The sequence below is a fragment of the Cavia porcellus genome, unplaced genomic scaffold (assembly GCF_034190915.1).
Source record: "Cavia porcellus strain 051 isolate PalLab524CR breed Dunkin Hartley unplaced genomic scaffold, mCavPor4.1 scaffold_5, whole genome shotgun sequence".
Taxonomy (NCBI): Eukaryota; Metazoa; Chordata; class Mammalia; order Rodentia; family Caviidae; genus Cavia; species Cavia porcellus.
Window position 1 is genome coordinate 91,825,626 of NW_026947488.1, and position 144,179 is coordinate 91,969,804.

The following is a 144,179-nucleotide window of genomic DNA, read 5'->3' on the forward strand; positions in this document are numbered from 1 at the left end:
TGGTATGAAATTCTTTTATGTTTTCCTTTTAAAAGAAAAACGAAACAAGAAAAGTGTGTAAATGATATAGAATTTTAAAAATTAGGAAATTAACAGTAGTTAATATATTGCATACTGTTATTTTAGAAGTAGTTGTTCAGATTACAAGATCTAAATTTTATAATTTTATTTGAAAATTTTTATATTGCAAAGAATAATTTTTCTTAAGAACTTGTCCCCTTTTTGCATTCACAGTGTCTACAGTTAAATATTCATATAGTCTTGCTTCCTCCTCTTTGGATTATTTTCATCTTATTTTAACAAAGTTTCCTCGTGTGATTTTGTTTACATTATAACCTAACAAACAGCACTAATGCTCCTCTGCCAAGTATTTAAATTAATTAGTAAAATATAGAAGGGCAGAAATCAAGACCATGTGGAGGAAATGTATTTAATTTTCCCATTATTATTCAAATTCTTTCATTATGGTTCATTTCAAAGGGTTTTAATATCTCCCTAGAACCCTTCCCACTGGACAGTAGAAATGTAAACCCTGGAGCACAGTGACTTTGAACCCTGTACCCAGATTGACCCTTCCACAGATGGGCACATGAATAAGACTTCCTGGATGCATTTTTGGGGGAATCATGGATTTTTTGAAGCCCATCTGCATTCTTCCCAGTAGTCTCTTGGCCCAAATTAAACATCCTTGCTCAAGTCAAGGTACAGAAGCCAAGAAGAATTTTTGAAACAGAGTGCAGGTAAAAGGCAGTACTGGAACACATGAGGCACACGAAATGCACCACAAGGAGTTCTGTTTGTAAAGGCTTAGTGACCTTCAGCAAAACCTAGACGCTCTCCCAATTACTCTTGGCAATTGCTTTGCTTTGTAGTTATGATGAACTAAATTAATATCAGCATGAGGACTAGGGCTGTTTCTGCTTTGTTTTCTGTTGTATCTCTAGTGATTAGTGCAAAATCAAATGAATTATTCACAGTCATTTTTCAATGAATATTGACATGTGTGTTAAGTGGGATCTGGATTATTTATATTTCTAAAAATGATTTCTCTTATTCAAATACTCGTCCATGAACCCCTGCTAATCAGTTTAGATTGGAGCTATGGAAGGAGCTAGTGGAAAAGACACGGTCAGCATGCAGACATCTAGATATCCAGCAATGCAGCCTTTGCACAAGTGCACGTGGCTCACGGTTGAACTGTGGGGTAAACAGACAGGACGCACATATTCTCGTGAACCATGAAACAGTTTTGTCCATGCAGCTTTTTTTAGTCATAATTATTGATTTTCCTATTAGACTGCTTTTCCTTGAAGACAGAGGCCATGCCTTAGCTCTCATTTATTTCCCAGGAACTGGCAGTACTGTACAGTATATGCTTGATGAATTGAAACTCAAAGTGGTAGTTGAGAAAATGTTTTTGAGTTGGGAAATCCTAGGTTTGAGCCTTACGTATCTCTACAGATCACTAGCAGCATGATTTAGCACAATTTATGCATAACCATTTCCAGTTCTCCATTATCACAGCACTAAAATATTCCTGTGTCACACTGTAGTAGTGCTCTGCCTTATCCCTGATAATTTTATGGCTACACCTGGCTAAAATTCTGCAGGAGATGTTGGTAACTACCACTGTATTGTGGACAGTCACAGTGAGATTTGTAATAGTCTCACAAATGTGTGATCTTCTACTTGGGCCCCCTGAAGGTGCTGTGCATGGCAGTGGTGTAGGGGACAACTACGGAAATATGTGATTTCCAAGACATCTTAGAAGGATGCTTATGATCAAAATTGCTTTACTGAAATGAGCTTTATATTTTGTGAATACTATTTATTGAGAGTTGGTTTATAATGGAGTAATATTTCAAACATCTGTAAAGAATATTTACATGTTTTCTCCTTTTATAACTGTTCATTTTCAGAATGAACTTTATTTACTTGAACCAAAACAACCTCAGTAAACTGAATGTACAAGAACATGTGAGAATTTCACTTATTTTGGATCTTTGAATTTTAGGGATCTGATTTTTTTTTAATTCTTTATATTTTAGACAGAAGTTCTTTGCCTGAGGGACAGTTCACTAAGATTTTTTCCCAGTTTGTGGGTTTTCTTTTTACTAGGCTGGAGAGTTCTTTTGACATGCAAAAACTTTTTAATAAGAGATGATCCCAGTTTTTGATTCTGGGAAGTATTTCCCGTGTGGTTTGAGTTCTGTTCATGAGTTCTCTACCTATCCCCATGTCTTCAACGTTTTTACCCAATTTGTCTTCCAATAGATTTAGTATTTCTGTTTTAATATTCAGATCTTTGATCCATTTTGATTTTAATTTAGTACATGGCAATAGGCATGAGTATAGTTTTAGTTTGGGCACATGGAGATCCAGTATTTCCAACACCATTTATTAAAGAGACTGTCATTTTTCCAGTGAACATGTTTGGCCCCTTTATCAAAAATAAGGTGGTTCAGTGTGTTTGTAGTTGTGGTTGTATATTCTAATCATTGATCTTCAGCTCTGTTTTGATTCCAGTACCATGTTGATTTTACTACTGTTGCTTTGTAGTATAACTTCAAGTCATGGATGGTGATGCCTCCTGCCTTGACTTTGCTGCTTAGAACTGTCTTTGCTATTCCAGGTCTCTTCTCACTCCAAATGAATTTTCAGATTGATTTCTGAAGATCTATGAGGTATGTTGATGGTATTTTTATTGGGATTGCATTGAATCTGTACAGCAGTTTGGGGGAGAATGGCCATTTTCACAATATTTATTTTTCCTATCCAAAAATGGGGATCTGAGATGAATACACACTTCTCAGATGAAGAAATACAAATGGCCAATAAATACATGAAGAAATGTTCATCATCACTACTCATTAGAGAAATGCAAATTAAAACCACACTGAGATTCCATCTCACTCCTGAAAGAATGACCAGGATCAAGAAAACCACCAACAACAAATGCTGGAGAGGCTATGGGAGTGTAGAGTGGTACAATCGTTGTGGAGGTCAGTCTGGAGATTTCTCAAAAAGCTGGGATTGGAAGTCCCATTTGTTCCAGCTATTCCACTTCTAGGCATATTTCCAGAAGAACTGAAAACATCATACCACAGTGATATATGTACACCCATGTTTATAGCAGCACAGTTTGTAATAGCCAGATTTTGGAAAAAACCTAAGTGTCTATCAACTGAGGAATGGGTAAAAAAGTGTGGTATTTTTATACAATGGAGTACTACTCAGCTATAAAGAATGATCACATTGAGATATTTATAAATCAATGGATGAAGCTTGAGACCATACTCATAAGTGAAATAAATCAAACTCGCATATATGAATACCAAATAGTTTCTCTAGTGTAAGAAATGATACAAATACATAAAAGTATGATGTAATCATGACTCACCATTATATGGCTTTGAAGCTTTATAAAGTTCTTACTCACTAATTGGAATGGTTTTATTCTGGGCTGTTTGATATTGTCTGTGATGATATGAACAGCTGTTTTGAAGAAAACAAGACATCATAATAGTTAGTGGTGATTTAATATCATCTTGTTTTGAAGTCCAATCAAACTGTTGTTCTTCTGTCTCCATTGCTTTTATTATGTTGTATCTTACTGAATTTTATTATATGTGATAGTATAAACAAAATTTTTTATAGGCAAAGAGATAATAGAGAAACCATTGTTCATTTTCCATTAGCTGGTTCTAAATACCCTGTAATACTTTCATCCTCCTGAATGGTTTCACACTGTCTTGTTATGTTTGATGCCATAGTGTAGAAATTATACTCAAATATTTCAAGGAAAGAGACAACTGTAACTATTATTAAGTCGGGTTATCTTGTGGTGAAACAATATGTTGCTTATATTGTTCTGTTCTGAGCTGTATTATTATGTTATTATGTCCTCTTTTATCTCAATCTCCCCCCTTTTTAAACTTTATTTATTTATTATTATCGTTACTTTAATTAAGGGAAAAATAAAAAAATTAGCAGGATATATTATAGTAACTTTTTGATTTCCTATAAACTCGATTTAAAGCCGTGTATGGCACTCACCATCTTGTTTTGACTGATTTTGCTCTATTCTGTTCTGTTTGATAGTATCAAGTTTGAGGGTATAGGCAACTACTTCGAAGGCAATAAGATTCATTATGATGCCCATTCTGGTTTGACTATTATCTTCTTTTGAAGTTCAGTAATGTCTCCAATGTTTAGGTTTTATTGGTTTTGTTTTGTACTGTTTTGTTCAATTTTATTATACCTGATGATATAGTTAATTCTTTTTAAGGTAACAATAGGCATTGTTGTAACCATTGTTAATTACCTTGTATTCTGTTTTTACATCATCTACTATGTCCATCCTTTGGTTTGACTGGCTGCTTTGTTTTGTCACATTTGGTTTTTTTTCTTCCAAAAAAAAGTAATAAGAACTGCAGAAGTAATAAAACCCAAAATGTATAAATGTTATTGTAAAAAAGAGAGGAAAAGAAAGTGCTCTAAAAGATATAACTGCATGTATATTTAAGTGTATAAGATAGATAACTATATTACTGAGTTTTTGTTGGATCTTTGAACACAACTATTTGTAGTCTCACCATTTGAATGTCCACTTTGTATGCTTAATTTTGTAACTTGATCAACTATTTCTTAAGATGACAATATGTAACGTTTTAATAGTGATCTCTTACTGTTTTTTTTTGAAATTCTGTATTACTTGCACCCTTTTACTGTTTTGTTTTTTCTTTAAATAAAAAAAGAGAATTTTACTTGTTGTAGATTAAGCTAGATATTTTAAAAATTGAAAACATATAAAACTGTATTACTATGGTCATTATATATTTTGGTTTAGACATAGTGTTATATAATTTATTAATCTTTTAGTTATGCTAACATGTAATAGGTTTATTATTATTTGTTTTAAAAAATTTTTGGTACCAGGGATTGAACCTTATGCTTGCCAGGCAGGCACTTACTCTACTGAGCTAAATCCCCAGCACTTTATTATTATCTTTAAAGAGTAGAAAACATTAAAATGTTTAGATTTATTTCTGATATGAAAAATATTGACAACTATAGCTCACATTAGACAAAATTTTGTAGAGATTTTCACTAATGCAGAGTCCACCAAAAATGAATACATACTTCAGGAAAAGAAAAACAATATTATATTTTCTCCACAGATACTGTTACTCTTATGGGGGACCCTAGAGGATGTCATACAGCACAGGAAACCCACTGCACTGCTGGTCTTTAGAGAATAAGCTGAATATGTGTGAGTAGTAGTCTGAAGGACCAAGGTTACCTCAGGAGCAATTTGCCTAATAAATATCTAGAAGCTAGTAATCTCCACTTTGAGCACCTCTAGTAATTGTGCTACCAGTGTTAACTCGTTTTAATCTCACGATGTCTGATTAAATTTAGTGGTAAAATGTTTATACAAATTTTTTTCTGATGTGTGTAAATATATATACTTGGTAGACTCTGAATATTATAAGGTGTACTAAGGTCAAAATTTTTGAAACTCATGGGTTTATTTGATAATTAAGTAGATTGCACATAATTGATCCACCCAACATTATCTCTTTATGCTTTTGTATTCCCTCTTTTAGCATATATAAGAGATGGTCTTGTATTTCAACTGTATGTGTTATGTTTTTCTATTGGATTATTCATCACTCATTAACCTTTGTTTAATTCTCTCAGCATTCACACTTGGTATTCTCCCCAGTATCTGGAATGACAGATAGTAAAGTCCTGCCCTTCTTGACAGCTCTGTATTTTTAGAGAAGTTTGTGGATTCCACCTGGGTCACACTGGGACTTGTCTCTCACCTGGTTGCAAAGAAGGATCAGGAGGTTAGAGACATAGGAAGCATTGGCATCCTTCACAAGCCTACCCCAGACAGGCACTAGGAGGCTTGTTTTTCCCTCAAGAGAGGAAAAGAGGTTTTCATGAAAGTAAAAATCACAAACATTCAGTGTTATTAAAAATATAACTTCTAGATATGATCTTACTTTCCAAGTAGCTTTCTGATTCGTCTATTTCCTTGTAAAGTATTCCTTTGTTGCCTTAGAAGAGAAAACCACCAAAAAAGTTACATTCTTGTCAAATTTTGCCATCAACTGCTTTAATTTCAGAAGTCCTCTGTATTTAAATTATGTTAGGCTCAGACTTCATAGTGCTTTGGTGGGCCTTATTTCCAGAATACTTTTCAGTTAGGCCAAGAGATCACTATCTCTAAACCAAATAACAGGAAAAGCTAAAGTGATCTCTCCCAGAAGTTGTTTCTGAATTGTGCCTATAAATGTCTTCAAATGTTAAAGAATAAAAAATTTAAAAAACATACAAAGTCTGCATATCATAAAAATGGAGGAGAAATTGGACTGATAGGTGACACTTACCATGTTACATGTTTAACAGTGAACCTCTGAGTTAGCTCAGGACTGGGCTTCCTGTCTGTCACAAAGGAATCATTCTCAATTCAGCATAGACACATCTCATAGTAAACAGCATCGATGAATCACGTGGGTGTTTTCAGTTGTGCAGAAAGACAAACTGTGGGGACAACCCTAATGTGATGTTTTAAATTAGGCTGTGTGTTCTAATTTCTTCAGAGAAAAGATCTCTGACACCCACAATCATGGGTGAGGGAAATTGCACTGAGGTTCAGAAGTTCATCTTCTTAGGGTTCATAGCAGATGTGGGGCTCCAGCTGGTGCTTTTTCACCTTCCTCATAATTTATCTTCTCAGCCTCTTGGGAAATCTCACCCTGATGTCCCTGATCTGTACTGACCCTCAAAGCCACACACCCATGTACTTCTTTATTAGGAATCTATCCTTCCTGGACCTCTGGTATGTTTCTATCTACTCCCCTAAAATCCTGATGACCTGTGTCTCTGATGACGAACGTATCTCCTTTGCAGACTGTGTGGTCCAGTTCTTCTTCTCCGCAGGGCTGGCCTACACTGAGTGCTACCTGCTGGCCACCATGACCTATGACTAGAATAGAGCCAACCCCCTGCTCTATCCCCAGGACATGTCCCCAGAGTTGTGTGTCAGTCTTGTCACAGCTTCCTACCTGGGTGGCTTTGTAAACTCCATTATCATCATTAGTGAGACTTTCACCCTGGGCTTCTGTGGTGACAGTGATATCAATGATTTCTTCTGCAATCTCCCCCCACTTGTCAGGTTGGTGTGTGACATGGAGGCGAGCTATCAGGCTGTGCTGTACTTCATCCTGACCTCCAACATCGTCACCCTTCCCAGGTTCATCCTCACCTCCCTCCTCTCCATTGTCGTGGCCATCCTGAAGATCCGCTCCACCACAGGCCGCCTCAAGGCCTTCTCCACATGCGGCTCCCACCTGGCAGCTGTCATCCTGTACTACTGCTCCATCCTCTTCAGCTACTCCTGGCCTAGCACCAGCTATGCCCTGGAGCAGGACAAAGTAGTGTCGGTGTTCTACACTGTGGTCATCCCCATGTTGAATCCCTTGATCTACAGCTAGAGAAATAAAGATGTCAAAGAGACCCTGTCGAAAATTCCAGTTTGAGCTAAGTTTTCTTAAGTATATTACAGCAGGTTATCACTATATCCTTGTCAGTAGCCTAGACTTTCTGAAAGAAAGGAAAACAATCCTTTTTGTGGAGATAGTAGTCTGCATGTATGTTTGGTTCATAATAGTTACATTTTGGAGAACTGAGTTCTTGATTTTTTTCAATCACGTTATGCCTTGTTTGTCTCAAATTTTCTTCCATTCCTGCAAAAGGTCTGCCTCCCTGTTCCCTGCAGTCTTTCTTTTATTTTGCTCTTTAATTAATTTATATCTTGGTTTCTCATAAGAGAAAAATCACATTGTTCTGATTTCTGCTTCTTTTATAATGCAAGATAACAGGTTTCCTCTCCAATAGATGAAATAGGGAGCAAATATTACTTAGAGTCACTGTAGACTTCTAATGAAAGAGTATTCTCCCTTCTCTCCCCACACAAAAATATTAGAAGATCCTAGAAACAGTAAGTCAGTGATGTGAGGAGGGAAGGAAGATATAAGTGACCTCAAACACAGGAAGAGATGCACAAGTAGAGACAGAATGAATGAGGCTGCACAAAAACTTTACATGCAGAGGAAAATTCAGAAGGGAAATCCTTACTTGGTGAAGCAGGGATTGGTAACAACTAAGGTCCTGTAAATGTTTGTTTCTTTTTTTCAGTTTTATGCAGAAGTTTAAAATAAAGAGACTATGTCATTGTGATTTATCACATTTCTTAATCTCAATAGACTTTTGTGTGTAAAACACGAGTCTGTGTCAACTTAAAGTGGCTCCACTCTTAATAACCTGGTGTCCCGGTTTGCAGGACTTTCCTAGTGCAATGCTGCATGGCAGGTGGTGTAAAAGAGAAAAGTATTTTTTCCACACCTACACAGGCCAGATGTCCAAGTTCAAAGCCCTCATGAGACTGTTTCTCTCATGGCCTTTCTCTTTGATTCACAGATGGCTGCCAGGCTACAGAGGTCCAGCATGCCCTTTCCTCTATGGCCTTACACCCGAGTGCACTTGTATCTTAGAATATTCTTGGCAAACAGGCAAGCAGGGTGGGGGATAGGCCCCCACTAAATGCTGTGTTTAGTTTAATCATATTGCCCTAAGCCCGATCTCCATCTGCAGTCACGTCGCAGGTCTTGGACATGAGCATGCGTTTCAGTGAGACCAGATTCAGTTTTAACACCAGGGAAGCGCAGGGTCTGTCCAGTGAGAGAGTCAGGGAAGGCCATTTTAGGCAGAGAGAAGAGCATTCATCACTGAAAAAATTATAGAAAACTCTCAATAGTACAGATCAGAGAAATTCTGTTACCAAACACATTTAATGATTGTATTGTGACATAGAGCCATTAAAATGTCAACTTTTAATAAGATCCTGCTCATTTGATCATATCCTAGTTAGTATATTATGCATTCCCATACTCCATGCAAACTCTTAATTGTGTCCTTGGAGTCAGAGTTACATATTTCTGGGTGCTGTGTGGAAGAGGTCTCAAAGGGCTACTGAGGAAACATGTATATTGAGTCCCCCAAGTTCGGTACAGCAACTACCACAAAGGATGGACAGTGCCACGTCCTGAAACTGGTGCTGCTGACCAGACATAAGCGTTGAAGACCAAGGGCAGTTGAGTGGTTTGGCCTTGCTATGCCTGCAGCTGGACTTAGAAGGGGAACGCAGTGTGGCGTGGTTGTCAGGTGATCATAGTCATGCCAACACTGGAGATGTGACTGCACACATACACAGACACGCACACAGACACACACACAGACACACACACACACATGCACACACGCATGCGGGCACAGGCTCCATTCTAACTCAGATTCCCTCCAGTGGTATATTTTTTAGATGCCAGAGAAACACATCCTTTGCAGAGATGCTCCCAGGCACAGTGCTCTCCATGTGCAATGGTTTAGCATGCGTGGTTGGGACATTGTCTGTGCCTTTTATCTCATATTCACATATAATCAACAGTTTACTGTAAACTCCAGGTGGATTCAGGTCTCAGGAGTGAGTCTTACCTTTTATGTATTCATCCTTCCTATTGCAGCACCATGTACTGTGCCAGGAAAGTGCAGTTTGTTTTTCTGAGAATTTTAAGTGATATGAGAAGTAGACACTCCATCAGGAAAAACAGGTTCAATATGCAGAGGTAATTAATTAGACATTCTCTCAATATATACTAGACACTATTACCTTGCTAGGGATTGTTTGTGATGCTAGAATACAGCAGTAAATAGACTTTTTTCCCTTATGGATGATGTGTATTGATAGGGAGACAGAGGTGTTAAATATGAAAAATAAGAGTTAGTGTATGATGTAAATTAGAATGCAAGAGCTAGAAATACAGCATAATAGAACAGGATCTGTGTAGAGTCAGAAGGGTGCAGATTATTGGTTAGAAATGGGCATGGAATCTTTTAAAAAATAAGTGATTAATATGATCCCTAGCAAATACATATGAAAAGGACCCATAAGAGGTGAAATATGCAGGTTTCTGTAGAATAGTGTTCCAGGGAGAAGGAATAGACTGGTTATAGACAGATGCATATTTGGGGAGGTAGGAAAATCACCAATATAGGAGCACAATGAAGGACCAGGAGAATAGGCTGAGTTTTAGGAGATAATGTGTTTTAGAGAGGGGTGAGCTGTATATAATTGCAAGGGGTGTGTGTGTGTGTGTGTGTGTGTGTGTGTGTGTGTGTGTGCTCTGTGATAAATTAAGTGTCTCTACAAGGTTGTAAGTACAGGAGTTATGGTGCCTCATTGACTTACTGGACTATACTGGCTACTCTGTCCACAATGTGCTGGAAGGCATGAGGATGCAGACCAGTTACATGGTGAATTCAGTCCGCTTGGTGAAAACGGTGGTGTCTTGAGCCACAGTAGTAATGGTAGAGGTAATGGGAGTGGCAAGGCTAAAGGAAAGGGTATTATGTTTTGATTCTGAGAGAATGAAAAGTATAGAGTAGAGGATAGGAACAAACTGATTCTAAATTTTTGAATTCAGGAAAAAAAGGCAAGGATTTCATGAACTGATATGGAGAAGGAATATATAGATCAAATTTGAAAGTGAAAATTAACCATTTAGCTCCAAGCATATTAAGTTTAAATATTTATATCTGTCCTTAATCTCTTATTAGCATTGTTACCACTGGAAATAAAAAAATTCTATGAGAGAAGATTTTCAGTCTAAGAAGCCTAAACAGAAAATCCACTGATAAAGCCCTCTAAAATTCTGTTTACTTATGTGCACTATGTGGGTACTGGAGAGACTTGTGTTTTACTAGTTCCCAGAGAGCTACTTAATTTCTTACCTTTCAGTCATTAGTTATTTTCTTATGGAGACATAAAGGAATAAAGGGGTTAGAAAATGGATTTTTTTTTTAGGGAAGCAAGAATGGGAATGCAAATCTTGAGGAGAAAATACAAATGTAATTGTCTTTTCTGCTTCCCATGTATTCAAAGATACATGGAATAAAGAGATTTTTAATATGCTGTAGAACATTTTATTATGGCAAGCAAGGTCCTCTATAGTGTCCTGCTGATTTCAGAAATGTTAACTAACTGGAATCATAACTGATTGCTACTGGGAAATGGACTAACCATTTTGGAGGAAATACACTCCTGAGAATGGAGATGAATTTCCTAATTCACACATGTGTTTGGTGTCAGGTTGATGTAACTGTTACACGATGCTTTGACCCCAGGCCAATGAGCTTTGCACTTCTAAACCAGTCTTATTTTTGTATTATGGTACTGGGTGACATAGATATTAAGGTTCTCGATTTTAATAATATTCTTAGTGATACCACTGTCCTGACTTCAATTGCTTATTTGCAGAAACTTGACTTTATTATTTTTATGTAAACTCAGTATTTATAAATGTATTTTCCTCAGATTTAAATTAGCTACCATTTCACAGCTACCCTACTTGTTCACTATATTATTTGTGCACCTATGTAATACTGGGATTTTCTTACCATTTTGCATGTGAAGACTTGTATGTTTGCAGGTTAAAACATTTTTCTAAAATGACAGAATTATCAAGTAATGGGATCCGCTTACTATTTTGTTTTACTATGACCATCTTGTTTTATTTTTGTCTCCTTATATTTATTTTAAAAATTAAATTATATATATACATATATATGCTTAAATTGCACACAGTTATGGGTTACCATGTGATGTTTCTATGCATGCAGGTATTGTATGTTGTTTAAACTATATCGATCTCCTCAAATATTTGTAATTTCTTTACAGGAACACATTGAAGATCCCTTCTTCTAGCATTTTGAACTACGCAGTAGATTATCATGACCTACAGTCACCTCTTTGTGTAACGGCACAGTTGAAGTTGCTCTTTCCTGCCTGTATCCCCATTTGTAAACACACACTCATAGTAATTCAGAGACTCAGTTTCAGTACCAGGTCTGTAGTTGAACAGCTCTGTGACTTTGCTTACTTGAACTCTGTCCTTCACTCTCTTTCTCTGTTATGAAATGTGTAACCCTCAGTCCTACGGTACAGAGTTGTAACAAGAACCAAGTGGGTTAATTAAATATGAGGGTAGCATGGAGACTGATAGATGATCAGTCAGATTTGTCTCTCTCTACTTGTTTCAATAGGAAGTTTAAGACACTACATTGTTATAACAGCTTCAGACAAGAAATGCTCAGCTTATGTAAGGACACTGAAATTTTCTGGGTGTGCGTCACAAATCAGAGGTAACCTTAAAGTTTTCCAATATTTGCTGTTTAGTCAATCACATGATCTGTCAAGAAATTATTAGTCATTTCATCTGTCTCATCGGTCTTACGAGAGAATAAGAGACTTTCTACATTAAAGCTGATAAATTGATTCCATAATTTTAGAATCATTTTCACCCTAAATCCTGTCGTCTTCCCAAGTTCCAATGTGAAGTTCTATAATGCCAAATTATAAGTAATAGTATTTCCCAAACTTCCTAGTAATCACTAATTAAGTAATAGACCTACTTTCTTATTTCAATAGAAAAACTAGTGTTAGCTTTTTTTGCAGTGGTGATAATCAGGTTTTTCTCAGTGAACATGGACTGGGAAATCACACTTGCCTGATCGAATTCATATTGGTGGGGATCTCAGCAGACCCCTGCTGGCAGCTGGTCATCTTTGGGATAATTCTAGCTGTCTACTTGGAAAACTTGCCAGGAAACCTGACCCTGGTTATCTCAATCTGTATTGACTCCCGGCTACACACACTTACGTACTTTTTCATCGGCAGTTTGTCGTTTTTGTACTTCTGGTACACTCCCGTGTACACTCCCCAAATCCTATCCAGTCGTGTTTCTAAAGATAAATGCCTTTCCTTGGCTGGATGCGGGGCTCAGTTGGTCTTCTCCTGCATTGTGGCCTACACTGAGTGCTACCTGCTGACCGCCATGGCCTACGACAGCTGCTTGACGATCTGCAGCCCACTGCTATATCAAGCACCATGTCCTCCTCTCTCTGCACTGGACTTGTCGCTGGCTCCTACATAGGAGGGTTTCTGAATGCCATAGCCCACACTGTCAACACTTTCTGACTGTGTTTCTGTGATAAAAACATCTTTGACCACTTTTTCTGCAGTGCTCCACCATTGGTAAAAATGTCCTGCACAGACACAAAGGTCTATGAAAAAGTCCTACTAGATGTGGTGGGGTTCACAGTCCTCTCCTGCCTGCTTGCCATCTGCACCTCCTATCTCAACATCCTCCTGGCTATCCTGAAGATCCCAGCAGGATCACGGAGGCACAAGGCTTTCTCCAATTGCGCCTCCCACCTGGTCTCTGTCATGCTCTTCTACCAATCCCTACTCTTCATGTATTCAAGTCCCAGCTCCAGCTACTCCCTGGAGAAGGACCAAGTGACTGCCCTGTTCTACAGCATGGTCAACCTGCTGCTCAATCCCCTCATCTACGGCCTGAGAAACAAAGATGTCAAAGAAGCCTTCAGGAAAGCAATACAGACCATCCGACCACAGGAATGAGGGTTATTGTTTCTTGCTGAATACTGTTACTCTATTTTCCAACTAATATATTTCCTTCTATTGTAATAAGTTGTATTTTAAAAATGAAATGTTGAACAAACTGCTTTTTGTGGTCATTATTTGCTGTGACATGAGCTCTTTTAATCTTACAGTGCTGGGGGTCATTTGATGTGCTGTAATATGTTATTTTGCTTCTTTGTAGTACAAGATTTCATGAAACTCATTCTGGAAGCTATCACTGGGAGAACTCAGAAGAAAGTACATAGTTTTACAGCTTGATACTGATGTTTGGTGAAAGGTCTTTATTGTGTGAAATTAGGAATAACAAAGTGCTTTGAAATTTTCTCAAAATATTAAATATTTATTTTCAGTAAGATTTTCCCTCAAACATCCTCCATCATGTTCCAATTGTTGTATGTGTCTAGGAGCTTTTTTTGATGTTCAACATCATTTTTATTAATGAATTATAGATTTCAAAAGTAGATTATTTCTGATGAGTAGACAATTTCTGATGAGAATATGGATTAAGAGAAACTTTCATTTCTTATGGGAGTGCAGATTCATGCATCAACTTTGAGAGAGTTTTCATTTCTTAAAAAGCTATGCTTGGTTTTACCAAACAGTTCAAAAATCATTCTTTTACATATTCATCCAATTAAGTGGGAAAGTTAGTTCTACAATAAGACCTGAGAACAAGCTATCTTTGCAGAGCTGTGTTTCCTGCATCACTGTGATATTAGGGAAAGTGCTCAAGAGTGGTGGGATTGCAAAATGACAACTGGTAATAAGAACAAGTATGGTTAAAATCCATGGAACATGTATGCCTCAGGATTATGCATCACTACTCTCAAAGGCAAACATGTCCTCAGGGTCCGTTCCCTGGGGCTGCACATCATTGTGACCCCTAGGCGGGGAAACAGCACCACCGAATTGAATGAAACAGATTATGAACAGCAAGAAAAAAATCCTCATTATAGGAGCCCATACTTCCTTTGTATGTCCCTCTGAACTGGCCAAATGACAGAAAGCATCACGTTTTTCCCTGTGGGCTTGGACCAATCAAAGCCTTAGATATCACTAAGGCACTGATACCCTAACACTTAAACTCTGTATGCTGGGTCCCCTATCCCCACAGTGCAGGACAAAACAAGATTGAACATCGCTTGCCTTGTTATCCTTTGCAGTAACATATTGCTAATCTAATAAATCCTGTGGGCTGTTCACCCTGGCATTTAGCAAATCTTGGAGTTCCATTAGGGCATGTGTAGGATGATTTATGGTACTGCCTTGGAGACTTCTCTTCCATGGCTCTTGGGAATCCTCTACCACATTTTGCAGGGGACGGAACACATTCTAGAGCCATGCTGGTGTTTTTAAAATCATTTTGGACTATGAAACTATTTTGAAACTAGTTGAACTATTTTTAAACATTTGAACTATGAAAAAAGGCCTTATAGCTCAATTTTCAAAGTACAATTGATATCTTTAATGTTTTGTAAGAGTGCAGGTGAAAGATTAAGTTTCACAAGTGAAGAGTTTTTAGTTCAAAGTTTAGAATCTTGTTATTGAAAGAGCATTACAATTAATGACCAGAGAATGTTAACAAAATTTTGTTAAAATAACCCACATAGGAAGAGTAGTAGACAGTGAACCACTTGTTTTACCTGAAGATTTCTCTTTAATTTTACATCTTATCATACATAAGTGCTCTGTTTATTTCTATCAAAAATATCTTGATGGGCCTTATTAATCTGTCACATAGGAAACCTAGAAGTAATTGATTAATATATGATTCAGTTTCCAAATGTCAGTGATCTGTGGTATGGCTTCATCACATCCTTATATTAATCATTATGTAGAAAGAAATAAATGGATCAATATTTAGTGGGAAAGTCATTTAAAGCTTTGAGATACTGAAAGTATATATTTTTTATTTTGCATTAAATCCAGAAATTCTTTTGAAAACTATATCAATATTAAAGCAAGACTATAATATATACCACAGATGATACTTTAATCAACCTAAAACAGAACAGAGAAACTATTACAAAATAATTATATTTGTTGAATTTAATTTAATAGAAATTGATTTTTTTGATAATAAACTTCCCAACCATTCTCTTGAAGTAGTGTGCTATCACTTAGCAACGATGGGAGGAATGGATATGAATCAGACACCAGCCTGCGATAAAGAGTTTTTTCAGAGCTTCTTTCACCTCTTTATTCCTCAGACTGTAGAATCACGGGGTTCAACATGAGGAACAGCATAGTATAAAAGGTGGAAACCACCTTGTCCCTCACAAGGGAGCAGCTGGAATTAGGGCAAAAGTAGATGTAGAGGATGGAGCTATAATACAGGGTGACAGAGACGAGGTGGGTGGAGAATATGGAGAAAGCCTTAAGGCAGCCCTGGGTGGAGTGGATCCTCAAGATGGCAGCAATGATGAAGAGGAAGGAGGCCAGGATGAGCAGGGTGGGGGCAGTGACGTTGCAGGGCAATAGGAAATACAACACAGGCTGGTAGCTGTCTCTCACATCATACACCAACTTCACCAGGGTGGGACATCACAAAAAAAATCATCAATGATGTAGTCATCACAGAAATCCAGAGTGAATGTGTAACTAGTTAAGATTATTACACTGAGGAAGCCCCCAGTATAGGAGAACACAACCAGATAGATGTCAGTGTCCTGGGCATTGCCTGAGCACAGAGCAGGGTGTTCGTGATGGCCACATAGAGGTCATAGGCCATGGTGGCCAGCAGGTAGCACTAACTGTAGCAAAACCCAGCAGAGAAGAAGAATTGGGTCACACAATCTGCAAAAGGAAATACTTTTGTCCTCAGAGAAGCAGGTCACTAGTATGTTTGGGTTATAGACAGAAGAATACAAAAGATCAAGAAAAGACAGATTTCCAGTGAAAAAGTACAAGAATGTGTGGAGCTGGGCATCACTACAGATCAGCATGATGGGTATGTTGTTTCTCAGCAATGTCACAGAGTACACGCCTAGGAACACCACAAACAGGACTAGCTGTATCACGGGGTCTGTGGTGAAGCCCAACAGGATGAAGTCAGTCACCATGTGATTGCTCCTCTCTATGGCTCCCAGAGTTCACCTAGGGATGGAGTAGACAGGAATTTGATTGTTCCTCCAGGGTTGGAGGGGTGTGCTCTCTGTTAGGCTCTGAGATGTAGTTAAGGATAAAGTGGAATTGTGCCTCCTATGGGTGTTGTGTGGAACTTGCCTAAGCATTTATGTACTCATTACCATGGTACACATTTAATATCAGGCAAGTTAAAAGGGCTTTAGAGGTCCTCTTTTTTCTCAAGGCATGCATCTACCTCCAGTGTCATTTTAGACTCTTGAGATAGAGCTTCAAGGATGATAGGATGAAGCCTTATTCTACAGAGTCTGTATTCTAGAAGGAAGAAATTTATTAATAAATAAATAAAACCGTAACACCAGATAATGTTAAACTTAATGTTCTGTGCAACTGGGTAGTAAAAGTAGATGAAGAACTCATGCTTAATTAGGCTGATTGAATGTAGATTCAGAGAAAAAAATCCCTTTTTCCATTTCTAGCTAGTAATGGGCAAGTTGTTCTGGACCCATGAAAACTGGGAAGTTGCCTGCAGTTTGAAAGGTGATAACAAAGTCTTTTTCTACAATTATGGAAGACACTGTCCCCTCCATTAGGAGCCTTGGACATCTTTGTCATAAATCTCAGGGAACAAACCTGATGGAGGATGAAGGGGGAGTGCTTGCTGGAGACTGAGGAGTTAATCTTTCTTTTTATGCCAGGTTAAAAACATTATGTCACAGTAGATATTTGAGGTCTAAACTCTGAGAGCGAATTGTATTTCCCAATCTCTGTAATTAGTCATGAATGTTATTCTTAAAGCCATTTATCCTAAGTTGACTTTGTGTTTAGCAGTAGCTCTGAATCATCACACTGAGAAATCTTCTTTTCTTTCTTTATGATCATGAAATGAAAGTTAATGTCACTGTATCCAGCTGTGCAAATGTATGCCTACACTCACCTGAATTCTGTCATGTTTAAAAGTGACTTACAGAAACACATTTCAAAACACTTACACAGTTTACAAAGCATTTAAAATTACATACCATATATTAATAATATGATATAGTTATGATTCATTACAAATATTTGAAATTATAATACCAAAAAGATTTACTTAGTGGAATATATACATATAGTGAAGCAGATAATACATGAGGCATCACCATTGTTTTGTTGGAGACTGAATCACAAGAGGAATTTCTACTATTAATGTGATTTTATTGACAAGGTGGAAAATTCTCAATAAATTTTCAAACAGAAAAATTGCAATCCTTCTTCAATTTAATATCCTTAGGTAACCCGGCATATAAGAAACTTTGTGAAATGTTTTTATTTTCTGTGTTTTTAGAATTATGCTGATTTTATGCTCATACAGAATAAGGCCTCAGGTCATGGATGCTTTAATTTGTGAACAATTTGGTTTGCAAACAGAAGCACTCAGCATAGTTTTGCTTCCCTTAAGGAACTCCACATCAGGTGATGAACACAATTGTGGCCATCTTTCCAGGAGGAATGCAAATGGTCCCAAGAATTATGGAGCAAAGGAAGTTCATGAACTGAGGTAGCACTATCATTTAGATCTTTCCAGGGCACAGTGTCTACCAGGACTCAATGTAGGTGGAGGGACAATTTCTTCATGCACATTTGACTGTCCTGTGTATTCAGGATACTTTCACACTACTTGTCGATTACATATCATGTAGCCAGTGGGGCTCCAAATTTGTGACAATTAAATATCTCAATATGCACTCAAAAGGTGATCTACAAGGCTGTTACCATGTGATAAGAGGTTCTAATCCAAAGCTTTATATAGATTTGTGAATATTTACAGATTTTTAAAGGAATTATGTGAAAAGATAGGAAATAATATTAGAGTATCACTAAGTTGTCAAATTACATGGAGTAATATATTTTTCATTTATTTTTTCTACTGGTTTTGGGGTTAAAGAAAGGAAAGAGCTTATTACTTTTACTTTCTCAATTGCATTACTTCAAGTGTAATGAATTTTGTTTGTTTCATGCATCTTATATTCCCAGTGTGTACAACAGAGCATGACACACGGTGGAGGCAGAGTTCTTATTTACTGATCAGTGAATGCATGAGAATCTCACTCAGGTGAGAAGTGACTTGACCAGCCTGATGTTTTGAATGGCTTCACATGGTGTCATTTTACTCCAAAATTACCAAAGAATTTTATTTGAAAAATCTACATGCTTTTCCTGGCACTACTAAGCATAAGGTGTTTTATTTTTTCTGTTGTAGATTCCTATAGAAAGAAAAAAGGGAAGAAACTGGTCCAAAAAATAATCAGCTCTACCAAATTTTGTTAATCCAAATGAAATAGGTCTGCAAAAAAAGTGTTTTCCCTGTCTTCAACAGCCTGTTACAGAGACTAAGAGCATGACAAATCCAAGGTGACTGCACAGTGCCAAGAAAGCTGAAAAAGCAGTTGATTTTTAGGCAGCGAACCAAGATTTAAGTTTACCACTAGTCAACAGTGTAAAGCCTTCATTTCCTTCTGTGTAAAATAAGAATGATTTGTGTCTCCCTTGCATTGCTGTAAGGAAGTCTGCTGTGATAAAGGCTAAGCAGAGTGCCAGGCAAATCCTTAACACTTGAGTAACAAGTGAGTCTCGAATTTTCTTGTTGCACAATATTTGTGACCAGTTTTTCTAATTTAACAGGTTGTATATAATCCCTAAGAAACTTGTTTCAGTGGAAGCAGCACATGTTTGTGATTCATGCTTATTCCTAGACCACAATGAGAAATGCTGACATACAGACCTTATTATTTCATTGTTATCATTTTCTAATACAGGAGCCTTGTCATTGTGGTAAAGACACAAGAGTGACCACAGGTAAAAGTGCTTCATAAGATTTTAAATTTCAAAAGATGAGCTAGAAACAGACATGCACTTCAGTCTTTTGTGGGTAATTTTTACAGCTGGGATCTTAGAGCACATCATATATTAAGTGCATAGTACAGCATCAAAAGAAAGTAACTGTCCTGTGTAAATGCTGATGTTACACAGACGTAAAGCAATGGTAATGCCTTTTAATGTGAAACATTTGAAGGGGATGTGAGTTGTGTTTAATACCACCCCATCTCAGGCTCTTGGTGCAGTTACCCTCAGTGCCTGCCACCAAACCCAGAGTGACTCTGGGTTTGACCTTGACTTACTCCGTGCTAGGTTTTCCCTCTTAGGTCTATTTCATCTAGATAATTAAACTTTACTGTGATCTAGTCCCTTTGAGATCCTTACAAAAAAACCACATCAATTTCTCCCTTCAATAAATGCTTTGTAATTTGCCTTGGGCCACACACACACACACACACACACACACACACACACACAGACTGGGAGGTGTGCGTTTCCTTGGGGTTTTCTCTGACACTTACTATGTGCACTGGGAAAAACACTGAGTCCCTATTTGTTAATCAGAACACTCAAATCAAGATACATGGACCTATATGTTAACCAGTCAGCGTGCTCAGCTTCCTAACATTAATAGGATAAAACATGAAATTTTCTTTTTTTATATAATTTTTTTTTTGTCTTTTTCCTTTTTATCAGTACTGGGGATCGAACTCACGACTGCCTGCTTCCAAGGCAGGCGCTTATGCCGCTGAGCTAAACCTCCAGCCCCAGAAATTTTCATATAACAATTTAAGACCTCATTATCTCTTTAGAAATAAGCTTTGTCAGAGGTCTTCTAAAAAAATAAAACCAAAAACGTATGCATCCTCACTTTCTGAAAGAATAGCAAACTGAAAGAAATTTACATTTTTCCTGACATCTTTGTCCCTTATACTAATATGTGCTTCTTCGTGCTTATGCATCAATTACACTTGAGATACACTTGATTGTGTTAGTGGAGCCTGATGGCCGCTTGCTTATTAGAAAATTTAGACTGTTTTCTCCTTGTGATTTTATCCGTGTACATTTCCTTCTTTTTGTAATAAACAGTGTGAAGTTTTCCTGTATATGAACTTATACTGTTTTCAAAAGTAAAAATAAGGTAATAAAGATATTTCAAAAAATATCCTTTGTTTAGCACTTATCAGTTATTAGTATATAAAAGGATACAGGATTGCTAGCAAGGAGCAAACAAATTTTCTATCTTTACCATCTGAATTAAGCAAGTTACCTAATATTTCCAATAAGAATATCTCCACGGAATTCAAACCTGTCAGCGCAGAACCTTTTATGCCATTTTCCAGATTCCCAGGGTTATAGATCACTGATGCCCTTTGGGAATCTCATGGTTTGTGGAGGAGCTAACAAGACAATTAAACAAAGCTGTGTGTTGACAAATCAGGTGTTATTCAGGAAGATGTGGAATAAAATTTGGAGACTCTATTGGGCTCATGAAAAAGTAAGTAACCATAAATTGTGTTCTCATTCACTCTAGTGTAGAAGCTTAACTAAAGGATGCATATAGAAAGACTACACATGCTCATTGTTCCCAGGGACATATCAGCATATTGGAGCATGAGTGCTGTCTATACCAGCATTTTTTCAAATTTTATTTAAAGAAAAAAAAAACTGTATAAGGGTGCAAGTAATATATAATTTCAAAAAAAACAGTAAGAAATCTCTAGTTAATAGATTTCATATTGTCATCTTAGAAATGGTTGTTCAAGTTACAGGATTAAAAAATACAAAGTGGACATTCAAACAGTGAGACTGCAAACAGTTGTGTTCAATTATTCAACAGAACTTAGTAATATGGTCATCTATCTTACACACCTAAACACACTTGCAGTTGTATCCTTTGAGCACTTTCTTTTCCTCTCCTTTTAAAATAACATTTACACATGTTTGGTATTATTACTCCCATAGTTCTTATTACTCTTTTTTGGAAGGGAATAAAACCAAATATGACAAAACAAAGCAGTCAGTAAAAACAAAGGATGGACATGGTACATGATGTAGAAACAGAATACAAGGTAATCAACAATGGTTACCATAATGCCTCTTGCTACCTTAAAAAGAATTGTCTATATCATTAGGTATAAGAAATTTGAACAAAACAGTACAGAACAAGACCAATAAAACGTAAACATTGGAGACATTACAGGACTTCAAAAGAAGATAATAGTCAAACCAGAATGAGCATCATAGTGAATCTTATTGCATGCTAAGTAGTTGCCTATTCCCTCAAACATGATACTATCAAATAGAACAGAACAGAGTAAAATCAGTCAAAACAAGATGGTGTGAGAAATACAGGGCTTCAATCAAATTAATAGGAAATCAAAAAAGTTACTATAATATATTCTGCTAATTTTTTTATTTTTCCCTTAATTAAAAAAATAATAATAATACAATAAATAATTTTTTTAAAAAGGGGGAAGATTGAGATAAAAGAGGACATAACAATATAACAATACAGGTCAAATCAGAACAATTTCAGCAACTTAGTGTTTCACCATGAGATAATCTGATTAATCGTAGTTACCATAGTGTCTCTTTCCTTGAAATATTTGAGTATAACTTCGTGTACTACAGCATCAAACACATCAAGGCAGTGTGAACCCATTAAAGAGGATGAAAGTGTTATAGGGTATTTTGGACCAGCTAAGAGAAAATGAACAATGGTTTCTATATTATCTCCTTGCCTATAAAAATTTTTGTTTGTACTATCACATATAAAAAAATCCAGTAAGATACAACATGATAAAAGCAATGGAGACAGAAGAACAACAATTTGGTTGGACTTCAAAACAAGATGATAATAAGTAAGCACTAGCTAAAAAGATGTCTTGTTTTCTTCAAAATAAGTGTTCATATCACCACAGAAAATAATATCAAATATCCCAGAATAAATCCATTCCAATTAATGAGTGAAAACTTTATAAGGCTTCAAAGCCACATAATGGGGAATCATGATTAGCACGTACTTTTATATACTTGAATCATTTCTTACACAAGGGAAACTATTCGGTATTCATACATGTGAATTTGCTTTATTTCACTTATGAGTAAGGTCTCAAGCTGTGTCCACTGATTTATAAATATCTCAATGTGATCATTATTTATAGCTGAGTAGTACTCCATTGTATAAAAATACCACAACTTTTTTATCCATTCCTCAGTTGATGGACACTTAGGTTGTTTCCAAGATCTGGCTATTACAAATTGTGCTGTTATAAACATGGGTGCACATATATCACCGTGGTATGATGCTTTTGGTTCTTCTGGGAATATGCCTAAAAGTGGAATAGCTGGAGCAAATGGGACTTCCAATCCCAGCTTTTTGAGAAATCTCCAGACTGACCTCCACTATGATTGCACCAGTCTACACTCCCACCAACAGTGCAGGAGAGTTCCTTTTTACCCCCAGCACTTCCAGCATTTGTTGTTGAAGGTTTTCTTGATCTTGGCCATTCTTTCAGGACTGAGATTGAATCTCAGTGTGGTTTTAATTTGCATTTCTCTAATGAGTAATGATGATGAACATTTTTTCATGTATTTATTGGCCATTTGTATTCCTTCATCTGAGAAGTGTGTGTTCATCTCAGATGCCCATTTTTGGATTGGATCTTTGAATTTTGGGTGTCTGATCTTTTTCAATTCTTTATATGTTTTAGACAGAACTCCTTTGTCTGAGGGACAGTTCAAAAGATTTTTTTCCCAGTTTGTGGGTTTTCTTTTCACTATGCTGGATATCTCTTTTGACATGCAGAAACATTTTAATAAAAGTTGATCCCAGTTATTGATTCTGGGAAGTATTTCCCATGCGGTTTGAGTCCTGTTCATGGATTCTCTACGTCTTCAAGGTTTTTACCCAATTTGTCTTCCAACAGATTTAGTGTTTCTGTTTTAATATTCAGATCTTTAGGGGCTGGAGGTTTAGCTCAGCGGCATAAGCGCCTGCCTTGCAAGCAGGCAGTCGTGAGTTCGATCCCCGGTACCGATAAAAAGGAAAAAGGCAAAAAAAAAAAAAAAAAATTCAGATCTTTGATCCATTTAGATTTTAATTTAGTACATGGTGATAGGCATTGGTCTAGTTTTAGTTTTCGGCATATGGAGAGCCAGTTTTTCCGACATCATTTATTAAAGAGGTTGTCATTCATCTAGTGAACATATTTGGCTCCTTTATCAAAGATAAGTTTGTTGAGTGTGTTTGTAGTTGTGGTTGTATCTTCAAATCTATTCCATTGATCTTCAGCTCTGTTTTGGTTCCAGTACCATGTTGATTTTACTACGGTGGCTTTTAGCATAATTTCAAGTCAGGGATTGTGATACTTCCTGCCTTGCCTTTGCTGCTTAGAACTGTCTTTGCTATTCTAGGTCTCTTCTCACTCCAGATGAATTTTAGGAATAATTTCTCAAGATTATGAGGTATATTGATGGTATTTTTATTGGGATTGCATTGAATCTGTATAAGAGTTTTGGGAGAATGGCCATTTTCACAATATTTATTCTTCATATCCATGTGCAAGGGATGTCTTTCCATTTTCTGAGATCATCTTCACTTTCTTTTTTCAGTGTACTATAATTTTCCCTGAATAGGTCTTTCACTTCTTTCAGGAGAGTAATTCCTAAATATTTCATTTTTTGGTTGCTAGTGTGAAGGGTGTGGCTTCTCTTATTTCTCTCTGTGACTTTGTTGTTAGTGCATAGGAAAGCTATTGATTTTTGGTATTGATTTTGTATCCAGCTACATTACTGCATTTATTTATTATATCTAAGAGTCTTTCAATGGAGTTTTGGGGGTCTTCTATGTAGAGTTTCATGTCATCTGCAAACAATGATAATTTAACTTCTTCTTTTCCTATCTTTACCCCTTTTATTTTTCTCCCTTGTCTAATTGCTCTGACTAGTATTTACAGTACTATATTAAAATAGGACTAGTGATAAAGGACATCCTTGTCTTGTGCCTGATTTTAAAGTAAAGGCTTTCATTGTTTGACCATTTAGTATGATACTGGCTGTTGGTTTGTCATAGATGGCCTTTGTTATATTGAGGTAAAGACCGTCTATTCCAATTTTCTGTAAAGTTCTTATCATGAATAAATGTTAGACCTTATCAAAAGCTTTCTCTGCATCTATAGAAATGATCATGTGATTCTTACTTTTCGCTTTATTGATATGCTGGATTACATTTATTGACTTACGTATGTTGAACCATCCCTGCATGCCTGGGATGAATCCCACTTGGTCATGGTATTTAATCTTTTTGATGATTTGCTGCATCCTATTTGCCAATATTTTATTGAGGATTTTGCATCTGTGTTCATTAGGGAGATTGGTCTGTAGTTCTCTTTTTTAGTTGGATCTTTCTCAGGTTTTGGTACTAGAGTAATATTTGCTTCCAGGAATGACTTAGGAAGGATTGCTTCCCTGTCAATTTCATTGAATAGTTTGAGGAATGTCGGCATTAGGTCTTCTTTGTATTTCTTGTAGAATTCTGCAGTGAATCCATCTGGGCCTGGGCTCTTCTTTGTTGATAAGGAATTAATTACATTTTTTATTCCATTAATAGAAATTGGGTTATTTAGCAGTATTACATCTTCTTGACCTAGCTTTGGTACTTCGTACGCTTCTAGTAATCTGTCTATTTCCTCTGTGTTATCAAACCTTTGAGAGTAGAGGTTTTCGGAATAGGTGTTGATGATTTTCTGTCTTTCTGTAGAGTCTGTAGTGATTTCTCCTCTTTCATTCCTTATTGCATGAATTTGAGCTCTTTCTTCCCTTTTTAAAATAAAGTTGACTAGGGGATTATCAATTTCATTTATTCTTTCAAATAACCAACTTTATGATTCATTGATTTTTTTGGATTGGTTTTTAATTCTCGATTGCATTGATTTCTGCTCTGATTTTTATAATTCCTTCTCTTCTTTTGGCTTGGGGCTTGACTTGCTCTTCTTTTTCTAGATGTTTGAGGTACAACATCAGGTTATTTATTTGTATTCGTTCTGTTTTCCTGATTATGAACTCAGTGCAGTAAATTTTCCTCTAAGCACAGATTCCGGTAAGTTGTATTTGTGTTTTCATTTTCTTGTAGGTAGTGTTTAACTTCTTCTTTGATTTCCTCTGTGCCCCACTGATTACTCAAGAGTGTGTTATTCAGTTTCCATGTGTTTGTGGGAATTTTTCAGTGTCTTTTATCATTAATTTCTAATTTCATAGCGTTATGGTCCAATAGCATGCAAAGGGCAATTTCAACCCTTTTGCATTTGTTTAGATATGTTTTGTGAATTAATATATGGTCTATTTTACAAAATGACCCATGTACTGCTGAGAAGAATGTGTATTCTGTTGTTGGGTGGGATACTCTGTATATGTCTATTAAGTCCATTTGTTCATAGGTGCAATTCAGTTTTTTTATTTCTTTGCTGATTTTCTGTCTGGTTGATCTGTCCATTGGTGTCAATGATGTGTTAAGATCTACTGTTAGAATTATGTTACATGCTGATTTGGTTTTTAATTTCTGTTAGTACTTGATTTATATAACTGGATGCTCTGGAATTTTGGTGCATATATATTTAAGATAGTTATCTCTTCCTTTTGGAGTTTTCCCCTAACCAGTATGTAGTGACCTTCTTTATCCCTTCTGATCATTATTGGCTTGAAGTTCACATTGCCTGCAAACAAATTAGCTACCCCCGCTTTTTTGGGGGGTTTCTGTTGCATGAAGTATTGTTTTCCATCCTTTGACTTTCAGTCTGTGGGTATCCTTTTGGGTTAGATGGGTTTCTTGTAGACAACATATGGTTGGATTTTGTTTCTTGATCCATTCTGCCAGTCTGTTTCTTTTAATTGGTGCATTGAGACCATTTACATTAATGGTTATAACTGTTATATATTGGTTTATTTTTGACATGTTATCTTTCTGTTGTTGCATCTTTGTCTTTCAGTTCTGTTTAATTGTCAGCTTTGTTTAGTGGTTTTTTCCTAGATGCATCTAGGTTGTCTTTCAGTATTCTTTGCAGGGTTGGCTTGGTGATCATGTAGTTTTTCAGCTGTTCTTTGTCATGGAAGTATCTTATTTCTCCATCCATTTTGAAGGACAGTTTTGCGGGATACATCAGCCTAGGTTGGAAATCATTTCCTTTAGGATCTGAAGTACTTTGCTCCATGCTCTTCTTGACTTTATTGTTTGTGGTGAGAAGTCTACTGTGATTCTGGTAGGTTTTCCTTTATGGAAAACCTTTCCTTTCTGGTAGGTTTTCCTGTCTTTTCTCTCTTACAGCTTTTAATATTCTATTCTTTTATTTGATTTCTGGGATGGCCATTACTATGTGTCCGGGTGTAGTTTTATTTTGGTTATGGCTATTTGGAGTTATATATGCTTCACTGATCTTGATATCAGTTTCCAGTCTCATGTTTGGGAAATTTTCAGCTATTACTTCTCTAAATATCCTCTTGACATCCTTTATGTTGTTCCCTTTTTTTCATTTATCCCTATCAACTTTATGTTGTTCCTTTTTATGTCATCTTGCAGGTGTTGAATTGTTATTTCCTCATTTCTTGTTATTTTTAAAATATCTTTCCTTTGCTGTTCACTGGCTGCAATCTTGTCTTCAAGGTCTGAAATTCTATCTTCACAATTCATTGAGGCGGTTTTTACAATTTTCGATGGAGTTTTTGATTTCCTGTATATCTCTTTGCATCTGCTTTATATATTGTTTGTTTCTTATATTGTTCATCCAATGGATTCTTTTTGTTTATCTCCTCAAGTTTTTTAACTGTGTCTTCTTTAGATATGTTCAGCATCTCCTTCATTTCTTTTATCATTTCTTCTTTTACCTGAGAGATTATTTCTAGTTTGATTTCCTTTAAGGCTTCCCAGAGTTGCTTCTTTATTTCAGTTACTATTATTTCAGGTATTTCAAGTATGTGGCATATATTTTCTTCTATGCACATGGCTCCTAGGCTTTCTTGGGATGGGCTGGATGTTTGAGACTGCATTTTGGTCTTTCATTTTGTCATTTTCCTATATTTTTGCACTTCACATTTTGTTCCAAGTGAGGTAGAGACATCCGCCTGGCTGGGACAGAATTCCCTGCTCCCTCCTTACTCACTGATTTCGACAGGAAGCCGGATCAGGGCTGGGGCGGCGTTCCCTGCCTCTGCTGGACTTACTCCACCAACAGGAACCCAAAGCCTGGTCTCCAGGCAAAGAAGAGAGTTCCACACCTCCACTGGACTTACTCAACCCACAGGAAGCTGGATCCTGGGCCCCAGGCAAGGAAAACAGTTTGCAGGCCTAGGGCGGGGTTCCTTGCCTCAGCTGGTCTTACTGGACCACCAGGGAGCAGGAGCCTGATCCCCAGGCAAAGAGGAGAGTTCCACACCTCTGCTGGACTTAACTGTTGGTGTTATCTTTGAGATTGTTTCCTTTCACTTACATTTATTCGATCATGCATCAATGTCCTCACTTTTTTCAATAAAAATTCTGAATATCCCTTATGCATGTTACTAATCATACTTTGCTGATACTAACTAGAAGGGTTTAGATGTATTCCTTATATTATTTTCCTCTTATCTGCAAAAATCTAATTTAGTTTGAGGGGCAGCTGTAAAGGCAAGTATTAGGTCAGAAAGTAGTATTTAATTTTTGACTCAAATATTTTATATACTCTATTCTGCATTAAGCCTAGACACTTTTCTTAAAAAGGCATTACTTCCAATGCATCAAGTCTGTTGTCTGAATGATGTCTGTAATCCAATGACTGAAGGCAAAGAAAGAAACAAGATTTTTCTATTGATTTAATTCAACTGAAAAATTTTTTAATCCATTTCCCTAACCATTCCTTAAGGCCTATTTTTATTAGCCACCACTGGTTTGAGGAACGTATATCAAATAGGCACCAGATTGTGCTAACTCAAAGAGTTTTTTTAGACCTTCTTTCACATATTTATTCCTCAGACTGTAGATCTTGGAGTTCAACATGGGGAACAGCATAATATAAAAGGTGGAAACCATCTTGTCCCTCACAAAGGAGTAGCTGGAACTGGTGCGAGAGTAGATGTAGAGGATGGAGCCATAGTACAGGGTGACAGAAATGAGGTGGGAGGAGCACATGGAGAAGACCTTGAGGTGGCTCTGGGTGGAGTGGATCCTCAAGATAGCTGAGATGATGAAGAGACAGGAGGCCAGGATGAGCAGGGTGGGGCAATGACATCGAGGCCAACATTCAGTACCACATAGACTGGTAGCTGTCTCTCACATCATACGCCCACTTCACCAGGGGTAGGACATCACAAAAAAAAGTCATCTGTGACATTGTCACCACAGAAATACAGAGTGAAAGTGTTACCGGTTAAGATTATTGCCCTGAGGAAGCCTCCAGTATAGGAGAACACAACCAGACAGATGCCAGTCTCCTGGGCATGGCCTGAGCACAGAACAGGGGGTTTGCAATGGTCATGGCAGCCAGCAGGCCTATCTGTCTTTGTTCTCATGGGCTGAATTACAATCATCCCAGATTGATTCTGGGGATGTCACTTCTAGCTCCTCAGAGTGCGACTGTCTTTAGAGACAGAACCCTTAAAAGGGTGCTACATTAATTGAGTCATTGAAGGTGGATTCAAGTAAAACATGTTAGTTTCCTTACAAAAGAGGAGAGCATTCAGGCAGAGAAAGCATCACCAAATAAGTAGGAATGTAATTCAAAAAATGATGCAATAAAGTGACAAGACCATGGGCATCTATGAGCCCAGCAGAAGCCAGATGTGTAACCAGCCCTATGCACATTAAACCTCCATATCAAACCTCCAGAGCTGAAAGGAAATAAATGCCTGTTCTTTAACCTATTCAAGGTGCGGTATTCTGATGGCAGCTTTAGCAAAGAAAAACAGAAGGATGAGAGCCCAATATGTTCTCTACATGAGAACGTGCTTAAAGTAAGAAAATAAGACACATCACAATATGATATCATATACATTTTAATTCATTTATGTACAAAACTGAAGAAGGAAGTACAGTCACTGATATTAGTTTTATAAATAATTCTTCCAGCCAATAAAGATGATTACTACTAATTTCAGTGGGTGGAGAGATTTTTGAAATCTTTTCCCTACTTTTCTGTTTCTCTTTTCTCCATCTCCATCTCTGTTTCTGTCTAGTCTATATAATTGTTATATTTTCCCTTGATTCCTGTTTAATTAATTATATGGATACTTTTGAGGTATATAATGATCATGCTCATCCTAGGTAATTTTTGCCTGTACATAAAATATCATGGCTCTTTTTTCCCCAGCCCCTTCCCCTTCTTTCAATCCTTCATTCCATTCTTCTTTACAAAAGCTTTGTTTGGATTTTTTTTTCCTTCTATTCTCTTTTTTTCCTTTTCCCTCGATTGTTGAACTATAGAACAGAAATACTCCTTTCCTGGAACTTCATTGACTCTGAGCATCAAGTTTCTTGTCTCGTGCATCTGTTGTCAAGAAAATATATTTGAGCTCATAGCAAAAATGGAATGAGAATCAGTTTTATAAAAAGGGACATTTCTTTCCAGGACCAGTTTTTTGAAAAAAAGTTTATTAGAGCTTTTCTGATTTCAGTGAGTTACAGTGTAGAGGCATACACACACACACACACACACACACACACACACACACAAATGTGTACATATAAAGTTACATGAACTGGACTTATCATTTATAGATAGTCAAGAAGGGGCAACAGGTCTCAGGATTTCATGCAAGTGGGACCTGTGGGCTCTGGAAAGCAGCACAGAGTTGGAGGAGGGCAATGCTTGTACTGTATGAGTGCCTGCCACAGCGCCTGAGAGACTGAAATGCAGCCTGGCCCATGTTTCACTCCTCACTGCTACACCACTGCCCGTGGGCATCCCAAACTGCATGTCTTCGGAGAGCCCAGAGCCATGTGGAACAGTCCCTTCTGTCTCAGGGTGTGTGTGTGCCCAGCATGCTCTGCAGGGTGCTCTTGAGAATCCAAAAGCAAGATGGAGGGAGGGATGGCATCAGTGCAAAGCCACCCTGATCCCTAACTCCCACCTGACTCCTTTTCCTCTCCTGCCAAGCAGGGAAGTATCAAAACTGAAGGCTTTAAATTTATATTCATGCTTTTCTCACCTAAACACTAAATAAAGAAAAGCAAGTCATAGAACCCATCGAATTTTATCAGTGATTTCATTATCAGGTACATAATTCCTATTTATAGGGTAAAATATAAATACAAGCAACTTGACAATTATCAAGTGCATATTAAAAATATGTGTTATCATTTAACTTTCTCAGAATGCCAGTAACATTATAGACTGTTCTCAGCTGGTGCACAACTCATGCAGATAACCTAAGGAATGGGAAGAGTATTGGGGAAATTTATATCTGATAAGATGTTACTATCCAAATCCTCATGTAATCATTGTGCACTCAAAACATATACTAACAAAAAATAAAAATAAGAAGTTACAATAATGAGAAAGTTCTGGAAATCTAAAAGGAAACCCAAGATGTGCAAACCAATCAATTTATAGGATAAAAACCCACTTGTAATGTATAATTTGAATGAAAAACGAGTAATGTCCCTAAATAGATATTCTTCAAAATAAGATGTATAAGTGGTTAATGGGTGTATGAGAAATGCTCAACCTTATTAATAAATAGAGAAAAGCAAATAAAAAACCAAAATGAGACTTTACAACATACACGATAAAATGTCTATTATAAAAATTGGCACTGAGTGTTGACCAGAGTATGAAGCAAAGACAGGTACTATACCTGTTGCTGGAAATGTAAACTAGTAGAGTTATTGCATAAAACAGTAAGAAATATCTATGTTAATTTTTTCAAGTTAACATCAAGACTACTATGTGCTGTGTTCCAGCAATCTGATTCCAGCTATACATCCAATTTCAATGAAATCAACATCTCACACATATGCCTGTAATTTCACGTTCATTGCAGGATTAATCATAGAAGCTAACATATGGAATATCCTAGTTTTATGTTCACAGGTAGAAGAATAAAGACCATTTTTTTGTTGCCTGTAATCAAACTCATGACTTATACTTGCCATGCAAGTGCTGTGCTGCTGAGCTATATCCCCAGCCCAAGACAATTTTAGATGCACAATTCAGTCTTAAGCAAAGTAAATCCTGCCATTTTGCTCAACATGAATGGCCTGGAAGCCATTATTCTCTGCCATATAATGCAGGCAGAGCAAGACAGTACTTCATGATCTCAATCATAAGTAGAATCAAAATAATAAAACCATGTACACAGTGACTCTACATAGTGGTTTGGGAAATAGGATGACTGGGGGGAAATGAAGAGACTTTAGTAAAAGAGTACAGAGTTTAAATTATACTAGAGGAATATGTTCTCAAGATCTATGTAAATCATGTTAACCAATAAATGGTGTTGAGAAAGTTGGATAGATGTGTAACAGAATGTGACTGCATCTTCCTCTCACACCATGTGAAAAATTGACTCCAAATAGATTATTGATACAAAGGTAAGACCTGAAACTATAAAACTGCTTTTAAAAATGATGGCATAGAGTTACTTAACCTCAAATAGAGGGCAGAGAGAGAGAGAGAGAGAGAGAAAGAGGGATAGAGAGAATATATATGATCTGAAAAATTATAAAAGTGGAAGGTAGAGTTTTTTAACATTGATTGGTCTTGGTACTTCTTTTTGGCTATGATACCAAAAGCACAGAAAAGAAATTAATGTTATTATTGTGGGACTGCATCATAAACTCAGTTCCTGTTTTTAGTGCTATAATCTAGTTTGCATCAGAAAATTTTAAAGGTGATTGTCCTTGTATTCAAAAACGTAAGCAAGTTTTCATCCATGTACAAATAAAGTGTTTCTTTACAATGAAAACAACTCATGAGTTACCTTCTCATTCACTTATTTAATCAGGAGCTTCTGATCCTTTAAATGTTGCCACCTATTTCTGCACAAGAAATAAATAAATAAGAAACCATGATCACCACCTGTACCTCCTGGGGTATGTGAGTAACAGCTTCCTTCCAGTCTGAACGTTACCTCCTGCTGTTGGATTTGCATTTCTCTGGGACTCTCCTTGACTGTACCTTTCTCACTTCACTCCCTGGCCAACTGCTGGAGCCTCTGCAGATCTCTCCAAAGACACTGAGGATACCCTACATTTCCTATGTCTTTGGAAAATGTTGTCCCTGCAGTGCCAGGATGAGGGAGATAAGAGGCTTGGAGAGGTGTTGTTTCCATAGGGGGAGTTTAAATTGGATGGCACCTAAGGCCATGATCCCATTTCTTTCTACTATAGATTTCCTCATGTCATCTTTATATATGTAGAAAACTGTGTCTCATTTGTGTGTTTCTCTCCTGGGGCCTGTTTCATGGTCAACACTGGTTATTAATTTAGTAACTATCATATGGCAACATATTGGTTAGTTTAACTTGAAGAGATGTAATGAAGAGATAGCTACAGAGCAATGTATGTAATATAGAAGGAAGCCTGAAGGGGCTATGTTATCCCACTGGTGCCATGGAAAGCTGAAACACCAGAGTGACACCAGGATTTGGGGCAGATTTATTTTACATCAATGGGCACTGCTGTGAATCATTCCCAAAATATCAGGCTCTGACCCTTGGTAGTTTGGAGCTTCTATGGGATAAGTGAGCAGGAAGTACAGAAGCATAGTATCTGATGGTTATTAATTGGTTTTAATAATGTGTGCCATGATGCCCAGCTATGCATCAGCCCTTTCTAGGTGACAGAGGTAACAGGAATATGTAGCAGGAACTGTCACCTGGGTAACTAACAGACTGGCAAGGTGGGGCATTTTCTGTTACACAGTGACTTCCAGAAGCTGCCACATCTATTTCAAATAGATAATAAAGGAGAAGCAGTAAGGTCCTCCGAGACTGGAGGGAGAGCTTCAAAGTGGGTCCCTTGCCAGGTACTGGTGCAGCTGTCTCTGCAGGGAAGAAGTCTCTTTCCTCATACTCCCCCTTACCCTTGATAACCATGACATAAATGCTCTGAACAGACAGCAAAGGGCACACTGACGCAGTTAACAAGCATCCAGGAGAAATGAGGTTGTTAGAAAGCCATAGAACAGATTCAGACAAATGAAAAAAATACAGCGCACAATAGAAGTGTCACTACTGATTAAATATTCTTTCATATGCAAATAGACTCTCCAGAATATATACACACAGTATATTTAAAATATTTGTATGCACTAGTTTATGTTAACTCCTATATAAATAGAGCATGAGAAGGAAAATCGTGACTGCATATGTGTTCACCAGGGAATCTCAGTTTTTAAAAAAGTCTTCTACCTTATAAAACAATTATCAATTTGTGAACACAATGCTGTATTTCATTGCTTGTTAGTTATTTCCCAAGTTATGAAGTCCTGAGAGATTTCAGGACTCTAAACTCTGTGGGTTTCGAGACTGACATAAGAGGCTATGGAAAGATAGGTCTCAACGCTAAATGATGATTCTGCTGAAAATTTAGGTAAATTGTTAAATTCATGTATCATAAATTGATGGAAATGCTAATTAGTCCACACAATCAGTCCAGTAGCTACTGACAAGCTAAGGGATGCTGAGTGCTGAAGAAAGAAATGCAGAGAGGATCTAGAAATCCTCTCCCTATCTTCCTAGAAACTGCTGAGAGGTCACAAAGAGAAGTAAAATCCCTTGCTCCTCATCAAAAACAGAGAAAAGTATAGAAAAATATATGGAAGGAATGAAAGTTAATATACAAGCAAATGGGGCAGCAACCATTAAAATCACTATTGGAAAACAGCCCTTAGTAACATTATAAGACCAGGAAAAGCAACAGGTCAAAGTAGCAGGGATTACTAGATTCAGGACTAGAAAAGATGAATAAAGTTTATTTTTCTTTCAGGTAAGCATTCTTTAAGAAGATGGAAAAGCTTGTGGTATTTCTGAGAAATGCTTTAGAAAATACAGGCTTATTTTTAAGCACTACAGTTATTATTTATTTTGAATGAAAAACATGGAGTTTTTCCTTGTAATTCTAAAACATAACCTTAGAAAGCCAAGCCTGTCAACCAACAGCACACACAGCCAGGCTGCAAAATCTTCTTACTCTGACGAACAAACTTGCCAGGCAGCCCCCTACGGCATTCTTCCTCCCAGTGTGATATATGGGCTTCAGGGAAAGACCAATGAAAAGTGTGTTCTGTCTGTCTGTGTCTCAGGGTGGATTATGAGCACTTTTTCTAGCAAAGCATATTATATCATTTTAAAAATCTGAAAGAGATTGGACACTACTAAACTTATTTAGCTAATCTAATAGCAACAACAATAACAAAAATCATAAGAGCAGAAAAATTAAATGTAGTAACAACCTCACGTATTAATATAGTATTTCAATACATGCATAGGGCATGCATTGATCAAATCAATACAATCACCATTTCCCTCTCTATTTCATTGCTTCTTGATGAAAACTTTGAATTTCTTTCTTCTAGAGCTGTAAAAAGACATTTACAGTGAGACATTATTCAGCCACAAGAAAAAATGAAGTTCTGGATCATATGTGTTGTAATCCAGACATATTAAGGAAATATCACTTGTACTGTCTTACAGAAGAAAGTACAAAAGTCTGTCATGATGACATATATTGATTTCTAGAGGCTGGGAAGAACAGGTTCAGGGGAGGCTACATAAATTCAAAAACAGACAGCAAAATGCAAGTAGAACAAGTTCTAGTGGTCTGCAGAGCAGGGTGACACTCATGTAGATACGCATTTGGTTAGTGCACTGGCCTTTAGCATTAATTATCACCTTTTATTATGATCTCATCAGGATTAAACTTCAACAAATTAAGGGTGAGGGGACAATTTAGTAATTTGCTTCATGGGAAGTGTCTGTGTCCCAATATGTTAGTGAGCAAAAATAACGTGTCACAACTATTCTGAACAGTGCCTGGTTCAGGATGCATACGTTCTTCTTCCTCTTTCTCCACTCCAATTCAACACTAGTTCTTTTATTATTAAGAAATGAGTGTCACCTAGGCCAGTCATTGCATTTCTGAGCTGGCTGGGTTTCCCGAAAATGATGGAGACTCTGAAATGCTCACGTAGAAGTATAATGCAGGGGAAGAGCTTGACGGTTGTGCTCTGCTGTCTAGAAGTCAATCATAAACTAAACATTGGAGGCAAGATTGCTGGTCCTGGGGAAAAGCTTTCATTAGCTGCACTAATGTGGGCAGCACACATCCTCCCAACCCACAGAGCCTTTTGCCAGAGATCTAAAATCTCAAACATTTGAACATTGGTCAGGATTATCTCTGAATATTGGTCAGGATTTGATGTGCATCTGGGCCACATCTTAATTCAGTGACAGGGAAACAATGATCCCCTAAATATGATTATTACTCACAGCTCCCCAAGAAGGAACAGCAGGGACACAAATTCCTGGAATCTTTTTTGTTGTTGTGCATGGAGGAATGGGCTTGGCAGACAGGTAAGCAGGAGAAAATGTTGTGTCAGGTGGTCCAGTTACTTTCCAAGGCAGTAGGCCATGCAGGCAGACTCTTGTCAGGTCACTAGCCCTGAGTGATACAGGGAAGGGAAACACTGGTGTGACAGTGAGGGTAGATGAAGTAAAAGACTGGATATATGGGCTTTGGTCTTGTTAGATTGCATATGAGAAACATTCTCCTGCTGCATGCAAGCTGATTTCTTATATATGCAGAAATCATCTAGCCTGGAGAAGGGTGGAGTCCAGGATCCTAATGCCTTCACAGGTTAGTTATCACAATATACGGAAAATTTAAACAATCTATTTAGCACACACTCTAATAATGCTCTCACTCTGACACAAAGCCTCCTTAGTGATCTCACCCATGCTGCTCCCCAAGATCTGCAAACCTTCTGTTTACCAAGAAGATCTGCTCTGTTTACCAAGCAGATCTCAAGCTTCCCAGGTTTCCTCCCAGTCCCATCTCGATTTTTTAAATCTGTGCCAATAGGGTGATTTTCCTTGGACTGAAATGCTGTGCTTCCCATAGTACTGGTCTAAACCATTCTCAGGGACAGATTCTCGTTTTGTGTTCCTCTGTGGAACTCTTACTGCACACACACACACACACACACACACACACACACACACACACACACACCTCCATGCTCCTAGTAGGGCCTCACATTACCAACTAGGATAATTTTATCAGATTGTATCACAATTACAGTTAAGACTGGAATCATGCTGTCATTCTAGTGCATCTCCTCTGTGGTTTTCAGAGTTCCAGGAGTCAGTCACTCGTGACCAATGTGCAGATTTGATAAGCTTTGCGGGACCTGGATTTGAACTGGGGATCTTCAAGCTTCCAACTGCAAGACCTCAACAAGCACACATGATTGTTTCTAGGCATCAGATAACTAATGGGTAACATGGCCATCATGATAATATTACAAGATTCTTGTGAACATTCCCTGAAATGACACTTTTCAAAACTTTAGTGGAGTGTCTGTCATGCACAAATCATTCAGTAAGCATTATTAGTATAAATAAAGGAAAAACTGTCAAATTCATTTTAGGCAGCACATCACCTTGGTTAAAATTTTCCCATTATCTGTGTCTACTAGCTAGTATGATACTTTTCTTGTAAGTTCAAACTGAGTCATGGGGTGAGATGTGAGAGCACATATGTTTGCTGCAAAATCTCTTCAAAGGCATTATGAGAAGCACCATTCATCTAATATGATTTATTTGCTGATAAACAGATACTCAAGGATATTCCCCATCAAAAGTTTCCTTCATGTAGGGAAACAACTGTGAATTTTGTCATGAGATTGGCTTGGACACAATCTGGACATGTTTTTCTCATGTTCTGTATATATTTTGTCTGACTACAGTGTGATTTGAAACACTTCAAATATTCATTCTGCAGTATTCATATATTTGCTATCTAGAAACATAAAACTTCACAAATAGGAATTTAAAGAGAAAGTACCCAGTTCACAGTCATTATCATCCTCATTTTTTTTTTTTGGTACCCTGGATAGAACTCACAAACTTGCACTTGCCAGGCAGGTGCTTATACCACTAAGCAAAATACCTGGTCCCATTTTTTTCTTTCACATTGTGAAAACAAAAGAAAAGCAATATTCTTTTTGCATTAATTGCCTTTTCAGAGACTGTGGAACTATACATCTGGAGGTGCTTGGAGAATTGAATACACTGGGGGGGGGGAACCAGAGAAAGGTTAGGTTACCTGGATTTGTGATGAAATCCTCTGCTGTTTGAGACTGTGCCACTTGCAGGTAAGAGTTCTGAACCCAGATGGGATCATCAGATGTTTCTGGATTCATAATCAAGACCAAGTGACACAAGGATGTACCAGAACAGGATGTTAACAATGGTGATGCCTTTTATAGGCCCAATATATGTAAGACAACGTATGAATCTCTTACCATTATCCCAACAGTGACAGGATCAGGACCTAAATGACAGATTGCATGGATCCCATTAGCACCTGCTAACCTGATATGAAAAAGGAAAGGAGGAACTGAGTTTTCGTGAATGACCAGATCTTCGGAGAAAACAACTGTAAACACTATGTGTGCCCCTGAGACCTGCTACAGCACAGTTTAGTCATGTGTGAAGTTAGTGCTGGCAGAATTTGAACATACGTACAATGAGTGCTGTGAAACATAAACAAAATGCTACATGTGAAGTGCTAAACTGATTGATTCAGAGTGAACAGATAAAAAATTTTAGCTGTTATTTCTTTAAGTGACAAAATTCTGAGATGATAATGAGAAGTAGAGCATAATAGAATCAGATGACACGAAAGCTTAGGTTCAATACAGAACTTCTGAGTTTCCCACAGCAAATTCTCTCAGTATTCATGAGTTCATCTTTTCAGAGATGTTGTGTTGCCATAACATTTTTCATGTTTAGTATTAAGAGATTCAAAGTAAAAAAACCAACATGGCATTATGATAGGACATCAGAACATCTGAGATAAACACTCAACTGACCTACCTGGTTCCTCCAAAACAGATGATGGAGATGATTTCCTAGCAGAAAAGAAGAAAGTTTCCTTACAGGGACATATGTAATGTGAGGTAAGGAGCCGTGCAGGGGGTAACAGGGAGGGAAGGGGAAAGAGAAGTGTCAGGGAAGGGGATTACAATGAAGTGTTTCCGAAACACCTTAAAAAGTAGTATTGCAGGGAGTTTAGACTGGGAGTATAAAACTTCTAGTTATGAAGACACATGCAGGGGGCTTTCCACACATGAGGGTGAGAGCCCTCTAGGGAGGAGCTGAACATGTCAATATCATTGTAGGAACACAAAGGAGGGTGGAAGGCTGGGCTGGGAAGGACAGGGAAAGGAGATGGTGCAAGCTGGAACAGGGGATGCTGAGCCTGGCTCACTGTGAGCTTGGACATCTTTGTGAGGATGCTGACTTCCACTCTGAATGAGCTGCAAAGTCCCTGGAGTGCATGGAACAGCAGAAAAGCATTCTCAGTGTGCCTTCTGAGAGGAACAGTCTGAAGCCCAAGTTAAGAGACTCAAATGAGGGGGAGCATGAATGCAAGGAGACACCTAGGAGGCTTTAAGCAATGGTGCAAAGAGAGTTCTGGTGGCTTTGCCTAAGGAGAAAATGTGGCAGCTGGGAAAGAAATGGCAAAGCACTGGAAAGATTTTGAATATAGTACCTACAAGATGTTGCTAACTAATCAGAAACCATGTGAGAGCTAGAGAAGAGTTAAGCATAATGGTAAATCACTTCTGGGTTTGAAAAATGTCATTTACTGCAGTAGGGCAGCCTGAAGGTAAGGGAGGAATAAGAGGGTAGTCAGGAACACATTTTCTTTTGATCCACCCAGTGGGTACTGTGTAGGAGTTACACAGTAAATGGTGCCGCTCGTGTATTTGGAGTCCAGGGAGTAGACAGAGAGAGGAATGAGATTTAGAGTCACTCACCTACTGAAAATGTTTTAAGTCATCAGCGCATCAGTCTGGCTAATATCACCAGAAATGCTTATAGATGGAACTGGCAACAGGTCCAGGAGTAGATTCAGTCAGCACCGTAAAATTCAAAAACTAGCATGACAGAGAGTAGGTAAGAAGAGCAATAAAAGAAATGGCAGGTGAGTGTGACGGACTGAAAACCAAGTACACAAAGCATTTCCAGGATGGAGTCACAAACAATGACAGATGTTACAAATAGATTAAAATAGGGAATGAGTTTAGACTTATTTTTAATTTATTCATGTGAAATCATACTTACAGTGGAAGAGGAATAAAAAGGTATAAGTGAGACAATCTTCTATTGTTTTTATTATAAGCTATTCTAGTTACTAAACCCAGCTGTTGACTATCATTACATTGAGTTCAATATGAAGAGCTTTCCTACACCCCGAGGGAGACTACAGTAAATCAAGTCTACTATTCCTTGGAATTTTTCTTTATTTGGCTGAAAAAATAAAAATTCTTTCTAAGTGAGCACAAATACTGTTGCATATAAGATGTCTCATGATTGCCAAGAATGTTTTATAACATGTAAGTGTATTTACTATTTTATCACCTCAGTGATTGATAGATGTCTCATTTTCTTTCTGTACAGTGTGATACCCCGAGCCATGGAGAGGGGCAATCACACAGTGACCAAGTTAATCTTGCTGGGCTTCATGATGCAGCTGGTCCTGATTGTGGTGTTCCTGAATTTGTACTCTGTGACACTGCTGGGAACAACATACTCATCACGCTGATCTCCAGTGATGCCCGGCTCCACACACCCATGTACTTTTTCATTGGAAATCTGACCTTTCTGGATCTGTGGCTGCCCATAGTATACACCCCAAAGACCCTAGTGACCTTCATCTCTGAGGAAAAAAGCATCTCCTTTTCAGGCAGTGTGGCTCAGTTCTTCTCCACAGGGCTGGGATACACTGCGTGCTACCTGCTGGCTGCCATGGCCTATCACCACTATGTGGCCATCACAAAATCCACTGCTTTATACCCAGACTATCTCCATAAAGCTGTGCCCAGTTTTGCTAGAAGCCTGTTATCTTGGAGGCTTTACCAACTCTTCTGTCATCACAAAGACCTTTTCCTTTGACTTTTGCAAACACAGTGTCATTGATGACTTCCTTTGTGAACTGCTTCCCCTAGTGAAGTTGGCCTGTGGCAGGCTCGAGGGCTCCCAGACTGATGTACTTCCTGTTGGCCTCCAATGTCACTGCCCCCTCGCCCTCATCCTGGTCTCCTACCTCTTCTCCATTGCCACCATCTTGAGGATCCAGTTCACCCAAAGCCGCCTCAAGGCCTTCTCCACATTCTTCTCCCACCTCGTCTCTGTCACCCTGTACTATGACTCCATCCTCTTCATCTACTTTTGCCCCAATTCCATCTACTCCCTTGAGAGGGACAAGATGGCTTCCATCTTTTATACTGTGCTGTTCCTCATGTTGAATCCCTTGATCTATAATCTGAGAAATAAGGATATGAAAGAAGCTCTGCATAAAATCTTCAGATAGATCATGATGATCTTCTGAGAAGCAGCAAGAGAATTTCAGGTCACGTTAATTGTATTTCAAGGTGAGCTTCCACTGTGCTACAACTTGATATAAATCAGCATAATAAATTTCTAACCTTGATGCATCACAGTTCAAGAGACCTAAGATCAGAAAATCAGAGTAATTTAGGAGATAAAAATTGAATTATAAAATATAAGAATTTGGATTGAATTTCATGTTACCATATGCTAGAAACAAAGAGATTAAGCCCCTCAAATTCTATAACTTCAAATTTGACAGAGGAGCCCAATTGTTTACAGGAATATTTACTTTACTGATACTTATAATAGTAAGTGCATGCAATTATTGCCTAGGAATATAACAAATTAATTTTAATATTTTCCTGTAACTGGGAACTAATGGTTTTCCCCACTTTACTTTCTGCTTAATAGAGTGTCTTAAACATTGTAAATGTATGTTTTACTCATAGATATTAACACAAAAAGCCAGAGATACCATGAAGAGTCACAGCTGAACAGAAAGGTTCTTTGTCTGATTAAATTTCCACCTAGAGTAGGAATAACAGCCCAGCTCTTGCACCCGCAGTTTTACTGGCTCTCCTGCCTCCTGAGAGGATCGTTCCTATGTTGAAGGCTGGAGTCACAGGATCCTGCCCTTAGTCTCTGTTTGTGTCTGTCCTGGAAAGGACTTCCGGCCCTGGGCCTTGGAGCTCTTCTTGCCCGGCAGCTCTGAGTTTTCTCACTGAGCGTGTGGTCCCGGGTACCCACCCCACCGTGCTGGGTGAGACTCTGGGTCTCCTGCTTTGCTCTGCTCATCCTTTACTGAGAGCTTGTGGGGGGATGAGTACCAGTTAATGGGATGGAGGGGGTGCTCTCTGCCTATGCCCTAGCTGTGCTGCACTCTTGTAAATCACAGTGTAGGGGACAAAGTGGGTTTTTTCAGGGACTCCGAGAATCAGCCTTTTGCCTAACACTATATTTCATTCGTTTCTTTGTAGAACTCAGGATCAAAGCCTTGGCAAGTCCATCCAAAGAGAGCTTTGTGACTTAAACATCCTGCACCTTTGCCCTTGTATTAGGTTTGCTCAGTTAGAGTTCCTTTTCCCCTAGGCTGATTGGTCCCAAGGACACTTTGCGACTCTGGGCTCTGGGTGTAAATGCGCAATTATCGGCCCCCACTTGTGGCTCTCTTCATATTCCCTGGAACGATAAAAATTAGAAAAGATGCAGCTTCCAATCAGCTGTAGATTTCTTCTTTCACTCATACAGAAAACAGGAAATCAATATTACTTTGCGAAATCACCAAGATCACGATATCAGATAAAAAATCTGGTGGATTATCACAACAACCATGTGTTAGATGGATTATAAGCAAGATAAATAGTAATGAAGGGAAGTTTTTATAGTGTTTGATTTGTTTCCAATTTAATTTTCCTTTTATTTTTATTGGCAAATGCTTATGTATAATGATGGAGTTTAGTGTAGTTTTATATGTGCCAGATGGATTAAATTAGGTGAATTCATATATCTGGCACTCAGGTGTCATCATTTCTTTGTAGTAAGAATGAAATCTTCAAATTGATACTTTCAGCAATTTTGAAATATATACAATTATTTACTGCAGACAATGTGCTATGCAGTACAGCTCCAGAATTCTCTGTCCACACAAGCTGCCCCCTTTCAGTAATATTCTTCCTTTACCACTGACCCCTACCTTGGGCTCTAGTATGCTGATTCTGTTAATTCTAGATTGCACATATCAGGGAGATCACACAGGATGTGTCCTTCTGCATGGCTTGTTTCTATAGAATCATGTCCTCTAGAGACATTTGTTTTTCATAAATGATAGAGTTCTCTTTTTCAAATAGACTTGGTAGTATCCCATGGTTTATACACATGTCGCTCCTCCAGTCACCCTCTCCTGAGTTTCTCTCCATCATAGATATTATGTGTAATGCTGCAGTGATCACAGAGAGCCAATAATTTGCTGGATACTGATTTTATTCCTTTGCAATCCATACCCAGAAGTACAATTGTGGATCCATAATTGTTAAATTTTTAACTAACCTCTGTACTGTTTTCCAACATGACTGCACTGGCTTATAATCGTTCCAATGGTGTACAAATGTTCCCTTTTCTCCACACCTTTTCCAGTATTATTTTTCATCTCATTAGTCAAAGTTATTTTTATGTGCATAATGTGATGTTTCATTATGGTTTAATTTATATTTCACTAATAATTTGTCTTGCTCAACATTTTGCAAATTCCTGTTGGTCGTTAATATATTTTCTTCTGAAAAATGACTATGAAAGTGCTTTGTTCATCTTAGGATTATTTATTTTCCAGTCACAGCAGGTAATTCATTGAACTCATTTCCTAGTTTATCTTTGTCTCATCATCGTTTTATTTTACAACTAACTTTGAGCATTAACTGAAAAGAACTGACCATGTTTTTTTATTTTCTATATTTTGCTTCCAGAGTAAAGGCTTCTTTAAATAAGGGTGAGCTCTTTCATGCTTACTGCTATTTCTCAGAGTCCAGGAGAGCATACAGGTATTAAAAAAGTATTTTCTGAGAAAAAAAAAAACACCAAAAAAACCCACATGAGTCAATGACCCAAAAAACATTGGAACATTCTTGTATAAGGAATACACTGAGACAGAGAAAACACTTAGTGCATGCCCAAAGTCAGCAAGATCCTTGCTTAGTGATGACCTTACCTCAGGCAGAGTCCCAACAGGGCTCTCACCTGGCAGAGACTGAGGCATCATATTCTCTACTCCATCCAAATTCCACACAGGTGTGTGTTTCTCTAGGCATTCTAGACTGATTGGTGAGTTTAGGACACTGGGAGGGTAGACTGACTGGGGGGTTTAGGACACTGGATTTTAAAAATGCTTTTAAGTGAAAGGAAATTAAATAAGAAAGTCTTTGTTTCATTGTTAGCTCATTTATTTTGTTCTATTTCACAGACTGTAAAGTTCTGAATAGTTTCCATTTTATAATAACATTATTTTAAAGAAACAGAATCCAGATCTATTTTTGCATGAGGGAAAAATATGAAATACTTCTTAGAATCTTAAAAGATTAAATTTTATTTCACTTCACCCCTAGCATTGATCTCAAATTCATTTTCCTGCTATGCATATTATGAGTAAGTGATTATGCTTTGTGATTAGCTCATAATGCTTTGTGAGCTATAATGAGTAGTAGGTTCCACCTAAATCCTTCTTGTCAAATACTAACTGCTGAAATAAGGAACAGTGTGAAGAACCTTTTGAAAGGAAAGAGAGGGAATTAGGAAATAAAAGTGGGGGGGACACGAGGAATTTCAAAATCAACAAAGAGGATGAATAGCTCCCATTATTCCTGCTCTATTTTTGGCAATTACAAAGTTCTAATTTCTGAGCTGTAAGCTCCTCCAATGTATATTCATGTATTTAAATTGTAATTTTGTGAAGAATATCAAATACAATATCAACACCTGCCATGCAATAAATATTGACCCATTTGTTTCTACATAAAGTTATCTCTGGAAGAAAACAATCATTATCTGTAAAATATAAGTGGATATTTATTGGTTTATTTCAGTATTTTCACAACTCATTCTAACACTTTTCTCTTGTGTGTGATCTCAAGGTAAACTGTACTAGATTCGTTAATCTTTATGGGAGATGATGTCTTCTGGCTAGTGTTTAAAAATACATCTTTCGTGGTAAATTTAGAATGGTTCTATATTTTTAAATCTCAACAATTCCTAATCACTGTGCCAATCATTATATTTATGTACAAAGTATAAGGTTTACATAAATACATTCTATGCACACAATTAAAACTTTAGGAACAATTTTAAGGGATACATCTTGATAGCCTTACCTGGGCCGTGTGGCAGTTTAGAAACTTTATATTCATAATCCTAAAGGAAAACTTTGGAATTCTAGTGAGTTAATTCCATTCTATCACTTCCAGTGCAATGCATGGTGAGAATTAGCACAGTAAGGAATACTGACTTGTGGGAAACCAAGGTGTCCTAGGGCCAGCTGTAGTGATGGTTACCGGAACAAAGGCCTTGGTCCAGGACCAAACTTGGATTTTTTTCATTCATGAAGAAGGCGGTGGCTAGAGGATGAGTGATTGTGACAGTGGTGGAAGCTATGTGAGGGCTACGAGCTGAGCTAGGGCGAAGACCTGAAATCACCTCTGCCATATGCATAGAGAAGGGTATGCATAGCACAGTTGAGATAATATCTAATGTTTGGGGGCAGGTGGTTCAGCTCTAATGTGTAATCTTTTGTGCTGGGAAGTCACAGCCTCTTTTCTTGAGGCTAGTTCCCAGCGAACAAGATGGAGAGCAGCTCTTCTGGGCTGGCTCATTGGTGTTTTTTGGGAGGTATGGGGATGGGGAAACACTGACCTGTCCCTTTGTTTCAAAGACTACACATCTGCATCTCAGTTTGACTAATCTGCATTGATTAAAGTCAATTAAAGTAATAAGGAAAAGTCTTAGCCAGCCACATGAATAAATGAAAACAGAGCCAGGTTTACACAAAATGGAGATAATCACTCTTTTTTCAAAGAGAGTCCTCCAGGTGGTCCTCCACATACATCATGAAAATTATTATTTGCAAAACTTTAAGCAAATTTTCACCAATCTATCCATTTTGTATATTTTGCTTGCCCAACCAAAACTGATCACAAACATCAAAGTCAAGGGTATGCAGGAAAACAGCGCAACTCACATTGCCTCTTTCCAAGACCTCAATGAAAGCTAAAACAATAAATTTTTCTAAAGTTTACTACTGCAAAGAGGCAAATATCACATTACAGAATATAAAATAACTCCATGTTATAGACTATAAATAGTATACATCACAAGAAAATAAAAATGATAGTGATGATGACACTGATGATGGTGACGATGATGACAATGTGACAATGATGGTGAAAGACTGATTTGCTGGAGATTTTGCTGTTATGAATATACCTTGTCAAAACTCTTTAGAATACAAAAATGCATACAAATATCTACATATCAGAAACTGATACACCACAATGAAGTGTACCAGAGGACCTTCATGCCTGCGGTCGGCTGGCCTGCATAACCTTCCAGAAGGCTTCCTTGACGTCTTTGTTTCTCAAACTGTAGATAAGGGGATTGAGCAGGGGGTTGATGATGGTGTAGAACAGGGCAGCCACTTTGTCCCTCTCCAGGGAGTAGCTAGAGCTCGGCCTCGAGTACACAAAGAGCAGGGATCCATAGAAAAGGGTGGTGGAGACCAGGTGGGAGGTGCAGGTAGAGAAAGCCTTGCGCCTCCCTGAGGCGGAACGGATCCTGAGGATAGCCAGGAGGATGTGGAGATAGGAGGTGAGGATGACGAGCAGGCAGGAGAGGACTGTGAATCCCACCAGACTGGACAAGATTCTCACATAGACCTGGGTGTCCGTGCAGGACATTTTTACCAGTGGCAGCACATCACATAAAAAGTGGTCAATGATGTTTTCACCACAGAAACGCAGCCTGAAAGTGTTGGCGGTGTGAGCGATGGCATTCAGAACCCCACCTATGTAGGAGCCAGCAACAAGCCTGGCGCAGAGAGAGGAAGACATGGTGCCTGAGTACAGCAGTGGGCTGCAGATCGCCTTGCAGCGGTCGTAGGCCATGGTGGCCAGCAGATAGCATTCAGTGTAGGCAGCAAGGCAGGAGAAGAAGAACTGCGCCCCGCATCCAGCCAAGGACATGTGCTTATCTTCAGACACACAAATGGCCAGGATTTTGGGGGTGTACACTGAGGTGTACCAGAAGTCCAAGAATGACAAGCTGCCGATGAAAAAGTACATAGGTGTGTGTAGCCGGTAGTCAATCCGAATTAAGATAACCAGGGTCAGGTTCCCAGACAAGGTCACCAAATAGAGCATGAGGAATACTCCAAAGATGATCAGCTGCCAGTGGGGGTCTGCTGAGATGCCCAGCAAAGTGAACTCGGTCAAGACGGTGCGATTTCCCACTTCCATGTCCCCAAGGGCAATTGTCAGGTGCAGGAGAAGAAAAGAATGTAGTGATACTTTCTATGAAGACAAATCAACAGCGTATTATCATCTAACAATTATGACAGGTGTAGGGACTTATTCCTTACTGGCCAGAATTTCAGGACTTCAGTCTGTAACTGTAATACCATTGGAGTTTGAGTCAGAATTTGCTTTTAAATTAGAGCCTTCATGTAATGACTTTAATTAATGGTTAGCCCTTTATCAATAGGTGACAAAAGGAAAACTCATGAAGATCCCTACTTGATTCTTAAAGGTGCATGACTGAGTAAAAGGGACACATATGAAAAAGCTTAATTTCTGGTGAATTGTCTCCTGTTGGAAGTTAATGAGAATTTGTGTGTCAAGCATTGTGGTTTCTTTTCTTAGGAATCACAAATGTCACACCCATAATCCTACTATAAGTGCACATACCATAAAAACACCTGTCACTAAGTCTGTGCCATTTCCTAATTGAGTACTGTGAATGCTTACAAGGATGAAAGAAACAACTGTCCTCTATTGATTTTATTCTCTTACTCTGTTCCAGTAGCCAGGGAGGAGGTCAGTTGGTTACTTGGTCAATGATCCAAAATGGAAATGTAAAAATATTTTTTAGAATATAATATGCTTTTAAAAATGAGAAGTATAATTGTGCAAGATCACAGATCCAGGAACAAAGCAGCTCACAACTGAACCAGGAGTTTTCTTAGCAGATTCTAAGTACAGCAGTGTGATGGTGCAATATGAATGTTTAAATTTTAAAAAATAATAAACAACTATGGTAAAAGACACATTTCCAAGAATGATGGGCTAAGTTTGTAAAATAATGGGGAGAGTTTTGAGTATTTGTGCGGGAATTGTGTGTGTGTGTGTCTTTTTCTATAGCAGCCTTTTTATTTAAATATTCACCATATGCCCTTTACCACTCTTCACAGAGAGTAACTGTTTTCTCCTTTTTCTTCTAAGGCTTTGGTTTTCTAAAGACATGAATGTATTTCCCTATTAAACATTTAGAGATATTTTCTTAATAGTGCTTTGTTTCTGACTTTCTGCTGGGTGGTATGACATTATACTCATGGCTAAGAAATTTCTCAAAGCTGAGCATTAGAGGGATCCAATTTTTAAATGCTGAATAATTGGGACATCAGGAAATCTTCAAGTTTATAGCCTGCAGCTTCACATGTTCCAGCAGAATCTGAAGAAAGTAAAAAGGCATTTATCATCTGCGCTACTCATTTTTAAAATCATGTAGTATTCTAAAAAGTATTGTTTAAGTTTGCATTTAGACCATTGACCCAGGAGCTAACTGCATCTTGACTGGCTCCTGAAGCTGAGGAAAAAATAAAACCAATCGAGTATTTTTATTTGTTTTCTCCTAATCAGCATTTATAGTCAAGTTAGGCTAAAGGAAGTCTGGAATTCAAATGCAACACCTCTGACCTGGGTCACTAATTTTGGTTGTTGGGGATGAAGTGTTCTCATCTTTCCACTGAACTTCTGGATCTTCAGTAGAATTATCTTGGCAGGTCTAAGAATTATATAGCAATATATAAAATACTGGATCATAGTCACTATCTGAAGGGTGACTCTGAAATGATTTTTCTATGTCATCACCTGTCTATAATAAAACCTATCAGTTCTTCTCTGTTGTGTGTGTATTTTATTTTGATTTATGTTGTGTTTTGTTTTGCTATGTTTGTATTGATACAGAGTCTCACTATATTGCTCGGGCTGGTTGGAAACTTGTGAGTTCAAGTGATCCTCCTAATTCAGCTTCCGGAATAGCTGGGCTTTCTGACATGCACCACCACGGTGCCTGGTATATTAGCCATATTTTTAAACAGAAAAGAGGAAAATGGAAATACATGGATGCAGTAAATTTCAAAATTTTGGTAGAATGGGGAAATGGCAAATAAGCGAGAGTACACTGTCTTGGCTATTATTCAAAGTTTTCTAAGAAGAACAACTATTGAAATGAATCCTTACAGTAGAGAAATACTTCACAGATGATCTCTCTATGTGAGTTCAGAAGAAAAGGGGCAGAAATCAGATCACAGTCACCTCAGGACTCTTACTCAGAGTGATCTTGGAGATCAGACAGAAAGAGGTGAATTAAGGCTGGCGAAGAGAGACACGCTAGGTGGAATTAAGCCAGAAGAATCAGAAGACCACAAACATTTGAGGACATATATTGTTCTGAGCCTTTAGTCCTCTGACATTATAATTTAAAACATTGCGAGAAACTAATGTGGCCAAGATATGATTACAGGAGCTCTTGTACATTTTCCATCTGTTGGGACCAGTGGTCCAATAAAAAAGAAAAAAAGCACTAAAAATTCAATGTCAATTTCGTATACATTGTACAAAAGGCCCCTAGTGCCATTGCTCACGCTATTCTCCAAATATGAAATTTTGATTTGCATTACAACTTACTTTTCAAGTATTTGTGAAGTCCAAAGACAAGATAGTTTCAAAATGTATATTTGGTAATAAAAGCCTCCTGTTTGTATTTATGCATGAGAAATTGTTAGGTTTTGGAAAGGGTGGGTGAGTAAATTGGATGAAAGATTAAGAATACTGCATTAGAAGACCTAGTATTTTAGTTATAGTTCTGACATCTCTATTAATGAAAGTTATATCACATCACAGTTTATTTCAAAGGTTTTTACACTACAAAATCCTCAATGAACTCATTTGAAATGGATCAAAGACATAAATATAAAAACAAAAACAAATCACCCCCAGGGGAAAAATGTGGAAGAAAAGTAGCTTGATATTTAGCTTGGCAATAATCTCTTTGGATACAAACCAAAAATCACAAAAAGAATGAAATTAATCTACAGTTCAGTCATATGTGTGTTACAGCACAAAAAATACAAATAACCATAATTCCTTGCTAATGTTCAGAGCACAATCTTTTTTCACCTCCTGAGTCCTGTGTCGTCTAGGGGTTTATTTTCAGGAAGAGTGAATGACAAGCCTGGGTCTCAGAGGCATGAATGTGGTCCACAGACAGGTGAGTGAGTTCACTGCATGTAGTTCAGCCCCCATCTGACTAAAAGTTGAGCACAAATTATGAGCAAGCCCAGCTCAGAGCACACTGGCCAGGAAGAGACAGATTCAAGGGCTTGCAGTTCTGCTGGCTTCCAGATCTGCTCCATTATATGGATATGGTAGCTTTGCAGTCTTGGAGGAGTCTCTGAAAATTCAACCAACCCACAGTCTTCACCTCTGAACAAGTAAGAGATTTTCAATGCGTGTCCCAGACAGTAGGAGGAAAGCATATCACAGAGTGCTATTTGTTTTTTCTAAGATACAGGAACTATAACTCATTAATGTATAAAAGTTGAATTTCTGAGGAAATAGAATTCATCCAGGTTTTGTATAACAGATAATCGTAAATCAGACGGGGTTGTGATTTTTAAATTAAAATTTTGCTGATATTAGCTTAAAATTTTTGGCATATAGTCTTATAAAATATTTTGAGGTTCACATAATTTTATTGCCTTTTTGTAAGGAGACCATTTAAAATACATTGTAGAATATTTCAAGTACACAATGCAGATATTTTTAACTGTGGTTCAGACTAAAACCAATCCCTTGTGGTTACTCATTTGGAACCAACAGTCTGTACCCTTTGCCCATCTCTGTTTCCCTACTCCCCAGCATTCAGCAATCAGCCATTCTGCTCTCACTCTAAGTCCACAGTTATGTGAGGTCATGCTATTGGTCTGACGCATTTCACTTGGGTAATGTTTGCCATGTTCACCGATGTTGCAATGGCATTTTTAATAGAACAACAACAAAAACAATGACAACAACAACTGTAATTCATCTGGAACCAGAGATGATCATGTATAGTCAGAGCAAACTTAATAAAGAAGAATTTAGCCAGAGTCCTCACACTTCCTGACTTCAGACTACCTTGCGAAGCTATACAGTGCAGTGCAATGTTGGCCTAAATGGTGATGTACAGAAATAAGAAACAAAATTGGGTACCCAGGAATCACTCTGTACAACTAATAATACTTGGTGAGCATATAAACTTTTACCAAGAATATACATGGAGAAAGTCTTTTCTATATATGGTTTTTAAAAAGCTATATATTCTTATGCAAAAGAATGAAATTTGACCCCTACCTCAGATTACTCAGAAAAATAAATGACTAAAGATATATATGTGTAGCTCTATCTCTATCTCTGTCTCTATCTCTATCATCAGTATCTATCTATACCTATATCTATATCTATATATCTATATCCATAAAATTAAGCTGTAAATCTTTAGAGGGAACACATAAAATTTCCTATACATATCTTGGAAGAGAATTTTTTATGACACTAAAATCACAAAAAATGGGTGAGTAATAAACATCTGCTTGTAGCCTGACAAAGGAGAGACAGGCCAGAAAATGCAGTTCATTGCTCGTGGATTAGGGAGCTGAAATGAGGATGAGCTCTGGTGTTTCTTATCTGTGTGATTCTGGTAGCGTTGCCTCCTTCCAGGAACACAAATCACACAGACAGAAAACGTTAGGTCCTTTTGCAAACACTAAACTTTATGATTTTAAATTGTCACCATCTCCTATAGAATCCACAAGAGCACAACATGGTATGGTGCTGCAGATTAAAATCCATACATACACATATATCTCTACAGGCATGGGAATTTATTGTAATTTGATTGAATTAGCAATGAAAAGTGCCAAAAGTATTCACCAACTCCCAAAATTCTAGCCATGGATTTCCTGGATATGATTCTTAAGTTAAAACTTTTAAAGCTGAAAGATACCTAAATTGACAGTGAGTGTTTTTTAACTTGGAAGGCTTAAAGCTAAATTTTCAGTTTTCATTACAAAAAAAAAATCTGTCTGTTCATCGGCTACATCAATTGTTGAAATCACACAGTTTCATTTTTCTGAAGCCAAACATTGGGGGGACTTGACCTAAGCTCTTTCTCTCCTCTCTGCTCTGCAGTAACCCAGAAAATCCAAACACCCATGGTCTATCACAAGTCTCAGAGTGAATTTTAAATTGTAGATGAGGACCTGAGGTAACATAGCATGAAATCTGAAATTGGGTTTGGAGGATGTGTGTGTGTGTATGTGTGTGTGTGTGTGTGTGCATGTGTATTGTATGTTTATGTGTGTGTCTGCCTATAAGTGTGTTTAGAGCCATGCCAGACCTTCTCTGCCCTCAAACTACAATTAAGACCACAGAGGGCCAAACTGCCTTGCTGAGCCTGGTGCCAAGAGCTTACCTTTGGCCAGAAAGTCTGGTTCTTGGAAGCGACACCCTGTCACCTGCTCTAATGCAGGGGCATGCCACAGTCTGGCCCAGTATGTGTAGTTCAGCCACAGGACATTCAGTCTCCTCCCCTACAGCAGCAGACAAATGTGTACCTTGGGTCTCTGAGGACCCCATCAGAACCTATGGGAATTAGAAGATTACCTGTAACTTAGAATATGACGCAATGAGGTATGGGGGGTTAAAAGTTGATCCAATGGATCTAGCTCATAATATAATAATTAAATGAGTCTGATAATAGAAATTATCCAAATGATACTAATTTGAACTTTCAAAACTGAACCTGTTGGTCCATATTTTTTTTTGTTTTTCTTGATGACCTTGCTTTTATTTGCATAACTTTCCCCCCACTTTATTGTACATGTTTGCAGTACATAATGACTCCATTCACTATAGGGTATGTACGTAACACATTTCAATTCCCAAATTCCTTCTTTCCCCCACCCCGCCTCCCTTTTATTTTTCCAGCATCAGATTCATTTTGTTTATAAGAACTTATAGAGTTAATTATCAAATACACAGTTTGAAAACAAGATTAATAGACCAGAGAACATATAAAACATGTAAGGCAATCGTAGTAAGTCAAGGTACACTTTTAGATGCATTATCCACACTGGATTACAGTACCTTTTTTCTCTTTTTCAATTATCTGTCTTTTATTTCATACTTATATAAATATATATTTAGAGAGTTTTTAGATAGGAGAAACCATATGGTATTTAAGCTTGTTTATCTGACTTTACTTAATATTATAGTATCAATGTGCATCCATTTTCCCACAAATGACGCGAGTATCCTTTCTATGGCAGAGTAGTACTCCATGGTGTTTACATGCCACATTTTTTTTTATTTAAAGAAAAGGAAACGAAAAAAAAAATACATGGAGATTTAAAAAAAAAGGGTAGAAATAATACTAAATTACAGACAAACAAAAGGTAAGAAATTGCCAGTTGATAAGTTACAAATTGTCATCTTCGAAATGGCTGCTCAGGTTATAGAATTAAAGTATATAGAATGACATTCAAAAAAATGACCCTACAAACCATTCTGCTCTATGGCCGAACAAAAGCTCCGTAATATGATTATCAGTCCCACCTATTTGTTTTACATCTCTAAGAGGATAAGGTTAACCATATCAAAACAGGACAGAACATTTAAAAAAAAATAAAAAACAATTTAAAGAAATACAGATTTCAAAGCAAGTCCACTGGAGATCTACCTTATCTAACTGTCTCTAGCTTCTTACAAATAGTTGTCCCTAACTTCACCCACTTTATATACTTATTGCATATTATAGAACTAATCAAATCATTACAGGATGATGGAGTCTTTTTAGGTCCTCAAGTTCCAAATTAGGGAAGACAATACCAACTACCATCGCATCTCTCATTCTCTTTGTGATAGCCGTCCCCATCTCTGCATATGCTGAAGTTGAGCTGAAGAAACCAGTCCAGAGTCATTTTAATCAGCAAGCAATAGATTGCTAGAATTTATATTATAATGCTACAAAATAAGCCTCGGGTTTTTCAGGTCTCTTCCTCAGAGTATTTGTTCCTATCCTCTCTGTATTATAGGGAAAACCAAGTCATAACAAGACAACGAAACAATTTCCTAGATAAACATGCAATGGATAGGACTTATAAAACTATAATATAAATGATCTTCCGTAGCTACTATGTTTTCTCTTGTTATTCTCAATAGATTTGTCGACAACACTGGCTTATTATAGTTAAACATACTATCACCTATTTTTATAAAAACTTATCTTTGACTGCATTGTAGTATTTGAGAGCTGTTACTGATTCATACCAGTATGGATATCCTTTACATCTTGTCATGCTCAGAGTAGTTTCCTCTACTTTTAGGGTTGATTCTAACACGCATACCGATTTCAAATAGGATCAGTCAAGGCCAACCAATAGTCTTATGATTCAGATACAATTAAGATCAGTCATAGTAAGACAATGTAAGTAATACAGAATTTCAGCCTAAGTCAATAGGAAAGTAAGGATAGTTACCGTGGTATAGCCTGCTATTTTTGGTTCTAGAGGTCTGTGTCCTCAAAGCTGATATGAGTGGACAGACCAGAACAAATTTAATTCAATCTAAATATGGCACTAGGACTACTGTGTCTTTTAAATCGTTATACACCATTAGCAATGACCTCTGCTTTTTTTTTTAAAATACAGTTTCAGAGCTGTCTCTACTAAAGACTAGCTTACCGTCTCTGCCTCATGTCTGCTACTCCACTTTTCTGCTATAATTTGTCCACCTTATTCCCTCATTCCATGGTCTGCCCCGTTCACTGAGGCTTCTCTGCCACTGTAGCTGTAATCCTGATATCTCTTCCTCTCTTTCTCTGTAATGTCCTTCAGCGCTCTCTGTAGGGTTGGATTGGTGGCCACGAACTCCCACAGTTCCTCCTTGTCTTGAAAGTATCTTATTTCTTCATTAATTTTTAGAGAGAGTTTTGACGGATATATGAACTTAGGTTGCATATTTTTTTCCTTCAGGACTTGGAATATTTCTCCCCACTCCCTTCTTGATTTAAGAGTTTGTGTTGATAAGTCTGCTGTTATTTTGATAGATTTCCCGTTATAGGTAACCTGCATCCTTTCTCTGGCTGCTTTTAATATTCTGTTTTTTTGGTGGATTTCTGGGATCTCGATTATTATATGCCTAGGCGTAGATCTGTTTTGGTTGTAGGTAGCTGGCGTTCTGTATGCTTCTTTTATCTGGATATCATTTCTTTTTGCTATACGTGGGAAATTTTGCTTTAATATCTCTGTGAATATTTTTTGTATTTCATTTTTGGATGTTCCTGCTTCCTCACTCACATTCTTTATCCTTAGGTTATGTATCTTTTTATCATCTTCCAGTTTTAGAATTGCTTCTTTCTGGTTCCTTGTTATTTTTAAGAGGCTTTTTCTTTCACGTTCATATGTCCTAAATATCTCTTCAAGTTTCAGAAGGTTGTCTTTAGTTTCTGTCAAGGCATTTTGCCAATATTCAATGGAGTTCTGAGTTTCCTGATATTCTCTTTGGATCTGTTTCATGTATTCTAAGTTATGCTTAAATTCTTCTTCAGATGCTTCTCTTTCTTTTCTGATTTCCTCAGTTCTTCCATCTGTGTTCTATTGGGCGGGGCTTGTCATTTCTTTAATTAATCTCTTTATATCTTGCCTCACTTGGATCAGGAGTACATCTTTAAATTCCTCTATGAGATCATGTAAGTACTTTTTAATTTCGGCTGATGCTGTGTCGAGTAGAGGATGGTTACTGTGCTTGTTCTCTTCAGTGTTTAGTTCTCTTGGGTTTAATTTCTCCTGTTGAACAGCTGGAGATTTTTTTTTTATTTTTATCTCTTGTCATGTTTCTGGTTTCTTTCAGACTGTCCTGGAGTTCTCTGGCCCTCTCTGAATTGCTTAGGGCCTTTCAGAAGCGTGCTGGCTTGAGTTTTTGCTGTCCTCCCCAATTTGCTGTTATCTGGGGTAGGCTGGGATGCAGGGGCGGTACAGTCTAGTCTCTAGCCTCTGTGTCAGTTAATTCCTAAATTAGGCTGTACTTTCTGGTTGTCACTGAGTTGTGACTATTTTGTATCTGCTTATTGGGCCCCAAGCAGGGGCTTGTTTTAGCCCCAGTAGCTCCTGCCAGTTCTCTTTGAATCAGAAGCAGCTGAGTAATGGCACAGGATTCTGCCCAGGTCCCAGCCGTTCTCTTCCAAACCTCTCTGTGATAGGAGCACCAGAAAAGCAGATCTGCCCAAAACCAAGATGGCTCCCACTAAGTTCTCTGTGTGGAGCTGAAGCCAGCAAGTAATCAGGCTCTGCCAGGACTCAAGATGTCTTCCACCAGCCCTCCCTACAGGGGGACCTTGTGATGTCACCAAGCTGCGGTTTCTGCCGCCAGGCTAATATGTCTGCACCAGACTCTGTGTTATTGATTTCCCCGTGGTGGCGGGCCAGCTGTTCTCTGGCCAAACCCAGCAGCCGTGGGGATTTCTGTACTCACCAGAGTCCGGTGCAAGTCCTCGTTCCAGGACCGCCGCACACCAAGCTGTCCACTTTTCCCCCACTCGCGGCTCAGCGCTGACCGGTCAGATTTCTGTGCACCATTTAGATTTGAAACGCCAGAGCTTTGTACATCCGCTCTGGTGCAGTGGTGCAGAACTGCTGGTCCATATTTTTTGTCATATTTCTCTTTGGGTGTGTTTCGCTCTCTCTCCCTGTCCCTGTCCCTCTTCTTCTCCCTCTCCCTTTCTCTCTCTCTTTCTCTCTCCCTCCCTGCCCTTCTCCCTCTCACTCTACCTCTCTTTCCCTCCTTTCCCTCCAGTCAACAGTTCTCCCTTTCATGTATTAGAAAGTGCCTATCTGTCTTTGTTTTCATGGGCTACTTAAGATCATCCCAGACTGAAGATGTCACTTCTAGCTCCTCAGAATGCAACTCTTTAGAGACAGAACTTTTAAATGTGTCAGTACATTAGAATGAGTTGGTGAAGTTGGACCCAAGTAAAATATGTTGCTCTCTTCACAAATAAGGAGAACACTCAAGCAAAGAAAGCATCACCAAATAAGTTACAACATAATGCAAAAGATGATGTGAGGAAGTGATAAGATCATGGGCATCTGTGAGCCCAAGAGAGAGGCCAGATATGTAACCAGCCCTGTGCACATTAAACTTTGCAGTTAAACCTCCAGAGCTGCTAGGAAATAAATTTCTATTCACCAGTCCATTCAAGGTGCAGTATTTCTACAGCATGTTTAGCAAAGTAAAACAGGTGGTTTTCCATATACAAAACTGAAAGGACAGGTAGCCACTGAATGTTAGTTTTATAAATAATTCTTTTGGACAATAAAGATGATTACTGCAAATCTCAGTGGATGAAGAGAGTTTTGAAATCTTTCTTCCTATCCTTTCTATTTCTCTTTCTCCATCTTTATCTCCATCTCTATTGCTGTCTATACAACTGTTATGTTGCCCTTGATTCTGTTTTAGTTAATTGTATTGATAATTATGATGTACATAATGATCACATTCATCCTAGGTAACTTGACCTGTATGTAACATAACTTGGTGGTTCTTTTTCTCCCATTCCCTGCCTCTTCCTCCAATCCATCATTCCCTTCTTATTTATAAATGCTTACTTCCCATTTTTTTCTTCTATTCCCTTTTTTCCTTCTCTCTTAATTCTTGAATTATAAAAGGAAACTCTTGTTTTCTGGGACTTCAGTGACACTTAGCAACATATGTATTCACTCCTGCATCTATTGTCAAGGAAATATGATCTTTGAACTCAAAGAAAAATAGAAATGAGAACCAGAAAAGAAAAAGGACCATTCTCTCTAGAACCACTTTTTTGAAACATGGTTATGAGAGCTCTCCTAGTTTCAGTGAAATACAATGCACACACACACACACACACACACACACACACACACACACACACCTGTGTGCCGAAAGTCATATGAACTACATTTACTACTTATAGATAGTAAAGAAGGGGAAACAGAACCCAGGACTTCATGTAGGTGTGTAGGTGGGACCTACAGGCTCTGGAAAGCAGTATGGGATGAGTAGTGCATTGCGTGAGCTCCTTGCACTGCAGATGAGAGACTGAATCCAGTCAGGAGTTTTACCCCTGATGATGTTATGGCAGAAATGTGCAAGACACAGAGGCCAAGAATGGATACAAGCAAGCTTTATTTGCCTGCGGATGGTGGTCAGCCATCAGCTAAGGCACTGTCCCTGAGGCTTTATGCTTGGGGTTTTTTTATGTATTTATCACGTTCCTCAGTAACGATAGCAATGATATTACTTCACTTGGAATTTTCCAAGAATGTTACAAGGTCTTCCTGCACATCTGGGTCATTAGTTGAACAGTACATGGGCAATAGTCAGCATGTCTGCTGTTTACAGTAACTGTTTGTTCCTGCCTTGTTGTTGAGGGTTAACTGAGAGAGGGTGTTGAGGAGTGAGTTCATCCAAATATTAGCTTCAACTAAAATGGAGTCCTAAAGCAAGAATGGAGTCACTTTTGCCATATTGTTGAGATTATATTACAAGAAGATAATTAAGTTTAAAGTGAATGCAGTAAGAAAATGGGCATCTACACGAGAGTCACGCTGTTCTGAAGACCCCTAGCAATTGTTCTATCTGCATTTTGCTGCCCATGTTTCAACTTATGCAACCTCCCTCTGTCCCGCTCTTTCCTCTAGAAATCAATATATTCCATCACAGCGGGCTTTTGTACTTTCCATCTATGAAAAAGTACATGTGGTATTTGCCTTTATACATCTGGTTTACATCACATATCATCCTCTAGTGCCAACCCTTTTGCTAAAAATGACAGAACTTCATTTTTTCCTGTGGCTGAGTAATGACTCATTTTGAATTTTTTTTACACCTCGAGAAGAAAAAGAATTCGAAATTTCCATCAGGAAGAAATGAAAAAGTTAAGGAAATGTTAATTATATTGACTTGATCAGTCATAATAGATGCATGTATTGAAAATACTGTATTAATATGTGAGATTGTTTCTCCATTTAATCTTTTTTCTCCTAGGTACTTTATGTTATACTAGATGAATAAATTCAGTGGGTCCCAGTCCCTTTCAGATATTTCAAAAGATATAATTCTTGCATGTATTGAAATACTAGTCTGAAGATAACAATACACAGTATATTTACCATTGTTAATCTGTTACTATCTTCTTTTGAAGTTCTCTCTCATTTTTAATTTCTTATTATGCTGTTTTGAATCTCTGTATCATTGTTTTTATTTTTTAAATTTTCTCTCTTCAAAATAAAAAAGGCATACTTTATTAATGTGTGAAGTTATTATGTGTTAATGAAAATAAAAGTTAATCACCAAAAATCCAGGAAGAATCTTCACTAAAATATGATCCGAAGGGCACTCTGAATCTCAGATTTCTGTTCTCGGGAGCTGTTACATTAAGAGAACACAGTTATGTGGTGCAAGACACCAGCCTGCGTCATCTGGGATCTTGAGCACATTCAGTCAATACCACAGCTATGACCTCCACTTTGACAGATGTGGAGAAAGAGGCACATCAAGGTGAGATGAATGGTTAGACGTAAAGTTTTGATTTATAATCCACTTTGTGTGAAGCTAAAATTCAAGCTTTCCTTGCTATACCGTGTCACTAGGGCCTCATCTTCTCTGAGTATTCAGGTCACTAAACTCCATGACAGAAATCAAGCAAAATGAAGGGCAAAAGGCCCTGCTTTGATCTCTGTGAATCATGAGCACAGGTCAGTACTTTCTGTCTCGGCAACTCTTTAGTCTTTCCTCTCATGAATTAGGCCAGTGTCCTGAAATACTAGCTGATCTCTACAAACCCTTTCTAAGTCTGAGTTCTTCCTATCAGAGAGAATTTGTTAGCTGTCACTAGATAGCAGGGGCTGGGCTTAGTACTTGATATAAGTTATGGATTGCATATAAATTTCACATTTCTGGGGTATCTATGATACTGGGATAAGGAACTTTTGTTGAAATTAAAAATATACAGAGCTGCAGAATGGTACTTAATGTTATAGTTAACATAAATAGAATATTAATGATGGGAGACGATGGTGGATGAAATGACTCTTTCTGTATTATTTCAATCATGACTTTTAGAAAAAATATTAAAATTTAAGTACTGAGGAGGTTGGTTTTATTTTGTTTATTTCCACACTACCATGAAGTCACCCTTAATGAGGAAATGAGAGACTCTGGGAGGAGCAAGACGCCAAGGTGACAGTGTGTTCCCCGCAGAGTAGAATAGGCCTGAGTGTCCTGACTCTTCCTGCTGAGTGTCTCTATTACACCTAGCTCCTCCAGGTCCCCCGCTAACATGCTTAGAACCCTTTTACAAGTTTCAGTTGTTTCTCCCTTTTGAAAAACAAAGCAAATAATCATGAACTCTGACTCCCAGCTCTGGCCCACTGACCTCTAGGGAAGATGACTGATAATTTAGTGAGGCCAGGGAGGTCTGGGTAGTAGTGATGGCTTGGTTCTTACAGGATACTACTCATTTGTGTTCATTATTTGAAGCTCAGAACATTCATTTTGGAACTTTGTCTACACCACGGGCTCTCCTGAGGTCCAGGCTACCCATCAAAGCTGCAGCTTCAGTTTTGGCAGGTCTGGACCATGTTGGACCATGATTTGATTTTGGACTATCAGTTGACACCACACACACACACACACACACACACACACACACACACACACATATTTTATAGACGCTGTTTCTCAGGAGAAGTCAGGTTAATGTAACCACTGAGTCTCATAGTACAAAAATTATTTAACTGTTTTCAAATGGAGTAAATGCAAGACAGGAATCTTTCTGCATGGAAGAGGATACCTATAAATATTTGCATTTGTTTACTAAAGCTTGTGTAAAAGGATCGAATTGGAAAAGATTTTATTTTAGGAAAGTGAACTGTATTTATGTCATCAGGAAGAAAAGTCCCTGGGGAATTTATAGCATATTTTCAAATTAATGTGGAAGATTCAGTATTACAAAGGCATGAATTACAGCAAAACATTCTCTACAGTGAACAAAGGCTTAGTGCTAAGACTACAGCCAAGCAGACTCTAAAACACCAGAGCAACAGGTGAGTGACATTTTAATTATTTTCTTATTATTTTTTTGTTTTATTAGGTTTATTATGAGCCACATGTTATATATTTACTTTGTTTTGATGGTACTATTCATACAAATTGCTGCCATTTCCATGCAAAAATAAAATGATTGTACTTTTAAGTTATCAGAGGCCACTGCTGTGTATATGCTGATCTTTATTTAGAGTAAGGAAACTGATTCTGGACAGTAGCTGGAGCATCCTTTAGGCATAAGTCTGTGTTTTTATACTGAATTGTTTTATGAATACACTTGTCATGTATATTAACTGATATTCTGCCATGGTAACGCACCTTTTGGACTCGCCCGTGCATATTACTGAAAGGACTGTATTTTATCACAGTTTTGTCACTTGTAATGGGAAGCAGATATAATTTTGACATCTTGGCACTGAGTTGGCCCAGCTCTCCAGGTTAAACACTTCTGATTTATTCTGTTAACCTTGCTTTTACCAAGCTACTACACTATAGTATTATAGAGAGGAGCTATGTGGTGATTCTTCACACTTCTGACCTGAAGATTCATATATGTTTTTAAATTAATGACTACACCAATGCAAACATTAATGTATTTCTGCTTTGTAAATATATGTTGTATTAATATTGTCTTTTTGAAAATTGAATACAAATTAAATGCCTCATATAGCATTTACATTTTTCTTTCTGTAAAGAAAAAAACTATAAAGTTTTCTCCTTTAATTAGTGTACATTTCATACATTTTCATTTCTTAAGCTGGTTCATGCCAACATCGTTACTATCTTATCCATAAAAGTTGAGTTCCAGTGCTCAGAATATCACATTTTGGATGTAGAATTCTTTCCACGCTTATTATTGAAAGAAAAAGAAGGAACCAGGAAATCAGAAAATGAGTCTCAGAAATTGTATCTATGAGAGGATAGTTGACTTTCTTAGATGAAGGAACTTGTGAAGAAATTTACAGATTAAAAAAGATCATGCCTGCTGGGAATAATTTGCCCCAATAATTTGTTTCTTGGATGCCACTGGATCTTTCTAATAATGATTGTGGTTAATGAGAGAGAGAGATGAAGAAGCTTGAAAAATTCTCAAGGGGACACTGATGAATTTCATTTTTTTGTGATCCATATCTCATTGTGCAGCCCAGTTTTGCTTTCAATTTGCAATCCTCCTGCCTCAGCTCCCTAAATAGTTCCATTAAAGTGTGCACTACATGCCTGACATTGTTTCTCAGGAAAACCTATACAGAAACTATTCTTTACACAGAAGCCAACTAATCTATTGTTTTTCTGTCATTGTTTGAAGTTAGAAGGTATTTTTCAGCGTGAGTCCCATCCAAATCTTTATATTCTGTGTTAAAGTTTTAATTCCTCATTGGCCCTAAGTTTCTTACACTAGAAATGCTAAAGTGCCATGTGGTAAGTGGAAAACCCATTTCAATATAACAGTGAGTAATGAGGGTGGAACACAGTGAGATCTTGACTTGGTATAAAATAAGCAAATAAGCAAATTTTGTAGAAATTGGCTTGATTAACTGATGAGTTTATGCAGAGCCTCTTTCATATCCTTATTTCTCAGGCTGTAGATCATGGGATTCAGCATGGGAAATAACACTGTATAAAAGATAGAAGCAATTTTGTCCCTCGAATAGCTGGATTCAGAGCCAGAGTAGATGTAGAGGACTGAGCCATAGCACAAGGTGACAGAGATGAGGTGGGAGGAGCACATGGAGAAGACTTTGAGGTGGCTCTGAGTGGACCAGATGATGATGAAGTGATGATGAGGTGTTAGGAGGCCAGGATGAGGGGTGAGGGGGCAACGACATTGGAGGTCAACAGGAAGTACATCAGAGCCTGGGAGCCCTCCAGCCTGCCACAGGTCAACTTCACTAGGGGAAGCAGGTCACAAAAGAAGTCATCAATGACACTTGTGTTTGCAGAAGTCAAAGGAAAAGGTCTTTGTGATGGCAGAAGAGTTGGTAAAGCCTCAAAGATAACAAGCTTCTAGCAAAACTGTGCACAGCTTTATGGAGATGGCCTGGGTATAAAGCAATGGTTTTGTGATGGCCATGTAGCGGTCATAGGCCATGGCAGCCAGCAGGTAGCACTCAGTGTATCCCAGCCTCACAGAGGAGAAGAACTGGGTTACACAGCCTGAAAAGGAGATGCTTTTGTCCTCAGAGATGCAGATCACTAGGATCTTTGGGGTGTAGACCATGGACAGCCACAGATCCAGAAAGGACAGATTCCAATGAAGAAGTACAAGGATGTGTGGAGCTGGGCATCATTACAGATCAGCACGATGAGAGTGGTATTTCCCACCTCAGTGACAAAATACACTGCAAGAAATAGCACAAAGAGGATGAGTTGCATGGCAAGGTCCAATATGAATCCCAGCAGGATGAACTCGGTCACCGTGTGATTGCCCCTCTCCATGACTCCAGGGAATCTTACTTTGTAGACGGGAAGACGATCGACTTACACCACTGTGCTGAAAATTAATAGATATGTTAGAAATGTTACATTGTACTGTGTATTCTAATACCAGTTTAGTAGGAAACACTCTAAGGGCTTATTTTACAGAATTTCAAATTGGCCAAGGTCATTCACATTCTTCTCTCCTTTGCTCTGTGAATCTGTCAACCTGGAATGAAGAGTGGTCCTTAAGATGCCAGTTGGCCACACCATTCTTCCATTTTTACCACTCCACCAACTTCTCAGCTGACTCAGAGAAGCAGAAGTCCTTACAGAGATGTCCAGACTCTTGGGATCTGGCCTCATTTCTTTTGCCTCCAACTCTGAACCTTTTCCCCGCCTCGCTCTCTGCATTTCCACCTTGCTTCTGCCTCTCTACTCCTAGAATAAAGAAGGCATGCTTGTGTCTCTCCTGCTTTATTATTCTGCCCAGCAAGGGTTATTATCTGATATTATATTTTTTAAACTTTTTTCTTTTCCCTTCACTGGAAAATGACTGTTTCCATTTGCATTTCATGGTAAGCATACATCAGTTTAATAGTTCTCTCTTGTTGATTTGCAGACTTACTACAGTACAGAAAGATTACATTTTAAATCAAATATTTGATAAAACAATAATTTTATGATAACATTAAATATTTGGAAACATTCATCCATGGACACTCAAAGGGTTTGTTTTGATAACACTTTAAACTCCTGGATTCAATTCTGACTGTTGTCTGATTCTAATATGCTCTGATTCTTTATGCTTCCAGAATTTGCCTTTTATACAAATAATGGTGAATATTTTGGAACCACTTACTCGAATCAACTGCCGCCCTTCATTTTCACATGTGGTACTTCATTTATTCTGCACTGCAACAACTTCCTGTATGTTTAAATATTAATGGCAGTGATTTTACAGATGTCCCAGTAGAAGTTTAATAAGAAGGAAATGATCACACAGTTAATAAATGGCATTGTGGTTTCTTTACCAGAATCCACCTCCTTTCATTTCTGATATCAGGTTGGGTCTTGCTGGTTGGGGGTACTATCCCTGTCTTTGTGATTACAACGTCTCAACCCAAAGAAAACAGGATGACACCAAGGCTTTCAGATATTGTCACAGGCAAGTCACACCTGTGAGGTCCCAAATCATTTGCTGGCACAGACCTGTGTCTTTCTGTCCATGAACCAAGCCTGGTTATGAGTCCAGAAACATCTGCTGTCACAGAGGCAGTAACAGTCTCTGTCTTTACCAACAGAGGCTCCCAAGGTGGATGTAAGTGATTTATTCCTGCTCTGGCTCCCTAGTGTATTCGAGTTCTCCACTGGGGCAGAGGCTCAGAGTTGTGAGCCTCTGAAAAGCCAATTAGTATCCTTCATGGAAAAGAAGAACAGAATTTTAAAGATACTGACAACAATAACTATGCATTGGGGACTTACTCTTTACAAAGCTCTACCTGACATGTTTACATAATGTGAGTTTCAGGAAATGAAGAAGCATTAGTAAATTTTCCTTGTGTTGCAACTTTCTTTGTGTTGAAATTCATATCATAGCCAATAAACTTTATACAAAATAAGTGACTAATCTGTTCAAAATGTATTCAGAAGTAGGTTCAATTAGGATTTGAATCTAAGTAATTTGACTAGAAAATCCATGGTTTTCCCTACCCTAAAGACAGTTTAAATAAAGACAATTTTTGAAAATGTGTTCATCTCTATATGTATTCATGTCTACATACATACATACATGTCTACCTACATAGATTTTGCAACAAACACTTGTTTTCACTTCTCATGTCAGTAAACAAGTCTGAACTTAAGAGAAAGCATCTAATGTACCAATTGACCAACTTGATAATTTTAATCAAGGTGATACAGTGACTCAAAACAACTTGCCACTTTTCTTTAGTATTTATCATAATGGAAGTTTTGAATGGATAGTCTGTGCCTGGTACTGTGGTGAGTACAACTATCCTCTCATCTTAACCATCACAATAAACTGGTGAACCAGTGGTGACTATCAAGCTCATTTTTCAGGTGTGGTTCCTGAGATGTAGAAATGCTTGAGTATATGTTGTCCAAGGTCACACAGGTGGACACCAGCAGAGCCATATTTCAAAAGCTGTTCCCTCATCGTGTAGCATTGTTTTCTCTAGCCTAGATCCTTTGCCAATCTAACCAAAGGCAAGAGACATAACTAAGGGGGTGGCTGTGGCACACAGAAAGACTACAGTTTCTTGGGAGAAATCAAAGTTTGAAAACAAGTACAGTGGTCATGATCACATTACTAGTCTCAATTGTGGGGAGCTAGCCAGTGTGGAAATTCTGCTCCCAGAGTTCCTCAGGGTCTTTGCTGTGGAGTAAGGGTTTTGTGTCTGATGAGAGGTTTGTGCATTGGGGGAGGAAACTGGCCTCAGGATAAGTGGCTGGATGCAGCGAAGTGAAAACTCATTTATTTCTGAGGAAATGAAATGCAACACTTGAGTCGCAGAAGCAGAAGACAGAATAGGAATTGTCCTAGATCTGGAGGCTCTGTATTGAGAATGCAATGTACATACTAGGCCAGAAAGAGGAACAGGAGAGGAGATGACAGAAGGCTTTTTAATGTCATACTTGGAATGGTTTTGGAGATTGTGGCTTAACCTGTTCCCACATTAAGGCATTTGAAATTTTAGGGAATGTGCTGAAAAAAATAGATGATGTTAGGGAGATGAATGTCATTGACCAAATGAATCTACATCCAGGAAGCCTGGTTAAGGGTGCATTATCCTCTGCTCCATTCCTACTATGGAATCAACAGTCATTCTTTCTCTTTCCACCCTATCATCTGGGAGACCAAACACTACAAACTGTAACAACATGGAGGCCAAGTTGGGGAGGAAGTGAAAGGGACAAACGTCAGCAGATTTCTGCCCAGGATGCTTTCCTCAGGGCTGTGATGGGCCACATTCCTCTGAGGGTCCCGTGCTCCCACCCAGCTTTGAGCAGTTGTCATAGAAATGCACATCCTTCTCTGCGTGTCCTAGGATTTCTCTTTGCCCTGCCTGCTTCTGACCTAGTTATGCTAAAACTAAGAGGAACTTTGTGGTTTTTCCATACTCCTTCTACATTTTTGTAAATAGTTCCTTTGTGAAAAACTTTCCCCAGTTGACTCACTGATGTAGGCCATCTATTTCAGGACCTGACTGAGGGACATCAAGGCTAGTTAGTAGAATCCCAGCCCTGGAATCGTATCCTCATGCTGGGTCTCTGGAACCAGTTTGCTCACAAGTTAAACTATGGAGATCCATGCCCATGTGTGGGCATGGAAATGGGACATTGGTTAGACGTGGCCTGTGGTGATGCCATGAATGTTCACATAGGTGGAAGGGTGGGCAGAGGGCAAGGCACAGAAAGACTGATTGGCTATGGTATTACCATAAAGAAAATAGTGATCATGGGGGATTATAAAAATACTTGGGTCTTTTAATTTTAAAATCAGCAGTGTTCTACAAGAGGTATCACTTGGAAAAACTGAAATACAACTTTAAAAGATTTTTCTTTCTATCTATTTATCTTTCTTTCTTTTTCTTTTTCTTTCTTTTTTTCTTTCTTCACTTCCTTCCTTCTTTCTTTCTTGATAGTGGTATTAAGCCCAAGGCTTCGCCTTGAGCTGCATTTCTAACCCTCTTTTTATTTTTTTATTTTTTATTATTTTTATTTTTTGAAATAAAAGTGGCCTTTATTTTAAGAATGTGGAGAGAGACACCATGACCTCCGGGGTCTGGCATTCTCTCCACCCAACGCATGTAGGGGGCCTACATGTAGCTTAGGTTTGAGGTGGAGCCTAAGGGGCATTGCTGATGCACAGGTAGCCCATTGGAATTCATTTCATGCTGCAATTAAATTGCTTAGGGGCTTAGGGGCGGGAAAGGTGACCTCAAGATAGAGCCCCCTTGGTTGCACCTCCCAGGTTCCCACTGGCTACGGTGTCCCATGTGTGGCAAAATCCTTTCATTTCCATCTTTTGGTTATTAGGAAAAAGGGAGAAGTTTTTCTTTCTTTTACTACTTACTGCTGAAAGGGACCGCTGCACTGGGGTTTAGGAGGGTTGACGGGATGATGGTTATGCCCATGTAAAAGTTGGTGCCAGATATTTTAACCAGGACAACTTTATCACTAGTGAATGCCCACACATTGGACTGGAAAAACAAAGAGACAAGGTGTTATGAGGAGGCATGGCACTGAGGTAGAAGGAAAGATACCTTTGATTTAAATATGTCATTTTATCAGGACTATGTTGAGGTAGAATCATTGCCATGGTGAGGTAGAATACTGAAAAATAAGTGTGGGATTATGAGAGGTGATTATTATTCCCCCATCTGAAAGGGTAAAAGTTAAGAGGGTAGGTAGGTAAGACTTGTGTCTGGTATGCATGATGTGGGAGTCTTTAAGAAAGACTGTTGAAAGTCCTGCTGTAAAAAGGATAAGAAATTAGGAACCAAATTGGATAACAAAATATGACAGCCTGAGAGTTGTGGCTGTGAGGTCTTGGTGAGGTGGAGATGAGTGGGCAAAAGGATGGTTAGATTTAGGGCTGGAAGGGCACCACTTAGCCTGAGTGATGTGAAACCAGGATGGCAGTCTAGCAACGTTGAACACTTTTGAGGTTGCCAAGATGGTATGGTATGGGCCATTACAACTTGGTTGTAGTCCTTGGGATGATTTGCTGTAACAGGATTTCAGTAAGAATATCAGCAGTCTCCCTGGTTGTGGGAAAGCCTTTTATGTATTTGGAAAAAGTATAAACAAAGGTGACAAGATAAATTTATCTGTCAGTCTTGACCAGGTGAATAAGAAAGGAAGGGGGTGCTATATATCTCTGAGGAGAGATTTACTACTGATAACAGGTATTAGCTATTGAGACCTCAGAGTGTCTGGGTCAGTCTGCATAAACACAAAGGAATAAAAAGGCATTTTTAAGATTTAGGACTGTAAAGTGAGTGGTGGAGGGAAGGATATGAGAGCATGGTACAAGGATTTGGCACCACTGGCTGGACTAGGGTAACAGCTCTATTGAGTATCTTAAGATCTTATAGTAGAGGGTAAGACCCATCAGGGTTGAGTACCAGGAGAGTAGAAGTATTATAAGCTGAATGGGTAGGTTTAAGAAAACCATTGTCTAAAAGGCACTTAACTATAGGTTTAAGTCCCTGTAAATGTTTGGAAGCCATGGGATATTGGGGAACACAAGGAAACATTGAAGGATCTACCAGAGAAGAAGCAGTCTAGGATCTGCATGAAATAGGCCCTGTCTGTAAAGGCTGCATAGGTTGGCTGTCAACACCCCCATAGAGGCTGAGGACTTAATATAGCAGCCTGAAAACTCAGGAAGAACCCTATACATGGCCTCTATGTCCACAAGTATAGAGAATGTCTTACCTGAGACTTCTAGTGGGACTTGGGACTCTGAGAAGGACACCTTAATGGGGGCTGTGGACCCCAAGCCCTGTCAGTCTTCAGCAGCAAGTTTAAGCAGATCTGTCAGTGATGAATCTGGCAGCGTTGTCATTTCCTGGGAGGGCTAGAAGTTAGGATGGCTTACCCACTCTCTGGTGGATAGGACAGTCCAGTAGCCCTGAGGTAAGGACCCAAAGGAACACCCAGATGGGGCACTCTCTTGAGGCCAATGTCCTTCTGCTGTGTTTGAAGCATGGTCTATGGGGGCTCAGGCAGCTCCACCTTGTGTTGGTTTACCTGTCTCAGAGCTTTAAGTGTCACTGCTAAAAGATCAGATTGTTATTTTTTATCTCTGTTGTTGAAAACACAAAAAGCCATATTAAAAAGGTCTCTGTGGGGTTTGAGGGCCAAGTTTAGCCTTTTGTCTTGGGATCTGGCCACAGTGGAAGGTATTAAGTATGCAGGAGTCAAATACAATCAACAGGGTATTTACAACTTTAGTAATGGCTTCCCATAAGGAGAATAAGGTCCAGGGCATTTTAGGAACTAACATGTCATTTACTTGTCATATATAAGTATCTCTTTATGCTATTAAAATGTCTAATGCCATCTGATTTTTGGAGGATGGCCTGTTTCATTAATTTTATCCCTTTATTTAGGAGAGAGATCAGCTATGGTGTTATTTAGCGACAGTTGAGTATAATTAACTATGGCTTGGTGGAGGGTGGAGCCAAGGCAGGTGGACAGGCTGGGAAAGGCTCAAGCCTGGCCTCTGCCTCAGTGCTGGTCTTGTTGTTTTGCATGCATCATATAATCTTTTTTTTGGAAAACATTTAGTAGTTTCCAGCAACAGGAATCCAAAAGGAATTTATAATTACCTCTTAATTTTAGTTGTTAAACATCTAGGATATTGATAACAGTACAGTACAATATAGGCAGTAAGCTTAACATAGAACATTAAATGGCTATCAACCATGAGCATTTTAACATTTGAACACTGAAGAAATTTGTGAAACATCTCTAAGCATATATCTGGATCTGAAAGAAAACATTTGTCATCATACATTACATAAAGTTTTGTTTAAAATTATTACTTGACTGGTTTACTCATGTTGGTTTGATTTGTATCTCTTGGTTGGAATACAAGAAAAAGACAGCAGAAACAATCCCAATTTTATATTTGAAAGCATAAATATACCATCAGATCAGCAACAATGAATTAGAGATCTCTTAAAATAAGAATTGGCCCCTTTTTCTCACACAGCATCCTGTTGTCTCCGCGATGCTGGTGCTCAGAGCTGCACTTGCGCTCAGAGGTAGGGGCTGGGACTTCTCAGGAGACTCACAGAGCATGCAGGGTGGGGGCAGAGTGCACAGGGCAGGCAGAGTGCCCAGGGTGGGGGAGAAGTGCACACAGAGTGGGCAGGGTGCACAGGGCAGGTGGGGCGTGGAGCTGAGGCATGGTGTGAGGACCCAGAGCAGCCTGCACAGGCCAGGCCGATTGGTGCGCACTGTATGTGCCCCACCTGCACCACCAGTATCATCTGCGCCATCATCAGGCAGCCCAACACTGTCTGCCCATACCTCCCCCAACACTGTCTGGGCCCACTTCCTCCATCCCAGCAGGAAAGGTGGGTTGGCACGCAGCCCGTGGAGGGACTGAGAAATGGGTGAAGCGGGGAGGAAAGGAGGATGCTGAGAAAGCTTTGAAAGGCTGTAAAGAAAGAAGTTATCTCCTAAGTGTGGGGAGGGAGAGGGATCCTGGAGGAGCAGAGGGAGAGGACACATTCTTAAAACAAAGGCCCAAAGATGGAGTTTTTGCAAACTTGTCATCAGTGTGATAAGCTGTAAATAGGTATGGTTTTTTGGGGGGACAGGAAGTGGTACCCAAGATAAGAAAATCCAGTGTGGGGCCCAGCCCATGACATCACAGTCAGGCGAGATAACAGACGTGATCTAACCAGGTCAGGTCATCACCTTAACCTCTTAGATGGAATAGTAATCGTAATCGGTTCCAAAGCTCGTGGTTTTTTGTGGTCACCAAAGGCACAAGTGAATTTCCCATGGATTACAGTGGCTCTGCCTGTGAGAGCTTTGGGGCTCTAAGGGACGTGAGAGCTTACAGTAAAGGCTCTGCCTGATCTGATGGTATATTTATGCTTTCAAATATAAAAGGCTCTGCCTGGGGCTCTCTATGAGAGCTTACAGTAAAAGCTAGCCTCTGCCTCAGGGCTATCTGAGGATGTGAGAGCACCCCTCGAGTCCAGGGAACAGGAAGAAAACCTGCGTGGGGCCAGTGCTGAATAATCTCCAAAGTTTGCTCACCTGTGGTAAATGAATTAAACCAGTGTTGTTTGCAAACTAGTGGCAACAAGTTTAGCAGCTCCTGGGTGTTGAGAAGTGAAGAATTAATCCAGTATGCAGTCTGGTCCATGAACAGCAGGGGACTCACCAGCAGTCTCTCGTCTGCCATTTTCAGTCAGGGAACCATCTGATATAATTTTCAACATGGAAGGGAACCATCTGATAGACTTTTTGGTGTGGCTAAAAAGATAAGAAGTATGAAATAAAAGTGAACTTTATTTTAAGAATGTGGAGAGAGACTCTATGACCTCTGGGGTCTGGCATTCTCTCCAACTCTCTTTTTATTTATTCATTTTTTAAAGTAGTTTTTCACTTCAGAACAATGTCTTTCCTTGTTGTCATGCTATCAGGCTGTGCTTGATCCATATCTGGCTCAGAGTAGAGACAAATAATATTTTTTGAGTAAGCTTCTGCTCCTAACTCTCAAGAAGCATGCTAACCAACCTTGTGATTATTCTACTTGAATGGTCACATTGAATCCTGAAGGAATTGCTCTTTATTTCTCATTACTGAAGTAACTATCCACTATTAAGAACAACAACAAAAATAAACATAAATTCAGGTAAAAAGGTGGAAGAGGGAACATTTGTGCACCATTGGAAGTATAAATTAGTATAATTATTTACAAAAATTGTATAAATTTTTCTACTAAATCTCAACATGGAGAAAGATTATAATCTAGCAATCTTATGCCTTTCTGTGACATTAATATGCTGATATGATTTGCACTCACATGTTCATTTTGGCATTGTGTAGAATAACATATATGGAAGCAATCTAACTACTCTTTAATGAATGACTGGGTAAGGAAATATGGTGTATATGTATACAACAAAACACTGTACAGCCTGGAAAACAAAAGTAATTTTAGCATTTGAAATAATGTGGGTGGAACTAGAAAATCCGTTAAGTGAAATAATCCAGCCTCAAAGAGCAAATTCCAAATAACCTCACTTATTCAGGAAATCTTAAACATTTTATGTCATAAAAACAGAGCATAAACTGGGTATGGTAGTGCCAGCCTGTAATCCCAGGACTTGGGAGGTTGAGGCAAGGAGGATGGTTGTGAGCTTGAGATCAACCTGAGCCACAAAATGAGCTCAAGGCCAGCCTGAACAGTATAGACAGACTGTGTCTCAAAAAAACAACCAACAAAACACACCACCAACAAGAACAAAACAGAGCATAGAAAGCTAGTTACCAGAGGCTGAGGTGGAAAGAGAGGGGTTATGTTGATCAAGTGTACAAAGTTCCAGTTAGATTAGAAACATATTTGAGGGTTGGAGATATACAGCTCAGTGGTACATCACCTGTCTGGCCAGTACAAGGTCCTCAGTTTCATTTCCTGTATCAAACAAATAGAAAAATTTGAGTGACCTCTATGATATATATGTTAATTGGTATTATCAAATATTTATGCAGTGCATACATAGATTATGACATCTTATTGTAGCCCATAAATATGCACAGTTATATAGCTCTAGAAGTGCTAAGCAATGAAGAAGTGAAGGAACACTGTATTCATTAAGAATTATGCTGTGTTTAAAATGTGAAAAAATGTTCATATTCAGAGAAAGAAGAGTGTGGGGGGGCAAAAAAATTCATCAACCAAGAATTTCTCAAATATAATTAAATTTTAATTGTTAGTCTGGGACATTGTCCCTCGAGAGTTTAAAATTCAGTCCAAAGCCCTAAAATGAAAAAAAAAAAATCAGGTGACAGAAATTTCACTGCATATGTTTCATTTTACTTTTAAAATCCATTAAAGGGATGAATTGGATTGTAGCATGTATTATTTGTAGTTATGAAAGATTTATTTTATATCCACAGAGTTGTATTATTTTCACATCAGTATCACCTGTTTTGTCTTTGTAGGCTTTTATTAACATGTTCATCCTTTGTTTTGACCGACTCTGCTTTATTTTGTCACATTTGGTTTTATTCTCTTCCCAAAAAATGTAATAAGAACTGTGGGAATAATAAAACACAAAATGTTTAAATGTTATTGAAAAAAAGAGAGGAAGAGAAAGTGCTCTAAAGGACACAACTGCAAGTGTGTTTAGGTGTGTAAGATAGATGACCATATTACTAAGTTTTTGTTGGATCATTGAACACAACTGTTTGCAGTTTCACTGTTTGAATGTCCTCTTTGTATGCTTAATTTTGTAACTTGATCAACTATTTCTAAGATGACAATATGAAATTTATTAACTAAAGAAATCATTAACTAATGATTTCTTACAGTTTATTTTTTTGGAATTCTATATTACTTGTACCCTTTTACTGTTTGTTTGTTTGTTTGTTTGTTTTCTCTTTAAATAAGAAAATAAGAAAAAAACTCTGAATTAGTTGAAGAGCACATTTGAATTCCTCAGACTGGAGTAAAATTCATGACCTACTTAGTATTTTGATAAAGTTCTGTAGAGATTCTGATCTTCATATCTTTGTTTTTAAATGAGTATAAATACATTTCAGTTCCTGGGAAGCTACAGTCAACCATCTATCTGCAAAGTACATGCTTACTATGTAATAGAAAATTTTACTAGAGAGCTATTAATGTCAGTTTTATTCTTTGTGATTGTATTCTTATCCAGAGAGGTTTTGGTTGGGGGAAAGGTAATTTGTTAGCCTTCAGTGAGACTCAAAAGGTGTTATCTCTTTTTCCTGGCATGGAGCTCTTGCTGAGTTCTCTTTTAGTTTTCTTCCAGGAGTCCTGTCTTCACATTCTCTTTTTGCTCCTCCAAGTTTTATAAAACACTGATCTCAATTATTTATTCAATAGGATTTGTGACACACTAAGTGAAAAGTTATGATATACAGTGTAATTCTTAAGCACTTTGAATGATGTTTTTATTTTATCAAGTTATAACAATTTTCATACTTTAGTGATGGATTCATTAAGTCATATTTTGTCTACTTGGTAAACTTTATTAATGTTCTTAGTTAATTATAATAATGTGATATATAACCTTTATTATTATTAGTCTTTGAACATCTCAGCTCTTACACTAGTTTTAACAATGATAACAATGAATTTTATTTATTAATCAACTGATTCTCAATGAAAACATTATAAATTATAGTAAGGTGGCTGGTACAAATTTTAAAAGATTTTCAATGATTATACTCTAAGAAGACTTTCACTGATTACCATATAATCATATTGCATATGATGATATTCATTAGAATTTCCAAACTTAGATATCAATTTAATTTATAACAAATTGAATTAACTTGGATTCTGTAAAATATACTGGTCATAATTTATTAAGTACTGATAATGTGACAGACCCTTTTCTGTAACTTCTAGGTACAATTTCTAATATCATCACCAAGGTAATCTCATGGATTAAGCAACCATTCTTGCTTCATACAGAACCAATATGAATTTAGAAATTTCCCTGAAGTAATCACATGCAAAATGAAGGAATCAGAATTCATATTATAGTTTTTGTTGTATAGAGTCAGTGTAGGCTTTTAACCCATACACCAAATTTCTTTGTCAAATTGTCCTTTGAAATTAAAGCATTACTAAAAATCAACAGCATTAAGGCTATCTATTGCATTTATCTGAAAAGAGGCAATGATTTGCTAACACATTGGAGATAACAATCACTTCAATAACATCACTTTAATAACCAATGTGTATTAGAAAGGTTAGACTTAGCTTTTGCAACTCCTGACATTATGAAGGTGTATTGAACCTGGCTAATTTGACTGGAATATTTTACATTTCATGCTGCAATTTGCACAATGGAAATATTAATCAGCCATTCATATAATACAGACAATGCTTAAGTTTTGTATCCATCTGATGCCAAATAACCTGACCTAAAGTGGATGATGGCCTTGCATTCTGCTTTCTGGCTTTAATTTTTTCTCTAACTAGATTTGTTCTTCATGTAAGCTCGTGTGCAGAATAAAACGCTGTGTGTTCAGATAGGAATGAGATGGGTCTAACACTGAGAACTGTGCAGCGCAATGAGCTCTTGCTGGCTCTCAGCAGTCACCACCACGAGAGTAACCAAAGAGGATCCTTGAGGTATCTGCAGCCCCTGGAATTGAGGCACTGTCTGGTGTTGTTTGAATTTTCAAAGCATGAGCTGTGTTTGGTAGCTGGACCAAAACATTTGTGTCCCTTGTCATTTGCCCTACTTTGTTTAAATACATACGGACACAGAGAAGAAGCTGTTATTTACATGGTCTTGTTCCCAAACAGTGATGGGGATGATGTAGACATACGGGGTACATGGGTATCTCAGATGCTCACGCGTGTGCTTAATAATTACTCAAATAATCTTGACAATTTTTTTCATGTATTAATGACATAGCTTTCCCTGTTATTCATTTTTTGAGGGTTACTGGCAATCTCTGTTCTGTGCACTTAACACAAATCCTCTAAAGAAGACCACCTGGTGTTCTGACAATAGTTATCAGGCACTGAGCCTTTATTGCCTATCCCTGACCCTGCTGTCTCATATGTTACCTCACTGAACCCTGTCGTCAGCTCTCCGAGCTTGATACCACTTTGGTCCCACTGTACAAATGAGGAGAATTAGCTACAGATCAAAAACAAAACAAAATAAAACAAAACATAAAAACAACAAAAACCTAAAAGGTGATAAAAAAGAAAGAAGGAACAAGTGGATGGAGGTGAAGCCTGTCAGTTGCCCCCTGGCTCTAGGACTGTGCTTCATGAGCCCATAGCATTCTAGGTGGCTTTTCTTAAACATTCTGAAGTAGAAAATAGTGCAACTTACTGACACAGTGCTTCAGCTGAGGACACAGACGCACAGGGTAGACTCTAATGAGCTCTCAGAAAATGGATCTCATCACTTTAGTGTGTCTGAACTTTTTAACTATTGTTCTTTCTCCAAAGTAGCTGTTATTAGGGAACTGAATTTTCAAGAAAAGTAGACTTCCTGTTATAAGTAGCCATGGTTTCAGATTCTTTGAACACATTATTTTATTTATTCCTTAAAATCCTTAGAAATGGCTTCTACTGTTGTTTGCATTTTAAGCACTCAGAAAGCATCCATGATCACATAGTGTGAAAGTTGAGAAACTTAGACTTGACCTGAATATTATGAGGAATCTCAGACCAAGACTTCTCTTTTCTTTCTTACTATCTTTAGCTTTCCAGTTGACATATTGGGAACTTGATTTTTGTCTATAAGTAAGTGGTTATTCTGGGAGAGAGTGCTGGTGTGGATAATAGATAAAAGGAAAATGAACTCTATTGTGACTGAGTTTTTATTCCTAGGACTTTTGCCTGAACCTGAGACCCAGCTCATTCTTTTTGTTATATTTCTATTCTTCTATTTATTAATGGTGACTGGGAACATTATCATCATCGCTGTTATTAGCATAGAGCCTCATCTTTTCAAACCCCCATGTACTTCTCCCTCACAAACTTATCCTTTCTGGACATTTACCACACTTCCACTGTCCCACAAATGCTGCCTAGCATGGCAGGGGAGAAGAAGACTATTTCCTTCTCTAGCTTTGCTGCTCAGACATTATTCTTTCTGCCCTTTGGGGTGACTGAATGTGTGCAGGGGTTACAGGTCATGGTTTCTGACCACTATGTAGCTATCTGCCATCCTCTTTACTACACTGTCATTGTGAACCAAAGCACCTGTGTCCAATTGGTAGCTGTGTCCTGGTGCAGTATATACCTGAGCGCCATGGTCATCCATGTCTGCACCTTAACCTTGCCCCACTGTGGGCCCAATGTCCTGAATCACTTCTTTTGTGAGGTGCCCGTGGTCCTGAGACTGGCTTGCACTGACAGGTCACTCACAGAGCTGGTTGTTTTTATCTGCAGTATCGTCAATGTCTTTGTCTCTTTGTCCCTTTCCTCTTCATTGTTGTCTCCTATGCCCACATTCTGCTGTCAGTACTAAGGATGCACTTGACCCTGGGAGGCACAAGACACTGTCCACATGGGTCTCCCACCTGACAGTGGTGGCCCTGTTCTATGGCACAGCCATCTTCATGTACATGAGACCACAGTCCAACTCCTCCCAGGCTGAGTGCAAGATCATCGCAGTGTTCTACATTGTGGTCACACCCATGCTCAACCCCTTGATCTATAGCCTGAGGAATCAGGATGTGAAAAGAGCTCTGAAGAGAGCTCTTACAAAGCAGAGGGTGTGAGAGGTGCTCAGAGGACACCATGCCCCCCTCATAATCTGACAAAGCTACCTTCTGAGAGAGACGAGGGAGAGGCAACTAGCTCAGCCCTTTGTGAAAGACATACAACACTCACCTACAAACTCAGCAGGAAGAAGTGTTTCTGCAGAGACTTACAATGTCCAGCAACTGCCCTCATGGAGGGAAGGCCACTCTGTGCCTGTGTGACATCCTACACTCTGTTTCAGGTCTCCCTCCCAGAGAACCTGTGTCACTTTGACATGGAGATCTATTTCCAACACAAGTGTAGAACTTCAGAGTAAGTGTTTTTAGATGCAGCATCTCATGCTTATGTAGTTGATAAAGAATCAGGACTGCACACAGCTAATTTTAGTGTTAGATTTGGTGGTGATCTGCCTACATACAATACTCCCTCAGAATGGCTCCAGGAAACACTAAAGTACTTCAGTTTCACCTAAACTCTATCTTAACCCCCAGTTTTCTGACAGCTTCATTTCCCCATATGTCTGATTAGTTTCATTACAGAAGACCTTTTGTTATTTTTTATATTTTCCTTGTTGCACCAATAATTAACCATTTTATATATTTGCTAAATAGCTGCAGTTTTGTTTGGAATATGCACTCACAATTTTTTTCTGAATAGCTTATTTAAAGCAAAATATAACATTTGATATTCTCCCTAACATTGTCAAATAAGCTAGCTATGTATACTTTATACTTTAGAAACTTAGCACCATATTTGAAAGGAGAAGTAAAAAGTCTATGTAGGTATAAATTTGAAAGTTATAATTTACAAAAATTCCCTCTCAACTCTGAAAATTGATAAATTGATAGCTTATACAACATGCAAAATCATTCTCATGAGGTTATCCTTATGCAAAACTTGTAAAAAAAAGTGAAAATTAATATTTTCTTTTTAGCAGTTCATTATTTGTACCAAGTACCTTACAATTACATGCATTTTTAATTAGTTGGTAGTTATTAGTACTCAAGACTTGAGAGGACTAAAATAAATAATATGATCCAGACACTTCTGACTCTAAACTAAATATAATCTAAGAATCTTAAAGCAAAATTTTGATCTTATGTTTATTTCCTTTGACATGACATGGAAATACAATAGTTTGATAATGTTAAGTGGACAATTGTACGCTACAATCATTGTTAGATACAAACTAGGGTGAAATGTTATTCCTGCACATTATTTGATATCCAATTACATAACTTCCCTAAACACTTATTTGGGTTTATGGTACTATAAGAACATTATGGAGAGAAAATATACTATCACAGCATACCAAAGTATAGAGTAAATAAATTATAAGGTATTCTATTGTTATAAACTATGTATTCTCATTACCTTAATTGTCAGTATTATTGCCTGTTGTAAGTATATGTAAAAGAGAAAATATGTAATATTGATATTCTAAATTAGCTATGCATATGCATACATGGAAGATTATTTTTATGAACCTCAGTTCTTTCATTTATAAATAGAATATTTGTTGGGCAACATATTTGTTTATGACTTATGTCTCAGCATTTCTTTTAGCTCTCAAAATAAGCTTATTGTATATCAAAATGCATCATCAAATGACTTTCTTTTTTACTATTTTTATTTGACTGATTAATAAGGACAATAATGCAATGTTGAAAAGTTTTAATGTCATCCATTTGGTGTGAAAGATACAATAAATACTGCTTTCTTATATCCTGTTACCATTATTCTCAGTCAGGGCATTTCTGTTAATATAAAAGTTGTTTAGTCTCCCAGTTAGAGATGAGGAGGATTCTAGAATACTGCAGTGGAATTAATTTTTACAGTGAAAGTGATTCTCTTGAGTTGATTTCACCCTTTCAGCATGATCCAAAATTGGAAATGTCTCTTGGGTGCCATCTTATATTTGGTTTCTTTGTGTATCCTAGCTTTTCTGATTTCTCCAGCCACCTGATGTTGTAATGGTCCTGTCCAGTAGGGTCACAGGCAAAAGTAGATCTTTGAACCAGTATTTCACATTACAATTCTGTAAAAACACAGACTATTGTATCTAATCTCATCTCTAGACTAAAGGTAGCTATGAATCCAGGCTTTTATAGAGGAGTCCCTAACTTCTGCAAGTTATGATCACAATTTCAATCTCTACAGTTTGCTATACATCTATTTTATAAACTACTGGGTAGGATTCAAAAATTTCTTTTCTATCTCTGACTCTACTAATTGTTAGTTGAGAGCACACCAGTACCCCATGAAAATTTCTGTAACTCCTGTTTCATAGTTTTAGGAAGTAGGATCACTTATATTCTTTTAGGAATCTTAACAGCTCATATATACAGTATCTCCAGTAGGTTTCTGAGATGCAGAATTATGTCTAGGTTTCATCAGCAAGGTTCTGTAATTCATTTGTTCAATTACTATTTGTTGCTTATGAACTGTATCCCAAGATATGAGAATAAAAAATTAGCTTTTCTCAACATCTCAAACTTTCCTGAAGGAGCCAGCATATTAACAGGGTGATGTTTTTGAGCCTGTGGAATTTTATGCATAACATATCTCTAGCCACCATGTGTTAAGCCTAAATGTACATATATACATTATTATACATTATACTTTACTTTCTCATTTATTTATAAGAGAATGAGAGTACTTTTGAGAGAGAAAGGGGGTACCATTAATATTTAGTTCGAGGCAATTGGGAAACACCCAGGTTGACTTGAACAAGAGGTTCATCTGGGCACAGTGCTATTATCCTGCTGAGCTCTAATAGCAGCCGTATAATTTACAGACTTGAAAATCCTGGAGTGTGACTCTCAGAATGATTATAGAAAAAAAGAAGGAAGGGAAAAGAAAAGAAAACGTGACAGCTAAGATAATTATACTACTAATCTCTTTCAGTTCATTGAAAAGTGTTTTGTGCTTATATGGTTTGATCAATTTTGCACAACTATGTCTTATAATCTGAGCAAGTACTTTGAAGGTAACTGATAGGATTATTTCCAAAAGATGAAAAATATTTTCAAAAGATGAGAAGTATAAAATAAAAAGCGGCCTTTATTCTGAGAACACAGAGAGAAATGACCGGCACTCCCCACTGCTGGCGACCAGCAATCTCTCCGGCGGACACGTGGCGTGGGGGCCTATAAATAGCCTCGGTTTGGGGTGAAACCTAAGGAGGGCATTACGGATGCACAGGTAGCCCATTGGTCCTAGGTTTGGTGCCATATGTAAATTTCCAGGAGCGGGAAGATGGTGTCAAAGGTAAATTCCTAGGGGCAGGGGAGATAGGGGCTTCCTGCTTCTGGTTGAGGCTTTCCTGGCTACAGTGTCCTGTCTGGGCCAAAACCCTTTCAGTAACAATATATAATATATTAACTTTTGTTAATTTCCTATTATCCTGTTTAGAAATTATATATATTTTCCATTTTTTTCTTTAAAATATAAAAAGTAAAACCAATGACTAAAATGTATTTTAAGTCTGAATTTATTTTACTAGCAGATCAGTGGTCTTTGAGTATAATTAATAGAATAAGAAAAGTGTGAAAAGGAAAAATGTCATGGTGTAGCTGTGTTCTAAGAGTCTTGTTCTACTGGAAGGCAGGGTGTAAAAGGGAATGACTAGAATCAGAGCTGAAAGTAGGAAATGTCATATGTCATCAGAGGACATCATTCATTATAGAAAACTCTTTCCCATCCTCACTGTGGTCCAGGGAGGTTCACATTTGTAATCCCAAGGTGAAGTTATTGGAATTCTAGTGAGTTAATTTCAGTCTGACATGCCCAGTGCAGCCTACAGTTAGAATAAAGGCACTAAGCCATATATACAGTTATGGGGAGCCAAGGGATCCTAAGTCTATCCAAGACGGTGTTCACCAGAATGAAGGCCGTACTCAGAGCCCCATCTGGGTTTAATAAATTCTCCATGAGAGGAGTGGCTCTGAATGAGTGAGAGTTAGAATGGTAGGAAATACATGCTAGCCATGACTATCATGAGCTGGCTAGGTAGGAGGTCTGAGATTACCTCTACAATAAGCAGAGGGCAAGAAATGCAGAGAAGGTAATCTGCGTAACTCAGCTGAGGTAGTATCTAATAATCTGGGGTTGGTGCTTCAAATCTGATGCACAGTCCTTTTGGGCCTGGGAAGTCACAGCCTCTTTCTCAAGGCTCAGTCCCAGCTGACAGGATGGAGCACAGCTCTCCATCCTGCCTGGCTCAACCATGTGATTGGGGAGTCATTGGGTAGGGTAACACCAACTTTTCACTTTGCTTCAGAGATTACATGTCTGCTCCTCAACCAGCTCCATTTACATTCCTGAAAGCCAATCAAAGGACAAAGAAATGGCCTAGCTAGCTCTGTACATATCAACACATGGAGATAGGGACAAGTTTATCCAAAATGGAGATAGTTGCTATTCTTTTCAAGGAGAAAGAAATTGACAGTAGTTTCCACCTTTCCCTCCCAGGTATTTCTTCCCCTTTGTTCTTATATTAACTATTTGACTTTTTGGATCCCATTAACTCTTTCTGTTTCTTATGTTAGTATTTGTGCTTATGAGTTTGAACTGTTTCAGATATGAGCATGATCACCAGTTGCATCCATTTACCTACAGGATCATTGAAGTTATTTTACTTTGTAGCTGGGTAGCTTTCTACTGCATACCATATCTTTTTTATTCATTTTATGTTTGATGGGAAAGTTACTCTTGCATTTTTTTTTTTGGTCTCCTGTCACATGGAACAATTATTTTCTCTCTTTTTATTTTCACTCTATGAATTTCCTTTCCAGTTAAATGTGTTTCTTGTATAGAATGTATTGATGGATCTTGTTTCTTGATCCAATTTCCTTGTGTTTCCTCTTATTGCTGACCTGATGCCATCTACATTAATGATTAAAATCAGCATACATTGGTTTGTCTTTGCCCTGCTATCCTGTTGTGGGCCCTCCACTTTTCTCCTCCACTCAATTGCCTGTCTTGTTTGGTGATTCTCCTCTGCTGCTGTTTCTAGAACCAGGGACAGCCTTCTCTCTCTCTCTATAATATCCCTTAGCACTCTTGGTAGGGTTGGTTTGGTATTAATGAATTCCTTCAGTTGTTCTTTATCATGGAAGTACCTTACTTTTCCATCAATTTTGAAAGGTAGTTTTTCTGGGTAGATCAGTCTGGGTTGGAAGTTGTTCTCTTTCAGGGTTTGAAACACTTCACTTCAAACTCTTCTTGACTTGATGATTTGTGTCATAAGTCTGCTGTGATTCATTTTTTTATTTTTTTAAATTTTATTTTGAAAGTGGTAAAATACAACAGAACAAAATAGAATAAAGCCAACTAAGATCATACAGTAAAACTGGTACAGAACTTCACAGCAGGTTACTGGGATAACAATAATAGGTATCACAGTATATTTCATTATCCTTATAATAGTTGTTCTTTCAATCACATATATCAAAATGAGATGAAATACAGAACATTATAGAAATTATCAAAACAGAATATTGAATAGAGCAGTACCATTAATCAGAATAGAGCAAAACAGTAATAAAAATATTTGCCTTCAAAGAGATGGTAGAAGGAAATCCTCCTTATTGGCTATGGTCAACCTACCAGTGGATGCTCAGATTTCTGGTTCCCATTTGCTAATGGGGGGAACAGGAAAAGGGTGTTAGGGAAAGTGGGATGTTTGACTCTAGGCCGTGCACCAATAGGCTCACTATTGCTTAGCAAGGAGGCAGGCTGGTTGCTTGGTTTCCTAACTAAGTTCCAACATGGTGTGGATCTCAGAAGACACTGGTGGTTCTCCCCCTGGAGGGGCCGTAGTCTGCGACACTGCAGCCACTTACCAGGGAGGGGAGCTGCTTGCTTGGTTTCCCAGTGCCCTAAGTTTGAACATGGTGTGGATCTCAGGAGTTGCTTATGGTTCTCTCCCTGGAAGGGTCACAGTCTGCAACACAGCCACCGCTTACCAGGGAGGGGAGCTGCTTGCTTGGCTTCCCAGTGTCCTAAGTTCCAACATGGCATGGATCTCAGGAGCTTCTGGTGGTTCTCCCTCTGGAAGGGCCACAGCCTGCTGTGATTCTGGTTGGTTTTCTTTCATATGTGATCTGTCTCTTTTCTCTAAAAGCATTTAATATTCTGTTCTTGTGCTGAATTTCTGTGATCTTGATTATTATATGTTTAGGTGTAGATTTACTTTGGTTATGGCTATTTGGAGTGCTATATGCCTCACTTATCTGCATGCTAGATCCATTTCCCATATTTGGAAGTTTTCTTCTATTACTTCCATGAATATCCTTTTAATTTCATTTGGGTTGACCCCTGCTTCTTCACCAACACCTATTATTCTTAAGTTATGCTTTTATGCATCATCTTGCGCCTGTTGTTATTTCTTGATTCCTTGCTATTTTTAAGAGATCTTTTCTTTCATGATTATTAGTTGCAATCCTATCTTCAAGGTTTGAAAGTCTATCTTCAGTCTCTTTCAAGTGATTTTGCCAGCTTTCAATTGAATTTTTAATTTCCTAGGTCTCTCTTTAAATCTGTTTCATGCATTGTAATTCCTTTCTACATTCATTCAAGGGTTCCATCATTTTCCTATGGTCCTGTTTTTTGTCTGTGTCTTCTTTAGACCTGTTGAACAATTCTTTCAGTATGTTTGTGATTTCTTCTTTTACCTGTGACATTATTTCTGATTTGATGGCTTTTATAATCTCATGAAGTTGTTTCCGGTTCAGTTGCTATCCTCTCAGAGATTTCAGGTGTATACTTCTGTTTGCTTCCCTGACTGTATCTCCCAGACTTATTGTGTGTGGGCTAGAGGTCTGAGTTTGCCTTTTCTCATTCATGTTGACATTTTCCTGGGTTCCTCCCAACAAGCTAGTTGTGGAGCCTCAGACACTTCTCGAATTGGCTGACCCTAGGCAGTGTAGAGAGATGCGACAGGCACCTGGGTTCCTCTAATTCCATACTTACAAGGAGATAGCAGGTCATTGAGTGGGTTTACACAGAGCTATACAGCTATACTGGGGCTTTGCTGATGACCAGGGGTGCATGGAGGTGAGGCTGCTTCTCTCAGCCTGTGTGTCTACACTGGGACTCCCATTATGGTGGCAGACACACAGGGGTGTGTTATCTGATTTTGCTATTGGGAAATAGCTACCTGAGGGAACCAAGGGCATCCAATGGTGGCCTGTGGATGCACAGGGTTTCCTTGGCTGTGTGTCCCTGCTCCTGCTAGCTGCCTGCAGGAAGGAAACTTCTGGTGGCAGCTCCCTGAAGGTGAAGGTGGATCTGCTTGTTCTCTCTGCCCACACTGGCTGCCTACATAACATGGTCTTTTGGTAGCAGCACACAGTAGGAAGAGGTGGATCTGTCTGTCTCCCTTGACCCACACTGGGCATGAGGAATTTCATTATTTTTAATATAGAAAATTCCCATATCTTGCTACTTCAAGATTTTTAAGAAATTTAAACTACTGTTTTAGATTGAATTAATGCAGCAACAAATTAGGAAGAAAACAATCCTTTTAGCAATGAGGTTACTTATTAAAGCTTTACAAATGAGATTTAAAACAATTTCTCTTTAAGGTATAATGCACCTTTGACTTATATTTAAATGGTCAGGAAAGCTCCATTGTATTTCATAAGGTATTTAAAATCTACATATTTGATGACAAAATAAACTCAAGGATAAAATTTTCCATTGTTTCATACTGTGAATTATACTACTGTCCAATAATGGCAGCTTTTTTTTTTTTTTTAGTATTACACCAATGATATTTTCTGGAAGTCTGGAATATGATTGAGTAAATTTAAACTAAATCAACTGCCTTTCATGTGCAGTGGCACATTTAGAAAGCCTGTTCAGTAAACCCTGGTTCTTTGATCTCTAAACTTTTCTGATGACTTCATTGATAAATGTGGCCAGTGTATACATTATGGAAAAAATTTTTTCTTTAGACTTAACTACATAGCTCCAGAAGAAGGGTGTAGACAGAAAGATTGCTGATTTAAAATATTTAAAGATGAAAGTGTGATGTAATTGTAACTTTTTCAAGGTTTCAAGTTCACTGCCTTGACCTACTAAGGCTAATATCTGACATCTTGATTTATAACCTTAAAATATGTACAGAGAAAATATTTATCTTGATTTTTCCATCATTCAGATATCAGGGTTAAAGAGAATATTCTTTGATAAAGGTCTAGGTGCGATGTTGAAACAAGTTGAGCCCCATGGAAAAGATCTTGGTTTAATTAATATGGAAAGACAAAAATGTAGTGGGTTCAGGTACACTAAACTTATAGACATTGCAATCTTTCCAAAAAGTGCCTTGGTGATTGCTCCAAACTGTGTGTTTCCTATGGCCTCAGAGTACTACCATATATGTGATTGCCCAAAATATGTTGATGTGTGAAGTTATAGACCACAGTCGTCCACCTGTTTTTTTATGTGTGGCATAAGATACAAAAGGGATCCTGTGAAATCAATCCCTTGACCAGAAAGAAAGCTGCAGACAAAACAAGTAGGGACCCTAATGCTTACAGGCCAGTTAGTCACCAGTACAGCCTGAGTCAACTCTCATCCTTGGACCTTGGATCTGAATATTCCTGCTTTTGTTCTTTGTGGCAGTAGATTTAGAGTAGTGAAAAAGCAAACAAAACACAAGAAGCTAGCTGTTGGCAAATCATGTCTTTCATGTAAGTTTCCAGAAGCTTAGACACTCCTAACCCTTGTAAGACTTTGCTAACATGAATCAAACAATCCCATACTGAGTTAAATCATCCCTTATGCCAACAGCATTTCCTGTGATTTTATCTACATTTTTCTCTGACTTGATTTCCAAGTTTAAAAAATGTCCAGTATTTGGAACTGAAATTCCTTATTACCCTCAAAAAATATGCTCTAGGGTGAATAGCTACTTCTTTTCTCCATGAAATCCTGTTTCTAATCAACATACAGATCAAATTTAAGTGGAAACTGGTACATCTTGCTAAGCACGTTTTTCAACAGCATTGATTTAACTGATAGCACTCTCACATTGTACAGTTAGAATTACAGAAAATCCCTTTAGAATTTAAGATTTGTTCAGCAAGGAGATGATGACTTGAGTAACATTTATGGTGATGATTTGCCTTTTGTATCTCATTCTCCTAACCCTCATACTTATCTCTGGCCAAAGCAGATGTTTTTGTGTTTATGGCTGAGGTTTTCTCCCAATTACTTTTTTGAAAGCAGCTTTTACATCTTTGTTCTGCAAACAGTAGATGAGGGGGTTCAACATGGGGATGATAACCATGTAGAACACAGAAGCCCACTTATAACTAGATGCTGGCCACAAATACATAAACATAACTGTGCCATAGAAGAGAATGACACCAATAAGGTGAGACCCGCAGGTGGAAAAAGCTTTGAACTGCCCCTCCTTGGAAGTCATTCTGATGATAGTGATGAGGATGAAGGTATAGGAGATGAAGGTGATGAGAATAGTACTGAACTCAATGAGGCCACACAAACTTAATAGCAGTATCTCTAATAAAGGTATCTGAACCAGACAGGGCAAGGAGTGGTGGGATTTCACAGAAGAAATAGTTTATGATATTGGAACCACAGTAATTGAGGCTGAAAGTGAGAGAAATGTGAACCACTAAGCTCATTAGGCCAGCCAGGTAAGAGCCCAGCATGAGAGCCACACGGACTCAGCTGGACAAGAGGATGTTGTAGTGAAGGAGCCAACATAGGGCCATCAACCAATTATAGGCCATCACTGTACTCAGAATCCACAAAACCTGCAGAAAAAGCAAACTGTAAAAAGAGATAACCTTGCACTTTTTTAGGAAGTCAGCCACATCCCAGGCATCATAGCCAAGGAATAGCCCAGGTCAACAAAGGAGAGGTTGCAGAAGAAAAGTACATAGGTGTGTGCAGCTGAAGATCTGTGATGATCAGGACAATCATGCCACATTCCCCAGAATACTGACCAGGCACACAATGAGGAAGACCATAAAGAAGGTGATCGGCAGCTGTGGTCCTGCATGATGCCCAGGAAGATGAACTCTGTCACTATGAAGTGTTTCTTCTTCTCTTTATCCATGAGTATACAGATCTGGGTTTGGGTTACTGATGAGGGCAGTAAATTGGTGTGACTGGAAATATTTAAATTAGAGCTAAACAATCAGGCCATTGGGATTTTATATGTAGAAGTAAATGAAGATTTTTTTCAGGGTGATTCCCAAAGATCCTTCCACTGGTGAGATTCCATGGCAGTTCTGGTGACTGTGATAGCTGTGTGGCTACTCCAGGTGTGTATGCACTGTAGAAGAAGAGCTAAGCTTCCTGAGAATGCTGTGTTCTGCTTCTCCAAAGACCCTGCTTTTCTGCTGTCATTCATCACATAGTATCAGGTATTTGCTGGAGCTGGCTAGTGAATGTATTCAATGTATTAGTGAAGAAGAAGAATGATTTTGAGTGCTCCTTTGTCTGTGTAAATAAAAGTAGATATAAATGTAGACCATGCATACAATTTAATTCTCATTATAAGCCAGGAGAGGGAAGAAAATGAAAAACTCAGAGATCTCAAGGTATGATATATCTTATGCATGAGTAGAGGATGTGAAGCTTTCTTTGCAGAGTGGAAGAAATATAGGAATAGGCAATGGAAAAGTAATTTTTAAAAGACCAAGGATGACTCATAATGTGATTTAAATGCACTACATAAATTCATTATCAGAACAACTCTGAAAAGCCAGTATACATCATTAACTGTCTGACATCTGGAAAGAATGCTAGATGCTTGGTAAATTCTGTGGATCCAACAGCCAGGGAGTAGCAGAGATGAGTCTGACTCCATGGGCCATTTCACTGTGTTGCCTTCTGTGTATGTGTGACTTGGTAAAAGGAAAGCCAAATTTCATGCACTTTTCTTTATCCCACCCTTTCTGTGATGCCTGGCCAGAAAAATAGCCCTTTAGTTTCTCTGCTTTTGGAGGCTCAAAGTGAGAACACAGTGTATTTGGGAAGAAGAAACGGTCATGCTTCTTAGGTCATTCTGTTGCATCACTGATTGGCTATTGCTAAGCTCAGTCTATGGTTAAAAGTCAAGATCCACCATGAGGGGAAAGAGAAAGCAATATACAACTCAGTGGTTATCCAGCAGGAGCACACATGTGTGTCCTCTCATTGGTTGGATGAATATGTACTGAATTGCACAATTGAGTATAATAGGTGTAAACAAATCAAATCAAACCAAGGCAAGACAAAACTCAAGAAAATAGCATCTGCTACCTGAACTTGAAGGTAGAAACTCTGCATATGTTTTAATTTGCTTATTGCTTGTGTTTTTCTTAGGCCTGTGGCCATTTGTCAAAGGTTTTTTACCTAAATTCAAGATTTAAAAGTGGTGAAAGCCTTATTTCTTGGTTTCAGCTTTGGCATAGAATATAATCAATCACAGCACAGAAGGAGATCCCGATAATACAAAAATCGTCACAAGAGTTTATAAAACAGTTATATCAGCTATTGTTCAGTTCTTTCTCCTGCTATAAATGTATAGGACATTTCATACATTAGGTCAATCAGAAAACATAATGAAAATAATTGCATGGGAAAATTATTTGAAAAATTTATTTCTGATCAAGAAATTGTATTTGTAATACACAAAGAAATTTTAAAAATCAATAATAAGTAAAAAAAATCATGCAGTCAAGAATGGGTCTGAGGCACTCGGAGAACTGTGGAGCTTCCAGCAAGCAGGCAGGTGCACACTATCCCCAGAGTCCAGCCTATTTGGGACTCCTGCACCATCTGGGTGCAGAGGAAGGGCTGGGCAGATCTGGGGCACCTGCATCCACTTCCCCGAGTGTCTCGAGGACTGTGGATATATCAGCAAGCAGATGAGCATCACCAGTTCCAGAGGCCCTGTGGCCTGCGGTAAGTGCCTAGTGCACTCTGCCCCAAGCCCACACAGTTGGGGACCCTCCAAGCTTCTGGGTTCAGGGAGGTGGCTAAGTGGGTCTGAGGCATCTGCACCTGCCTCCCCATTCTGGCTGTGCTCAGAGAACTGCGGAGCTTCCAGCAAGCAGGAGGGTGCACAGTGGCCATGGAGCCCAACTTATCTGGAAATATGGAGTTTTAAACAGGCAGAAAAGAGTCATTAGTTCTAGAGGCCCAGTGGCTTGGGGGAACTGGGTGCCAGAGTCCCAGGAGCTGCGAACATAGAAGTGGATTTCCAACAGGCCCTGAGGAAGCTTTCAAATAACACTTGAAACACAGAAATACAGGAAAATGACAAAACAAAAGACCAAATTACAACCTCAAATGCCCAGCCCATCTCAAGAAACCCTAGGAGCAATGTATACAGAAGAAAATATATGCCACTCACCTAAAATATCGGACATAATAGCTACTCAAATTAAAAAGCAGGAAGCTTTAAAGGAATTCAAACTTGAAATAATCTCCCAGATAAAAGAAGAAATGATAAAAGAAATAAAAGAGATTCTGAATATATCTAAAGAAAACACAGATAAAAAATTGGAGGAACTAAACAAAAAGATAGAATCCCTAGATGAGAAATATAAGAAACAAAGAGAATACATAATGCAGATGCACAGAGGTATACAGGAAATAAAAAACTCCACTGAAAGCTGTAAAAATTGCATCAATGAAAGTGAACATAGAATTTCACACCTTGAAGACAGGATTGCAGCTAGTTAACAGGAAAGGAAAGATCTTTTAAAAATAACAAGGAATCAGGAAATAACAATTCAACAACTGAAAGATGTTGCAAAGAAAAAACGTAAGTTTGATAGGGATTAATGAAAAAGAAGGGGACAACATAAAGGATGTCAAGAGGATACTTAGAGAAGTAATAGCTGAAAATATCCCAAGCATGAGATCAGAAACCTACATCAGGTTCAGTGAAGCCTATAGAACTCCAAATAGTCATAACCAAAATAAAACTATGTCCAGACATATAATAATCACCATCCCAGAAATCCAGCACAAGAATAGATTATTAAAAGCTGTCAGAGAGAAAAGATAGATCACTTATAAAGGAAAACCTATCAGAATCACAGCAGACTTCTTAGCACAAACAATAAAATCAAGAAGAGCATGGAGTGAAGTATTCCAGATCCTAAAACAAAATGATTATCAACCTAGACTGATGTACCCTGAAAAACTATCATTCAAAATTGATGGTGAAATATGATACTTCCATGACAAAGAACAGCTGAAGAACTTCATGAACACCAAGCCAACCCTGCAAAAAATATTGAGTGACAGTTTAGATACACAAAGGAAAAAACCACTAAGCAAAGCAGATAATTAAACAGAACAGAAAGATAAAGATGTAAAGCAGAGAGATAAACATGTCAACAATAAACCAGCATATAACAGTTATAACCATTAATGTAAATGGTCTCAATGCACCAATCAAAAGAAACAGACTAGCAGAATGGATCAAGAAACAAAATCCAAACATATGCTTTTTACTGGAAACCCATCTAACCCAGAAGGATACTCACAGACTGAAAGTCAAAGGATGGAAAACAATACTTCATGCAGCAGGAATCCAAAAAAAAAAAGCAGGAGTAGCCATTCTGTTTGCAGAAACGTGAACTTTAAACCAACAATGACTATAAAGGACAAAGGTCACTACATACTCGTTAGTGGAAAACTCCAAGAGGAAGGGATAACTATCTTAAATATATATGCACCAAACTCCAGAGCACCCAGTTATATAAAACAACTGTTAACAGAAATAAAACTCAAATTATCAGTAACACAATTGTAACAGGAAACCTTAATACACCATTGACACCAAGGAACAGATCAACCAGACAGAAAATGAGCAAAGAACTAACAGAACTGAATCACACCTGCGAACAAATGGACTTGATAGACATATACAGAATTTTCCACCCAACAACATCAGAATACACATTCTTCTCAGCAGTACATGGGTCATTCTCTAAAATAGACCATATATTAGCTCACAGAACATATTTAAACAAATGCAAAAGAGTTGAAATCATGTCTTGCATGTTATCGGATCATAGCGCTCTGAAATTAGAAATTAACGAGAAAAGGTACTGCAAAAATCCCACAAACACATGGAAACTGAATAATCTTGATTAATCAGTGGGTCACACAAGAAATTAAAAATGAAATTAAACAATATCTACAATAAAATCAAAATGCAGATACAACTTACCAGAATCTGTGGGATGCAATGAAAGCCGTCAGAGGAAAATTTATTGCACTGAGTTCCCACATCAAGAAAACAGAATGAATACAAATAAATAACTTGATGCTACACCTCAAACAGCTAGAAAAAGAAGAGCAAGTCAAGCCCAAAGCCAAAAGAAGGGAGGAAATTATAAAAATCAGAGCAGAAATCAATGCAATAGAGACTAAGAAAACAATCCAAAAAATCAACAAATCAAAGAGTCCGTTTTTGAAAGAATAAATAAAATCAATAAGCCCCTAGCCAAGCCTTATTTTAAAAAGGGAAGACAAAGCTCAAATTCATGCAATAAGAAATGAAAAAGGTGAAATCACTACAGACTCTACAGAAATACAGAAGATCAACAACAACTTTTTCAAAAACCTCTACTCTCAAAGATTTGATAACACAGAAGAAATAGATAGATTCCTAGAAACATATGAAGTACCAAAGCTAGATCAAGAGGATGTAAAACTGCTGAATAACCCAATCTCTATTAGTGAAATTGAAAATGTAATTGAGTCCTTACCTACAAAGAAGAGCCCACCCAGATGGATTCACTGCAAAATTCTACAAGAAATACAAAGAAGACCTAATGCCGACACTCCTCAAACTATTCAATGAAATTGAAAGGGAAGCAGTCCTTCCTAAGTCATTCCTGGAAGCAAATATTACTCTAGTACCAAAACCTGAGAAAGACCCAACTAAAAAAGAGAACTATAGATCTATCTCCCTAATGAACACAGATGCAAAAATCCTCAATAAAATATTGGCAAATAGGATGTAGCAAATCATCAAGAAGATCATGCACCATGACCAAGTGGGATTCATCCCAGGTATGCAGGGATGGTTCAACATATGTAAATCAATAAATGTAATCCACCATATCAATAAAGCCAAAAGTAAGAATCACATGATCATTTCTATAGATGCAGAAAAAGCATTTGATAAGGCCCAACATTCATTCATGATAAGAACTTTCCAGAAAATTGGAATAGCCGGTCTTTACCTCAATATAATAAAGGCCATTTATGACAAACCAACAGGCAGCATCATACTAAATGGCCAAAAATTGAAAGCCTTTACTTTAAAATCAGGCACAAGACAAGGATGTCCTTTATCACCACTCCTATTTAATATAGTACTGGAAGTACTAGCCAGAGCAATTAGGCAAGAGAGAGAAATAAAAGGGGTAAAGATAGGAAAAGAAGAAGTTAAATTATCACTGTTTGCAGATGACATGATATTCCACATAGAAGACCCACTAAATTCCATTGAAGGCCTCTTAGATGTATTAAATAAATTGAGTAATGTAGCTGGATACAAAATCAATACTCAGAAATCAATAGCAATCCTATACACTAACAACAAAATCACAGAGAGGGAAATAAGAGAAACCACACTCTTAACACTAGAAAGCAAAAAAATTTAGGAATTACTATCACGAAACAAGTGAAAGATGTATTCAGGGAAAATTATAATACACTGAAAAAAGAAATTGAAGATGATCTCAGAAAATGGAAAGTCATCCCTTGCTCATGGATAGGAAGAACAAACATTGTGAAAATGTCCATTCTCCCAAAGCTGTTATACAGATTCAATTCCATCCCAATAAAAATACCATCAACATACCTTATAAATCTAGAGAAATCACTCCTAAAATTCATCTGGAACCAGAAGAGACCTAGAATAGCAAAGGCAATTCTAAGCAACAAAGGCAAAGCAGGAGGTATCACAATCCCTGATTTGAAGTTATACTACAAAGCAACAGTAGTAAAATCAACATAGTACTGGAATCAAAACAGAGACAAAGATCAATGGGATAGATTAGAAGATACAACCGCAATTACAAACACACGCAACCACCTTATCTTTCATAAAGGAGCCAAGCAGCTTCACTGGAAGAAAGTCTCTTTAATAATTGGTGCTGGAAAAACTGGCTGTCCATTTGCTGAAAACTAAAGCTAGACCCAAGCCTATCACCATGTACTAAATTAATATCTAAATGGGTCAAAGATCTGAATATTAAAACAGAAACACTAAATCTATTGGAAGACAAATTGGGTAGAAACCTTGAAGACATAGGGGTAGGTAGAGAATTCATGAACAGGACTCAAACCGCACGGGAAATACTTCCCAGAATCAATAACTGGGAACACCTCTTACTACTAAGTTTCTGCATGTGAAAGGAAATCTCCAGCATAGTGAAAAGAAAACCCACAAACTGGGAAAAGACCTTAGTAAACTCCCCCTCAGACAAAGGACTTTTGTCTAAAACATATAAAGAATTTTAAAAACTCAGACCTCCAAAATTCAAAGATCCAATCCAAAAATGGGCATCTGAGATGAATACACACTTCTCAGATGAAGAAATACAAATGGCAAATAAATACATGAAAAAATGTTCACCATCATTGGTCATTAGAGAAATGCAAATTAAAACCACACTGAGATACCATCTCACTCCTGAAAGAATGGCCAGGATCAAGAAAACCAACAACAACAAATGCTGGAGAGGCTGTGGGGAAAAAGGACCTCTCCTGCACTGTTGGTGGGAGTGTAGACTGGTACAACTTTTGTGGAGGTCTGTCTGGAGGTTTCTCAAAAATCTGGGATTGGAAGTCCCATTTGTTCAAGAAAAAAGCAGACCTACCAGTTTTACAAGTAGAACAGATCCTCCCTGACCCTAGACCTCCATTCCTCAATCTCAATAGTTAAAGAACAACGATAATACAAACCACAACCCCATCTGCAAACAGTGCAGCAGGTAAAATTAGAGGTTCAAAGATCTGAATAGTGCCAGCTATTCCACTTCTAGGCATAAATAAGAACTAAAAGCATCACACCACAGAGATGTATGTGCACCTATGTTTATAGCAGTACAATTTGTAATCGCCAGATCTTGGAAACAACCCAAGTGTCCAGCAACTGAGGAATGGATAAAAAAGTTGTGGTATTTCTATACAATGGAGTGTTACTCAGCTATAAAGAAGGATCACATTGAGATATTTATCAATAAATGGGTGCAGCTTGAGACCATACTCATAAATGAAATAAATCATCTCGCATATGTGAATACCGAATAGTTTCCCTAATGTAAGTAATGATTCAAATATATAAAAGTATGTGGTTATCATGATTCCACATTATGTGGCCTTGAAGCCTTGTAAGGTTTTCACTTATTAATTGGAATAGCTTTATTCTGGGCTGCTTGATATGGAAATATTTGAAGCTATAGTATATGAAGTTATATTCAAATATTTCAAGGAAAAACACAGACACTATGGTAACTACTATTAAGTCGGGTTGTTTGATGGTGAAGCACTAGGTTGCTGAAACTGTCATGCTTTGACCTGTATTGTTATATTGTTATGTCCTCTTTTATCTCAATCTCTCCCTTATTCATTAAAAAATTATTTTATTATTTTTATGATTTTTTGATTTAAGGGAAAAAATTTTTTAAAATTAGCAGGACATATTATAGTAACTTTTTTGATTTCCTATTAACTTGATTTGAAGTCCTGTAATACTCCCACTATCTTGTTTTGACTGATTAGACTCTGTTCCGTTCTGTATGAAAGTATCAAGTTTCAGGGTATAGGCAACTACTTAGAAAGCAATAAGATTCACTAAGATGCCCATTCTGGTTTGACTATTATCTTCTTTGGAAGCCTTGTAATGTTTACAATGTTTAGGTTTTATTGATCTTATTCTCTACTGTTTAGTTCAACTTTATAATACCTAATGAGATAGACAGTTCTTTTTAAGGAAGCAAGAGGCATTATGGTAACCATTGTTGATAACCTTGTACTCTGTTTTTACATCATGTGCTATGTCTATCCTTGGTTTTGACTGACTGCTTTGTTTTACCATATTTGACTTTATTCTCTATCAAAAAAAAGTAATAAGAGCTAAGGAGTAATAAAACCCAAAATGTGTAAATTTTGTTGTAAAAAAGAGAGGGAAAAAAAGTGCTCTAAAGGATACAACTGCAAATGTGCTTAGGGGTGTTAAATAGATGCCCATATTAATGTTTTTGGTTGGATCATTGAACACAACTGTTTGCAGTCTCTCTGTTTGAATGTCTACTTTGTATGCTTTGATACTGTGACTTGAGCAACTATCTCTAAGATGATAATGTGTAATCTACTAACTGGTGACTTCTTACTGTTTTTTTTTGTTTGTTTGTTTGTTTTTGTTTTTGTTTTTTTGTAGTCTGTATTACTTGTACCCTTACACCACTTTGTTTGGTTTTGTTTTTTCTCATTTTCCTTTTAAATAAAATTTTAAAAAAAAATCAAAAATAAAGAATGGGTCTGAGATTTGTGTGGATATGTGGTGAAGAAGGTGTATGAGCACCAACTACATGCATGGAAAATTTCAGAAGATGAGTGTATATTCATAACTTCAAAGATCCTTAGTGCTTATCTCATGGCACTGATGCATTGCAGACTATCTCTAACTTTCTGGGAGAAATGATTTCATTTCCACAGTACATCTGTTTCATGATAATACTTACTGAGCCCATGCTATGAAATCCAAAATCACGGTTTGACTAAGGGAAAAAAGAAAAAAAAACCTTAAAACTTTGCTGTTTTGTGTAGCTAATGTTCTGCCTGTCTGACACCTGAAGAAAGGGCAGAATTTTGAGAAACTAAAAATGTTCTATTGTTGACAGCAGATAGTGTTTAATGAGGCCAGCAAAATATTTTTGGCAGAAATAAAACATAAACAAGCATTGGAGATTTCTATGGCCTGAGCTTGCAAGCCTATATTGAAGGAATAGGAGAGGCAGAGCTTGGAGGTCCTGTGTGCTCTTTGTTTCAGTAATTAGCTGTTTGATCTTGGTGAATCACTACATTTGATGTAGCACCTTTAATTATGAGTTGGAGGTGTACAGAATATGGATTCTACCAACTGTCTATTCCTAGCATCTTCTGAATTTTGATTAAGGATGAAATATCTAAAAGCCAAACCCACAGTCTCCCTCTCTTTGAAAATTTAGACTGTCGGGGGACCTGGCACCAACCAGAAACTGTACTCCATGAAGCACTGAACTGAGAAACCCACTCCAAATTTATTATCTCACCTCCCCATCCCGGGGTCTCCAGTGTGATTAAGCTTGTTCCCCACTGCTGACAAGAGGTCTCCACTTCTTGAATGCTTTCCACTGGAACTATACATTCAGACACACTGGAAGATGGGAAATTGTCCTGGGTCTTTGATCTCTTTTTCTTTGCATCTGTGTGTAGGAGGCATCTAAGTTTCAGAGTTACCACCCATTTCCCAGGAGCAATGTGATGCAATGATTCTCTGCACTTGTGGGAGACACTGAGATCTGATGAGACATCATCCTTTAAAGAATTGTACTCTCCACTTTTAACGTTAATGAAAAAAGAAGGAAACACAAGAGATTTGCAAGGCTCTTTAGTGATGACAGAATCCCTTGTAAAACTGGATGGGTTCTTTCATCCAGCCTACATGCACCTACCTGGTGTGATTTCAGGGATAATTGAGAAAGGTCTTTCTGCTGATGCCTATAAATTCTTTGAAAGAAGGTAATATAGTCTATGTCCCATAGAATGACATTAATATATTATTATAAAGGTTAAAGAAAAAAGTACTTAGTGGTCTTTATAAACAAAGAGAAGGGACCCAAGGAACCCATGAGAGGTATTTTATGGGCTCATTGATTGCATTTTGCCAGTGGTAGAAGGGGTGATGGCACACACATAACCATGTCAAATGCTACCCATTAACCATGGAGTTCTTTGTAGAGTATCAATGGAGATTAATGTCAAGTGGAACCAAAAAGCTGCCACAAACAAATTGTTGTACAAATTCATTGTTTAAGCTTGTATTTATCTATGAAGAAAATAAAAAGTATCTATTTAAAAACCCTCATTCTGTGTTCTGTGTGACCTGCACTCTGGGCTCATGGTTCACTGGAAACTCATTGGAAAGAACTGATATTTCTTTTCTATATTTACACAAAAGAAACATTGAGTATTTACTTTAGTAAGAATGTCTTTTGGATTTCATATCCTAGAAGACAAAGAGCCTCATTTTTTCATTTGTCATTAAACATAATGCTTATTTTAATCAATCTAGCAGGTACCACTACATAATGAAAAAGATCAGGCAACTAGACAAGCAGTCAAAATTTCCACAAATTCAACTGTTTACAATGCAGGCTGTTTTCACCCTGTAAGCCTCTCAGACAATCATACATTTTAGTGGAAGTCATAAATTTCCAGAGCTAGAAGAGCTATTGTTAAAGCTCTAAGTCCTTTTGTTTTGAGTTAAACTTATTAATTCACAACTGATGTGTTTTATATCAAATTTATTAAATAGTATTTCATACTTACATTTAAAATACATTTACAAGTACCATGGAGACAGTCGTGAGGTTTATATAGTCACATATAAAGGATATTTTAAGGGATATTTAGCACCTCTGCTGCCCAGAGGTGAATATTTTGTTAAGATTGTTCTGTACCTGACATGAGTTTTGTTCTTTCTCTCATGAGTTCTATGGTACATTCTCCCATCACTATTACCATCTTATATTTCCCAAAGTTCCCAAGGAGAAACATCACTTCCACTGGGAGTTCTTCTAAATTCTAGGCACCAGGTATTAAATACTTCTTCCAAAATAAGTAGCAATATATAGCAATTCACTAAGTTGGACATTTAATGCCTCTCCACTTCCCCTTCTAATACTTTTTGAGAACTCTTTCTCCCACATTTCTCAAGATTGCCATATGCACTTGGTCAGAGCAAAGCAGCGTTCCCCAGATGACATTAAATATCCATCATTTAGTGTTTGTGTAGTTTATATTTAACAAAGGAAGACTTTTTTTCAAATAATCTGCTACTTTGTGGTTATGGTAACAAAAATGATTAGTGATGTCCATTCTGGATACAGAAAAAACTGTGTTTGAATCCTAGGTGATAGGATAAGTTATCTTTCCAGGCCCTGATTTTGCACATGTATATATAAGAAAGTGCATGTGTATAGGAGGGCACTTGGTAAATAATGACTACATCATAAATATTAATTCCTGTTATCATCTGGGCTTAGTCACTTCTACTCTGACCTGGTAGAGGACTGGACCATTACCATCAATTCATTGAGATGGCATCTTTACTAGTTAGTATTGCCTTTATTAGATGGCCAGTAAATGATAGTTGCTTGGTTAATAAGCTTTAAGTTCCATAGTTCTTCATGATAAGTTTCTTGCAAGTTAACTGTCAATGATTCTTTTCTACGGACCAAATTCCTTTAAAATTCCTATATCCTATGTTAAGTTTTAGAATGCTCTGTGGAGATAACATTGCATGCTAACTTCTGATTTGTTCCTATCTGAGAGGCAAGAGGTAACTCATCATCTGACACCTTTTGGTGTCATGCTGGCTATGATTAAAAAACCCACTTCTTAATTTGAAGTCTCTTGGAAATGGATGTCTCATAAACTGGGATTAACTACCTCTCATCACCTGCTGTTGACCACCTAATTATTCCTTTGTTGTCCTGCTGTCTCATTCTACAATTCTATTCTGACTTTAGCCCCTGAGAACCTGTGACAACTGACTTGACAGTGTTACATGATCCTTCTCCAATTTCTACTCATAAATCAGGTGTGAAAACATTTGCCTATTTAACTTGTGGCAGTGTATCTCCATATAACAACTAACCCAGAGCTAGATAAGAGTTATTTATCACTTAAGTATTTACTGCTATGTTTCACACATCTCAGCTTTTTATATTTTCATCAAAGATATCTATAAAAACCATGGGAGATTAAAATTCCAAAATAATAAGCAAATATTTGCACTTTGAATGTTATAGCCCCATGTTTTTCTGAGTTGAGTGCAAATTGTATTAAGTGATGCAGAAAGGTAAATTAATTTAACTTTCTTCTTAAAGTAGCACTAATAATGTAAATGATTATCAGATATTGACCAATTTGTCGCAGACCTTGTGTCTTCTAAAGGAAAGATATATTAGGACAAGCATGAATCTAATAATTCTAAAATCAGATTACAGAAGCTGATAATATCTTACTCTAGAGAGTAAAAGAGTCTTAAACTGAGCTATCACTTGATTTTGTGTACAGAATTCACAGTCATTGTTTATACTGAGTCACTCTCACTATTATTGAGCTAGTGTTACTTCTTACACTGAATCCTTCTAACCATTCAATGATGGTTAAGAGGATGAAACTTGTGTTCATTCTCCACTGGGCCCAGGTATCCCAAGGGTAAAGGAGAGAAATTTACAAGATTTCATCAGTTTTAAAGGATTAAAAGTAGTCAGATGAGAATGAGGTAAAATGACAAAGTCATCAGGGACCAAAACACAAGCAACATACCCCACATAACAGAGGATAGGATGCTTTCTTGTGAGTTTGTTTTGAAGGCTCTAAAATTGAAAGTAATGTGAACATCATGGCTATGGATCTCAGTTATTGACTCTGGTTTGAAATTTACTTAACTCTAATATCATAATTTGGGATATCTATCTTTAATGAAAATTAAAAGAATAAACATTGAATTTTACTGAATACAGAACAATTCTGCTGCTGTAGAAAAATTGCAAAAGCTTTAGTTTCTCAATATTGCAACGCATGGTTTCTTGTCTTTTCTAGCTATGCATCTTGGCTAAGCTTAGGCTATTGGAGTGAGTGTCATTTCTAAGAAGATGGACTTATGATTTTTTTAGCTTTTGATAATACTAAGAATACAGTAGCAATACACAAAAGAATCAAAAAAAAAGTCAAGCAGTAAAAAAGTTAAGAAAATGACAAAAGTTCTGCCCAAATAATTTACTGAACTAAAAAATAATCAGTCTTTCCAATATCTTTATCCTATATTGATCCTAAATTCCAAAATCATTGAGTGACTAAGAAACACTCATTTTTATGACTAAGAAGAAATATAGGCAGTTTTAGATACATTTTTAACATCAGAAAATTTCAGAGTTTTAGGGACAACTTTATTAACTCAGGAAATTGTACTATAATTTTTAGAGACTTAGAGATTTAGAACCTGGGTCAGTCATCTCTAGAATAGAATTTTGCCTGGGAAATCTCAACAATGTTAGAGAAAATATTAAAATACAGGGTCAGATGGTACCATATTATTCACAGTATGAGAAGAAAAACATCATATTTTGGCAGTGATGCAAAATTTTTCAAAAGACACGTGGCTGAGTCACTAAATACAAGTATATTCTGGAGGATTAGTGAAGTTCTAACACAACAGGTCTACTTTTTAATGCTCTGTGCATTATTTACAGGGTCATCCTAAATGACTACATAGTTTAGAAAATGAGAATTACATTGACTGAGTACAAATTTAGACTGCATTAAGATGATTTCATGACTGTTAGCAAGTTGTTCTTTTCTACCTTAATTTCATCTTATGACCCAATAAAATAGCAACCTTGTTTATCTTATGAAATTTAAATAAAATAATGCAGAAAAAATTAAACACAATTTAGAGCATAGAAAAATCATCAAATATCTCTGATACACTTTAAAATTTGTTAAAATTCACGGCAGTATTTTTCTTGTAGGATTACATGTCAACTGTATTTTTTCCTTTGTATATTTTTATTTTTAATAATTTAATATGAGCAATTTTGATATGTAATTATGATACCACAGGCAAAAAATAATTCAATCTGTTTTTATATTTACTTTTCATGCCAGAACTGCTAAAAAAATTATTTGAACTGAATTTACTTAGGTCTAATGCATTTTATTCTTTTACTTCTGTGAAACTTATACTGTCAGTCCTGTACTATAGGAGAAATTTTCTGTTTGGGACTGACAGAATAAAGATGCATTATTTTGTCCTGCTATTTTGCGGATATTAAACTTGGGTTTGAGGTTCACACATGAGGATTACATTAGGGAAGGTGATATATGTCTGTGCCAGGAAAATTCAGAAATAGACAATGTGGGGAGAAAGAAGGGCAAATATTTTGGCATCACAAGACGTGCATTGTGATTTTGCCACAAATGAACTGAATTACGCTTACATTTTGCTGAAGTCATCTAACACAGATGAGATTACCGATGTGCTTGGGGTATTTCCTCCTGGTCTCCTGCACTGATCTGCGGTGAAGCTCATGCAGCAGTTGGTGCCAGGACACTCAGCAGTGTGATATACTCTATAAAAATGTGATGTCTTCAAGGTGCTTAGCAAATTTAACTCTCTTTAAATGAAATTATGTGGAGCAGAACATTAACAGACACTTCTGTGTAGGGCAGCTCTGCAGGAACGGAATCCCCTGCTCTTCTATCTCCCCTCCTGCTGCTCTCAGCAGGAGACTCTTTTTCTGAGTTATCAGCAAAAGAATTGAACTATGCTGCTTCCATGTTTCCCTCTTAAAAGGTGTCACATAATGTGCTGCTGTCATTGACAGAAGGTTCACTATCATGTCTCACCTTCTGAACAGTAGTTTGATAGCTTTGCACAGGTCAATCTATTGCTTAATAGTCTGCAATCATGGATGGGTTGAAGTTTGAGTGACAGTGAATACTAATTTAGATATAGGCAGCACTGCATATACTTTTAATTAATAAATATAGACTAGACTGAGTTTCCTTGATGGTACTATATTTTACTTGGAAGAGGAAATCTCAATTCTATTTAGACTACTTCAGTTAATAGTTTAGATTTGAAATATGCCCTAAATACTCTGTTTTCAGATGAGGCTTTCAGAAGGTGAATGGATCAGGAAGACACTGTACTCACTGGGAGACTAATTCACTGATGAGTTCATGGCTAAGGGTGCTGCTGGGAGGTGGGGCACAGGGGTAGGAAGTCCCTGGGGTCTTCCATTGTGGTTTGACCCCCTCCCTCTGTTCTATTTTCTCTCTCTGATTTCTATTTTTGGCTAAGTGGGGAGCAGTTTTTCTCCATGCCTTTTTGACATGAAGTTTTCACGTGGTGCCCTCTGACAATGGACTGAAACTGATGCTGGGAGCTAAAATAAACCTTCTTTACCTTGTGAGTGTCAGGTATCCAGCCCCAGCAGAAGAAGGGCTGACCAATGCACTCGGTCTAGGTTGGACGTCTTTCGTTTGGTCTCATATGTGGCTTCATTACAAGGATACTGAATAAATCTGATTTCCACATACATTAATTGAAGTAAAATTATTTACCTGACTGAATAGCATGGCTAGAAAATTTCACAGCTCACTTCTGGTGCTCCTTGGTTATGATCTTTCATTATTGTAGATTAAACTCATTCTCGATTAATACATGAAAAGATAAAAACTTCAATTTTTTTTTCTGGTACCGGGGATCAAACTTACAACCTCATGCTTGCCAAGCAGGCACTTACACTGCTGAACTAAATCTCCAGCTCCTAAAACTTTACCTTTTGTGGGAACTAGTGCTGTTTCGCTCATTTTTATAGTGCATAAAGTTTAAAAGAAGTTAATCATAATTATTCTTTCACATATTAGTTTTATATGGTGAAAATTTTAAAAAGCATTTCTTCTAGTGTTTTGAGTTGTATGACACATAATTGTTAATTTTACTTATTCTGCATGTAATATTTTCTGCTATAACTATGTGAATCTGTATTCCAGGTATTACTGTTTTTCATCAAGGTTGTTCGTTGTAGTTTTCTTGATCCTGGCCATTCTTTCTGCGGTGAGATGGAATATCAGAGTGGTTTAAATTTACATTTCTGTAATGAGTAATGATGATGAAAAATTTTTCCTGTATTTATTTGTCATTTGTATTTCTTCATCTGAGAACTGTGTATTCACAGTTCAGATGCCCATTTTTGGATTGGATCTTTGAATTCTGGGGGTCTGATTTTTTTTTTAATTCTTTATATGTTTTAGACAGAAATCCTTTGTCTGAAGGATGGTTCACTAAGATTTTTTCCTAGGTGGAGGTTTTCTTTTCATTGTGCTGCAGATTTATTTTGATGTGCAGAAACTTTTTAATAAGATGTCATCCCAGTTATTGATTCTGGAAGGTATATCTGGTGCAGTTTGATTTTTGTTCATGAGTTCTCTACCTACCCCTATAACTTCAAGGTTTTTACCCAATTTGTCTTCCAATAGATTTAGTATTTCTGTTTTAATATTCAGATCTTTGGTCCATTTAGAATTTAACTTAGTACCTGGTGATAGGCATGGGTCTAGTTTTAGTTTTCGGCATGTGGAGAGCCAGTTTTTCCAATACCATTTATTAAAAAGTCTCGTTCTTCCAGTGAACATGTTTGGCCCCTTATCAAAGATAAGTTGGCTGAGGGTGTTGGTAGTTGTGGTTGTATCTTCTAATCTATTCCATTGCTCTTCGACTCTGTTTTGATTCCAGTACCATGTTGATTTTACTATAGTTGCTTTGTAGTATAACTCATGTCAGTGATTGTGATGCCTCCTACCTTGCCTTTGCTGCTTAGAACTGTCTTTGCTATTCTAGGTTTCTTCTGGTTCCAGACGAATTTTAGGAGTGATTTCTCCAGATCTATGAGGTATGTTGATGGTATTTTCATTGGGATTGCATTGAATCTGTATAAAAGTTTTGGGAGAATGGTCATTTTCACAATATTTATTCTTCCCATCCATGAGCAAGGGATGTCTTTCCATTTTCTGAGATTCTCTTCAATGTCTTTTTTCAATTATTATGATTTTCCCTATATAGATCTTTCACTTCTTTCATGGCAATAATTCCTAAATATTTCATTTTTTGGTTGCTAGTGTGAAGGGTGTGGCTTCTCTTATTCCTCTGTCAGTGATTTTGTTGTTAGTGTATAGGAATATTGATTTTTGAGTATTGATTTTGTATCCAGCCACACTGCTGAATTTATTTATTATATCTAAGACTCTTTCAATGGAGTTTTGGGGGGTCTTCTATGTAGAGTATCATGTCATCCACAAATAATGATAATTTAACTTCCTCTTTTCCTTTCTTTACCCCTTTTGTTTCTCTCTCTTATCTAATTGCTCTTTATAGTATTTCCACTACTATATTGAATATGAGCAGTGATAAGGGACATCCTTGTATTGTGCCTGATTTTAAGGTGAAAACCATTTGCATTTGATTTGTCATAGATGGCCTTTATCATATTGAGGCAAAGACCATCTATTCCAATTTTATGTAAAGTTCTTATTATGAATGAATCTTGGACCTTATCAAAAGGTTTTTCTGCATCTATAGAAATGATCATGTGATTCTTACTTTTGGCTTTATTGATATGGTGGATTACATTTATTGATTTATGTATTTTGAAGCATCCCTGCATACCTGGGATAAATCTCACTTGATCATGGTGTATAATCTTCTTGATGATTTGATGCATCCTATATTCCAACTTTTCATTGAGGATTTTTGCATCTGTGTTCATTAGTGATATTGGCCTGTAGTTCTCTTTTTTAGTTGCATCTTTCACAGGTTTTGGTACTAGAGTAATATTTGCTTGCAGGAATGACTTAGGAAGGACTGCTTCCCTTTCAATTTCATTGAAGAGTTTGTGGAGTATTGGCATTAAGTCTTCTTTGTATTTCTTATAGAATTCCGCAGTGAATCTGTCTAGACAGGCCTGGGCTTTTCTTTGTAGGTAAGGACTTAATTACATTTTCAATTTCATTAATAGAAATTGGTTTATTCAGTAGTTTTGCATTTTCTTGATGTAGCTTTGGTACTTCATATGTTTCTAGGAATGAATCCATTTCTTCTGTGTTATCAAACTTATGAGAGTAGAGATATTCAAAATAGGTATTGATGATCTTCTGTATTTCCACAGAATCTGTAGTGATTTTGTCTTTTTCATTCCTTATTGAATGAATCTGAGCTTTTTCTTCTCATTTTTAATAAAGTTGGCTGGGAACTTATCAATTTTATTTATTCTTTCAAAGAACCACTTCTTTGATTCATTGATCCTTTGGATTGTTTTCTTAGTCTCTATTGCATTAATTTCTGCTCTGATTTTTGTAATTTCCTCTCTTCTTTTGGCTTTGTGCTTTACTTGCTCTTCTGTTTCTAGATGTTTGAGGTGTAACATCAGGGTTTTTTTGTATTCATTCAGTTTTCCTGATGTGGGAACACAGTGCAATAAATTTTCCTCTGAAGACAGCTTTCATTGCATCCCACAGATTCTGGTTAACTGCAAACAGAATGGCTACTCCTGCCTTTTTTTGGATTCCTGCTGCATGAAGTATTGTTTTCCATCCTTTGATTTTCAGTCTGAGAGTATCCTTCTGGGTTAGATGGGTTTCCTGTAAACAGCATATGGTTGGATTTTGTTTCTTGATCCGTTCTGCTAGTCTGTTTCTTTTGATTGGTGCATTGAGACCATTTACATTAATGGTTATTACTGTTAAATGCTGGTTTATTGTTGACATGTTATCTCTCTGCTGTTGCATCTTTATCTTTCTGTTCTGTTTAATTATCTCCTTTGCTTAGTGGCTTTTTCCTTTGTGTATCTAAACTGTCTTTCAATATTTTTTTGCAGGGTTGGTTTGGTGTTCATGAAGTTTTTCAACTGTTCTTTGTCATGGAAGTATCGTATTTCACCATCAATTTTGAATGATAGTTTTGCAAGGTACATCAGTCTAGGTTGGAAATCATTTTGCTTTAGGATCTGGAATACTTCACTCCATGCTCTTCTTGACTTTATTATTTGTGATGAGAAGTCTGCTGTGATTCTGATAGGTTTTCCTTTATAAGTGATCTGTCTTTTTTCTCTGACAGCTTTTAATAATCTATTCTTGTGTTGGATTTCTGGGATGGTGATTATTATATGTCTGGGTGTCTTTTTATTTTGGTGATGACTATTTGGAGTTCTATATGCTTCACTGATCCTGATGTCGGTTTCTGATCTCATGCTTGGGAAATTTTCAGCTACTACTTCTCTAAATATCCTCTTGACATCATTTATGTTGTCTCCTTCTTTTTCATTAATCCCTATCATTCTTATGTTATTCTTCTTTGCATCGTCTTGCAGTTGTTGAATTGTTGTTTCCTGATTCCTTGTTATTTTTAAAAGATCTATCCTTTCCTGTTCACTAGCTGCAATCCTGTCTTCAAGGTCTGAAATTCTATCTTCACTTTCATTAAGGCAGTTTTTACAACTCTCAGTGGAGTTTTTTAGTTCCTGTATATCTCTGTGCATCTGCATTATGTATTCTGTTTGTTTCTTATATTGCTCATCTAGGGATTCTATCTTTTTGTTTAGTTCCTCTAATTTTTTATCTGTTTTCTTTAGATATATTCAGAATCTCTTTCATTTCTTTTATCATTTCTTCTTTTATCTGGGAGATTATTTCAAGTCTGAATTTCTTTAAAGCTTCCTGGAGTTGGCTTGTCAATTTCAGTAGCTATTGTGTTTGATATTTGAGGTGAATGGCATATATTTTCTTCTATATACATTGCTCCTAGGGTTTCTTGAGATAGGCTGGAGGTTTGAGGTTGTAATTTGGTGTTTCGTTTTGTCATTTTCCTATATTTCTGTGTTTCAAGTGTTATTTGAAAGCTTCCTCAGGATCTGTTGAAAATCCCCTTCTATGTTTGCAGCTACTGAGACTCTGGTACCACGCTACACCAAGCCACTGGGCCTGTAGAACCAATGGCCCTCCTCTGCCTGCTCAGAACTCCACAGTTCCAGACAAGCTGGGCCTCAGGGACACTGTGAGCCCACCTGCCTCTTGGAAGCTCCACAGCTTTCCAATTGCAGCCGGGATATGGAGGCAGATGTAGATGCCTCAAACCCACCTCTCCACTTCACTGCACCTGGAAGCCTGGACGGACCCAAACAGTCTGGGCTCTGGGCAGAGTGTGCTGAGCACTCACCACAGGCTGCAGGGCCTCCAGAACCCGCGATGCTCCACCACCCGCCGAGACATCCACAGTCCTCCAGACACACAGGGAGGCCGATGCACGTGCCCCAGATCCGCCCAACCCCTCCTCTGCACACTGATGGCTAGGCGCGGCAGTCCGAAACCGGTTCTGTTATTTCTTCATTGATTTTCTGTCTGGTTGATCTGTATCTTGGTGTCAATGGTGTGTTAAATGTCTCCTGTTATAACTGTTATTCCCAATTTGGTTTTTCATTTCTATTAATACTTGCTTTATATAACTGGGTGCTCTGCGATTTGGTACATATATTTTTAAGGTTTTTATCTCTTCTTCTTAAATTTTTCCCCTAACCAGTATGTAATGACCTTTTTTATCTCTTCTGATCATTCTTGGTTTGAAGTTCACATTGTCTGCAAACAGAATACATACCCTTGGTTTTTCAGAGAATCCCGTTGCATGAAGTGTTGTTTACCATCTTTTGACCTACAGTTGGATGTTGTTTCTTGATTGATTCTGCCAGTCTGTTGTTTTAATTGTTGAATTGAGACCATTTACATTAATGGTTATAGCCATTATATATTGGTTTATTGTTGATATGTTATCTTGCTGCTGTTTTATCTTTATCTTTCCATTCTGTTTAATTATCTGCTTTGCTTAGTGGTTTTTTCCTAACTCTATCTAAATTGTCTTTCAGTATTCTTTGCAGGTTTGACTTGATGATTATGAAGTTCTTCAGCTGTTCTTTATCATGGAAGCATCTTATTTCTCCATCCATTTTGAATGACAGTTTTGGAGGGTATATCATTCTAGGTTGGAAATCATTTTCCTATAGGATCTGAAATACTTCACTCCATGCTCTTCTTGCCTTTATTGTTTGTGTTGAGAAGTCTGCTGTGATTCTGATAGGTTTTCCTTTATAGGTGATCTCTCTTTTTTCTCTGACATCTTTTAATATTCTCTTCTTATGTTGGATTTCTGTGATGGTGATTATTATATGTCTGGGTGTATTATTTGGGTTATGGCTATTTGAAATTCCATATGTTTCACTGATCCTGATGTCAGTTTCCATTCTCATGTTTGGGAAATTTTCAGCTATTACTTCTCTAAATATCCTCTTTACATCCTTTATGTTGTCCCCTTCTTTTTCATTTATCAGTATCAATCTTATATTCCTATATTCCTATAATCTTATATTCCTGAATGGCAGGAAGCTGTGAAGTTGGTGCAGGCAGGCTCAAGAACTATTGAGCCAGTGGAATGTCGCTGGAAGCTGTGAAGTTTCTTGGCCTGTAGGAGTAATGATCTTAAACTCCTGGGGCATGGGATAGTGCTGGGACACCCAGCTCTGGCCACCCAGTTTCCAGAATTGAGGGCACAGGTAGGCCCAAGATCCCCAGAGCTGGCCAAGCATGGCAGGAAGTTGGGAAGTTGGTATAGGCAGGCCCAAGATCCACGGAGCCACCAGATCAAATATTTATCCACAAACTTTTTGACATAAGGTCCAAGAAAATTTTACTAGATTCTCAAATTTTATGTTCTCAAACTTTCTGTTAGAATTTAAGGTGTCAGTGAAACATAAAATTTTCTATCCAGTGTACATCTCTCCAGATACAATTCTTGATGTCTCTCACATTGCAGTTAAAATGACCCAAAACATGAAAGAGGACCAAGGCAGAAACCAAACAGAAATGACTGAATTTATCCTATTAGGTCTCTCTGATGATCCAGACCTTCAAGGTGTCCTCTTTGCACTGTTTCTGTCAATGTACATGGTGATCCTGATGGGAAACTTGGGGATGATAGCACTCATCAGGCTGGAGCCCCATCTGCCTACTCCTATGTACCTCTTTCTCAGCAGCCTCTCCTTCCTTGAGGCCTCTTACTCTTCTTCTGTCACTCTTAAAATGCTGGCAAACTTGGTGAAGGAGAGCAAGGCCATTTCCTGGAATTAATGTACCTCCCAGTTGTATTTTTTTTGGCATGTTTCTTGAAACTGAGAGCTTCCTGTTGGCCATGATGGCCTATGATCTATGCTGCCATCTTGAACCTTCTGTTGTACCAGGTTGTCATGTCTGAGAGAATTTGTGTCATGTTAGTAGCTACTTCCTTCCTGATAGGGTTTGGAAATGCAGCTGTGCATATAGGTATGACTTTCAGATAGTCCTTCTGTGACTTTAATAGGATCAACCACTTCTACTGTGACACCCCACCTCTGCTCAGACTCTCTTGCTCTGACACCCACATCAACGGAGTTGTGATCATGGCATTCTCCACTTTAATTGTTGTTAGCTGTGTTAGAATCATTCTTCTTTCCTTCTTGAGTATTTTCCTTGCTATACTGATAATTCTTTCAGTAGAAGAGAGGTACAAAGCCTTTTCCAGATGTGCCTCTCACCTCATGCCTGTCACCATTTCCTTTGGGACAGTTCTCTTCATGTATTTGTGACCTACATCCAGCTACTCAATGGAGCACAACAAGATTGTGTCTATGTTTCATATGGTAGTGATTCCCATGTTATATCCCCTCATCTACAGTTTGAAAAATAGGGATGTTAAAGAGCCACTTAAGAAGCTCTTACAGAAATACTTATTCTAAAGTTGAATTACCAGACTTCATTTTTGTAGAAAATATTTTTCATATTTATTTCTGAGTACTAAAGTGCTTTCTATGTCTTATGTCATTTAAAAAATTGTGATACATTTCTTATTCCCCTCACATCATACATATATCCACATGCATGCTTCTGATATGTTAACTCAGGGGATGACCTAGGTGTGTGATAAAAATATGGCCATATTTGGATTTCACTGAATTGCATTCAAATTTAAACTCCGTGTCTTTCTTATCACAATATGTTTCATAAAATATTTAATGGTATTCTTGGTTAGGTTCAAGGTAAAGAGACATGGAAGCAGACTTTTCATGTGGTAAGATTACTGCAGAGCATTTTCATGTGCAACACTTGAGCTTTGGTTAAGCGAGGCCTAGTGAATTAAGTTGAGCAATAGTAATTGTGGAACAGGGCTAAATTTGGTCTTGGGTGTAGCTCTGGAGCTGAGATGGACATGAAGAGGTGTTTTATACTTATAACTCCACAGTTTCCAATGAGAAGTGTGGTTTTCTCAATCGGTGGACAACCTTGGGCAAGATAAGTCCTTCCAGTGGTGCTATGAGAAACGTGGAAATTAGACGTGATTTTTCAGCTACCAAAATTTTTGGAAGTGAGTAATAAATAATTCATCCATGCAAAGCACTACTCAATGTTGTGTCACAGAAGTTATTACAAATAACACTTCCACTTATTGAGTTCTCAGGAATATGAAATGTTGTAATAAGAGAACCACCGCAGTCATTGGAAAGTATGCTCACAATTCCCAGACTTTCTGTATCAATTGGAATACTTTGAAGGTGACATTCAATGTGTTTCTTGTTTTTGTCCTAGATCATGCTAGGATTTCTGACCACAGTGATCATAAAGATCACAAAATAATAGGAGATACTAGAGCTCTAGAAGAAATTTAATCTGTTGTAGGGATTCTTGCACAAAACAACCTAGGAAAGAAGTTATGCAAAAAGCTGTGGGGAAATCAAAGAATTTATTTTTTGCTTTAGAGTTGTTACTTACAAAAGTGAAAAAGAAATCATTTTACTAGTGAATTCTGTAACCTGTTCTATTTTGCAATGAGATTTATAAGCATGGGTTCTTGTGACATACATAATGATTGGCTTGTATTTTCCAAGTCTTACTTTGCCTCCCAATGGTCCTCTTTTCCTCCCTTGATCATAATGCTTTAATGCCTGTTAAAAATTTCAAATTAAAGTATAAATATCATCATGTGAAAAATCATTAGAAATAATAGAGAAAGCAATCATCTGTAGGTTAGGTATCCTGTATTACTTAATATGTGTTTCAAGTCCTCTGTTTCATTGAAAGAAAATCCTTTCCCAAAAATTTCAGTTGAAACAAAAACTAGAAAATAGGCATAAATTATATTTCCTAACATTAATTAAATATTCTAAATTTTATTGTTTTCAAATAGTACTAATCAAAAGCATAAATCATTAGGAACTTCCTGGAAAAACTACTAGTCATAGAAAAATTTTGCAATAACATTAAAAATATTCAAAATCTTTAATTCAGTATTTCCACTCTGAGAGATGTACCCCAAATGAGAAGTCAGAGGACTATGTGCAAAATATATGAGACAACCCTCAGAGTATTAAGATAGTTTGGGTAATGATATAGTACAATGTGAAAAAAACAAAGTGACATAAAATACATCCCAATTTTATGGCAGATAACCAGATAAAGATTACAACTAAGTTTTTCTCTTACTTATGCTTTAGAAAAACAAAACTTTACAATCTTTATGCATTAATTTTTAGTTAAAATCAATAACAAAACCTAAATCTGTATTAAATGATGTTCACTAGAATATTTAATCTGTGTAAAAATACATTGAACTTTCATGGTAAAAATCAATGTAGAATCCATATTGAGTATCACGTTATGTGAATTTAATCTTATGAAGTATAAAAACATATATACATTTTCCAGGAAGAAATATAAAAATACAAAAAATAGCAGCAGTCACCTTTCTATGGTATGTAAGATTAAATTTCATCATCACATACAATTCTTTTCTTGGTTTTTAATACTGAGTATGCACAGATTTGCAATCTGAAACATATATCACTAAAATTCAGACTAAATTTGTTTACCACTTATCAAAATTCCTTGATTTCATGTAGAATAATACAAAACTTCTATTTCTAATGCACATAAATTATTATTGCTAGGATACATATCATCATCATTAAAGTCACTATAATATTACCCATAGCTGTCACCTCATGGATTCTTTATCCCTCAGGTTCCATCCAGCATCTATAGTTTGTTCAAGAGTTGATTAAGGACCAATGCAATTTGGAGAGACATATATTTAAAAACGGAAGTATTTCCCTTTGTTCTTCTTTATTTCCTGGTGACTGGGAAGTCATTTTATCTTTTTACCCGAGACTCCACAAGTATGAATGATAACACCTTCAGTATTTCATTAGTAATCTTTAAGATAAATAAGGATATAAACATGAGCTCTAATTGTGAATGAGTGTCACCATTATTTTTGATTTGTACTTACTGTTAAAGAACTTCTAAGGTGACTTGCTCTGAAAGACATACTCTACAAAGAAAACTAAATCACAAATAAAGGCAAGAAATGTTGTACTCTAAGAAAATAGCTTCGTTATATTATAGCAAACCTGTATAGGGGCTTACTAAATGTGTTTGTTTTATCCTTTTTCCCTAACTGATATGTTAAGTGACCTAATTGATATGTTGAGCAACACTCTCCCCTGTAAAAAATTGCAAGAATCTCACCTAATTGATATGTTAACCATTGTTGCCCTCTACAAACTACAGAAGCTGTGCTAAAACAAGCTAACAAGGGTTGTTAATCACTGCTAGGCGCCTCTATTCTCCGCTAAAGAGCTAAGGAAAACTAGAATGGCAATTAATTTACATTTGTTTAAAGTAACCTGCTTGTGTGCAGAGAGATTTGCGTGTGAGTTTAACCCTTTACCCTGACCTTGACACATTACCCTCGTTTTCTGTTCTGTATGGCGCCTTATTGCCTCCCTCTCCCCTCACCTATCTATCTAGGCCATAAAGAATTTGGGTTTCTGGTGACCTCCCCCCGACCCGGTGATGATCTGTCGTAAAATGAGCCTGCCCCAATTTTAAGAACTGCTTAGCTTAAAGAAATTACCGGGTAATACTATGGCCCAAACCCCAATCGATGCTTTCCTTTTGTTCTGTATGTATCAAATGAGTTAGATATCAGGTCTTTGTAAAACTTAAGTTCCAGCGTCTCATAACTCGTGACCCCTTCGCACTCACTAGCGAAGACAAGCTGTCCTGAGATAATTAACTCTCCACTTTCTTCTCCAAATATTGCTGCAGACATGCCACTCTGAGATAATGTCAGTCTGCAGGATGGGAGTAATTTAAAAAAAAAAAACACCAGGAACTCCTTAGATTGTCAGAGCTAAGTGGACAGCAATACAGTTTCCAGACTCGGGTCAACAAGTTTGATGGCTCTGCAGGTTTCTTTGTTTCTCTCCCCCCGCCCTTTCCTCCAGCCCCTTTTTAAAGTCCTCCCTTCAGCTTCTGGGGAACAGTCTCCAAATTGGCTCCCGGAGACTGGTCGCCAGGCCTGGAAATAAAGCCTTTGCCACTAAATTTTCGGTCTCTTGCCTCCTTGGATTTTATACCAGGGCCCAAGTTATAACAAGAAATAGAATATAAGTAAAGAAAGATAAAATCTGAAAATCTAGTGTACTTTCTGCAGAATACCTTGAAAATTTTATAGTAAAGGGAGAACATGAATGAATATGTGTATTTATTACAGAAAGATTAGTTAAGTGCTTTTTACCTTAGCAAATGTTCTTAAAATTCAAGTACAATATTTATGAGGAAATGGAAATTTGACGGTGAGTAAAAATGGTCAAGGTATATTATATGAATACAGAAATTAAAAAATTATAAAAATAAAAAGCAAAATAGTATAAAACATAGAAAATCTAAGTGAGTATAATAAAGACTATGTATGATTCAATATTCAGTCATTTAGTTGACTCAAAATATCTGAGTTCAAGGAAATGAAATACTAATTTCATTATGAAGCCTGCATTGCTGTCTGCCAAGAAATAGCTTTTATAGAAAATCATAACTCAGAGACATCCCTAGGAGCAGAAGCAAACACTGAGCAACCTCCTGCAGAATGGTCTGGAGACATGCACGCCTTTATACAGCACTGCACAGGGTGTGGGTGGGCAGAAGTCAGTAGAGAGACCTCAGTGACTCTTAAGATCTTAGCCTGAAGTCAGAGCTAATGCCACCGAAAACTACACCTGTACCACACCACATATGGAGTGCAGTCACACTTTGGACACTCAAAAGTAGGTGATGAGTTTATTTTCATTCATCCTTCTTTTTTGTATCAGGGATCAAACTTGCAACCTCATGCTTGCCAGGCAAGTGCTTATGCTGCTGAGCTAAATCCCTAACCCTGAGTTTATTTTCAAATCACAGGCAAGTAATCAGTACTTTTTAAACTGACAATTTTGTTGAAGAAAACTGTAATTTCCGTGCTAGAAAGTGTTACAGGAAATTTAAACCTGAAGGAAAGTCATATATGTAAATAATTTGGGCAGTTCAGTCTGTGACATATTAAACATTAAAATAATTGCTCCATAGCAGACTTTATAGTAAAATTTAAGTCATTATTTTGAAAAATATAAAACCAGTTACTTGCTTTGAAAATCAGTGTAGTATATTAACAAAAGAAGATGGGTAAGGTCTTACTAAAATAAATTAGGTATGACATAAACCTGCAGCTAATTACTTATACTGAGATCATATGGTATTCTTGTGCATTAGAAGATGCATAGCATCATGTTTCAATGTTTAGTAAAATAGTTACTTTTGAAGGCATTAATTTCAAGGAGAAATGAATGAAAATGGACACTGAGGATTCATGGTGACAAATAAGTCAATGTTGCACATGTGACATCCTTGTAAAGATGTGCTCTGAACAGGCTTGGTGGTGACAAAGGAACACAGGCTAGATTGCAATTTATTGAAAAACTTTCCCTTTGACCAGTTGTTCCATGGCCTAGATCATATCCTTGTTCCTTAAGCTGTAGATCAAAGGGTTCATCATTGGGCTCAAAAAAGTATACAACACTACAATTACTTTGGACTTTCCCACAGATGTCTCTGATGGAGGTCTTAAGTACATGCAGAAGAGGGTTCCATAGAATGAGGTCATCGTGGTCAGGTGGGAACCACAAGTAAAAAAGGCTTTGTGCTGCCTTATAGCAGAGTAATCTTCAGGATGGCTGAGACAATGAAAGTGGACAGAAAAATGATGGAGAAGGAGCTTGACAGAGTGATGCCAGTGAGAACGAACATCACCATTTCTTTGACATGGGTGTCAGAGCAGGCCAGCATGATGAGTGGAGGGTCTGCACAATAGAAGTGATGGATTTCTAGGCAGCTTCAGAAGGACAGGTGGAAAGTCAGCAGCACCTGAGACAGGCCATTAAGAAGCCGAACAGGTAAGAGAAGATGACTAGTGAGACACAGACATGGCCACACATCCTGCTACTGTAGTTCAGGGGTCTGCAAATGGTCATGTAGTGATCCAGGGTCATGGACGCCAGCATGTAGAACTTGGTGATGACCAGGGCTTAAAGAGCAGGCACTGCGTTAAAGCAACCTGCCAGGGAAATGATCTTCTGCTTGGAGAGGAGATTGTGCAGCATGTTTGGAGTGACACTGGAAGAGCAGCAGATGTCCATGAAGGAGAGGTGGCCCAGGAAGAAGTACATGGGGGTCGGGAGATGGGAAGTGGTCCTGATGAGCAGGATCATGCACAAGTTTCCTGCCAGCATAAACAAGCAGGCATACCACAAACAGCACCTTCTCCAGCAGGGGGTCATCTGTGAGTTCCAGGAGAATGAAATCTGTCACTAGGGTGTGGTGGGGGGGCATTTTCTTACCCCTTAAAATCCAAAAGGGACAGAGGATGTGAAAAGTTCTTTATCTTTAGAATTTGCATTTATTCTATTTGATCTTTTGTTTAGTAGCTTGTCTATTTAACTATGAGACACTTTTCTATTTTCAACAGAACCATCAGTTTTTCTCATTTTTTAAATTAGTCTTATCAGTCCTTCTTATAAGACATTGATCTCAGTTATAGAGAATTCATTCCAGCACATGTGATCTGTCATCAGTTTTGTCTTTATCTCAAATAAAGGCACACAAAATATTCTCCCCACCCAAATATTTGCATGCTTACATATAAGACAAATATATAATATTTTTTTTTTGTCTTTTTACTTTTTATCGGTACCGGGATCGAACTCATGACTGCCTGCTTTACAAGGCAGGTGCTTATGCCGCTGAGCTAAATCCCCAGCCCCAAGACAAATATATAATTAATTTTCACATACATTCTCCAATTTATATCTGACTTTTTTTTAGTACTCTATATATCTGCTATTTTCACCCCAGATTTTTTGGGGGAAACACAAATGTTACGTAAATAAGACTTTCAGGTTGGTAAGTCATTCACATTATTTCTACATATAAATCAGGTGGTTTTCCTTGCCTTGCTTCTTTCCACTGTGATATCCTACTATTCTAGGTACGGAACAAAAGATGAACACTGACAAACTCCACTAAAGGCCAAAAGCTATCTCTCTTCACTGCTTTTGCAGCCAACCACAGTTCTGAAATTTATCTGTTAATAGGCAACTAAAAATATATCAAATCAAATCAAAAGGAAAGATCAACTGGAATAAGGGAAAGGAGAAAAGGAAGAAAATATCATATGTATATGTGTATATATACACAAGGTAGATAAATATACTGCTAATCTCTGTTAGTTCATCAAAAGGAACAGTTTGTGCTGTCATTGTTTGATAGTTTGACCAATTTTTATCCCTGGATTTTGTAACCTGAACAACTACTCCTAAGATAACAAATTATAAGCAAGGCATATACCTGTGATGCTTTAGTTTCAATTATTCAGTGTCAGTAATCCACTTACAGACTGTTTAGAAAAACACAGATGTGCAAATGCAGTCTCTGTACCAGCCTGACCTGCCTTCCTGGTTCTGTAAAGAAAGTGTCATAGGAATGCAAAAATACATTCTGAAGAACTAGACCTTCATTATTTGATTCTTATATATTCATGATAAGAGTTTCATATAATCATAGAGTTTTGGAGAATCAAGCAATAAAATCCCTGAAATAGAAAAAAAGCAATAGGTGAAAGTATTTTCCATATTATTAAGGTCTTAATCTACAAATAACACAAAATTAATTTTTAATTAACAAATTCTGATGATAACATACCTGTAAATATTGTCTCTCCATAATTTGTACAAAGAAAGTGGGGATAGTTATAATGTATTTTTGACAGAGTCCCTTGAGGATTTTAAAAATCGTTTTAAATAACTAATTGAAATACTCATTATTCCCCAAGAGGACAACCTTCATTCGAAGATTTGAGAAGCTAGATTCTCATCAGAGTCTGCCATCTCCAGAGCTAATGTTTTTGTAAACAGCTTGGTACTCCAAGCCTGGTAAACAGCAGGCTTCCTTATGGAAAGCGGGGTGCCTGTTGGTTTCCTGGTCTCAATCCTGTCTCTGAGGGGATCGATAGAATAGGTGGTGCTGAGGGCAGTAGCACAGGGATGGAGAAGGCTTGGATAGAGGAGAGAAAACTGGGAAAATGGAGCTATCTGTTAAATCAGGAGGAAGTGGGGGTGCTCCACATCAGGTGCCACAGGGCCCCATGTTGGGTATGAGGGAGAGGTGGACATTGCAGCGAAGGCCCCAGCTGGAAACAGGGTTCTTTCTGTCTGAGTCCAGTTCTGTGGGCCTGGGGAATCTAGAAACTGCAGCCACAGCAGTGGCTTAATAAAAATCACAATATAAGTGTTATAACTCGTGCCCCAGTATAAAATCCAAGGAAACAAGAGACTGAAAATTTAGGTAGCAAAGGCTTTATTTCCAGGCCTGGTGACAAGTCTCCAGGAGCCAATTTGGAGACTGTGTCCCAGAGACTGAAGGGAGGACTTTAGAAAGAGGCTGGAGGAAAAGGGGGGGGGGAGAAACAAAGAAACCTGCAGAGCCATCAAACTTGTTGACCCGAGTCTGGAAACTGTATTGCTGTCCACTTAGCTCTGACAATCTCGGGAGTTCCTGGTGTTTCTCAAATTACTCCCATCCTACAGACTGACATTATCTCGGAGTGGCACATCTGCAGCAATATTTGGAGAAGAAAGTGGACAGTTAATTATCCCAGGACAGCTCGTTTTCGCTAGTGGGTGCGAAGAGGTCAAGAGTTACAAGAAGCTGAAACTTAAGTTTTACAAAGATCTGATATCTAACTCATTTGATGCATACAGAACAAAAGGAAAACACCGATTGGGGTTTGGGCCATAGTATTTCTCAGTAATTTCTTTGAAGCTAAACAGTTCTTAAAATTTGGGGCAGGCTCATTTTATGACAGATCATCACTGGGTCAGGAAGAGGTCACCAGAAACCCAAATTCTTTATGGCCTAGATAGATAGGTGAGGGGAGAGGGAGGCAATAAGGCACCATACAGAACAGAAAACGGCTGTTATGTGTCAAGGTCAGGTAAAGGGTTAAACTCATATGCAAATCTCTCTGCACACAAGCAGGTTACTTTAAACAAGTGTAAATTAATGGGCCATTCTAGTTTTCTTTAGCTCTTAAGCAGAGAATAGAGGCGCCTAACAATGATTAACAACCCTTGTTAGCTTGTTTTAGCACAACTTCTGTAGTTTGTAGAGGCACACAATGGTTAACATATCAATTAGGTGAGATTCTTGCAATTCTTTACAGAGGAGAGTATTGCTCAATGTATCAATTAGGTCACTTAACATATCAGTTAGGGAAAAAGGATAAAAAAACCACATTTAGTAAGCCACGTTTGCAGGTTTGCTATAATACACATATAACGAAGCTATTTTCTTAGAGTACAACAATAAGGTATATCTTGGGACTTCTTTTTCTTGCAAGACAGATCTAGCTAAATGATGGGATTATATGCATGGATTCATTCTTTAGCAATCATTCTTGCTTTCTCAGATTTTACTGAAGTATACTATAATATGTTCTTCCTTTTTTCTTTACAATATCCTATTAGCTAAAAAGTCATTCTGCAGCAAGTATTTTGGAATATTTTCTGTCTCGCTGTTTAGTAGGACCATTATCAGGTTAGTGTAAAAACATTTTTTTTAAAAAAGAATCTAGTCTTGTTACATTTTTGCCCGCTCCCTAGAATAAGAGAGCTCCAGCAACCAAAGACAAAAAGCAAAACATGTGACTTACTCTTAGTAACTTTAAGAAAAATAGCAGTACCAGACAGAAACATGAGAAAGAAAATAAGAATAGACAAAACAACAATAATTAGAATGCTTTAAAAAAAAACTTCAGGGCTAATATTTTCCCAGACAAAAACCAACCCAGATTAACAGTAACAGGTCAGCTTACAGAGACAAAGAAGCAGCATTAAGCAGACAGAAGTGTGCATCCAACACAAGAAGACTGAGGACCTCAGACATCCTACCCAGAAAAAGAAGGAATGCCCCCAGGAACCTGCAAACCAATGAGGCCTGATATACTGAACGCACTCACTAAATGACACTGCAGAACCATTACCGTGAGAACCAAAGCAGAACTACACCTCTAGCACTGTTTACTCTGGGTTATCAAGTTGGGTCTGCTGCAGCCCTGTCCCACTGTACTGCAGAAGTCTATGATGGCAAAACATGATTTCTAATCTAACTACTGACTCTAGTGTACATCCTGATACATTAGCAGGGCCGGAGCCTCATCTCACCATCTAGGGTGTGTTAGTAGTGTGTACTGAAGTCAGATTAGTTTCAAAAAACCAATGGCAACCCATTAATGTTTACCGAACTAAAAATATGAAATTTAGCTGCCTATATTTTCTCCTTGATTCACATTAGGGAAAGTGATGTTTTATATCCTTATCTGGACTAGTTCTCATGCACAGGCAGTGTCTGGAGGCATTATCAGTGTCCCTACTTTCCTCTCTGAGATGGATATGGTTCACTGTGAGGAAAGTTTTGGTAGTGTTTCAGAGAATCCTGATGAATGTAGGAATGGATCTATTGGGGTAAGCACCACTTTTGTTCCAACCAGAATAATGGGATACCACCTTGAATTTTAATCTGTTGTGGTGGAGGCCCTTCTTTTCCTATGCCTGCCAACACACCCTTCCTGGTACCTTTTGCCCCTCTGTTCCTGATTAGTGACTGCATCTCAGTCCACTCTAAGAGAAGGTGCAGCTGGACTCCCATGGCTCTCGACACTGAAGATGCAGTAGGCAAACATGGTCTCGTGGTTTATGTGGGTGGCCCCCAGGCCTCATGCATTTGCATTAAGCATTTGTGATTGCTTTATTGTCTAGGGCTTAGATTGGGGGTGTGAGTGCTATATTGGTCAAGAGGTGGAGCCAGGATGTAATGTAATGGCAAGAAGAAGGCATGTCTCGCTCTTTGGCTGGTTTCTGCCTTGGTGTTTACAGCCACCATGAACTGCTGCCACGTCATGCCAGCCTGCCTTGGAGCCAACTGAGTATGGACTAAAACCTCCAAAAACTGTAAGAAATAAGCCTTTTCCAACTTGGTGCATCAAATATGTTGTCTCAGTGACCAGTAAAAAGTAACTAAGAAAAAACTAAGACAAAAAGTAACTAACCAAGAGTGGGTCATTGCTGTGACTATACCTGACCATGTTTTTAGAGAGGCTTTGAAAATGGCTTGTGGGCAGAGTTTGGAAACATTTGGACATGTCACCTGGATGGATGGAGCTGGAGCAGCTTAGGCTTTTCTGTAGTGGAGATTCTAGTCAGAGCTCAGGAGACCAAAACACTGATAGAAAGCCTGATGGTAAAAACCAGGATTGGGAGGTTTCTGCTGGGAAGAAGGACTGTGTTGGTTGTTGGACTCCACATGATGTGTGTTATGGGTTGGCAGAAAGTTTGCCTGCATTTTGCTCATGCCCAGAGACTTTGCCTGAGACTGAGACTAAGGGCAATGGGCTGATTAATCTGGAAAAGGAAATATCAAGGCAGTGGAATGTTTAGGTTGTGGCATGGCTATTGTTGGGGGCTTTTAACCAGCTTTATGTTGCAAATCAAGAGCAAAGAGCCCAGCAGGATAATTTACAACTCTGTAAATATGGCCAGAAGGAAAATTCCAGCTGTGGATTGTAAAGACAGGGTTGAGACTTTGATTGCTGAGGAAAAACAGAGGGATAAGAAAGATGGCCCCAGGGCATCCCAGGAAGCAGTAGGTAACCACTCTTTGCAGCCTCAAAACTGCAAAAGTAAAAGAATTTGCTCAGAGGAAAGGGCTGCAGAGCACCATGCTCCAAAATGGCGATGGAGGCCACATGAAGTTCCAGAATGGCGACAACATAGAAAAGGTTTTCTTCACAATCAGGTTTACAGAGTCCAACAATCCAGGAAATTGATCCTTATAGCCAAAAGAAAAAAGAAAGCCTGGTTACTGCTTCAGATGGCAGCAAACCTTGATGGCATCCACATGGTGCTGATTTTAGGTGCAAGGAAAATGCCCAAATTCTGAGGGTAGACGACTTCCACCTTGATTGCAAAGGGCCTGGGGGGGGGGCTAAGCAGTGTGCCCCTGAGTGGGCAATTTATAAAGATGTAAGGGTGAAGCCAAATGTGCAGTGGAGACCTCAAAAATTTGGAAAAGCCAGAAACATAGATCATCAAGAAAAGCTGCAAAAAGCGCATGGAGATGGTTTAAGAGAGAAGACACTGGAGCTAAAATCCCTGTAAATGCTATGGGGGTGGAATCACCTAAGCCTTTTGGAGCGTGCAACCACATTGTTTCAGATGCTGAGCATAAGACTCTAGGACTTAATATTCTCCTGCTGGATGTTGGACTTGCTTTGTTTCCAATGCTTCATATTCCCTTGTTTGTAACTTTAGTGGTAATTTTTATCTGCACCTTTGCATTTCAAAAATGTTTAATCTTGTTTCATTTGTACAGGGGGTTATAGTTAAGAGTTTGCCAGAGATCTTAGAGACTTGGGACTTAGGCTTTTCAGAAATGCTGAAACTGTTAGGACTTTGGCAACTTTTTGAGATGGACTAAATGTATTTTGTATAAAAGATGTACATGAGTCCTGGGGGCCAGGGGTGGAATGTCATGGTTTATGTGGGTGGCCCCAGGCTTCATGCATTTGCATTATGCATTTGTGATTGGTTCATTGTCCAGGGCTTAGATTGGGGGTGTGAGTGCTACACTGGCCCAAGGGTGGGGCCAGAATGTAATATAATGGCAGGAAGAAGGCCTGTCTCCCTCTTTTGCTGGTTTCTGTCTTGGTGTTTGCAGCTGCCATGAATTGTGGCCCTTCCATGCCAGCCAGCCTTAGAGCCAACTTGAGTATGAACTAAAACCTCCAAACACTGTAAGAAATAAACCTTTCCTTTACCAACTTGGTGCATCAGGTATTTTGTCTCAGCAACCAGTAAAAAATAATTAGGTCACACGGCAAAGATCAGGGAGTGGTTCAGGCCCATTATTCATGTCTCAGCCTCCTGAAATACCAGTGAGCTGTGAGGACACTGCCAGCCTTCTGAAGATCCAGGTGTCAGCCACTTATTTGTAGAAAGGTGTCAGCTATCAACTATGCAGCTGCTTGCCACCATGACAGCTGGACTATGCTGGACACTCAGCATGCTCTTGATGGAATGGCAGGCTTGCACTTGGATGAGGCAGAAGGTCTGAATTTGAACCAGTCACAAGCCTATGTTTTGACCAATCACAAGCCTGCAGCTGCTATACAAATGACACCCCCCCCCAACACACACACACTGCCTGAATTAGTCTCTGCAGTCTTTGTCTGTTGTCTTGATCCCACTGTCTTGCTAAAAAAGCTTATGTTAAAATAAAGCCTCCCTCCAGTGGTCCTGTAAATGTGTTCATAATTTATTTTGTGGGATTTGCAAGGTCCTAAAGATCTACTTACTGTGTAGAGGTCAGTTTATGAGAAAAAGCAATAAACAGTCAGGGCTGTTACCGCTAAAGAGCTCCAGAAACTGGTGGCTGACAAAGACCTGTGACAGAGGGCAGCAATAGGCAGAGTCTGCCAACAGCTTCTGGCTCAGATTGGTGCCAAAAGGTGGGGGCAGAATCAGCAGAGAGCAGTAGCCTGCAGTGTGAGCTGATAGCACCCACAGACCAATAAGTACTTGTATCCTCTACATGGCTTAATTTCAGTAAGATCTACCAGAAGGTCCTCAAAAGAAAATGATCTTGTATGCTGAACTCCAGGTGGTAGCCGTGAGCCCATGGAGGGAGGGCTCAGTCTTTGCATCAGTTTGGCATCCTTGACCAATGGTTGCCAAAACTGCTGTCAATTTTGGGATGCAATTGTAGCAGTCCCACTCCTATGGAAGATGTCATGATGATGTTTCACCCAGGAGTAAGCTAGCTCGCTTTACGTGATCACTTGATCATCTAGCATGGACCAGGCACCATTTGGGTTTGCAGTCACTCCTTGCTTTGTGTCCACTTCCTTTCTTCTTCTATGTAATGGGGGGGACCTCAATATAGGCTGAGTGCAGTCTTTGGTGGAATCTCATGCTATGCCTCTAGATTTTGAACCAAATCTCTGTCTCCCCATGTTGAGCTCTCTGCGGTGAACACGGCAGCCTCATCTGCCTTCTGGCTCCCAAAGGTGATGCTGTCTTTCACTTTCTGATGTCCCTTGCAGTGCACGACAGCTACCTTTTTGAGCTTCCATGTGGCAGTCAGAAGTTGCAGGATTTAATCTCTGTTCTTTATTTGTCTTCCTTTAGCTGTTAGGAGGCCTTGCTCTTCACACAGCCTCCAATGACATAAATGGAAAGACACATCTGGAATTTGCATTTTGCCCTTTTCCCAATGAAGGGCTTGAATAAAATGCCCAGAGTTCGGCTCACTGAGCAAACCAACTCTGAGGGAGAGGCACCACTAAGAAACAATTCCTCTGTGGTAACAAGGGCATAGCCAGCCCTGAGTGGTCTACTTTTAACAGAGTTATTTCCATCCATGAGCAGGGGGTACTCAATTCCATCTTGTGTCAGGCCTACAAGCACACTGCTTATCTGCCAACATGAGGTTGCTCAAGTTCTGTGGGCAAGTAGGTGCTGGGTGCAGAGCTTTACCTGGCTGGAAAGTGAGTCTGAGATTTCTAACAAGCAATCCCTGATGCTGGGTGATGTGCTATGTGGAAACCACTGGTGGCCCTAACTATTGAGGAGCTCAAGAATAGGATTGTCAGGTTTGGTCCCAAAGTCAATGTGTGACTCCTTGACCAAGAGGGTGGTAGCAGCCAAAGGAGGCCATGCTTTTGACAATGAGTCCAGAGTCTTCAGCAGGAAAGCTACTGCCTTTCTCAGCATCCCATCTTTTGAGTTAGGAGTCCTGAAGCAGTATTTTGCTTTCTATCAATAAATGGGTTAAAAGGGCAAGCCACATCAGGGATTGATAAGATCAGAGATGAGGCTAAAGCCATTTTGATCTGCTTGAAGGCTTGTTCCCTCTAAAGTTCAATTAACCCTATCTCTCTGTTGCACATTTCTTTCACATATCACAAAGTGGCTTTGCCCTTTCAGCAAACCCAGGTATCCATGGCCTGCAAAACCAGCTACTCCCAAGAATGCTCTGAGTTCCCTTTTGCAATCAGGCGGTGGAATGGAGTGGATCACTTCTTTTCTCTCTGGACCTAGGCTCTGAAGCTCTTTTTCCAAGTGAAACACTAAATATCTGACTTTCTGTTTACAGATTTGAGCCTTTTTTCAAAAGCTCTTATAGTCAGTGACCAGCAGGTGGCAGAGGAGGGCTTCAGTTCTCCCCCATCAATTTTCTTTTGTAGGGCTCCTTTATTAGAATGTTATCTACACACTGTAGGACTGTAGGACTATACAGTTATGTTTGCCATGGGGTAACTTTGCCAGGTCTGTAGCCAAAGCTTCCACAAACATGGTAGGAGAAATCTTGGAACTTTCACCCTGGGTGAGAGTCCTCCCCTGCAAAGGTGAATAAAGGTTGAATGGCAGAGACCACTCATTGGCAGAAAAAAGCATCTTTTAAGTCTAAACAGGTAAACCATGCAAAGTCAGGAAGAAGCAGACCCAGTAGTATGGGTTTGGGACTTTTGGATGTAAAGTCACAGTGCATGCATTGATGTCCCGAATATCTTGCACTAGGTGAAAATCACCATTTGGCTTTTTTACTGGGAGCAGAGGCATGTACCATGGTGACTGGCAGTCTAGTAAGAACCCTGCTTGTTGATATATGGTAAAGAAACTCTCAACCTACTAGATGGCGAGAATGAGTTCATGTTCTCAAAAATTGAAGAATAAATTTTAGGAACAATGGAGGTTAAGAGCAAAATATATTTATCAAGGGAAAGAAAGCTTAGGTCCGAGTGAGGAGTCCTAAGTGGGTTGCCAAAGACTGTCTTTTCCAGAGACTTTATAGAGTAAAATCACGAATTGAGGCAGGTCTAAAGTGGGGGAAACATGGGAATTCACAAGGTGGGCATAAGGTGGGACACAACTATGGCAAACCAATAAAATTATTCTTTTTTAAATTTTATTTAAAAGGAAAATAGAAAAAACAAAGCAAAACAACACAGGGTGAGGGTACAAGTAATACAGAACTACAAAAAAAAAAAAACAGTAAGAAATCACCAGGTAATAGATTACATATTATCATCTTAGAGATAGTTGCTCTAGTCACAGGATCAAAGCATACAAAGTGGACATTCAAACAGTGAGACTGCAAACAGTTGTGTTCAATGACCCAACTAAAAACATTATTATGGTCATCTATCTTAACACACCTAAACACACTTGCAGTTGTATCCCTTAGAGCACCTTTCTTTCCCCTCTCTTTTTTACATCAAAATTTATACATTTTGGGTTTTATTACTCCTTAGTTCTTATTACTTTTTTTGGAAGAGAATAAAACAAAATATGACAAAACTAAGTTGTCAGTCAAAACCAAGGATAGACTTGGCACATGATGTAAAAACAGAGTACAAGGTTATCAACAATGGTTACCATAATGCTTCTTGCTACCTTAAAAAGAATTGCCTATATCATTAGGTATTATAAATGTTGAACAAAACAGTACAGAACAAGGCCAATAAAGCCTAAACATTGTAAACATTACAGGACTTCAAAAGAAGATAATAGTCAAACCAGAATGAGCATCATAGTGAATCTTATTGCCTTCAAAATAGTTGCCTATACTCTCAAACTTGATACTATCAAACAGAACAGAACAGAGTCTAATCAGTCAAAACAAGACAGTGGGAGTAATACAGGACTTCAAATCAAGTTAATAGGAAATCAAAAAAATTACTATAATATATCCTGCTAATTTTTTATTTTTCCCTTTAATTAAAAAATAAAAAATAACTAAATAATTTTTAATGAATAAGGAAGAGATTGAGACAAAAGAGGACATAACAACATAACAATACAGGTCAAAGCATGACAATTTCAGCAATCTAGTGCTTCACCATCAAATAACCCGACTTAATAGTAGTTACCATAGTGTCTTTTTCCTTGAAATATTTGAATATAACTTCATATACTATAGCATCAAACATATCAAGACAGTGTAAAACCATTCAAGTGGATGAAAGTATTGTAGGGTGTTTAGAACCAGCTAACAGAAAACGAGCAATGGTTCTATATTATTTCTTTGCCTATAACAATTTTTGTTTATACTATCACATATAATAAAATCCAGCAAGATACAACATGATAAAACCAATGGAGACAGAAGAGCCATAGTTTGGTGGGGCTTCAAAACAAGATGATATTAAATCAGCACTAGCTATTATGATGTCTTGTTTTCTTTAAAATAGCTGTTCATTTCATCACAGGCAATAATATCAAGCAGCCCAGACTAAAGCCATTCCAATTAATAAGTGCAAACTTTATAAGGCTTCACGGCCACATAATGGGGAATCATGATTACCACATACTTTTATATATTTGAATCATTTCTTACACTAGGGAAACTACTCGGTATTCACATATGTGAGTTTGATTTATTTCACTTATGAGTATGGTCTCAAGTTGCGCCCATTTATTTATAAATATATCAATGTTATCCTTCTTTATAGCTGAGTAGTATTCCATTGCATAAAAATACCACATTTTTTTTTATCCATTCTTTAGTTGATGAACACTTGGGTTGTTTCCAAGATCTGGTGATTACAAATTGTGTTGCTATGAACATAGGTGCACATATATCCCTGTGGTATGATGCTTTCAGTTCTTCTGGGAATATGCCTAGAAGTGGAATAGCTGGAACAAATGGGACTTCCAGTCCCAGATTTTTGAGAAATCTCCAGACTGACCTCCACCAAGGTTGCACCAGTCTACACTCCCACCAACAGTGCAGGAGAGTTCCTTTTCCCCCCAGCCTCTCCAGCATTAGTTGTTGTTGGTTTTCTTGATCCTGGCCATTCTTTCAGGAATGAGATGGAATCTCAGTGTGGTTTTAATTTGCATTTCTCTAATGACCAATGATGATGAACATTCTTTCATGTATTTATTTGCCATTTGCATTTCTTCATCTGAGAAGTTTGTATTCATCTCAGATGCCCATTTTTGGATTGGATCTTTGAACTTTGGGGGTCTGAGTCTTTTTAATTCTTTATATGTTTTAGACAAAAGTCCCTTGTCTGAGGGGGAGTTCAGTAAGGTCTTTTCCCAGTTTTTGGTTTTTCTTTTCACTATGCTGGAGATTTTTTTTGCCATGCAGAAACTTTTTAATAAGAGGTGGTCCCAGTTATTGATTCTGGGAAGCATTTCCTGTGTGGGGCAAACCAATAAAATTAATTGCACAGGTAAATTTGATTAAATCAGGAACAAGTAGGGAAGTGAGTCATATATAGCAAAAGGGAATGCTTAAAGAGCAGTGACTCTTCCTATAGGGGGTTGGGATGGTGACTCCTGGTATCTTTAGGGTGACCGAAAACAATTGAGAATATCAATTCCTGATATTTATCCTTAGGAAATATGTGGATGTATTTGTTTGATCTTTTGTCTTGAGGCCTAACCCGCAGCGGAGTATCTTGTCTTCCCCACAGTTGCAAGGAATCTGGCCTTCTATACTGGCTCCTTCCAGGGCCCAGCGTTGTCTCACTGCCTATAACATTTCTAACTCAGCTGCCTGCAATACTTGCTTTAATATGGAGATGTGGGGCAGGATCCCAAAGTGAGCTTCTTGTGACAATGTGTATTTATTGTCTGACTGCAATTGAGGAGGTATTTGGTTTAAATCTAGTTGTCAGGTGCATGGTTAACAGCTAGCTGTTGCAGTGAATCTTCTGCCCATATATTGGAAAGCATGCTTTTTAAAACCTCAGGATTACAGACTCCTGGCATTTTTAACTGATATATTCCCCATTCCTCTTCTCAGGGCACTGTCAATGCCAATATCAACTCAGGCACTTCAGGGTGATGTGTAAGAGATGCTGGCTGGTTGTGATCAAAAAATGTAACTGCCCCCAGCTTTGAGAGGAGATCTTGTTCCAGAAAATGGATGGGACATCCAGGCATGTATAAGGATTCACATTTAATAAAAGGTCCCACAGTCTCCCAGGAGCAATGGACTGAGTCACTACAGAACGTTCTGCTCCATTGTCCACCATGAAAGCTATTAGTTTGGCCCAGATTCTAACAGAGACTGTAGACTCCAGCCCCCCCCCCCCAATCAATCTGGCAGAGCCTGGTCAGAACTATGTGTCATTATCCAAAACCGGGAACAAGGATTCTAGTGGAAAATGCATATGCAACTATCCAGAGGCATTTTGATCCCTCAGAGGGAGGAGATATTTGTCTTTCCAGTGTCCCAGATTTTTGCATGAAGCACATTGGTTTGGAGCCAAAGCATGAGGACTATGCCTGCCTGTTTTGAATCGGGAACCCTGAGGGAGGGGTCTTTGTTGTCTTTCACTGGTGGAGGTGGAGAGGTTGATTCTCCTGGAATTACCCCGGGATCAATATTCCCAAGATCACAACCAGAAGAGCAATGTCATGTGGTTCCTTTTCCTTTTTTCTTCTTTCTCTGTTCACAAAAACTTTCTGGGCTGCCTGAAGCAGCAGGGTAGCATTCATGCAGGAAAGCCCATCAATTCAGTACAAAGCAAGCAGGAATGTTTTAAAGAAAAAGACATAAGAAAGAGAAATGAAAGGCTAGATGACTAATTTAAGTAGTATCCAGGGTCGATTGAGGCAAATAGCTCAGGGCTTTCTTTGGGGAACTAAGGACTCTGTGAGTAGTTATACAGACTCATGGGACAATGACTTCAATCCTTGACAGTGGGCATCCTAGTTACTTTTCACTCCTTGCTGAGGCAAAATGCACGGCACCCAAAATTAGGGAAGGAAAAATTTATTTCTTACAGTTCGTGGGGGCTTCGATCCATAATCTGTTGGCTCCAAGGCAGCATGGCCTTTATAGAAGAAGCCCTTAAAGGGCTGCTGCAAACAGCAAAAGTGAAAACAAAATCAAAAGCAAAAGAGAATGCCCCACCTTCTTCCCTGACCCTTACACAGCTCCACCGCTGGGTGGATGAAACACTCACACCACCAATCCTAGGGCTAGACAATGAATCAATTACACATGCTAAATTCAGTTTCCTCCATTAATGAATGAGGCTTTGGAGGACCATTTAAATAAACCACAACAGTGGGAAATGCAAACTGACCCGTGTTGTAAATAAAAAACGACATTTATTGGTGATTTAGGCAGTGTGAAGAAAACAGAAAAGAGAAAAACACATGAAATATTCAAACCTTGTTATCGTATACAAAAACCAAAGAACAAGAACTGAATATCCATAATGTTAACTTAAAATCCATCTCTTCTCTCAGGGCTAGGGACCGGATCATTTTCCTGATACTATCCTACAGTAAGAGGATAACTTTAATCTAAATATTTCTGTGTAACTATTTAATATGTGCTAAAATGCATTTGAGTCCTAAGTCATCAGAACAAGTAGATAAACAACAGGTCTAGCAAGTAAAATGTAACAACTCTTACATTGCCAGTTGGGGGAAAGCTGCCCAGTTAACTACCTAAAGTTACCACAGATCAATTACTTTCAGTATATATTAGATATATTGGCACTCGGAGTACAAACTTCATTCTCCATGCTTGCTGTTTTCTGTTAGCAGAATTATATATGCCAAGATAGCATAGCAAATAGGTTCATAAAACATAAAGCACAGTTTCCACCATAAGACAAAACACACAATCCATCTAGTGGATAAGAGAGTAATTGTAATATTTCTTCCAGGTGTTTGATTAACACAATACATCATTGCCTCAATGAACATCATTTCACCTTTTCTGTTAATGAAAAGGCTATTAGAGAGGCAGGGACTGTAATGTATTCAGCAATCCATGGAGGGCCAGAGTTGCTGGCATGGAGGAATGAGAAGGTTCATCTGAGGGCCACATTTTTTTTTTAATTTAAAGAAATAAAATAAAACCAAACACTGAAAGGGTATAAGTAATACAGAATTTCAAAAAAATAAACAGTAAGAAATCACTAGTTAATAGATTACATATTGTCATCTTAGAAATAGTTGTTCAAGTTACAGGATTAAAGCATACAAAGTGGACATTCAAACAGGGAGACTGCAAACAGTTGTGTTCAATGATCCGACAAAAAAAGTAATATGATCATCTATCTGACACACCTAAACACACTTGCAGTTGTGTCCTTTAGAGCACTGTCTTTTCCTGTCTTTTGTACAATAACATTTACACATTTTGGGTTTTATTACTTCCACAGTTCTTATTACTCTCTTTGTTTTTGGAAGAGAATAAAACCAAATGTGACAAAACAAAGCAGTCAGTCAAAACAAAGGATAGACATAGTACACGATGTAAAAACAGAATCCAAGGTAATCAACAATGGTTACCATAATGCCTCTTGCTACCTTAAAAAGAATTGCCTATATCATCAGGTATAATAAAATTAATAAATAGTATTGGAAAAACTGGCTCTCCATATGCGGAAAACTAAAACTAGACCCATGCTTATCAACATGTACTAAATTAAAATCTAAATGAGGGCCACATTTAATGGCAGGAGAAATCACATTTTGTGTTGTGTCTGAGTGGGTGATGGGTGTGACCTCGGAGTCTGCATTTCCATCCTGGCCTCTGCTGCTCACTGCTTCTGCCCATGGTGAAGTAAGCAGCTTTGCTCCACCTGGCCCTCTGCCCCTGTAACCCTCCGCCACGGCTCCTGGCTCCTCCACCAAGGCTTCTTCACCAGGCCCTCTGCCGTGATGTTTCTAGTGTAGGGCCAGCTGACAATGGAATGAAAATTCTGAAGCCATAAGCCAAACAAACTTTTTCTTCTTTTAAGTATATGTTATAGGTATTTTGCTCCTCAAATGGAAACTTGTCTAATATAGAAAGATTTCTTCTGTTACTTTACAACCTCATTCCTGTCAACAGTGCGTGCATGCACACACACACGCTCTTTCTCTCACACACACATACACACACACACACACATACAGAGTACTCCAGTCATACATATATCAAAAACTACAGTAAATGTTTTAAATTTTTTTAAAAAATGATTATAGCAGAAGGGACACTTCAATTAAGCCCCCTCGCTTATCCCATCTTTCTTTCTGGAAATGCTCTTTTTAGTGTCTGTAGTTGTGCTGTCTGAACTGATTTTGTGTCCTAAATTGAATTGAACGTTTACCATTCACATACGTTTTGACTTTGTTTAAGAGCTAGAAGTAACACAGTGCCAAATTCAGTGAACAAACTAGATGAGGATGCACCGTAATGCTTTTGTTTGGCAGAAATTGCCAATAACATCTTGAATCAACTCAGAACATTGAAGCAGCCATGAAAAGACACCCATGAAAGATTTCCAAAGCTTCTTTAGAAAAAGGATAAGAACGAATAGGGTACGCATACTCGCAGGTGCAGGGACTATTTTCAGGAGGATTAATGGCAGTGTTTTCTAGTCAAACATTTTCTGAATTTGTACATCATGTCTGATGGACATAATAGACCTTAAAAATTTCGTGCTTTAATAGTTTTCTCTAAAAATGTGCAACCTTCTCTGCAATGCAATCATTCTGAAAGTATATAAAGTTGAGGGCATTTTGTGAGAAAGCTACTAAAGTAAATAAACCACTCCACAGACCAATAGTAGAGGGTGCCAAGGGGGCAATGGGACATTTATCCCTATCAATCTTATGTTGTTTTTCTTTGAATCATCTTGCAAGTGTTGAATTATTATTTCCTGATTTCTTATTATTTTTAAAAGATCTTTCCTTTGCTGTTCACTAGCTGCAACCTTGTCTTCAAGGTCTGAAATTCTATCTTCACATTCATTGAGGTGGGTTTTACAACTTTCAATGGAATTTTTGATTTCCTGTATATCTCTTTGTATCTGCTTTATATATTCTGTTTGTTTCTTATGTTGTTCATCCAGGATTCTCTCTTTTTTTCTAGTTCCTCCAATTTTTTAACTGTGTCTTTTTTAGATATGTTCAGCATTTCCTTCATTTCTCTTATCATTTCTTCTTTTACCTGCGAGATTATTTCTAGTTTGAATTCCTTTAAAGCTTCCCGGAGTTGTTACTTTATTTTGGTTACTATTATTTCAGGGATTTCAGGCATATGGCATGTATTTCCTTCTATGCACATGGCTCCTAGGCTTTCTTGGGATGGGCTGGATGTCTGAGGTTGCATTTTGGTCTTTCATTTTGTCATTTTCCTATATTTCCATGTTTCAAGTGTTGTCCAAAGCTTCCCCTGGGCATGTTGAAAATTGTTTCCTATGTCCTGGGCTCCTGGGACTCCTCTGGTAGTGTAGCTCCCTCCTTGGGCAGCAGATTAAAAGAAGGTTGCCAGGCTCCTCTCAGTTAGACCTAAAGCTTCCTCAAGCTATGCAGCTACTCCCTCTGGAAGCAAAGCTCCCTGAGTGAAAGAAGGCCACCTGGTGTGGTCCAGGCAATCCCAAATCCCACTAAGCCCAATCTAGTGTGGCTGCAAGCCCAATGGGCCCCCAACCCCCTAGAGCAAGGATCTCATACTCTCCCAGGGATTGGATGTTGTGTAACCCCAGCTCCTTGGATGGCAAGGCTCCCCAGGCTGATAGAAGTTCCCCCTATGGCCTAGGTAGCCCTCAAACCTCCTCAGCAGGGCTGCTGCCTCCTCCAGGAGGTGGCAGTAGTGCTGGTGCTCTCCAGGTCGAAAGAAGGTCTCAGGCAAGGCTAGAGCAGGTTCCCGCAACTTGGCCCAGTTCCCTCCTTCAGGCGGGGTTCCGAGTGAGAGAGGGCAGTCAGCAAGGCCAGAACGGCAGCTCAGCCCAACGCACTCCTCCAGGCAGGCAGCTGCAGTGTGCACTCTGGGTGAGAGTAGGTGAAGAGAAGGCCAACATTGCCTTCTTAGTGTGGGTAACTGACCAAGTGACCCCGGCTGAACTATGTGCCTTCATTGCCTTTCTAGAACTAAAACAGCTGATTCAGTCTACAATGACTGAGCCATTCATTTTTCTCCTTGTAAAAGGAAATATTTTTCATAAATATTTATGAACAAATTTGAAATTGAAATCTGTCATCCTGCTTTTCAAAAAAGTAAAGGGAGATCCACTTTAAGAGAACAGGAAAAGGGCCTGGGGATTTAGCTCAGCGGCATAAGTGCCTGCCTTGTAAGCAGGCAGTCCTGAGTTCGATCCCTGGTACCTAAAAAAGACCAAAAAAAAAAAAAACAAAAACAAAAAACAAAAGAACAGGAAACCAGGCCCAACATTTCTCCCCCAATGAAGAAGTGCAAACAGCAAATGAAGCATGAAAAAAATGTTCCACATCACTGATCAGCTGAGAGATGAAATTGAAAAAAAATCTCACTCTTGAAAGAATGGTTATCAAGAAATCAGCCAATAACAAATACTGGTGGGGCTGCCAGGGAAAAAGGAACCCTTCTACACTGTTGGTGGAACTGTAGAGTGGTACAACCATTGTGGAAGTCAGTGTGGAGATTCCTCCAAAAACTATGATTACAGTTTCCATTTGACATAGCAATTCCCCTTCTTTGTATTTTCCCTCTAAAATTAAAGGCATCATATCACATATGCATGCACATGTTTATAGCAACAGTTTGTAACAGCTAAAGCTTAAAAACAGCCCAAATGCCCATCAATTGACAAATGGATAAGGAAGATTTTTTTTAACATGGTGGAGTATCACTCAACCATAAGGATAAATGAGATATTTACAGTAAAATGGACGGACCTACAGACACATATTCTTTTTTTTTTTTTTTTTTGCTTTATTTAAAATTTTTATTTTAAAAACAAAAAAAGAATAAAAATGATGACAGAGAAATAGAGGCAATACTCTTAAGCTAAATAAATTAGGCACATGTAAATATCACATATCTCTCTGGTGTGAGAAACTGAGAGTGTACATAAGAACAAAATTTATAATAGATACTGTGAAATAGGAAGTGATTGTTCAAAAGCAAAGAGGAATTGGGTTGGATGGAAGGGAAAAGAAAAATTAGGGGGAAAAGGCTAAAATAGAAATAGAATTTTGTAATAAGGACAGAAAAGAGTTGAAGAGAGATGAGGAGAATGGGGAAAAAAGAACTAAGATATATCATGTACTGGTACAAATTCTCTACAATGAATGTGATACTTATGTATATCATAAATGTACAAAAAAACCTTAATTTTTAAAAATTGCAGAAGAATAAAAGAAGTGGAAGGAGGCTTCCTTTAAGAGGACAGGAAATCAGATGCAACATTTTGATAACCCTATGATATATTTCTCTTCATAAAATATTTAAGCCATAATGTTTTTTATTTTAAAAACAAACAAAAAAGGATAAAGTCAATATAGAATTAAAAAACAAATAGGAAATTAACACTATTAACATATTACATATTGTTATCTTGAAAGTAGTTGTTCGGATTACAAGATTTAGACATGAAAAATGATCAAAAAACATATACAAGATAGATAGATATACTACTACTCTATGTTCATCAAAAAGCTATAAGGTTTTATTTAAAACTTCTTTTTAGTATTTCACATAAGGCCAAAATAAAACAGGCAAAATTTAAAATAAATATATTCATCTCAATTAGAGAAAAAATATAAAGAAGCTGTTTAAATCTCAAATTTCATGGAATAATAAAATCTGCATTTTGGTTTTGGAATGAAATGAATCAGATTAACTGATTTCTGACAGAATGCATGATTATTTGATGATTTAACAAAATGAAGATTGCTTCTCCTAGGTTGGACAGGCTGCAGTTTGATGTACTTTATTGGATTGACCTGGAATTATTTGTGATCTGGAAGATACAGAATAATGAAAGCACTAATAGCTTTTTTTCTTCCCTAGCAAAGGTGGTGTCAAGCAAGGATCAAATACTCCTCATTTGACTTCCATTTCTCCTCAGATCACCATGATGGGGAATTATTAATTTTTAAATTATTGTGGTTCTCAGAACTGGTTTGGATGATGAATTTCAGATCCTTGTCCAAAGGACCAGCATCACTGTCTAGTACTTCTACATCTATCCAATGATTGTGCAACCTTTATGCTCTTCCACCTATCTTTTTTCCTTGTTTTTTCACCCAACACATCTTTCTTACTCTTTGTGATCATTAGATGACCTCAAGTCAAAATGTATACAGAAAAAAAGGACCTCTGATGACTATGAGTTTATGCTCCCTGTACTAAACACAACTTATTTCCTTGTGTCTTTCTCCTTCTGTTTTGGTCAAAGTGATGGCTTACTTTCCTATCCATGCAAAGCATCTCGAGGGTAAATAGGTCATGCTGATTGCCCAAGATGTAGACAGAGATTCTGGATTCAAAAGAGAATCCAATCCTACAAACATCAAATTAATTATGCCTTTGAGGAAAAGGGAATATTTTAATTGGCTCTTTAGAGTTATTTTTAAAGTAAGCATGGGGTACACCAAAGAAACACATTATAAATCATCCTCCCTGTTTGTACAAATATAGTGGGGTAATATTGACAGGTAGGTTATTTTCTGCTTTTGTTATTTAAAAAATGCATCTTCTATTTTTGTGTTCAGATGAGTGTCCTATAGAAATGAAAAACTCCCTCAATCATGTTTGACTTTCATGCTTCGATGTTGATATTTACTTAACTCTGCAAAAGTTATTATTATATGCAGGCTTTTCTAATGTATATTTGACAAACAAATAATTCAGGGTATGTTCTTGAGAGCTAATTTTTTTAAACAAGTTGTATATAATCAACAAATGTAAGAGCAAGTGATCTGAAATCTACCTTAATTCATAGCAATAGAATCACAGCACTTCAAGTAATTCCCAGATTTGAGCTGGTTCACAGACCCAAGATCTCCCAAATTTAGGGCTGGGTCTCCTTGAGTTAAACACTTATGCTGTCTGCTTTCTCACACCCTTTTCCAAAAGCACCTGAGGTATTTTGCCAGGGTAACTGGATTTTTTGAAAAGGGAAGTGTTCAGATATCTCAAGACTCATGGACACTGGAACTGATTTAACACTGATGCCAAAATACTCAGAACACCACTGTGGCCTCTGTTAAAGCTGGGGCTTTTGGAGGGCAGGGAACCAAGGAAATTAAGCAAAAGCCTAACTCACAATAAGTCCAGTAGAAGCCAGATGCTTCACACTTATTTCCCCATATCCCAAGTGAATAACAGGATAAGTAACTGATTTTTGTGTTCATGTCTTATTTTCACAAAAAATTTAAGACACATCAAGTTGCTATCAAGGACACACTTAAATAGCTCTATATCTCTGAAGAAATATTTGTTGTAATGTCACAAACAATGAAAACTAAAATAACTCATGCTTTTCCCTAGTTATTTGCATTGATGATTTACTATTCAAATGCTGCCTTCTTAGGGAGATCCTCTGGCCATGTAAAAGTAACTCACCTACATTCTGTTCCCAGTACTTGCTTTCACCTAACAGTATATTGAACAATTTCATCTATATCTATAAATCTGTTCCTCTGTTCTACAATGCGTGCATGGTGAAAATATAAGGCTTTCATACTCTGGAACCTCAGACATAACAACAGAAGTATATAATGTTCTTCAGGATGTGAATGGATGGGTAAACTTCCAAGACAGAGAAAATTCTTCCTAACTCTATATGTTTTAGTTATCTATTGAGAGATAACTTTCAATTTTATTGCTCTCTGAATGAAATTGAGTAACATATATATGATCTTTGAATGAAAATGCAAGATTGACTGTTAATCTTTTCTTCTTTATCTAAAAGAATTTGTACTTGAGGAGACACTTAAGGTCAAATTATCTTCATCCAGGCAGTTGAGTGACTCAGTTGACAGGCTGATATTTATTTTTCATTTGAAAACATTTGGTTTCATAATTAGATAAAAATTTAGAAAAAATAAACAGTGGCAAGATCATTAAAAGAGAGGTAGACATATGTAAGTATGAATAAATGTATATTTATAAATATAAAAAGTACACAAATGTGAGACCAAACAAACATGAGACAAGATGTGTATATTGTGTGTGTTTGAGGGAAATGTAAGCTAGAGCTATAAAGTGTTACATAAAAATTCTGACTTACATTTTGAGGAGAGTGATAAATGAGTAAATACTAAAACTGATGGAAAAAACAAATTTTCATGAAACATCCTCTGTCACCTTCAGATTTCAAGGGATAAGACACCCTTGTCAATGAGATGGCAATGTTCATTGTTGCTGGCTTCACTCTGTCAAGCTCCCTCTCCAACTTTCTTCTGTCCTACATTTTCATTTTTGCAGCCATCCTGAAGATTCAGTCTCCAGAAGGCAAGCACAAAGCCTTTTATATTTGTGGTTCCCACCTGACCACAGTGACCATATTCTATGGAACCCTGTTCTGCTTGTATTGAAGACCTCTGTCAGAGAAGTCTATGGAAGAATCCAAAGTAATTGCAGTGTTTTACACTTTTTTGAGCCCAATGATGAACCCTTCAATCTACAGCTTAAGGAACAAGGATGTAATATTTGCCATGGAGCAAATGGTCAAAGGTCTATCCTGTGTTCCTGTATCACCACGAGGTCTGTTCAGTCAGAGCACATCTTTACAAGAATGTCACATGTGCAACACTGACTTATTTATCACCATGAATCCTCAGTGCCCATTTTCATTAATATTTTCTTGAAATTAATGCATTCAAAAGTAACTGATTTACTGAAAATTATAATTTGATATTGAAAAACATGTTTGCCTAAAACCTCTGACTAATGTACAAGAATATGACATGAGCTCAATATAAGAAATTAGCTGAAGGTTTACAGATACATCATTTATCTGAGTAAAACTTCTAACCGATCTTCATTAATTTACTACACTGAGGTTCAAAGCAAGTAACCAGTTTTATATTTTTCTCAATGGTGATTTAAATTTTACTATAAAGGCTGCTATGGAGGAATTCCTTTAATGTGTAATATATCACAGATTGAACTATCCAGATAATTTAAATGTATGAATATTCTCCAGGTTTAAATTTCCTGTAACATTTTCTGGCACTGAAATTATAATTGTCTTCAATAAAACTGTCCTTTTAAAAGAGGACATTTAGAGAAGCAATACCTGAAAATTTCCCAAACATGAGCTTTGAAATTGATATCAGGATCAGGGAAGCATACAGAATTCCAAATAACTATAACCAAAATAAAACTACACCCAGACATATAATAATCACCATCCCAGAAACACAACAAAAGAATAGAATATTAAAAGCTGTCAGAGAGAAAAGACAGATCACCTATAATGGAAAACCTATCAGAACCACAGCAGACTTCTCAGCACAATCAATAAAGTCAAGAAGAGGATGGAGTGAAGTATTTCAGATCCTAAAGGAAAATGATTTCCAACCTAGAATGATGTACCTTCCAAAACTGTCCTTCAAAAATCGATGGAGAAATAAGATACTTCCATGACAAAGAACATCTGAAGAACTTCATGATCACCAAGCCAACCCTTCAAAGAATTGTGAAAGACAGTTTAGAAACAGGAAAACACCACTAAGCAAAGCAGACAATTAAACAGAAGAGAAAGGTAAAGATGCAACAGCAGAAAGATAACATGTCAACAATAAACCAACATATAACAGTTATAACCATTAATGTAAATGGTCTCAATGCACAATTAAAAGAAACAGACTGACAGAATAGATCAAGAAAAAAATCCAACCATATGCTATCTACAAGAAACCCATATATAACAAAAGGATACACACAGACTGAAAGTCAAAGGATGGAAAACAGTATTTCATGCAGCAGGAAACCCAAAAAAGTGGGAGTAGCTATTCTGTTTGCAGACAATGTGAACTTCAAACCAATAATGAATCAGAAGAGATAAAAAAGGTCATTACATACTGATTACAGTAAAACATCAAGAGGAAGAGATAACAATCATAAATATATATGCACCAAATTCCAGAGTACCCATTTATTAAAACCAAGTATTAACAGAAATGAAAAACCAAATTAGGAATAACACAATTATAACAGGAGAACTTAACACAACATTGACACCAAGAGACAAATCAACCAGACAGAAAATCAGCAAAGAAATAACAGAACTGAAGCACATCTGTGAATACATGGACTTGATAGACCTATACAGAGTGTTCCATTAAACAAAATGAGAATACACATTCTTTCCTACAGTACATGGGTCATTCTCTAAAATAGACCATATATTAGCTCACAGAACATATTTAAATAAAAGCAGAAGAGCTGAACTTATCCCATGCATGTTATCAGATTGTAGCACCATGAAATTAGAAATTAACAATAAAATGTATGGAAAAACCCCACAAACACATGAAATCTGCATAACACATTCTTTTTTTTTTTTGGTCTTTTTCATTTTTTTATTGGTACCAGGGATCGAACTCACGACTGCCTGCTTGCAAGGCAGGCGCTTATGCCACTGAGCTAAATCCCCAGTCCCTATAACACATTCTTGAGTAATCAGTGGATCACAGCAGAAATTAAAGAAGAAATTAAACAATAACTACAAGAAAATGAAAATGCAGATACAACTTACCGGAATCTGTGAGATGCAATGAAAGCTTCCTCAGAGGGAAATTTATTGCACTGAGTTCCCATATCAGGAAAACAGAACGAATACAAATAAATAACCTGATGTTACACCTCATACATCTAGTAAAAGAAGAGCAAGTCAAGCCCAAAGCCAAAAGAAGGGAGAAAATTATAAAAATCAGAGCATAAATTAATGCAATAGAGACTAAGAAAACAATCCAAAGGATGAATGAATCAAAAAGTTGGTTCTTTGAAAGAATAAATAAAATTGATAAGCCCCTAGCCAACCTTATTTCAAAAAAAGGGGAAGAAAAAGCTCAAATTCATGCAATAAGGAATGAAAAAGGCAAAATCACTACAGACTCTGTAGAAATACAGAAGATCATCAACATCAATTTTGAAAACCTCTATTCTCATAGGTTTGATAACACTGAAGAAATAGACAGATTCCTTGAAACATATGAAGTACCAAGGCTGGGTCAAGAAGATGTAAAGCTGCTGAATAACCCAATTTCTATTAATCAAATTGAAAACATAATTAAGTCTTTACCTACAGAGAAGAGCCTAGGCCCAGATGGATTCACTGTAGAATTCTACAAGAAATAGGAGAAGAATTAATGCTGACACTCCTCAAACTATTCAATGAAATTGAAAGGGAAGCAATCCATCCTAAGTCATTCCTGGAAGCAAATACTATTTTGTACCAAAATCTGAGAAAGACCCAACTAAAAAAGAGAACTACAGAGAATCTCCCTCAGAACATGGATGCAAAAATCCTCAATAACATATTGGCAAGTAGGATGCAGCAAGTCATCAAGAAGATTATACACCATGTCCAAGTAGGACTCATCCCAGGACTGCAGGGATGGTTCAACATACGTATATCAATAAATGTAATCCACCATATAAATAAAAACAAAAGTAACAATCACATGTTAATTTCTATAGATGCAGAAAAGTCTTTTGATAAGGTCCAACATTTATTTATGATAAGAACCTTACAGAAAATTGAAATAGGTGGTATTTATAGCAATATAAGAAAGGCCATCTATGACAAAGCAACTGTCAGTGTCATACTAAATGGCCAAAAACTGAAGGCCTTTACTTTAAAATCAAGCACAAGACAAGGGTGTCCCTTATCACTGCTCCTATTTAATATAGTACTGGAAATACTATCCAGAGCAATTAGACAAGAGAGAGAAATAAGAGTGTTAAAGACAGGAAAAGAAGAAGTTAAAAAATATCGTTATTTTCAGATGACATGATACTCTACATAGAAGACTCCCAAAACTCCATTGAAAGACTGTTAGATATAATAAATAAATTGAGCAATGTAGCTGTATACAAATTCAATACTCAAAAATCAATAGCATTCCTATACATTAACAGCAAAGTCACAGAGAGAGAAATAAGAGAAACCACATCTTTTACATTAGCAACCAAAAATATGAAATATTTAGGTATTACTGTCATGAAAGAAGTGAAAGACCTATACAAGGAAAATTATAATACACTGAACAAAGAAATTGAAGACAATCTCAAAAAGTGGAAAGACATCCCTTGCTCATGGATAGTAAGAATAAATATTGTGAAAATGGCTATTCTCCCAAAACTGTCATACAGATTCAATGCAATCCCAATAAAAAGGCCATCAAAACACCTCATAGATCTACAGAAATCACTCCTAAAATTCATCTGGAGGGAGAAGAGACCTAGAATAGCAAAGACAGTTCTAAGCAACAAAGGCAAGGCAGGAGGCATCACAATCCCTGACTTGAAGTTATACTACAAAGCAACAGTAGTAAAATCAACATGGTACTGGAATCAAAACAGAGCTAAAGATCAGTGGAATAGATTATAAGATACAACCACAACTACAAACACAATCAACCACCTTATCTTTGATAAAGGGGCCAAACAGGTTCACTAAAGAATGACAGTTTATTTAATAAATGGTGATGGAAAAACTGGTTGTCCATATGCCAAAAATTAAAATTAGACCCATGCCTGTCACATGTACTAAATTAAAATCTGAATGGTTCAAAGTTCTGAATATTAGAACATAAACACCAAATCTATTGGAAGACAAATTGCATAAAAACTTTTAAGACATAGTGGTAGATAGAGAATTCATGAATAGGAGTCAAACCACATGGGAAATACTTCCCAGAATCAATAACTGGGATCACCTCTTATTAAACAGTTTCTCTAACTCAAAAGAAATCCCCAGCATAGTGAAAAGAAAACCCACAAACTTGGAAAAAATCATAGTGATCTCTCCCTCAGACAAAGGACTTCTGTCTAAAACATATAAAGAATTTAAAAACTCAGACCCCCAAAATTCAAAGATCCAATCCAAAAATGGGCATCTGAAATGAATACACACTTCTTAGATGAAGAAATACAAGTGGCAAATGAATACATGAAAAAATGTTAATCATCATTAATTATTATAGAAATGCAAAATAAAACCACACTGATATTCCGTCTCACTGCTGAAAGAATGGCCAGGATCAAGAAAACCAACAACAAATACTGGAGAGGCTGTGGGGAAAAAGGAACTCTCCTGCACTGTTGGTGGGAGTGTAGACTGGTGCAACGATTGTGGAAGTCAGTCTGGAGATTTCTCCAAAATCTGGGATTGGAAGTGCCATTTGTTCCAGCTATTCCACTTCTAGGCATATTCCCAGAAGAAATGAAAGCATCATACCACAGTGATGTATGTTCACCCATGTTTATAGCACCATAATTTGCAGTAGCCAGATCTTGCAAACAACCTAAATGTCCATCAACTGAGGAATGGATAAAAAAAGTTGTGGTATTTTTATACAGTGGAGTACTACTCAGCTATAAGGATGACATTGAGATAAGTAAATGGGCACAGTTTGAGACCATACTCATAAGTGAAGTAAGTCAAACCTACATGTATAAATAACAAATGGTTTCCCTAGTGTAAGAAATTATAAGAATACATAAAAGTATGTGATAATCATGATTATGGATTCATGATTATCACATGATTATATTGATTTAAATCCATAATCATGATTATATTGCTTTGAAGCCTTATAATGTTTTGATTCATTAATTGGAATGGTTTTAATCTGGTTTGGTTGTTTTTATTGTCTGTGATGGTATGAACAGCTATTTTGAAGAAAACAGGACATCAAAATAGCTCTTCCTCTTAATGTTTTCCCCTAACCAGTATGTAATGACTTTATCTCTTCTGATTCATTATTGGTTTGAAGTTCACATTGTCTGCAAACAGAATAGCTACCTCCACATTTTTTGGTGTTCCTGTTGCATGAAATACTGTTTTCCATCCTTTGACTTTCAGACTGTGAGTATCCTTTTGAGTTAGATGGGTTTCTTGTAGATAACATATGGTTGAATTTTTTTTCTTGATCCATTCTGCCAGTCTGTTTCTTTTAATTGGTGCACTGAGACCATTTACATTAATGGTTATAACTGTTATATATTGGTTTAGTGTGGACATGTTAACTTTCTGCTGTTGCATCTTTATCTTTCCATTCTGTTTAATTGTCTGCTTTGTTTAGTGGTTTTTTCCTAAGCCTATCTAAAATGTCTTTCACAATTCTTTGCAGGGTTGGCTTGGTGATCATGAAGTTCTTCAGCTATTGTTTGTCATGGAAATATCTTATTTCTCTGTTGATTTTGAAAGACAGTTTTGGAGAGTACATCATTCTAGGTTGGAAATTAAGTCTCTGAAAATAATTGTATGATTTCTGAAATATTTCAGGTGTTTGAAAGACACAGTCACATTCTTTTGCCCTGCTTATGTTTCTCCTAACAATCTACAAATCTCTTAATAATGAAAGCAGATGCCATATTTCACTACATATTGCTACTCACTATGCTTTTCTAACTGTAGGTCTGTGGATTATTG

The 144,179-nt window shown here is 37.7% G+C and overlaps 1 protein-coding gene and 9 pseudogenes across 1 annotated transcript; 5 read left to right on the forward strand and 5 right to left on the reverse strand.

Moving 5' to 3' along the window:
• The first annotated feature begins 6,640 nt into the window (after window positions 1-6,640).
• On the forward strand, window positions 6,641-7,553 carry LOC100729074 (olfactory receptor 9G19-like; annotated as a pseudogene).
• Window positions 7,554-10,434: 2,881 nt separating this feature from the next.
• Window positions 10,435-13,549, forward strand: LOC100728799 (olfactory receptor 9G4-like; annotated as a pseudogene).
• Window positions 13,550-15,690: 2,141 nt separating this feature from the next.
• Window positions 15,691-16,821, reverse strand: LOC100728518 (olfactory receptor 9G19-like; annotated as a pseudogene).
• Window positions 16,822-28,418: 11,597 nt separating this feature from the next.
• LOC111756698 (olfactory receptor 9G19-like) lies at window positions 28,419-29,019 on the reverse strand (annotated as a pseudogene).
• Window positions 29,020-40,187: 11,168 nt separating this feature from the next.
• LOC100729073 (olfactory receptor 9G1-like) lies at window positions 40,188-41,084 on the forward strand (annotated as a pseudogene).
• Window positions 41,085-46,158: 5,074 nt separating this feature from the next.
• On the reverse strand, window positions 46,159-47,097 carry LOC100728233 (olfactory receptor 9G4-like). The gene has a single exon (XM_003469414.1). The coding sequence runs from the start codon at window positions 47,095-47,097 to the stop codon at window positions 46,159-46,161; it is 939 nt and encodes a 312-aa protein (XP_003469462.1).
• Window positions 47,098-62,572: 15,475 nt separating this feature from the next.
• On the reverse strand, window positions 62,573-63,477 carry LOC100727943 (olfactory receptor 9G1-like; annotated as a pseudogene).
• A 13,056-nt stretch (window positions 63,478-76,533) lies between these two features.
• On the forward strand, window positions 76,534-77,463 carry LOC100727668 (putative olfactory receptor 2B8; annotated as a pseudogene).
• Window positions 77,464-109,189: 31,726 nt separating this feature from the next.
• On the forward strand, window positions 109,190-138,381 carry LOC106027591 (olfactory receptor 5AP2-like; annotated as a pseudogene).
• Window positions 115,140-116,059, reverse strand: LOC106027600 (olfactory receptor 5M10-like; annotated as a pseudogene).
• Window positions 138,382-144,179: the final 5,798 nt, after the last annotated feature.

Excerpts from the sequence above, each read along its gene's own strand:
- LOC100728233 (XM_003469414.1), bottom strand. The coding sequence starts at position 47,097 with ATGGAAGTGGGAAATCGCACCGTCTTGACCGAGTTCACTTTGCTGGGC.